At 42.2% G+C, this 144179-nt stretch overlaps 1 pseudogene; it reads right to left on the bottom strand.

Moving 5' to 3' along the window:
- Window positions 1-47556: 47556 nt before the first annotated feature.
- On the bottom strand, window positions 47557-47673 carry LOC124799850 (annotated as a pseudogene).
- Between the last annotated feature and the right edge of the window lie 96506 nt (window positions 47674-144179).

Raw genomic sequence — 144179 nt, 5'->3', positions numbered from 1 at the left:
TACAGTGTTCACTACTACTCGCTTGCATCTGCGAACAAGGCCTTCCGCAGGAGACACCTGAAGTGAACAAGAGGGAATGAGCATAGGCTATGAACGCTGCGTTATTGATTTTCGGTGCTAAAAATCTGCTCATAGGATACAGGAATATATTGTTCGAAAACTGCGTGAAACTTTGAAATTTAGTAAGAATTATTTTCACGACGAGCGGACTGTTTTTGACGACGTAAGGTAAATAGGGTAGGAAAAGATGAATTTAGGTGTCTGAATTTGTATGTAAGCTTGAAATGCGAGAAGGTAGTGCATTTAACACTGAATTGCAGCTACAAATTTTCTTAGCATTATCCCGTGGTTAATGAAATATGAAATACAGTACATACGACCGCTTACATAGGCTACTTGATAAAGTCTGCTGTGTAGTTTGTTAGAGGGGAGGCAGCGTCATCGCAGATAAATTTTCATTTAGCAGCAAAAATCTCTCCTAACAGTGATACATCAACCATTTAATTACAGCTACCATAACTTAAGTAACGAGATTGATCAGGTCGTCCGTATAAATTTTAATCAACGTATTAGATTCTCATCGCTTCACACTTCCTTTCCTTCGGTATTTGTTCTGTGGATCTCTTGAATCCCAGAAGCACCTGTGTACCTATATTCCATCAGCAACATTATATTCTCTTCATACCATTCCATCGCTCACGCAGCTCATGTGAACAACGGAAGTAGACAAGACAGCAAACGAAAGCTTTTTATACTGACAGCGTCGTAGCGGAGAGGACACGAACTACCTTTTATGGTTCGCTAAAAGACCGACAGCCAGTGGAATGTGAGCAAACAGTACCGAATGCGAACCAGACACGACCACATACAGTTCGCTCGCGCTAGCCTACCGTTTACACCAGAGAGAAATGGTGCTCGTTCGCAAGTGATCGCTCCGGTGTAAACCATGCGTAAGAAAAAGTGAAGTTGGTTACACTTATATTTTTGGTTCCGATTCAATATAACACCGAAGTTTCAACATGAAGTACGTTCTAATTGCATCTGTAGTTGTGTTTGTGATTGCGTAAAGAACTTCTCTATAATATATCATTCTGGCTTCATTCCTCGGCAGATAATGGAATAATTTTTGGTGTGCCTCGCAGTGTTAAGTTGATAGTGTATGGAAGTCAGTTGTGCCAAAGACAAACAGTTCTAATGAATACTGTAGAGAATAGAACAAAACTCTTATGGTTGGTTCGTTTGGGGGAGCGGACGAAACAGCGAGGTCATCGGTCCCATCGGATTAGGGAAAGATGGGGAAGGAAGTCGGTTGCGCCATTTCAAAGGAACCATCCTGGTACTTGCCTGAAGCGTTTTAGGAAAATCACACGAAATCTAAATCAGGATGGCCGGACGCGCGTTTGAACCGTCGTCCTCCCGAATGCGAGTCCAGTGTGCTAACCACTGCGCCACCTCGCTCGATAAACTTTTATGTATTGCGCTGGAATTATTCTACAGTCACATGATAAAGACACAGGCAATGGTACGAAAATGAACGGATTCGTTATGAACCAGTCACTGTTAAGAAATATATATGTATCTGTAACAGGAAATTGCACAAATAATAAAAAACATTTGATAGTCTTTTACGCCAATGCGAAGTTGGAATTGTGCAAAAAATGCGAAGTTGGAATTGTACAAAAACATCTTCTCCTTTGTTCTCAGTAGTTCCTTTACAAAACTGACTGGTCTGAAATTGAGATTATTTGTTTTCGGTCACTTAGCATAGTATGCAATCCTTAATTCGCTGTGTAAAACTGAGACAAACACAGGGTGTTTCAAAATGAACAAAATGATTTTAATGCGTTGTAACATTTATTACAACAATTGTAAATAATACACCGAATGAAAGAGAAACTCAAACAGTTTTGTTTGTATAACTGTACGCAACGGTAAGAGTATGGAAAGAGTGACTGAAAAATGCGTTGAACGAGTGCGAGTCTCTCACGTTTAGCCCTAAGAAATATCCCCGCAGAAAGTTTATGGGCCTCTCTTTTTCGGTGAATCAACTGTAACTGATGTTTCTTATCTTGATGTGCTACAGCTATGGCTCGTGCCTCAATGGGAAGAAATTGAACAACACGTCTTTATTTGGAAGCAAGATGGTGCCCCACCTCTCTGTTATAACTCAGTGTGCGACTGGCTAAACGACGCTGTATCCGACCGGTGACTTGGGAGCAAGGGGCCGGTTGACAGCAGTTTCTGCGTGACCTCCACGTTCACACACGATCTGAACTCGATCATGTGTATGTGCCTCCGATACCAGCTGATCTATCCGACTTTAGAAACAGTGTTATTGCGACAGTTACTCCTGACACATAGATCAAGGTTTCGAAACAACTCACCTATCGACTCGGTGTGTGATCGGTGTTCACACTGAATAATAGTGTGAAAAACTGTTTTTGTTTGTCTTTCAATTGGTGTATTATTTATAATTGTAAGGTGAATGTAATATGTGCTACAAAGCCTTAAAACCTGTGTATTCATTTTGAAACACCCTGTACATCTGGTATTCTCTGGTTTTATGTACGCCTCCCGTAGCTATGGAATATTTTTTAGGAACTTAGAACCTAAATCTATGCCCCTTGTTATGTACGTTGTACGGGCAATTAAATTTTTCAGGGAATTTTTATTGTAGGCCCCTCATTGGGGGTGGTTCATCCGACCAAAAGTGTATTGTTATTGAACTGAAGTGCTCGGAATTGGAGGAAATTCGAATAACATTTAATTAAATTCAAGCTTAATTTCATTTTTAATAAATGGATCCGCCACAGTGTAGACAAAGAGATTAGCAAAAGATAGAAAAAGATAGAGGACAGTACGTAAGCTGTGGAAAGACGAGATTAAACGAAATACGAAATTAGAGACTCAGAAGTACTGACGAGAAAGCGTATAAAGTAAATGTTATAATTTCAATAATTGCTTCTTTTAATTAGTTTTATCGGGTTCCGCAGCACCATGCGAGATTAAGCTATCTGCTCATGGAACGGGTGAATACGTAGTTTACAGAATGCTGAATGGAAAATTTATACTGAAAAGAATCAAAATGTTAATAATGCACAAGAGAATGTTGTGAAAGAGTATAAGAATAAGTAACACACAGCACTAAGAGTAACGGACCCTGATAACTGCAGAACATCACTCTTACGCTGTGATGACATGCTTACCAAACACTCAACGTATGGTCCAAAAATATTGAGTTTCCTATTCATAGTAATTTTATTACGACTCAGCTTTCCTGTGCGGGTTTGATTCCGGTTTATGTGACCATCTGCCAAGACAAAGAGTTAAATCCTTACTGAAGTTAAGTAAACTTCTTTATAGAATAGCAATGGATTTTTTGTTTATTATTAGAATACTAATCAGTGTTGAGCACGAGGATTTATTGAAAACTAAAAATCGCGCTTCAAAATGGTAACCGATTTCGATTTTATTAACAATCATCTTCAGACCATCTCTCTGAAACTTAAACATTAGTGTTCTTTTGAGGGAAACAGGTTTCAAAATTACACTCCTCATCTACATAATACATATGGATAGACAGACTCAATAAGATAAAAAGTTTTTATACCATCAGGTGGTGAGCAGCGATGACGGTGGAGCTCTGGTAAGTGTCGGAGGACACCTTTAAAAACTGGAAAATAGTGTCAAAACGCTACGCGTTATAAAGAGGGAACTTTCCCCCTCGTCTTCTGCACGACATCATTGAGAGCCAATAGGGCTTAACGTACGATGGTAACACATTTAAAACATAAAAAAACATCGATAAAATACAGCCTTATGGATCATACAACGTAAGTAGGGTGCAGTAGTAATTATTTTGCATTGGCAAAAATAATAACGAACACACAAAAACAACCATCTGAAATGGAGGTACAGAACCAGATCGTATCTGAAGCAGTGTGTTTCGAACACCCGACTGGACATTAAATCAAATGGTTCAAATGGCTCTAAGCACTACGGGACAACATCTGAGGACATCAGTCCTCTAGTCTTAGAACTACTGAAAGATAACTAACCTAAGGACATCACACACATCCATGCCCTAGGCAGGATTCGGACCTGCGACCGCAGCAGCAGCAGCGTGGTTCCGGACTAAAGCACCTAGAACCGCTCGGACACAGCGGCCGGCCCTGGACATTAAGATTAAAATTTATTGCAGTTGTTTTATGTAGGAAAGATTAAGGCGGCTGATTATGTCTCGCATCCTTACCGAAACGAGTTACCAGTCTCAGTTAAAACGTGTTCTCGGAGTACCACTTACTTAATTATTGGGTGATCGGAAATTCCCTTTACAAACTTCTAGGACTTATGGAGGGGAATGAGTCCATAATATTCTGAATAGAAACCCATGCCAGAAAACGTACCGTTTGCGTGCTACATTCGTTTGAAAACATGTTTGCCAGCTAAGTTTGCAACAGGATGATCATAATGGGGGGGGGGGGGGGAGAGGGGGTTCGAGCCTAGCCTCATCTACGTAATAATAATGAGCGTATGGCATTGGTGGCCGAGAGACCCCTAGCGGAGCGGTTCGGCCGCGGCTGCACAAGTTCTTTAACACCACTACGGCGACTTGCGAGTGAATGAGAATGAAATGATGATGAAAGACACACAACACCCAGTCATCTCGAGGCAGAGAAAATCCCTGACCCCGCCGGGAATCGAACCCGGGACACCGTGCGCGGGAAGAGAGAACACTACCGCAAGACCACGAGCCGCGGACCCTCATCTACGTCATTGTGACTGTAAGAGGTGGCATGGAGTGTTGGAGGTTAACACAGATACGTCAATAAGGCTCGGACCATATCAGAGAGGTGGTATAGATCTCAAATGACATCAGGCTGTCAGACGTAAGCGCCTCCCACAATGACTACGCTCTTGCAAAAACCTACTTAGCAAACGTGTTTTCAAACGGCTGTAGCACGGAAACAGTATGTTTTCCGGACATGTGCTCCTCTTCAAAATATTAGGTACTCACTGCCTTCTACAAATCCGAGAGGTTTGTATCGGGAATTTCCGTACACTCTGTATATTTCTGTCTCCGGGTGTCAAGTTGACTAAAAGAAGCCCAGAAATGTACGCGCTACGCAGTTAGTAACAACCGATCAATAGAGCAATACAACTGCAAAGCACTAGTGACGCGCTGTCAAATAAGAAGGAATAGCAAATATAAATGAAAGCGTACAGTTGTTACACTATTGGCCTTACACCAAAGGGATAAAAATTTGCAGATTTACGCTCACAGGGAAAGTATAAAGAAGGAACTGGAATTCGTAGTTAAGGCGGCACGGCAGGAAGCGCGCCGGCAGTGGTGGGGGCGACACGTCGTGCGGCGCGTTTTTATGTGGCGGCGCCTTTGAGCAATGACCCGGCAGCAGAGAGGCGTTAATGCTTTGGGAGAGGGGAGGGGGAGAGCCGGCCCCAGAGCCGGGGAAACGCGGAACGCGTCCAGGCCGTCGACGAGGGCTCACGTCCGGAAAAGGACGCTCAGGAATTTTCCCAACAGTCTTGCCAAATCACTACACGCAGTAGCTTGCGTAACAAAACATAGCCCACACAACGCATCACGGATACCGAACACGCGTGTATGTAGTGTTATTTTAATAGACACTGCTATACAGAAACACAAGGAACGTATTGTATAAATTTTTTATCATACATTTTAACCTGAGGTTACTCAGATGGTATCATATTCTAACATTCTGCGTGGTGTCTGTTGTTCTATGTCGTGTCTCCCTACCACTTTCGCGCAACGACGCTCTGAGCGTGTTTTTTAGGGAATTGACTAGTTTGCACCTGGGACCTGTTGTTGGTAAGGAGACGCCAGACCACACATGACATGTAGAGTTCAGAAGAGTTCAGTGAGACTAGCGATGATATAACCAAATACTTAATGATTTCAGCGTCAGCTCCTCTGCACTCCCTGTGAAAGAATCTTAATACTAACTAAATTTAGTGGAAGGCGTTCAAGGCTTTCCTATTTTTAGTTAGCTGGTAAAATAACGTCGAAAAAAGCAGTTAAGTTTTCCACTGGAAATTTTATTCTACTCACAAAACATTGTTTATAAATTGCACTATTCATAAAAGGAAATGTTTTAATACAGGATGATAAAAACCAACTGTGTTCAACAAAAAATGTGAACGAATATTCCCTGAATGTGTTTCCAAGTTCTACAATGGATCGAAGGATGACCTATGCCATATCACATGTATAATCTAGGATTAAATTAAGTTTCACAAAAGAGAAAACTATCAAAATGGTCTACAGTGACCCTCAATTATCTTTAATTACTTATCTAACTTGTCGTAAATTACAGTGGCTGTTGTGGCTTCTCAATAATTATATAACAGAAAAATCATCGCATTTCAGATTTTAACTTCAAGTGGCAAATGTGAACACTATGAAATTTAATTGACAATCGACACTAGTATTACGTAAAAAGGGGATATAACAGATGAGACTTCTGTAGTTCTGAGTGAAGCCTTACGCGCTCAAAATGCGGCATCGCATGCGTTCATTACCTTGTCGGTGTTCGTCAGGGGGCGGCGGCCGGCGCAGCTCCATACAGCTCGCCGTCTCCGAAGCAACTCTCTCCTAACTTCTCCTTACTACAATTTACCGAAGTTGGTTTAAAAAAAAACTATCTGGCTGTGTTTTCATCTGACCAATGAGTGTCTCAATGTTAACCTTAAGCTCCACCTACAAAAATTCTGTCTACCCAATGAGAAACGTTATACTTTTCGTGGTGAGGCAATGTTTTTAAAGTTTGCAACATAACAGAGACGCGAAAAAGTCTCACGCTAAAACTTGCAGCTGGTGTGGCCCTTTTAGTGTTATCGTAAGATCTATACTGTTCTTCTGGAGGGCTCTATCTTTTAACATGGGCTGGGGGGTAGTCCTAGCGGTTACTTTTCGTGGTGGGGCAATGTTTTTTAGGTTTTCAACGTAACAGAGACGCGAAAAAGTCTCACGCTAAAACTTGCGGCTGGTGGGGCCCTTTTAGTGTTATCGTAAGATCTATACTGTTCTTCTGGAGGGCTCTAGCTTTTAACATTGGCTAGGGGGTGGTCCTGTCGGTTATCTGGGGCCGTGGGTAGTCCGTCCCTTATCGTAGGGCCTTCTAGCTTAACACGGTTCTGCTCTCGGCTTCTGTTCTCGTTTCTCCCCTCGGAACTGCGTCTGTCTCATGGTGGGAAGGTATGGCATGCATTTAGGCATTCTTGTGTTAGTCTGTGGTATTCCTCACGATTTATTCGGAGCTATGTGACATACTACTGGATTTGCTTATCATGTCAGGGTTTTCATGGAAGGTGTTGGATTTGCCTGACACCTTACAATATGAAACCCACCTGCTACTCGCAGATCGCGTCTGCAGTGGGGCTTCGTAGGAGGTGGGCATCATACACTATTCAGTCACCTATTTAATGCAGAATTGATCACCAGATGTCACGATAGGCGGGCCGTCAATATACGAGGAGGCCGTGATTACTGCGTAGTCAATACAGAAGCAATAACAGCAGAATGGACCGTTCAGGACAACTCAATGAGTACGAATGTTGACTAGTTTTTGGATGTCACCTTAGCAAATTCGTCTGGAACATATCAACGCTTCTAAAGCTGCCCAAGTGGACTGTTGGTAATGCGATTGTGGAGATGGGAAGAAACAACCACAGGTAAATCGAGACCAGGGAGACCTCACCACTTACAAGCTGGGACAGTAGAACATTTCGGAGGGCGGTTGTGAGAAACCGTATGAAACCAGCTGGAGGTATGACTGCTAGCACAATGTGTGAAGTGATTGAAAAATAATGGAGTACAGTGGTCGAGCAGCTCCTCATAATCCACAGACTTCAGTGCTAAGTGGCACTTAAGGCGGCAGGAAGAGTGACACCACTACACGGTGGATGACTGGAAACGAGTGATCTGAAGTATTCAATCACGCTACGCTCTGTATTAGTCTGCCAGAAGTCATTGATTTTGGCGATTGCCTGGAGAACGTTACCTGCCATCATGTGCCGGAAGGATGGAGGAGGTGGTGTTGCGTGCCTACATTTGTTACCTACTCTCTTCACCCATTATAACAGCTTCCTCAGTCCGCCCCCGTAGCTGAGTGGTCAGCGCGACAGAATGTCAATCCTAAGGGCTGGGTTCGATTCCGCTCAGGGACTGGTTGTTGTGTTGTCGTAATCATCATCATTTCATCACCATCGACGTGAAAGGCGCCGACGTGGCGTCAAATCGGAAGACTTGCACCCGGCTAAAGGTCTACCCGATGGGAGGCCCTAGTCACACGACATTTATTTACAGGTTCCTCTTAGGTTCTCATACAGTTATGCAAGTATGAGAAGAAAACTCGTACTAGCAGTAAGTGGCTCAAAATCATCTATTCATTCTCTCAGCGACCACACCGGCACCGAAACGGATGATAACAGTCAGGAGGCCGAAATAGTGAATTCGTCTTCTGAAGTTGTTTCACCGCCGAAGATCGTAATACGGTCCCTCCTTTCAACCGTCTTACGAACGCCGAAATGGCGCAGATATTGAGATAACCGATCGCGGAACTGAAAAGCAGCTACAATCGCTTAATAGTGGAAAGTGCGCTGAACCGCTGATCCTGTCGCAGCAGCACAGCAACGATGTCTGCAGCAGGGGAAAGAAAGGCAATCTGCAAACCAACAGGCTTCACAACAGCCAAACCGTGTACCCAATGTCGACGGTCCTCCGCAGATAAAATTATAAGTTCTTTTCCGAGTTACTTGAAAAATCCATAAAGAAAAACATTAAGCTGTAGCAGATTCAACCTATAAGATAAGGATAGACGCAACAAAATTCACCATTCCCTGTTGAAGAAAAGATCGTAAAAATTTTTTTTGACAGTTCCACAAGGTCACAGAGTTTCTATACGTTCGTTGTGCGGTCTGACACTCCTTGATATCTTTGCCAGAATAAATTAAAATTCTCCTAATTTTTCCTTAAATAATTAATTAATGTCACTAAAGAATCAATCTTGTTCTCATTTAACGAAATACTCCACTTTAAAACCGATCTTCTTGACCACAATCTCCGATAAAGTTTTAAAATAGAATTTTAATACACTTCACAGTAGCGATTATTTTCAAAATGTCAATACGTGTCGACTTCTCATTAATAAAACTTTAAACTAGTTAATTATTGAAGATCGTCCACACTCCTGATAAAATTCTGCCAGAATCTCTTCAAGAAGTCTGAATTTTAATAAAATTTGCAAATTTCACACATAAGTAATATTTACGATGTATGTCGTGACAACAGAGTCAACTGACTGTTTTAACTTACAACTCGAAGTTTATTTAACAGTTGATAACCAATTGACATCCACTTACAAACTTTATCATTCCACATTCAACATTGAACTCCATTTCATTTTATAAAAGAAACATAAAACATAAATTAATAATGGTCAGCATAATGTTTCAACGGTTCTTCCAGCCCTCGGCCGTCGACTACGATGCAATAGTGGTTGGCTCTCGTCGTCCGCCGCGTCTGGAGTACGCACTGGATCATCTTGCTGCCACGCTCGACATGAAAAAAAAAGAAACAAAATCTTTTTAAACAACAAGTCTCCACTTAACATACTACATATAAATAAATAAATATATATATATTAACATTTCTTACCTGGCGTCGCTCAAGCGGTAAAGAAACGCGATGTTTCCTGATTAGATTTTTGTAACATCACAAAAGGCATTAGCACCAGATGAGGTACCTATAAGATTCTATAAAGATTATGCGAAAGAACTTGCTCCCCTTCTAGCAGTAATTTATCGTAGATCGCTTAAGGAACTAAAGGTATCTAAAGACTGGAAAAAAGCTCAGGTCATTCCCGTTTTTAAGAAAGGCCGTAAGACAGATCCACACAATTATAGACCTACATCGTTAACGTCAATCTGTTTTAGAATTGTGGACATGTTTTATGACGATTTTGGAAAATTAACATCTGCTCTATAAAAATCAACATGGTTTCCGCAAACAGAGATCCTGCGAAACTCAGCTCGCTCTGTTCCTCCATGAGATCCACAGCGCAGTGGACAACGGTGCTCAGGTTGATGCTGTGTTCCTTGATTTCAGTAAGGCATTTGACACCATCCCGCATTGCAGTTTATTGAAAAAAATATACGAGCTTACGGTGTATCGAAGCAGACTTGCGACTGGATTGAAGACTTTCTTCAGACAGAACTTAACACGTCGCTCTTAACGGAACTAAATGGACAGTTGTAAAAGTAATATCCGGAGTACCACAAGGAAGAGTGATTCGACCGTTGCTGTTTGCAATATACATAAAAGATGTAGTAGAAAGCGTCGGATGCTCTTTAAGGCTATTCAAAAAAATGGTTCAAATGGCTCTGAGCACTATGTGACTTAACTTCTGAGGTCATCAGTCCCCTAGAACTTAGAACTACTTAAACCTAACTAACCTAAGGAAATCACACACATCCATGCCTAAGGCAGGATTCGAACCTGCGACCGTGGCGGTCTCGCGGTTCCAGACTGTAGCGCCTAGAACCGCTCGGCCACTCCAGCCGGCTAAAGGCTACTCGCAGGTGACGCAGTTGTCTATACCAAAGTAGCAACGCCAGAAGATAGTAAGAATCTGAAGAACGACCTGCATAGAACTGATGAATGGTGCAGGCTCTGGCAGTTGACCCTGAACGCAAATAAATGTAACATATTGCGTATACACAGGAAAAAAATCCATTACTATGCAGCTACGCTATTGATGACAAACAGCTCGAGACAGTGTCTGTCGTAATATATCTAGGCGTAACTATCCAGACTGACCTTAAGTGGAATGACCACATAAAACAGATAGTGGGAAAAGCAGACACCAGACTCAGATTCATCTGAAGAATCTTAAGAAAATGTAACTCCTCTACGAAAGAAGTGGCGTAGAAGGCGCTTGTTCGCGTGGTTCTTGAGAATTGTTCATGTATCTGGGATCCCTATCAGGTAGGACTGATAGAGGACATAGAGAAGATACAACGAAGAGCGGCGCGTGTAGTCACGGGATCGTTTAGATGGCGAGAGAGCGTTACGGGGAAACGAACTCCACTGGCAGACGTTACAAGAGAGACATTGTGCATCACGGAGAGATTTACTATCAACATTTAGGGCAAGAACTTTTTAGGAGGAGTCAGGCAACATATTACTTCCCCCCACGCACATCTCGTGTATTGACCACGAGGAGAAAATTCGAGAAATTAGAGCCAATACAGAGGCTTACCGACAATCATTCTTCCCACTCAATATTCGCGAGTGGAACAGGGTTGGGGGAATCAGGTAGTGGTACCTAAAGTACCCTTCGTCACACATAATTAGGTGGCTCGCGGAGTATGATGTAGATGTAAATGAAACTTCTTGCCCTCAAAATTTTTCTTTTCGTCGTATGGAGTTTTTCTCTAGCTTTGCAAACGTACAGCAATTCTCTAACTTTACTGCTCCACTGGTGTTTCATGGATGACGTACCGCAGCCGATGTGTTATTACTGTATTTTGGCTAATACGAATTTTATGCCGATTGCATACATCTTCGTGAAAATGTATAGGTAAGAATATGTAAATTCATGTATTTGGTTAAAATTGCTTTAATCGCTGTAAAATTATTTCACTGGTGGAGTAAGTTTACGTAATATCGATTCCTCAGAGTGTTCATTAACAACCTTCCAGTCTTTTTTTCTCAGAACGTTTTAAGAACTGCGAACACTTCCCTCACTATAGTTCAATTCTTTTATCTTGGCGGCTCGCGCATGCCCGCCCAGACGCTGGAGATTGCTGCGTTGCCAGTTGCACACGACGCACGCGCCAATAGGAGCAGCGCCATAGTATAGCATAGTTCGCAAGCTTACGTGTAGGGGGGAGCGCGCAGTTCATGAAGTAAAGCCACCACGGCCGCATTAACCCTTTCGCTGCTACAAAGACGTGCTCCCTGCATTCCGCGCTGTGGGCGATTTTGTCACTGCACTGCTCGCCTGTGCAGACACATTGTGTTCCGACTGCTTTGACACTCTTTATCATTCGATTCCACAAAAACTATTTGGCTCAAAAATTAGATTTTTACCTATCTTCTTGATTGATACCTTCCCCCCATAAATGACTTAATTTTGTTTCGATGTTCAACGCAGTTATTATGCAGCATTAAATATAGTAAACCTTTGCACGAAATTTTGAAGAGTTTGCAGAGGTAAAAGTCCATAGAGTATACTTTCCGTATGGTCGATTTTAGTTGCCACAATGTTGAGAATGAAATGTGGACAAGATACCTATATATTTCATTTAATTTAAGTACCACATAAGTGTCGTGTGTAATATTGAGAAATATTCCACCTTTCGCGACTGTAACAAAAGTTTTACTTACACTGGGCACGTTTGGCTTTATTTTAAAGCACTTCAATCAATCAAAAGGAAGTAGACAAAATACATTAAACAAAACTGTGGACTTACAAAAACATTAGGACTTGAATATACCGTCTGTCAGTGAAGTGCTCAGAGCTATGTCAAATATAATTTTGTGTGTGGCACACACAAACAGCATTTATTTGCTAAAACACTGATGAGCCAACACAAACGTTGAATATTGTGCTACCGCAGCACAAAACTACGAAAGGTGACTTGGCAATGGAGGACACAAAATACAGTCCTCTTATGATGCTTCAAAAGAGAGAAACGCGTCTGGTCTAAATAAGTCGCTTATTACAGTTGCAGAAGAGGGATATATTTCAATACCATTGGTAAAACTGCGACTGTGGAACAAAAACAAGAAATAGAACATGAATATCATTGTGTATGTGCCATACCTTTCACCGATGGAAGTGCTTTAAAATAAAGCCAAACGCGCCGTGTGTATATAAAACTTTTATAACAGTCGCGAAAGATGGAATATTTCTCAATATTACATACGACACCTATGTGGTTCTTAAATTAAATGAGATATTGTTATACAGTAAATATTATATGAAATTTAGGTATCTTGTCCACATTTCATTCTCAACATTGTGGCAACTAAAATCGACCATACGGAAAGTATACGCTATGGACTTTCACCTCTGCAAACTCTTCAAAATTTCGTGCAATGGTTTACTACATTTAATGCTGCACATCAAAACAAAATTAAGTCATTTATGGGGGGAAGGTATCAGGCAAGAAGACGTGTAAAAATCAAATTTTTTGGCCAAATAGTTTTTGTGAAATCGAATGATAAATGTGTCAAAGCAGTGGGAACACCATGTGTCTGCACAGGCGAGAAGTGCAGTGATGACAAAATCGCGCACAGCGCGGAATGCGGGGAGCACGTGTCTGCAGCAGCGAAAAAGTTAATGAAGAGGCAAAGCACTAGAAATTTCATTCAAACGAATAAAATTCGTGAAGTAAGGCACTCCAATATTGTTTTTAAATTAAGAAAATATTAAGCACCACACAAGGTTAGAACTCATAACCCTTGACTTGGCAGCCCAACACCTTAACCGTTCCGCTACCGCAGCTCATTGAGCAGTTTCACTCTATAAGGACTCTAACACCTGACGCAACTACTTATAAACACTGTTGGTATGCCTATGAATTACTCACGCTTCGTAGGAGTACAATAGGAAATAAACAATTACCGCTGTTCTTTATTGCGAAAAAGCAGTTCGTGAGATTGAAACAAACATCTTTCCTTGCTATCGCCTGATTTAGGAGTCTTATTGCTTGTTTGGTTTAATTAATTAATAGAATATGAAGCAATTGGTATAAAGAATGCTTTTTCCAAACTTTCTGTAAAAGAAAGTCTGCTACTGAAGACACTCGTCTGTGCTCTGCACTGCTGTTGAGATCTGGCAACGTCGTTCTCTGTTCATTGGCTGACTGTGTTTTGTGACGTCAGATGCGCAGAACGAACCTAAACTCGACCGCCAAGATATATGACGCGCACTTTAGTTGTAAGTACCAAAAACGTCTGACTCGATTTTATTATATTCCTCACTAGAAACCACACGTAACATAAGAAAACTTTCCTCCAGAAACAAACGTATCGCTTTCAATGCTATTGATAGCTTCGGAAATAGACCAGACCTTACAGTTCACCAAGGGACTGGGTGTTGTGTTGTCCTAATCATCATCATTTCATCCCCATCGACGCGCAGGTCGCCGAAGTGGCGTCAAATCGAAAGACCTGCACCAGGCGAAAGGTCTACCCGACGGGAGGCCCTAGCCACACGACATTTCCATTTTACCAGGTGGTTATATACAAATTTGCTTTCAATTTCACATCATTTCATTCATTTACAACAGTACATATGTGTCTCGTTTTTTAGCAGTACAACGTAATTAAATACCAGACGCACGACCGACTCCTTTGGCTTTTCTCCTGTGGGTTGGCTGTCGGCTGATGGTTTTTGACGACCAGCGCTACTCAGACCCGTTACGAAGCTGGGCTCCTGTGCTCTCGCTCGGAGATATGCAGTGGACAGTATTGACACAATTCCGTAGTTTTCCTTTACTACTATGACGCTGATACATTAAAGGTTTTGCCTAAAATAAAACCGACTCACCTAACAACACTCCGATCTCCACCAACGCAGTGCGCTGGAAAGTTAGCCACACTACATGACCTATTTAAGTCAGTGTTGTTGTGTGTAAGAGTTATGATTTTTTTCTTTAATTCCAGTCTATGATCAGAAAAACTGTAGTGAGAATATTGATTTCTATTTGTAGTGGCCATCTTCAGACCTGTTTAAAACGTAACCTAGAAAAGTATGCTCCATAAGGAATATAAATTTTAAAATTTCCGTCATTCCTGTTCTAGTAAGTTGACAGTGATGAACGATGTTCACTTACTTTCTTTGGCTTACGAATGAAGCGCTTCAAGGCGGAACAGCGTGTTGTCACGTGTGCTGAATGTTTGCAGAGACCGTTCGCAAACTTTGTCTGGTGAATCTAGAGCAGCGAATAAGTCATTCTAATGAGACTGATTACCAAATGTGAGGAAACCTCTTCAGTTTGAGGCATAAAACGCTAGAAGCATTTTGCTGCTAGTCTTTCTACAGAAAACATCGCTATCGTGAGTCATAATGTTGGCGCAATACGCTGAAATCTATTCGCCGACGTTCCCAACAACTGGATATTCCCAGAGTCAGAGCGCAACGAATTCTGAATGCACATCTGCGCCTTTGGGCACATAAAACTTATCTGAGAGAAGAACTAAATCTAAATGTTCGAGCTTTTGTCCATTGAATGCTTGCGAAACAAACAGCGAACAATAGTTTCATCAAGAAAATTATGTTCACTAGTAGCAAGAAAATTTGCCGGATAAAACCCTCGAGTAATAATGAAGCAGCCAATGGTGACGTGAACTGACCACACAGATCTGACACCAAGTTATTTCTTTCTGTGCGGGGATTTGAAATCTCGTCTGCACGCCAGCAAATCAGAGTTCAGAGTTCAAGGCTGAAATTCAGCGTCAAATGCCAGAACGGTAGTTGCAACTACGCAGAAAAGTACTGGACGTACCATCGAAAGAACGAGAGTGTACCTGCAGAGCCGAGGAAGGCCTTTGAGTAATATTATAGTTCACATATAATCACAGGTAGAACTACAATACTTTGCTAGTTACTTAATTTCATCAATAAACCTTTATTTTACCATGCACTCAAATGTTATGCTGTTTATGGGTTATCCTTTCCACCAGAGTTGCACCGTTGCATAAAACAAAATTAGCGTAGACTCTTGGCGAAGTCTCTCTGGCTTTATTATATTAGGATATGTTTTAGACAGATCTGAAGATGATCACTATAGACCGAAATCGATACCCTGAAGAGAGATTTTATAATGATAGCCTGTAATTAAAGAAACAAGCTCTATATTTCCTAGATCACTGTCTTTTTTCGCGATGATACATTTAATAAGAAAGAAAAAGTATATACTAAAATACTACGAAATTTTACAAAAGTTGTGATTGTAACTTGTAAAGGTTGTGATTTTTAATTTAATTTCGTGGTATTTTACTACTCCCTTTTTCTTTCTTTTTAAGCATATCATCTGATGATTTAGTAATAAGTCGAAATGGGTAATGATACCATTCGTTGACCTGTGATGATGTACGCTAAACTGGGACGTGTCCCAAACGTCGCCATGCTGACAGTTTTTATTTTAGGTTATTGGCTTTCCGTCCACGCGCATACAGTCATCGCAATAGAGGAAAGACGATACGACAGTGTGATTGAATGGCTTTCGTCTTGGTTATGACCATACGAATGTAAGATCTACGCAACGGCCAGGGAAAAGAATCTCCGAAGGGTAAAAAAATCTCCGACACGGCTGGGAATCGAACGCGGGCCCCTTCGGTTAGCAATCTGCCGCGCTGACCCCGCAGCCACCGAGGCGGAACTGCTGATAGTACGCTCCAGTTGTCGCCGTACTGTGTGTATGGACTTTGCAGCAGACGAGAGCATTTCCTGACTCAACGTAACTTGCATGAAATGGCTGTACGATCAGGCACTGGCGAACGAACAAAACGTCTGGTAGACGCGCGGGGCCGCTGAAATCCTGGATGGCTATAGGTACAGCACTCATGAACCTATCGATTCCGTACTAGCGCGACAGTCATGGTTGTTTGGTTGGTTGATTTGGGGGAGGGGACCAAACAGCAGGATCATCGGTCCCATCGGATTAGGGAAGGATGGAGAAGGAAGTCGGCCGCGCTCTTTCAAAGGAACCATCCAGGGTTTGCCTGAAGCGATTTAGGGAAATCGCGGAAATCCTAAATCAGGATAGCGGGATGTTGGTGTGGGCCGTCGCCCTCCCTAATGCGACAGAAGTGCTCATAGCGTCATCTCGTTCGGTGACAGTCATGGGATACCTACCAACGAGAGCACCAACATCTCGGAGTAATAATCAGCTGTCTCGACAGGCGACGATCCGTCCACTGACGAATTTTGCCGTTTCTGCTTCCCACACGACGCATAACCCACTCTTCCCACAAACAACCGACATTCAAATGCGATATCTGATTGGGAAACTCGCTGCGTATTATTTCCTTCTCTACAGAACGTAGATGATGTTGTCCTAACTACATTTTCCGATTGCGCTGAAATGCTAATCATTTGCATGGACGCGTGGATGCCAACTTGATGATCGTTTCTTGCTACCTTCATGTTTTTGGATTTTAGTGTACAACAGTGTAGTTATTTCATATTTATTTTGCACTCCTTAAACCTACCTGTACTTCTGGAGATTATTTCTACCTTATCTGGTCAAATTTGTTACATCGCTATCTTACGAAAGGACGCAATTCGGTGTCTTTCAGTCGATAGTAAGTTCCATGTTAAATTATATCGTTTGCCTGTTATTTTTCTTGTTGAGTGATAGTTTCAGGCCAGCTCTGTTTCCCGCTGTGTGTGAACACAGTACCAGAATATGAGATAAAGTTGGCCGTTTGCTCCTATAGATGAAAAATTAAAGAGTCGCTCACTTCGTTACGTGATAGTGTCGGGGTTGAGGACACTATGGATGCCGAGCTAGTGGACTCAGGATGCCGTGCAGGTATGTTAATAATAATGAAAGGGAAATGGGGGCTGTCATATCGAGCGAAATTGAGCTAATAACCGAAAATGACGAATGCTGTCAGTGACTATTCCAACACGCACCCTTCAAAGTTAATCACTGAATCACTCTTCTCTGTTACCACAGACACCGTGTAACTGTTCCCATTCGTAACGGAAATGCAGGACATGTGCGGGGTCTGACTGTACAGCACCGCCTGAGAACAGAGATTCTGTAACGGTTCACCCACCTGATTTCTTCTAAAGATGTCATTTTCTCTGTGGAGACGTAACACTCAGGTCGCGAGTCCGTTGTCCTTGGGCTGAAGCTGTAATTACTGAGATGGGTAAAGTTCTCAATGCTACTAAACAATCAACCAATTTTCAATGCCAGAGACTGCTTTAATTACCACACGAATCACGTCGCACACTAAGCTACAAAACTACTGAAAATATATTTTATAAACGTACACCTACAAAGTCACATGTATAACGCTGGTAGATTCAGTACACTGGGGGAATTACAGTCAATAAGTTACATTTCTACTACTGTGTTCTCCTCTACTTTGCTCGACATTCGTGATTATACCGGGTTTCTCTGCTACGAATCACCAGGCGAATTTTCTCTGGTATTTTGGCAGATATTTGTTTCCCATTACAAACAAAATGAATTTTAAAGTCGAATTTTACGTGTCCATTCGATAGAGCTGTCCCAAATTAATCCAGTGCGTTTTTCGTATTATCGATATTCCAGGTGTAGAAGTATGAAGTCGGAATTTCCTCACAGGTGGTGCTAGCCGTCAGTGTAGGACCCGTGAGACGGCGTCTGTAGCGCCATGCGCTTCCTGTAATGGTTGACGATGATTGTCAACACATAGTAACCCAAGTTCCATAAATCAGTATCTGTTACAAACATGTAAAGATATCGAGTTTTGTGCCTACGAAGTACGATTTGCGGACAGCATTGGTTTTTTGGTATAATTTGAAGAAAACTGCTGAAAAATCGCATCGAGTGCTTGTCAAAGCTTTTGGCGAACATGCTATTGGAAAAACACAGTGTTTCGAATGGTGCAAAAGATTCAAAAGCGGTGATTTTTACTTGAGAAACGACGAGCGCTTGAAACCACCGAAAAAGTTAAAAGACAATGAATTGCAGACCTTATTGAATGAACATCATACTCAAACTCAACAGGAACTCGCGGAACAATTGAATGTAACGCAGAAAGCCGTTTCTGTTCGGTCGAAAGCTATGGAAAAGTTGTGGAAAGTAGGAAAATGGGTTCCGCATGAACTGAATGAAAGACAGCAAGCAAATCGAAAGACCACATGTGAAATGCTGTTCACCAGATACAAAAGAAAGTCGTTTCTCCATCGGATAGTGACAGGTGATGAAAAATGGATATATTTTGAGAATCCTAAGCGTCGTAAATCGTGGATTAATCGAGGTAAACCATCGACATCCACTGCAAGACCAAATCGCTTTGGAAAGAAGACAATGCGCCTTGTTTGGTGGGATCAGAAGGAAGTCAACCATTATGAGCTGCTGAAACCTGGCGAAACCGTTAACACTAATCGCTACCAACAGCAAATGATCGATTATATGGATCATTGCGTGTAAAACGACCGAAATACTGAAAATGGCAATATTTCTCAACGATAACGCCCCATCATACACAGAAAAACGGGTCAGGGAAACAATCGAGGAGTTCAGTTGGAAATACTAGGGCATACGGCTTATTCTCCAGACTTGGCTCCTTCTGATTATCGTCTATTTGCGTCACTGGGACACGCTCTCGCTGAACAAAGCTTCAATTCGTATGAAAATGTACGAAAATGGCTCGCTGACGGGTTCGCTTCAAAAGAAAAACTGTTTTCTTGGCGTGGCATTCATATCCTACCGGAGAGGTGGGAGAAATGTGTAAACAGCAATGGAGATTATTTTGAATAAAATATTGTTTATCAGTTTCATACAACAGACGTGTAATTATTGCAACAAAATTCCGGTTTCATACTTCTACACCTGGTAACCAGGACAGTGAAAAAAGTAGAATAATCAGTATTCCGGCAGCAACTAAGCAGCAATTCTGCGTAGCGGCAGCAGACAGCGAATACCAGGAAGGTGCTGGAGCACTGGTTATTCTTCGTGTTTTATTGTACTTGTTAGCGCACATCGATAAAAGGAATATTGCTCTAGACTAACTTCGGACCGCTCTGTCAAAAGGACACTTAAAATTCCACTTTAAAAATCGTTTTGTTTGTAACGGGAAACAAACCGACGCTTTCAGTCGACGTTTGGCGTCGCACGAAAAACGTGAGAGCGGTATTTGTTTGAGCTGACTACAGCTGCATTTTCAAAAAAAAATAAACTGCAAATAACAACTGAAACAAAAGAGAAAATGCACCTGACAACTCTTAGTAGAGACTCGCTGTGCATCATTCTATGAGGCGCGCTATTCGGATCTTAATCGTGCGGCCTGTTCCATAAGACAGCTCGTACCGGAATCAACTTTATCATCACGAGTCACTTTACTATTCGCGCACTTATGGCGGGAGATGGAGATGTACGAAGTGGTTCACCTGAATATCGTAATTCTAATGTTAATGAAAATTATTACAAAAATAGCTTCTGACGTAAATGGATAATAGCTTACTATTGAGAGGCTAAGTAGCATGATAGACAGTTTAATGTGAATTATACTTTTAAAAACATTAATAAATGAAAATAAGAGATCTGGCGCGCTGGCTCCCATGTGGTGGCCGATCAGATTATCCTGCAACTGAACTGGCGCAATTTATGACGGAACTGGTAACCACGGTACGTCTGTTGTCTACCTCACACTCCAGTCCTTATGCCATACATCAGCTAAGGCAATCTCACGTACACTATGAAGTGAAGCCTGAGGTAGGATATTATGGCTCGTAAAGCCAGAAATGTCACACAGAACGAAGGGTGTGTGCTAGCCGTTTCTGGGCAATCGTGGAATCAGAATTGCTCCTTTAGCAGCGCCAGTCATTAGTCATTGAGACTCTCGTACAATGGCTGTGACTGCGTTGACCACAATGCAAGCGTTGCTACCAAAGCAAACAACAGGGCGACGCCTCCGGAGTGGCTGGTATCAGGCGGCTGGCTAGCCGGGTGAAGAATAGATCGCCGCTTCCGTAGAGGGTCTGGCACGAAACATGCACTGGCACTGGCACCGGAGACTCCCTGGAGGCCGGCTGGAATCATCCGGGAAGCGCCCTCAGCTGGAGGGCATTAGTTCACGCGCCATTAGCATATTGTCTAGCAGCGGCCCATAGACCAGCACCTAGGAGAGGTAGTGCTTAGATATAAGCGAGGCTGGGTGATCCATATTGAGGATACCGGCTGGCGCAGAACATATTTCGGTGTCAGTAGCTGTCGAAAAAAATATACTCCAATGCCGTGGTGACAAGCATTTATCTTATATTTTCCCAAATTTGTTATGAAAGGACCCGACCTCTGGTATGTAGGAACTGAGGCGGGGGCCGCGCAGGATTAACCGAACAGGCTAGGGCGCTGCAGTCATGGAGTGTGCGGCTGGTCCCGGCGGAGGTTCGAGTCCTCCCTCGGGCATGGGTATGTGTGTTTGTCCTTAGGATGATTTAGGTTAAGTAGTGTGTAAGCTTATGGACTGATGACCTTAGCAGTTAAGTCCCATAAGATTTCACACACATTTGAACATTTTTGAACTGAGGCGTGGCAGCTTCAGCCTATGGCCTTAGTTCAGTTTGCCACAGCCGAAGACTGAGGTCTTGAACCCTTGCCCCCCCAGCAATCTTCCAGCCCCGGCAGCGAAATGAAAGAGGCAACTAGCTGTACCACCCGACCACAGGTTGTGAAGCCTGTCTGGAGGAGTGTTGGCGCTACATTATTTTGTTACGATGGCGTTGTAATTGATGGTGTGATATCATAAGTTATAGGCGTTGATGCTGGTGAAACTCTTTCATTATTTGCCGAAGCTCTTCATCAGGTCCCAAGCACTTGTAGGCACGTAAATGTGCTGACTGGTTATAAATATTTTATCTTGTAGTGATACCTAAGACGTGTTACTGTGATTGCAAGAGATAAGGAACATTTCTTCACAATTCTCTCTGTTACATTGTACTACGTGTCAATTGATGATGTTTGATGAACGACACAGATAATATGAATTTCAGCATTTTATAGACAATAGCTTAGGTAGTGACTTACATATACATACTTTAACATAACGACAACGGAGGCAGCTCGGATAAGCAGAACACATACAACATTATGTTGATAGTAACAAGTAGTGAGCAGAAAAACACTGTGTGCTATACAGAGACTGGCAGGAATGTGGGTACCTCTAATGAAACTCTGTCTCTCAGTGACTCTAAGACAAAGAGGCACCACTTCAGTGAAACTCCTATGAAAATTAAATACAACATGTTTTAACGCAAATGACTAAAATGTGGCTCGACATTGTGAAACTGAAGACGACAATTGCCTTTCTTACTGCAAGACTGCTCCTATTATCTACCATATAAATAAGTAAAATAATGAAAGGGGATCATGCGATCTTGTGAACTTGAATGATAAATAGAATTAAATATCATGACAGATTTATTCATAACACATGAAGTAAACGGAATATGCGTCAACGTAACACAATGATTACAGTCCGTCTCGAATTCCTAAAGTAAAATTATCTTATTGGCAGTTGACCTGAAGCAAGGGTGTTGAATCGACTTAAATAGTGACTTTACATGGATAACACGCTCTGATTATGATTAATACGATTAACGGTTCGAATCCTGCCTCGGGCATGGATGTGTGTGATGTCCTTAGGTTAGTTAGGTTTAAGTAGTTCTAAGTTCTAGGGGACTGATGACCTTAGAAGTTAAGTCCTATAGTGCTCAGAGCCATTTGAACCATTTGATTAACGGTGGCCGTAAACTGAACGCGGAAAGAAACTTGCTACAATGTCCTTGAATTGGAAAACTACTGCTGCTACCGTGGACGCACAGTAAAGTAAGAGGGTTCACTCGAAATATTCCCATTGACGGTGCTGTGAAACGCTCACCATACACGTGCCGAAAACTCCAGCTGCAGTGGCCAGTGCTCCTCCGCGTCACGTCCGGTGGTGGACCTCCATCATCTCCTCTCGTTCGGATGCACCTTTGCGCCTAGAGTCAAAGTCTGAGAAACCAAATCTAGTCCGCGGGACACGACCAAATTCCATCCGCAGTCCTCTGTGGATTGCCATAGAATTCCGTCCGCATTCCTTTGCGGATCGCCACTGAATCTGTTGCTCCTCACTATCTGCAAGACTCCATGTGCAGTTTTTGCCAATAGTTTAAACCATCAATTGGAAACTCGAAAAATTTTCCTGCGCCTATTGTGCATCACTTTTTGTATAATACAAAATCGCTTCATAAGACAGGCAAAATCTGTTCCTCCAATCCCGGGACATCGACACACGTCCACTGTGACGATTTCTAACATCACAGACTGTTTCCAATCGACACACACGAGGAACTGCAAAGTCCTTTGCATCTACATGACTTAAAAAAAGAAGGCACAGCATTCTCCGCCACCCAGTGTCGGCCACCAGCAGTGTTTCCGCAAAATATTCTGGTCAGTCAAGCTGGAACCGCTCTTATCGGAAGAAATAAGAGGGCCCCTGCCACTCTTACATTCCTACACAACTCGGTGCAAGAAGTTTTAAGAACCGCGTTTACTCTGGCTAAGGAACAATGCGCCGTGGCACATGCAGTGCTGGCTCTCCACTCCCTGTGTTCAGTGACGCTCAGGCCCCCTCGTATGCGGCGGCTTCTGCTGTGCAAAAGCGCTGGCCTAGGTGCCCTTCGCTTTACCTATACTTGGGTCCTGTTACATCCTCAAGAACTGGCACCATTTAACCACCACTGTCGCTCGTCCCCTCCACCTCAAGTAACTGCTTTCGTTTACTTTCGACTGAATTCAGCGTTACAACCGCTGTCAACCCTCTCCAATAATCTCACTGACCAGAGAGCATGTTGTTATATTCGACTCAGTAAATGAAGTGGAAGAAAGGACGATCGGAAAGGACCTGCCATCTTTCAAACATTCATTCTTGTTTTGCACTTCGGTGTTTGCATGTTGCGGTGCCTATATCTTTCTTGGCCTTCTCAGCCTGCTTTGGCGTAATGGAATAAAATTTCTGAACTTGTAAAGTAGTTCCACGCAGTTCATTCTGTCGAAATGTTTACTCCAGTTTCTTTTGTTGTAAACAACGCACGGATTATTTCTGCAGAGTAGTATGGAGAGGAACATTACTTATTAAATTTCATTCTTATTATTTTTTGTGTCTGTTTCTAAAGTACCCCTATCTTTGCTCGCCTGGTTAGCCACGCGGTCTAATGCACTGCTTTCCGGGCGGGAAGGCGTGCCGGTTCCCGGCACGAATCCGGCAGCGGATTAGTGTCGAGGTCCGCTGTGCCGGCCAGTCTGTGGAGGGTTTTTAAGGCGGTTTTTCATCTGCCTCGGCAAATGCGGGCTGTTTCCCCTTTTTCCGCCTCAGTTACAGTATGTCGGTGAATGCTGTGCAAACACTGTCTCCACGTACGCGTACACCATAATTGAGGAGCGCCGGAACAGAACCCGATGTATCCACTTTTGCTGTAATCGCGTGTTTGAGCTGTAGGGGGCAGATATGGGAGTTTTAATACATGCTGCCACAAAATAATTTTCAGCAGAACACGGCATCAAGTGTTTTATGTTGTGTTTCTTCTTTTTATAGCTTGTGGAGCCATTTATAGATCACTATTTGTTACTTTCTGTATTAACAGCAAATGCGGATTTATCGGTTTTTGTTCCTGCGCTCTTCAATTACTCTACCACGCAAACATTTGGGGTAACACTCGTCTGGTGTGAGACGTTGCAGGGGGGTCCACTGGTGGCCGAACCGCGCAATAACCCTGGGTTCGGTGTGGGGCAGCGGTAGGGTGAGTGGACTGCTGTGGCCTGTTGTGGGTTTGTGAAATACTGAGAGTTACGGCCTCTCCGTCGTTTCTAGGTCCCCGGTTCCATGCAATACAATACAATACAATACAATACCCCTTTCTTGTTGCTCACATTTTTCCTTTGTCAGCCGCGTATTTGATGCCACATCACAGATAAATAAAACGACTGATCTGTTTCTCTACTGTGCTGTTCACCACTAGTTCTTTTCTTATTCAGCCCTTCCTGTGAAAGCTGCTTCTAGTTTTCTTTGGGGATATAACCATACTGTCTTCGGCTATTTTTCTTTATAAATTACGTTTCGCAGGTCTTCTTCTTTCTTTGTTAAAAGTGACACCAACTGGAAACAAAACGCAATTCAGAGTAGTCTCCTTGTCTATAATAAGACCTACTTGGAACCTTGCTTTCCATTCGCACAGTGAGAATCCCGCACATTGCCATATTAAACGTCAGAGGTGCGATGTGTGCGGCCGTGAGCGACAATGGCGCCGCGCTTCGTTCCTGGCCCAGGGAGCTGTTGGCGTAATGAAGGCAGCGACGGGACACACTTTGATCCCGGTACAGACTCTGCAGTGCTGGGGCCCTCTAAGGAGACCGGGGCCCAGATCAAAGCTTCCGTAAGCGGCGCCGCGGGTTTTGACAGCCGAGCAGCAGGCCGCAACATCCCGCACCGCTTAATCAGACCGCCGGGGTCACTCGCAGCGCCTGATACCGGCCTGTTCAGAACGCTGCGGTGGAACATCTGGGAACGGAGCCAAGGCGGGGGTGCTGCCGGCCATCGAATACCGATAATGCTCTTTCCCCAGCGCCTGAACGGAGCTTTCAAAAACAGACCAAACTCCTTTCCTTCCTCCGCGAACCTCCTCGGGAATGGTGGCAAATGATCGAATAGAATCTGTCTTCTCGAAACGTTCTCGGGTATTCAGTTTAGGATCACTGACGGATATATTTTATTAACGCTTCTCATCTTCAGTCACAATATTTTTATTTGGTTACTAGATGGGCAAATAAATCCTTGGTAGAGACAGGCGACCATTCAAATTTGTGCCACGTATTTTTATTAACTAACTACTGTGCAGCGCATTTCGAAACTAGAGGTTTGTTTTAAAGCACTGAATTGATATACTTGGCTTAACATCTACTGTCGCCGGCCGGAGTGGCCGTGCGGTTCTAGGCGCTACAGTCTGGAACCGAGCGACCGCTACGGTCGCAGGTTCGAATCCTGCCTCGGGCATGGATGTGTGTGATGTCCTTAGGTTAGTTAGGTTTAATTAGCTCTAAGTTGTAGGCGACTGATGAGCTCCGAAGTTAAGTCGCATAGTGCTCAGAGCCATTTGAACCATTTGAACCATCTACTGTCATTCTCGTAAGTCAGTCTCCTTTTTCTTTTGTCAATTAACGTAAACGGAAATATTAACGAAATTTAATGGCCAATCACTTCATAGTAACACAGCATAAGTATGTGTCATTTCAGTTGTATAGTACTGTCACAAACACGATAAATCGTTCAAAATGTAAGGGCAAATGTAGAAGCTTTTCACCAATGCTAAAGACGAGATCAAACACAATACTTTAATTCTCTCATTAATCGTATGTGAGACAGTTTTGTCGTTAAAACTAACGATCGTGTCGTTCTGTTACTGTTAAGAGAAAAACTGAGGAGATGTAATGTCCATTATGCCCATCAATACCTTGGAAATTGAGTTTCAGCTCCGAAACACGTTGTACACTAATTAGAAAATTAAAATATTATGACTGAACACTGAATATTATTAATAAATCACACTCTAAGAAAAAAATATATAATGCTAAACTTTGTCCAATTGACGCGTCAGATCGTCGAAATCCCTAGCTGGTTGTTGGGCTCTGCCCACAATGCTGCAAGCGTTCTCAAATGGGGACAAATACAGTGGTCTTGCTGGCCAATACAGAGTTTCATAACCTCGAAGACAGGCATTAGAAACTCTCGCCTTGTGCGGGCAGGCATTATCTTGCTGAAATGAGAGCCCAGGATGGCTTACCATCAAGGGCAACAAAACGGGGCGTAGAATAGCTACGTAGGACTGCCGCAGATGATGACCATATGGCGAGTGACAGTCAAGTTGATATCCCTCTACTGTACGTGGCGTCTTCGGCCTAGGATCTCACTGACTGGAGTAGAACTGTCTCCAGTGATGAGTCCCGCTTCGAAGTGAGCCCCGATGACCAGCGAAGACGCGGCTGGACGCCCCGGGCAGTGGTGGGATACCAATCATTCGCCCTTTATACGGCCCGACAATCTGGAGTGATGGTCGGGGGTGCCATTTCTTATCATAGCACGACTTCTTTGATTGTCATCTGCGGCACCCTTACAGCACAGTGGCTCGTCAACAATATTCGGCTCCCCATTTTGTTGTCCTTCATGACAGCCATTCTGGGTTTACACTACGGTAAGGTATCATCCGCCTGCATATGTCCAGAGTTTCTACTGTTTGCTTTCGTGCTTGTGAAATCCTACCTTGGCCAGCAAGGTCGCCGAATCTCTCCTCAGTTGAGAACGTTTGGAGCACTAAGTAAAGGACCCTCCAACCATCTCAGGATTTTGACGATCTAACGTGCTAGTCGAAGGCAATTTGGTGCGATATCCCTCAGGAGAGCATCCAACAACAATGTCAATTAGTGTCAAGCCGAATAACTGCTTGTGTAAGGGCCAGCGTTGAATAAACGCCTTATTGGCTTGCTCGATTTGTGAAGCTCTTTCTCGTGAATAAATCAATCAATTTTTTTGAAACTGTAATCATTTATTGTCTACATGCACATCTGATCTACCGATTTCCGTCCCATTCGGGTAATCCCTTCGCGGTGCATCGTTTCATATTTTCATTTTTTTGTGTTAAAGCATATTATATTAATAATGTATCGTCCTCAATCACATTGTTTTTATTAAATAGTTATTGTCCATCGTGTTTCGGATCTATAGCTCCATTTCCAATAACTGAATAGATATAATGGGCGTTACATCTCTTTCAGTTAACTGCAATTCTCCTAAGTATTTTTCTATTTTATTTCGTCAATGAAAATACGTAAATATTATTAAATTTAAGACACCATTACATCATAGTAACATAGGTTAAATATGCGTCATTTCAGTCACACAATACTGTCATAAACACGGTAAATCATTCAAAATATAAGTGCAACGTGGAAGATTTTCACTAATGCGAAAGATGAGAGCGAACGCAGATACCATGTTACAAAACTTTATTTTTCTCATGAATCGCCTGTGAGACAGTTTTTTCTTTAAAACTAAAGACTGTTTCGTTCTGTCACTATTACGTGAAAAACAGAGGAAGATGTAACGCCCGTTATGGTTATACCGCCCTTGGAAATGGAGTTTTATCTTTTATTAATTAGAATATCAAAATTAGTAATTAGAATATTAAAATATTGATATTAGAATATTAATTAGAGTAATTAAAATATTATAATATTATAACATTAAAAACAGAATATTAAAATAATTAGAATATTAAAATATTGAGGCTGAGAACGGAATCTTATGAATAAAATATTTTGCAGACCTGAAAGCTATAGTCACTGACAGCCACCAACTTACTGTCTATTAATAATGCTAGGATTACACAGCTAAGAATTCGGATTAAAGGAAGCCAAAGGAAAGGTTCAAAAAAGAGGTGGACAATGTGCTATGGGATTACTTATCAGCGTCAGAGGGTCGCAGAAGTGCTGGACGGAGTACTACGGAAGGCGTTACAGTAAAATCTTTGTGCACTGCAGTGCGCCTTGCGAAATTCATGCAATCCATGTTCCAAACACAGTCTAGAAACATATGTTAAATCATCGATGATTGGGTAAGAATGATTAAATTGCGAGACGATGGAAATAGTTCGTAAGAAAACTGCACAGTAGAGAACTGCTCGAAAACGCTTTTGACAAGAAACAGGAGTAGATGCACATCACATATGTGGATGTTTGCCAACAGTACAATTAAATGAATACCGCAATTTAGTGAAATATGTAGTTGAGGTGAGGCACCTCTGATAAATGTTAGATACCAAATGAATTATAAACTAATTCGATAACGCTTCTGATTTGACGAACAGTGCAAATGAAACTAATTATGTAATACAGTAAACTGGGAATCTGGATTTGGTTCCGATGTATCTTCAATAAAGCGGAGGAATAAATTTGACTAATATTTATTTGGAACTTTTTGGAGAGCATTTCTTAAATACCTGCTAAATGGATCGCTTGAAATGATTTGGTCACTTATCCAAAATTGTTCAAAATGTCTTATAAACGAAATAAAATTCACGAGCGCAAGCGTAATTTACATAAGAAATTAAGACTATAGATACTGAAGGTATTACAAAAATATGGAAAATAAAGTAGTGATACTAAACAGACCGTCTTCACGCAAGGTGTGGTGTTATAAGCATCCCGTTCTCACCACCAATGCTCAACTGTTGGAGAGTGACCGTTACAAAGCCTGGTTACCAAAACACGCCACCAAGTGGCTTGGCTATGCGAGTACAGTGGCGCTACTAGAGACCACAGAAATAAATGAGCAACTTGATGACAAAATATTACTTGAAATTTGTGAACAAGTAGGAACAAAGACTGTATGTAAAAGTAAACAAAATAATTCTAATTATATAAACAAAAGTGGAATTTGGATCATTATATTTAAGTTTGTTATAGCCATTTTGTTTCAAATAAAAGCATGGATTTTTTTGTGAGGAGTGGGACGCACCATACCGTTTTGAATATGTGATTTTGCATCAGATGTTTACTTAGTGATGCGAATAGCCACGTTACCACACTCACAATTCTTCCCAGAATGTCGACCAAATGTGGCTTTCTTAAACGGCAGATCCGCACACCACATGGTAAGCGCGAGACGCAGTCATTACACCTCAGCTGACTGAAGGTCAGTCTTTGGGAAGGCGTGTCGTACTCGACAGCTAAAGGTCAAGTTATTCGCAAGCACCAGCAGACTAAGCAAAACTCAGATAGAGAGATAAGCTTTACATGAGGTGCCAGAGAGCATTTAGATTTTGATAAGTAGTAACTAACATCGAAGTGCGTCTGTTCGCAACTCGACGAAGGTGAGTTTGAATTAGTTCTAAAGAAATTTTAAAAAAATTGCTGATGGGCTACCACGTTTTAAGGTGGTAAGGACGTCCGTGTGTCTAAGTCATCCAGACGGCTATACTGACAGAAGTCATACTGCTCGTAGGATAACCCATTCTTGACTGGTCAGAGAGTGAGAAACCACACAAAAAGTAGGCCCCATACGGGGCTCCTTTCTTGGAAGCATGTGACTGGCAATCACAACACAAGGGCCCTTAGCTAAATCTGACATTACTTGTGTCAGACTGTGTCTGGTTTCTTTCCTGTCAGCCACTCCTGTCCAAATATTATTTTTTCGACTCAACTAGTATCAGGTTACGCGCTCGAGGGTATCTTTCAATTTCATCCTCTAGTCTAATCTAACTGGCCAACGGTCTCGAAGGTAGAAGACGATTAACCCAACAGCAGAAAGAGCGGAAGAGTCCTAGGGGAGTTCCTGTTGTGCCTCGTTGACAAGTTTCTCCGATAATAATAACTACGTGTGGCTGAAATTGCCTGGGATAAGTCCTTCAATTGGGCTACATGCGTGACCCCAATCTACCCCAAATGTTCAAATGTGTGTGAAATCCTATGGTACTTAACTGCTGAGGTCATCAGTTCCTAAGCTTACACACTACTTAACCTAAATTACACTAAGGACAAACACACACACCCATGCCCGAGGGAGGACTCGAACCTCCGCCAGGACCAGCCGCACGGTGCATGACTGCAGCGCCCTATACCGCTCGGCTAATTCCGCGCGGCTAATCTACCCCAGTTATGCAACAGAGGAAAGGGAGCTTACAGTGTATCGCGGAATCCGAACCACGTGGCGACTCCTCACTTTATTGAGAGATGGAGGTTACATTAAAGGCAGACAGAAAATTTAACTTCTTCGACCAGGATTCGATCCCGCGACTTCTCGGTTTCCAGACACGCACTTTACCACCGAAACACCAGACGCGACAGTTTCGCCGGTGAGATGGGTAGGGTGAACTCTGGTTAGGAAATGCAAGTTCAGGTTGGCATATGTTACACGCGAAACTGGAGCAAACCGACAGCGTGGACGGAAGCACAGGTGCCTGCGGGTCGAGAGTTCCTCGGCAAACAAGTAAACAGCGCCCTCCGGCAAACAGCACGCCACCTGCCGCTCTCTGACCTGCGTAAGCAGCCTTGTTTGCCTTCCTTGTGCGTACAGCCTCACTCACCGCAAACCTGAGACGTCTACACCGGGTGAAGTGGTGCAGGGCTTACCTAATTGGACTCGCGGTCGGGAAGGGCGAGGCTTAAACCTCTTTCCGGCCATACTGATTTACGTTTCTTATAGTTCTTCTCAATCTTTTAAGAATCGTTTCTTCGAAACTGTAACTCCAGTTTTCTTCCCCTACCCTGATAGTGTGTAGTTCTATAAAGTACTGAACTGAGCTTCCAGAAAACATAATTTTTCATGTACCTCAGTGTCAATGACGCCATATCTTCTGCACTACACTGATGGAATAAAAATTGCAAGGAGGAGTTGTGAGGCTGACTAGTTGGGGGAGGGGACAAAATAGGGAGGTCATCGGTCCCATCGGATTAGGGAAGGATGGGAGAAGGAAGTCGGCCGTGCCATGTCAAAGAACCATCCCGACGTCGGCCTGAAGCGATTTAGAGCAATCACAGAAAATCTAAATCAGGATGGTCGGAGGTGGGTTTTGAACCGTCGTCCTCCCGAGTGCGAGTCCAGTGTGCTAACCACTGCGCCACCTCGCTCGGTAGTTATGACGGATAAATGAAAGTTGGTAGGCGTATTTTTACATCTGAAAGATGATTTATATTCAAATTTTGCACTACTCGCATAACAGTGGTGCTAGTAGTGCCACTATGAGCATGCAAATCAGATTTTCTTTAAATACACTCACTAACTGTCGTGAGCTTGAGTTACTTTTAAGACCGGACGTAATGAGTTGACGTTAGTCAAGAACGCCTTTACGGTGACAAAGACGCCATTATCCACACCCCACTCAGTTTCATCGAGTTCGTGTAACAGAGCTACGAGAAGCTGGATGTTACTTCTGCTATATTATGGGAAGATCTGGCAGGAATGTAGCAATTGTACGTATCTACCGGCAGCGGTGGTCTCGTGAATGTATAGTCGCAAGAAGACCAGGTTCCGGACAGCCCCGTGGCACTAGCAAGAGGGAAGACCATAGTGTCAGTCGTACGACTCCGACCCATCTTACTGCATCTTTTTCTTTTTAGAGGTGGAGCCCCTCCACGCCCACACCGGCATGATGGCCAACTCAAAAGGTCTACTGACAATTTTGCATTAGAGTTGGTTTTCACTAAAGTGAGGTGTTGCAGGATGTGGGTACTGCGATGTCTGCGTACGTCTGGTTAACGGTCTATTGACACACAGTCAACTGGGGTTGAGAAAACCTCGTTCTTATGAAACTTAACTAGCTCTTTATTCACATGAAGTGCCGAGTGCTGTTGACAAGGGATTTCAGATCGATTCCGTATTTCTAGATTTCCGGAAGGCTTTTGACACTCTACCACACAAGCGGCTCGTAGTGAAATTGCGTGCTTATGGAATATCGTCTCGGTTCTGTGACTAGATCTGTGATTTCCTGTCAGTGAGGTCACAGTTCGTAGTAATTGACGTAAAGTCAACGAGTAAAACAGAAGTGATTTCTGGCGTTCCCCAGGGTAGTGTTATAGACCCTTTGCTGTTCCTTATCTATATAATCGATTTGGGAGACAATCTAAGCAGCCGTCTTCGGTTGTTTGCAGATGACTCTGTCGTTTATCGGCTAATAAAGTCATCAAAAGATCAAAACAAACTGCAAAACGATTTAGAAGAAATATCGGAATGATGCGAAAAGTGGCAGTTGACCTTAAATAACGCAAAGTGTGAGGTCATCCACATGAGTGCTAAAAGGAACTCGTTAAACTTCGGTTACACGATAAATCACTCTAATATAAAAGCCGTAAATTCAACTAAATACCTGAGTATTACAATTACGAACAACTTAAATTGGAAGGAACACATAGAAAATGTTGTGGGGAAGGCTAACCAAAGACTGCGTTTTATTGGCGGGACACTTAGAAAATGTAACAGACCTACTAAGGAGGGACTGCCTACAGTACGCTTGGCCGTCCTCTTTTAGAATACTGCTGCGCGGTGTGGGATCCTTACCGTATAGGACTGACGGAGTACATCGAAAAAGTTCAAAGAAAGGCAGCACGTTTTGTATTATCGCGAAATATGGGAGAGAGTGTCACAGAAATGATGCAGGATTTGTGCTGGACATCATTAAAAGAAAGGCGTTTATCGTTGCGACGGAATCTTCTCACGAAATTCCAATCACCAACTTTCTCCTCCGAATTCGAAAATATTTTGTTTGAAACCGACTTACATAGGGAGGAACGATCAATAAGGTAAAATAAGGGAAATCAGAGCTCGTACGGAAAGATATAGGTGTTCATTCTTTCCGCGCGCTATACAAGATTGGAATAATAGAGAATTGTGAAGGTGGTTCGATGAACCCTCTGCCAGGCACTTAAATGTGATTTGCAGAATGTCCATATAGATGTAGATGTGGAGGAACCAGTTAAACGCACTCATCTGGAGATAGATTGGGTCGAAAGTCGAAGGAAGGGTAGTGGTTTGAAGGGCAGAGGGGAAAAAAGTGCTAAGGCAAGAGCCAAGGGAGAAAAACGTCTGCGATAGTTAGGTCGGGTCGTAATAGCAGTAGCGGATGTCTTGCTGACTGCGACAGGTCATGCAAGGGTAGGTTATGTTAATAGCGGGTATCGTGCAAGAACATACTGTGTCAGTGCCATTGGTCGTTATAATAAAAGGAGTCCAGTGCGGCAAAGCAGTGCGTTGCCTTGCGCCCTCTGCTGCGCCATGTCGTCAGTGACTTTGCACAGCATCATCAAGCTGGTACTGAACGGCGGCAGGTCGCTGTTGGTCGGCGTCCTCTGTTACTGAGTGGCGCAGTTCTGCCGCAGCTGCTCCTCGAGCATCTCTGCTTGGTCGGAGTTCTGCACCGCAGTTTCGTCGGAGAGCTGCAAGCCGTTCTCTCGCGCATGCGCGATCTATGCTCCCCTTTCGACTTCTCGTTTCCTTGCGGGGGCTGCCCCCACGGCGGTCGGCGTCGCAACCGATACCGTTGGGGCGGCGGATGTCTTCTTGGCACCCTTCCTCTGCGGCGCTGCTGGGACGGCCGGTGGGGCAGGCACCTGAACGCCCTTCTGCGAGGTTACAGGACCGTTCGCAGGGTTTCGAATCCCTTCCGCTGGGCACAGACCTTGGGCAAGGACTGCACGCAGCTGCCTCAAGGCCTCTTCCTTCGCTGCAGCCACGGCGGCTGCGAAGGCAGCCCTCTCTGCGGCCATGACGGCTTTGAGGGCTGCAGTGGCTTCCTCCACGGCGGTGCTGATCTCGACGCCGCTGCTCTTCTCAGGGGCGCGGGCTGCATCCCGACCGTCCGTCTCCGGGCGGTCGTTGCCGCTATTTGCGGGGGGAGCTGCCTCTGCACTGTTCGTGAGCTGAGCCAGACTGGTCTGCGCCCGTCGCCGGCTTCGTCGTCGTGTCTTCCGCTGCGTCGGTGCGACCGCGGCCGCCTTCGGTACGATTGTGGCTTGAAAAAGCCGGCCAGCTGCGTCAGCTGGCGACTTGCGGGCCGCCACACCGGACGCAAGTCGGCAAAGTTCCTCTGCCGCGGCCGCAGGCGCGGCTGTCGTGCTCGCCGGAGTACTTGACACACCGCGCCGCGTTGCGGCAGTAGTTCGCGACATGGACCGCACCCTGGCACTTGAAGCACTGGAGCTGGGCTTCCATGGCGGTCGGGAGAGCCTCTGTCGTAACCGGGAAGTCGAGCAGCTTCCGCGAGCCGAAGATGTCGCCCTCGCCGTCGGCGTAGAGAGGCGCCCTCTTCTGTTCGTCCGGTTTTGCAACCTTGCGGTTGCGTTAACGAACCCGGCTCGCAGCAGCCCTTCCCGGACCGCTGCCTCGTCACAGCACCAAGACAACCCCTTTAGGAGTGCCTTGGTCGTCTTCTTCTTCCCTGCGGAAGACGCCTTCTCACGCGACGACGGCGCGTGGACGATGTGGGCGGCCTCAGCGCTCTTGATCGCCCTGTGATCGGCCAGGTTTGCCGCCAGAACGCAGGTCAGCGAGTCTGTGTCGACAGACTCGTAGACCACCTCGTTCTTGGCCTTGGCGCAGGTCGTTATCAAGTCGAACAGCGTTGTCCACCCGCCTCTGTACTTGACGTACAAAGGGGGAACAGGCTGCGACTCGTGTTCTCAGGTCTCCCTTGCTTGGTCGGCAGACTCAGTCGCACAACCGAAAGCCCCCTCGTGGCAGCACGTTTCTTCTCCGAATTCTTCTTTGTCATGCTGTGGGACGCAGAATACGACAATTTGCTGGCGTTTTGAGAACAACATACGAGAACTTGCTTCTCGCGGCACGGCCGAGAAAGCGCAGCGCGCAGCGGCAGCGATGCGCAGACCTCGCTGGCTCAGGTCGAACTCTCGGTGCGGTCGTACTGCATCTACAGCAGCAACCTGAGCAGCAGTTGGCACCACAGTGACTCAACGAACTGTTTTAAATCGGTTACTTAAGTACAGCCCCGAGCCAGGCGCCCTGTAGCAAGCATTCCACTGACCCCGAACAACCGCCATTTGCGGCTTCAGTGGCGCCAAGCGAGAGCTCATTGGAGGGCAGGGCGGAGGTCTGTTGTGTTTTCTGATGAAACTTTCGTCTCGGTGCCAGTGACGGCCGTGTGTTGGTTGGAGTGGTAGTGAGAGGGGTGGGCGGGGTGGAACTGAAGATCTGCAACCAACATGTCTGCGTACTAGACACACTGGATCTGCACCTGGGATGCGATTTCGTATGACAACAGGAGCACTGTCGTGGTTATCCCACGAACCCTGACAGCAAATATGTACGTCGATCTGGCGATTCTACCTGTTGTGCTGCCACACATCAACAGCATTCCAGGGGAGTTTTCCAACAGGATAACGGTCGCCCACATACCGCTGTTGTAACCCAGCATGCTCTACAGAGTGTCGACATGACGTCTTGGCCTGCTGGAACACCATATTTGTTTCCAATCTAGCACACATGGGACATCAGCGGACGATAACTCCAACGTCTTGGTAAGCAGTAGTGACCGTCCCTGTATTGACCGACTAAGTGCAACAGGCATGGAACTCCATCCCACAAACTGACATTTGGCACCTATGCAACACAGTGCATGCACGTTTGCATTCTCACATTCGACATTCTGTCGGTTACAATGGTTATTATGAATGTACTACCATTTTACATTTCCAGTGGCTTATCTAGCGCATACATTAACCTGCGATCTGGCCATGTCGATCACTTAAATATGTTACCTAGACAAAATTTCATTACTCAGCATTAATTACTTTTTGATATTGCTATTTTATTCCGTCAATTTGTGTATCGTACAATAACATAATTTTGCAGGTAAAGTAAGCCCTGCATATGGATACCGTCTGCAAAGAGTGTTGCAAGTAGAGTTACTAGTAATGACGTAATAAATTAAAACGTCCCGCCTGATGATGCAACGAAAGAGCAGTAAGCAATAAACTTTTTCGTTTCACTGTTCTGTGGGCGAGTCAGTGAGAAAAACTAATTTTGAAAGGGTTTGAAATTTTGTGTAAAGTTTATTGGAAGTCGCTAACTGCTCTCATTCTCGAAGGGCCAGCGTATCTAGTCCCTCAAAGATACTGATCCTCCTAAAGCACATTGCGAGAGGGCTTAGGGCTTCTATAAGAACTGAGGAGAAGCCTCTGTCAGACTGAAACTTTCAGCCGCACCGTGAGGCATTCGCAGGGAACTCAGCTGGCAGCGCAGCAACGACGACAGTCAGAACTCGAGTTCAGAATTTCGGCTGAGCACACAGTTTCACTTAATCCTCATTAGCTACCTTGCTGCACGACCACTCTGGAAGAAGGACATTAGTAATCTATTTTGTTTCCACAATTAAATAATTCACTCTGCAAAGAATATGCTGTAAAACATTTCTTCGCAGGTTATATGTAATGACCAGACTGGGGCTCGATCACGTGCCCTTCCCTTCCGCAAGTAGGCTATTCCAAAACGACTATTGGATGGACTGGAGCTCCATTCTCACACTATGTCTCTCCCGTTAACATCTATGATACCACGATGGCAATTCTTCGATTGTGACGTATTTGGAAAATACAAGGATTTTGCTATTCACTATAAGTAATCAACTTTATGTGCTTTTCTAAGGAAATACGAGGTATGGCTATAAAAGAACGGGACAGAGGTGATCGACCAGCAGCAGTAAGGCGTGAAGCCTTCTCAGTCGAGTGCGGCATCTCTGGTGTCTGTGAAGCCGTGGCCTTCGTTTGTGTAAGAACTGTTATCCCTTTTTGCCATCAAAATGATAAGTGTAATAACAGAGCAACGAATTGTCGTGAAGCTCCACATGAAACTTGGAAAAACAGCAACTGGAACCTATGTTTTACTAAAAAGAATTGCATGGCGAAGACTGTTTACCACGTACACGAGTTTCTGAGTGGTTCAAGCGCTTCTAAGGTGGCCGAGAAGACGTTGAAGATCATTCACGCTCTGAACGCCCTCCAAGATAAAAAAAAAGTTCATGAAAATCTCGAAAAAGTGGGTAATATGATTCGATCTGACCGTCGGTTTAGTGTTAGATCGGTTGCTGAAACTGTAAGAACCAACAAAGAATGCGTAAGGCAAACTTAACATAACCAATTTAACATGGTAGAAGTGTGTGCCAAATTTGTGCCGAAAAATCTCATGATCGATCAAAAAGACGCTAGTGGAAATGTTTGTATGGACAGTTTGAATACCACTGAAAATGATCCTGATTTATCGAGAATAGTGATGACATGTGACGAATCTTAGTGTTTCACTTATGAGCCAGAAAGTAAGTCCCAGTGCACGCACTGGAACGACCCAACTTACCGAGTGCGAAAGAAGCTCGAATTAATAATTCAAGATTCAAAGCGATGACGCTTGTTTTCTTTGATATTCATGAAATTGTGTATGTTCATTGGATTCCTCAAGGTTAAGCTATTAATAAACATTAGTACCCCGAGGTTCTTGCTCAAATACGTGAGAAAATTTAAAAATAGCCAGAACTGTTTAAGAAGAAGTCGTGGATTCTACATCACGGCAACGCACCGGCACTGTCTCTTAAAGAGGTTTCTGACAAACTACTGCATCCCATTGTTGACGCCCCACCTTATTCGCCTGATGTAGTAATATTTGACTTTTATCTATTCTCCAATATCATATCTGCATTAAAGGAGACAATATTTCAGTCCGTTAAAGCAGTGAAAGAAAAATCGGCACTCGTCATCAAGAAGCACACAGATGAAGCTTCTAGCACTGTTTCCATCAACGGAAAATTTGCTTGGAGTGTTGTAGGGATAGAGGATGGGAGTAGACTTAGGGTGGCAATAACTAATTGCGTATATTCTTGAAATAAAATGTTTTACGACAATAGTGCCGTTATTTCATAGCCACACCTCGTAAGTATTACAAAGAGTTTCTTTTTTTGTACATTGTCTGATTATCAGGGCATCACAGCTTATATACAGGAAAATTGCAATAATAAGTAAAATATTCATCTACGTGACATCGTTATCACTCAAGAATCATTCAGTTATTCCCTGGTGCGTAGGCTTACATGGAAAAATTATTCTAATTGTGTAATTATGAATTTTGTCTCAATACCGTTGTTGGACGAAAACTTGGGATTCTCTGTGATCCCCTCCGTCTCTTTCTAGTACATGTACATTTTATCTCAATATCTGTATAAAGTGGCCTTGGTGGTCTAGCAGCTACATTTCTACTCTCCGGCTGGGTAGGTTCTGGGTTCAGTCCTGGATAGGGGGTGAGGATTTTTCATCGTTCCAGTCCCTCCAAGATGGCCTCAGATCCACTCAGCTCGCTATCAAATGAGTACTGTGGGCAAAAGGCGACCGCCAATGGGCCAGCCACCCTCCACCTTCAAACACCGCAGCGAAGACAGGCTGTCCACCACCTGCTTGTATAAAACACTTATTTCACGAAGACATTACCAAAATATAAATCAACTTCCCATATCGAAAACTATCACCTGTGTTTTTAAAGATGTAGTTTCACAAATTGAACTTGTAAGGTTACCTCAGCATGGTTCAAACTGTTGACCTAATGTTATTTCATATGGACGGAAAATTCTGCAGACGCAAACTATTCGACTCCTCCCTTTCAGTTATTACTGATATAAGAGAGAGAAAATGAGAAAGCGACTACAGTCTGTGTTGTACAAGTTATAACGAAATGAAACACGTAATCACTGAGGAGAATTATGATGAACTGAAACATCCTTCAATTAAACCAGCCTACCAAACAAGAGATAAACAACGAAGTATCACACTTGGTGGCTATAATGGTAGGAAGTAAAATAATAAGCTCCCGAAGGAATGCAAAGTAAGCTACTTATGTTAGTGGGCGATTGAGAAACAGAACAAAAAGTCTTTACAACCGAATGACTGATTTCCGGCTTGTAGAATTATTTTTATGCTGTTAAAAATAAAACTTAGGCTTCACAGGAGGTTGTTATAAAATTAAAGAGGATGCTGAAATTTCCTGGCACATTCTGGAAAGTGAATGCTGCCGATATGTTAATAACGATAACAATATGGAACCAGTTATACATTTGATTCTCAGAAAGTAAATGCACAAAATTTTTCATTAATTATAATAACACAAGAAAATTTACAATGACTTAATTCTGCAACATAGTTACACCGATTTTCAACAAACTTTGTACACTGTTGCACCAGATTTCCAGTACCTTCAAAAATAAGGTTTTCGATTGAGCAATTACCTACGTATGCACTGCTCCCTTCACCTCTTCCCGGAAGTGAATTAAAGGCGCATTAAATCATCAAAAATCAAATGGCTCCGAGCACTATGAGACTTAACTTCTTTGGTCATCAGTCCCCTAGAACTTAGAACTACTTAAACCTAACTAACCTAAGGACATCACACACATCCATCCCCGAGGCAGGATTCGAACCTGAGACCGTAGCGGTCGCGCGGTTCCAGACTGTAGCACCAGGAACCGCATCGATAAGTGCACCAAACAAATGAAACCACGACAGGGTGGACTCAGGACCGTATGCAGGATGCACCAGAACCTTGAGATGCATATTCTGACGAGTCTGAACGGCTTGGACAGTTGTCAACCAAATGGCGAATGCTGTTTAATAGTAGATTTCCGCATTTATTTCTAAAGGCAGGCTTTAACTAGTTGCAAATTATGGCGCTGTAACCGTAACTGTTTACTGTTGACCACTTTTTCCGAAACTGATCGTTGTGCGTGTCAAAAAGCTGTGAGCATTACTTCTGTTGCAAGGATTTGACTGTCGAACTTTCTATTGGCGGGAGATCCGCCGTGTTTCCATTCCATGCTCTGGCGTGTGCTCTCTGGTTCAAATTGATGAACTTATGTTACACCTCCATTGATGATTCGTTTAGAAAATGCTTTATGGACGTTAGCTTGACGGTCCAGGAGCAGCTGTGCTCTTAACTGAGTACTTTGGGACTTATCTTTCACAGAAAGAAAGTTCAAATGTGTGTGAAATCTTATGGGACTTAACTGCGACGGTCATGAGTCCCTAAGCTTACACACTACTTAACCTAAATTATCCTAAGGACAAACACACACACCCATGCCCGAGGGAGGACTCCAACTTCCGCTGGGACCAGCCGCACAGTCCATGACTGCAGCACGTGAGACCGCTCGGCTAATCTCGCTCGGCTATCTTTCACAGACTTTACGAAAGTTGAATCTATTACGAATTATGACACATCCAAGACCAAGAGTAATGCGCGTTTGTCTCGCCATTTCATGATCAGTCACTCGTCGGTGATTCAAAATCAGGTCAAAGCGCTGCCGAGTGTTACCAGCAGTAGTGGCTGTAACTGGGCGTTCTGCTGCTTCCTCCTACTTCGCGCTTGTTCGGCTGCTTTTGAATTTCCCAGTCCACTAGTAAAGTTATCACCAAATTAAAGCATTGATCTCCTATTGTGCTGAAATTCGTTTATGGATTTCAGCTACTGGAACACATGCAGTACACAAAAAGCGAACGTCATTGGTGCAAATGGGGAATGGCGCTAGCCATATTTACTTCGCAAGAGCACGAAGCGAACTACACTAAGTTGACGAAAGTCATGGGATAGTGATATGCTCATATACAGATGGCGGTAGTCTCGTGTACACAAGGTATAAAAGGACACTGCACTGTCGGAGCTGTCATTTGTATTTAGGTGATTCATGTGAACAGGTTCCCGACGAGATTATGGCCGCACGACGGGATTTAACAGACATTGGAGGCGGAATGGTAGTTGGAGCTGGATGCATGAGAGATTTCATTTCAAGAATCGTTAGGGAACTCAATATTCATAGATCTACGGTGTCAAGAATGTGACGAGAAGACTGAATATCAGGCATTATCCCTCACCATGGACAACGCAGAGGCCAACGTCCTTCACTTAACGACCGAGAGCAGTGGCGTTTCCATAGAGCTTTCAGTTCTAACAGACAAGCAACACTGCGTGAACTAACCGCAGAAATCAATGAGAGACGTGCGAGGAACTTGTGCGTTAGGACAGTTCGGCGAAATTTGGCTGAAAGCACGGCATAGCTTGTACCGCCTCAGATGAGCTCGTGAGTATATCGGGTGAACCCTTGAACACTGGAAAACCGTCGCCTGGCAAGGTGAGTTCACATTTCAGTTGGTAAGAGCTGAATGTAGGGTTCCTGTCTGGTGCCGACCCCACAAAGCCATGGACCCAAGTCGTCAACCAGCTGGATGGGCTCCATAATGGAGCAGGCGGTGTTGACATGGAATGTACTTTATCCTCTGATCAGAATGAATTGGTAATTGACTGGATATGGTTACTTGGAGACCATTTGCAGTAACTCATGGAGCTCAGGTTCCCAAAAACGACAGAATTATTATGGATGACAATGCTCCATGTCACTGCGCGACAGTGGTCCGCGACTGGTTTGCAGGACGTTCTTGATAATTCGAGCGAATGATTTTTGCCACCCAGATCACGTGACACGAATCCCATCGAACACTTATGAGACATAATAGACAGCTCAGTTAGTGTACAAAATCCTGCACCGGCAACACTTTCGCAATTATGGACGGCGACGGAACCAGCATGGCTCAATATTTCTACAGGGAATTTCTAACGGCTTTTTGAGTCCATGCCAGATCGAGTTGCTACACTACGGCCGGGAGATCCGACACGACATTAGGTTGCATCCCATGACATTTCTCACCTCTGTCTATATCTTCTTGGTAGCAACTCTTAATTTCACTACAGTGATGTGGCATCGGTCTCAGGCAAGCCATAGCAGCCAATAAGGTGTTAAGTGGGCCAGCGACCTGCGTAACTTTGCCATTGAGAGCTACAGCAGTGCTTACGTAGGGTTCTGCAATACAGCGGCAAGGCGGTCATGGACAACGACAAGAAACGTATGGCTGTCAACACTCATGCCTCCCAACAACGTCGCAGAACATTAGAAATCTGTCGATTCCCTGGACGGCATTTGGCAGGGCCGCTTACCACGTGTCTCCACACACAAACACGGCCATCATCTTGTGTCAGAGGATATCAGGATTCGTCTGTGAATAACACGTGTCGCCAGTGACGAAATTGCCTGTTGACATTGGAACGGCAGAACGGGAAACGAGGTGCAAGCTATTGTCGTGTCAAGGATGACAAGATGTCTAGATGTCTAGGTCGTAAGGTCCTTTCTCGCTACCTGTCCTTTAAGGTATGATCGGACACAGCGGCTTCAATGGCTCTTCTGAGATCGTCTTGCGGGGCTTAGAGGTATTCGTACTACACCGCAAAGCACAGATGGCCAGATATTGGTCTTCACGGGCAGTTGTAATGCATCGCCCACTTTGTTCGGTTCGGCTTGTGTAATGACCCCTCTCCCTGTACCGTGTCCACAACCTATGGATGACACATGGAGAGGCACTGGCAACTGCAGCAACACGATGCCAAGTCCATCCTTTCTTGATCAAACAGAAACTTGCACTGCATTAAGATGTTGCATTTCATATGTTTGGTTGAATACAAAGTCCACAAATGACAACCGCCACCTGTATTCCTCACCAAATCACCTGCAAACACAGAGACACGGTACTCACCTTCTTCTTAGGGGTCACCTGACACTGTAACGCATAGCACAGACTATAGATGGCGAATGATTTTAATTATTGCCTACATTGAAAGAGCCATGCAATAAGACCACAGCCGGTCGGTGTGGCCGATCGGTTCTAGGCGCTTCAGTCTGGAACCTCGCGACCGCTACGGTCGCAGGTTCGAATCCTGCCTCGAAGGTGGATGTGTGTGATGTCCTTAGGTTAGTTAGGTTTAAGTAGCTCTAAGTTCTAGGGGACTGATGACCTCAGATGTTAAGTCCCATAGTGCTCAGAGCCATTTTAATAAAAATAAAATAAAAAAAAAACAAGACCACAAGTACCACCATATCAAAACAGACTGAACACATCGGACATTGATGCACGTGTTCGCCTAATTCTTTTGAACTGTGTACTTTTAAAAACTGATAAATGAACCCAGGGGCAATCCCTACATTTCCTGTTGTTGCAGTCTATCATATTATCCGACTGCTAAACTTGGGCAGTTTCACACGGGATCGGTACTCACTGTATTATCTGTTGCGTGCACCTCACCCAAAGTCTTACGTCACGCTTCAGCTAATGCAATAGTAGCAACATGTATTGCTTCCATAGACTGAGTAAACTGGCGGCTTAAACTGAGTAATTCCATTTCGTGTTTTTCTTAATTAGAGTTTCCCCGAAAAATTCAGAAGTGTCTAAAGTCTATTCAACAAAATGCATATCAGGATTTTGTCTGGCACTGCACAAGCGGAGATAAAGTGTGAAGAAACGCCTTAGATTGAATATTACGGCTCCTAAATCCATAAATGTTGTAACACGAGTTGCACCTGTCGATCCACTGTACGAGAACTGTCGAATAATAAAGAATGTTTTAATGAGTCAACATTCTTGACCTCGCGCTTGCCGCTTCCCCACAGCCTCGAGCATACGACGTTTTGGAGACATAAGTGGACATTCAGCAGTACTGGTGTCAGCTTAGTGGGCAACGCAAACGTGACACAGCTGCAATATCACTAAGGCGAGTTCAGTATTTAAAACCAAGTATTCACATTAGAGAGAGCGCAAGTAAGCTTTTATCTGAAAGTTATAGATGCGGGAACGGCCATGCAGTGTGGCTGTATTGCAGGTGAGGGAATAGCATTCAGCTCGGCTCGCAAAGGAGGCACGAGATGAGGTCAAGACTGCAATGTGAGGAAGGCAGAATGGTAGCGCACCGCACGTAACAGCTCATCTCCTCCCCAGCAGGCGGGCTACTGTGGGAACACGAATGAAACGGGTCACGCGGAATGGCACGAACAAGGAAGTGGATGTCGTTCACATATGCGAGACACGAAGAAAATCTTGCAACAACAACAACAAAAAAAGTTCTTGCAACGCTATCACAAAAGCTACAAAAAATTAGTAGCTTTTGCAGAAGTTACATATCTATTTCTAGCACAATGTTGGATACTGGCTCTGAGATTGTTAGTATATATCTTTTGGAAACAAGAAGCGTATTTTATGCTCAACGTTTCACAAGGCGTGCATGTGTGATAACGAAAGCAGTCGTAAATAACGTCCAAGCTAGTCTCCCTGAAGATAGGTTATGAACTGACTTAGTGTATTTACCAGAACATAACCACAACAACAACTATCACAGAAATGTACAAGACGGAATGTACCAACATACATTGCTTCCATGGAATGTGAGCAAGCTGACAGGTTAAACTGAGTAACGCCATTTCGCGTGTTTCTTAATAATGGCTTCCCTGCGAAATTTGGAAGTGTCGAAAGTTTGCTGAACTGAATGCGTGTCAGAATTTTGTCTCGCACTACGCAGGCGGAGACATTAAATAAGGTATCACCCCACCTATCCTTTCTGATATTTACTGCGACTATGCTATCAAATACATATTTTAGAACTAGCTCAGTGGCCGCTTCTTCGCTCGCACAGATTCTTCTTGTGCTTTTCTTAGAAGAAATTTTTATGTTGTTTATACGTTGCAACACCTTCTAAAATACTCACGCTGATTAACACTATAGAAGCTTGATCTTTTCCGAATGTACTTCTGATCAAGGAGCGATTCTCGTAGCTGGAATCGGAAGGTTTGATTAATTCTGTCTTTTCAGTTCTTGTGGTGATATTTCCATAGAAACTTTCATCCCGTGACATATATCTTTATTTCTCATCAAGAAGTGAAACACCAATGTTCACACATTTAACTAAAAAAACGTTTTAATGTAACTAAATATTTAAAAAAAATCGTCCTCTATTTCTCTTTTCTAGGGTTTGCATTTCCAAAAATACTGAAACACATATCTTTTAAAATTTTTAACCAACAAGTCAAATAAATTTTCATACGTTTAGCTTTAAAAATGTTTTAGTAGTTCTTTAATAATGATTTATTGTCAAAAAAGCATTCACCCACTATTTCACCACCATAGGACACTGAAACACGTATTTCTTTATATCTGACCTAGAAACCAAATATCATTTGTAGTAATTCTAGCTTCAAAATTGAGGTAATAGCGACATATTAAAAAAAATTAATCCACTACGTTATTCCCTTGAGTGTTGACTTTCTAAAAAAAATGGTTCAAATGGCTCAGAGCACTATGGAACTTAACATCTGAGGTCATCAGTCCCCTAGACTTAGAACCACTTAAACCTAACTAACCTAAGGATATCACACACATCCATACCCGAGGCAGGATTCGAACCTGCGACCATAGCAGCAGCGCGGTTCCGGTCTTAAGCGCCTAGAACCGCTCGGCCACAACGGCCGGCGCTGACTTTCTAAAAACCCTTTCTTAAACGATACCTACAGAATGATATCAACACTCTCTCCAAATTTCATGTTTCTGTCTTTAGCTGTGTTATCAACACTCTCTCCAAATACCCTGTTTCTGTCCTTAGCTGTTTTGGCAGGGTGATATGAGTCGTCAGTCAACACATTGCCTTTTATATATAGAGATGAAACGATAAGATGCATTTTAAAATGACTTGTTGATCTTAGCAAAATCAGAGTGCTATTGTCACCAGAAGTGGTTCGTCTGCAGCTTGTGGTCTAGTGGCTAGCGTTGCTACCTCTGGACCACGGGGTCCCGCGTTCGATTCCCGGCTGGGTTGGGGATTTTCTCCGCACAGGGACTGGATGTTTGTGTTGTCCTCATCATTCGTGGCAGTGGCTGGATTGGACTGTGACAAAATTGGGACTTTGTACAGGCGCTAATGACAGCGAAGTTGAGCGCCCCACAAACCAAACATCATCATCATCATCAGAAGTTGTTCAGTGCTGAGAGTTCTTCAGTACAATTTGAACATCTTCCCTGCAAACGCTAAAATATGGTATTCGAGATAGCTACGGACTAAAACCTAGAATCCGAAAAGATATCCGATCAACATATTCCAACATCGCAAATATACACAGTGCTACAGTCAACATGCAACTAGTATTTATGCGACACATTTGAGAGAAACCATGCAAGGAGCAGACGTAAGCTAATTCTTTTAATCAGTAAAATACTATTGTGCACTTTTGTAGATGAGAAAACAAGATCTGCGAAGAATACAGAACGTAGGGATGGTATTTAGTAAATGGGTGATGCGTTATAGACTGTAAGAAAGGAAATGAAACGAAGGACGTATCAGACACTAAATGATTTAACACGATTTAAAAAACACTAGAATATGTGGACAAATGGAAGGAACATTTGTCAGGAATAATGCAGTGAAAGCATGTCAGTTGAATCCTTAGAAATGAATGTGTGCTTCGAAAAGTACATTGCCGAAAAAATAAAAATACCTGTGAGTAACACTTTGTAGACATGAAATAAACGATCACATACGCTGAGTCAAAGGTAAAACACCGGCAGACTTCGGTTGATTTGTAGAATATTAGGGAAATGGCATCAGTCTGCAAAGGAGATGACTTACAAATCACTCATGCCATCTATCCTGGAATATTGCACAAGTGTGTGGGACATGTACCAAATAACACTAACGGGGGATATTGACCGTATACAGAGAAAGGCAACACGATCTCACAGTAGTTTGTCTGACCGGTGGGAGGGTGTCATAGAGATGCTGAAAAAAATAAACTGGCAGAGTCTTGAAGATAGCCGCAAACTGCTCCGAGAATGTCTACTTTCCAAGTTTCAAGAACCGGCTTTAAATGATCACTCTAAGTATGTACTATAACCCACCACTTACCGTTCCCGTAGGGACCGTTAGGGTAAGATCAGATTAATTACAGCGCACACACAGGCATTTTACAATTGACATTGTAAGCTGCCATGCACTTCACGATGGTTTCGCTATTTTAACAGCCCATGCTACTTTCAATAGTTGAGTATTTGGCATATCAAGTGTGACATATGCTTGACATGTTGACTTACTGGTGTTATGGGAGAAAGATGTAAGGACAACATTCTTCCAAGCTACATAAATAAAAAAAGCACTCCGTCTTCAGGCCACAAGTGGCCCATCGGGACCATCCGACCGCCGTGTCATCCTCAGTTGAGGATGTGGATAGGAGGGGCGTGTGGTCAGCACACCGCTGTCCCGGTCGTTATGATGGCTTTCTTTGACCAGAGCCGCTACTATTCGGTCGAGTAGCTTCTCAATTGGCATCACGAGGCTGAGTGCACCCCGAAAAACGGCAACAGCGCATGGCGGCTGGATGGTCACCCATCCAAGTGCCGGCCACGCCCGACAGCGCTTAACTTCGGTGATCTCACGGGAACCGGTGTATCCACTGCGGCAAGGCCGTTGCCTCTACATAAATAAATCAGTTATAAAATCCTAGTGTCTTCCAATAGTCGTCCACTTTGCCTCCAAGCATTCAGCCATTATTGAGTAATATGCCTATAGGGAAAAGCTAAGCACACAGCTCACGATGACGTCACAGAGCAGGCTACTCTGTTATTCTATAAGCACTGTGATCTCCTCTACTCTTATAACTTCACTATAACTGGTCACATTAGTTTTACCATGTCTAACCGTTTAAAGCCAGCACATTAGCCATCAGTTAGAGGTTAAACTATCGTGGTAGGTGATCTTACTCAGATCTGAATTTCCAGAGTAACAGCACTGTCTACTATTGCATTTATCACACTGCAAATTCATTCAACACTTGATTTGATTCTAGTGTTGGTAGTACGTGGCTACGTACGGGCCCATTATTTTCTCATTTATTCCAGTTGATATCTGCGTATAATTTGCACAGCCGTAAGTTCTAACGTTGCTTCATTAAAACTGCTACATATCAAGAAACCACTAAAATTTTGCTCCGTAAGTATTCGTCGACCTCACGTAAATTTTACCCTAGCCCTAGCTTGAAAGAACAGGTATCATGGAACGAATCGACAAGTTTAGTTATTCAGGTAGAGAGAATTCAGACTATTGCATTGAAATTTGCAAACCTAATAGATCAAAATTTATGTACTATTATTATTTTAGTTGCACGTCAAATATCGAAGAAGCAACTTCTCAACTTGCAGTCTCTAAGATTAATTGGGTGCTCTGAATGCAAAAATTACGTCAATGGATTTGATGAACAAAGTAAGAGGCCAATAAGAAATGTTGCCTCCGTAGTAGACAATGGAAAACTCATGAATTCCATCCCATAAGCCCTGGAGGACCCGAAGGTATTAACCGGCCGGCGTGTCAGTCCCAGACAATGGCGTCATTGGATGATGTATGAAGGGCTTACCAGTGGGGATAATGTGGAATAGAGTAGTAACAGTAGGTCTAGATGAGATGTATAACTGGTTTGACAGAAAATCTGGTTCAAATGGCTCTGAGCACTATGGGACTTAACATCTCAGGTCATCAGCCCCGTGGAACTTAGAACTACTTAAACCTAACTAACCTAAGGACATCACATACATCCATGCCCGAGGCAGGATTCGAACCTGCGATCGTAGCAGTCCCACGGTTCCGGACTAAAACGCCTAGAACCGCACGGCCACCGCGGCCGGCGCTCTTCCGAGGCAGGTAGCAACGGCTTCAGTAATTTAAGCTATTTAGTCGGAGCTTTAATATATTCCTTTCATTTCATGTAATTTTATTTAGTTGTGTTTTCAATAATACTTTCTTTCTACATTACATCATCATCATCTTCCTTTCAAGGATTAGGCTGTTGCCTGATCCGAACTCACAAACTAAACCATTCCCATTCGGTTTGGTTCAGGATCTTCTGAAGAATACTGTGACCTGGCGTTGTCATGAGGTCTTGTTTCCAATCTTAACGATATTTTAAAATTTTTTCATTCACCTGAAAATATTTAATTCTGTTCTAATATCTATCTGTGCAGCCCTTCGTCTTTCTTCGGATACTCATATCTGCTGCTTGAATTTTATATTATTGTTTCTTTTGTGGTAACATAGCTTTCGCATCCGTAGGCTAACACCGCAACGGACATTACTTATAGAATATCATGATGGTTTGATTGTGTACTTTATGGCCCAGTGTTCTGCTAATGGTACCACAGACAGCTTGGCATTTATGTATTTTATTTCCAGTATCTGGGTCCAAAACAAAACTTATAGCACGGTCTAAACAAGAGATTTTAGATACTTGTTCTAAAACTGAATTCCCCAAAACAACTTTGATCTCACTGGATATTTTCCTGGGAATGCCATTATTTTTGTTTTGTTACTAGAAATTTTAACGTTGTACTTCTTGCAAATTTCGTTCAGCTGGTATACTAAGGTCATCTTCAGTCTTTTGAATAATAACGATGTCATCCGCAAACAAAAGTACATTCTACATTACATATTAACAATAATTGCTGCCAACATACTGTATCATATACAAAACAAGGCATTGTACATTACCATGTCTTTTTTGACTATGTACGACATGTTCAGAGTTTCCAGATACTAAATCCAGAATTTTTTGTAACAAACTGATTTGAATGGAATTGTTCAGACTTGCAGAAAATGTACATTCCTCTAAGAGCCGACACAGATGGTGAAACGCTCTTATGTACCATCAATTAACTGATCACGTTCTAATGATGGACTGTTTCGTGAAAATTTAATAATTCAGACTTAAACAATTGAAAAATAGTCAGTCGCTGCTGCGGTAATCACCGCCCGTTAAGCCAGAGACATTCTCACTCCATTACGCAGTGGGCGGATTTCGTGCGGACGGTGGCGGGAGAATCCGCTTAGACCGTAATGGACCATGATGCTAGATAGCCAGATCGTTATCTCCAAGGGGATGGCCGTCAGAAGTCGCTGAGCAGGGCTTTCAGGCCGTTAACTCATAGTCATTTACCTGATGCTTGGCGGAACTGTTTCGCCTTATATGCTTTCCACTCTGCTTTAAATGATTTGCTATGAAAACAGTCAGATAACACGGCCATGCGGTAAGGGATGATGAGGCTGTTCTATTTGTTATTTCTTCTCCTCTGCCTCCGAAGTCGTGTAGAAGTAATTATCAGACACACAGATGTTAATTTACCTTGACTGACAACAAAGAAGTGTCTGGGAGTCTAATTGCAAGTATTAGCATGAAGTTTCTAGCCTTTCTGTCACCATGTAAAAGTGACAGATTCTGTGACCCACTTATACATCTGTAGGCACAACGCATTACTCACAAGGGTATATCCGTCGCCTCTTAATGAAATTTGGTGGTATGACTAAACACAAACAGTGAGACACCCCCATATTTACCCAGCAGGGGACATTTTGTTTTGAATTTTTGGCGCTCGTATAAGTACCTAAGTCATATACCTCTGTAGCATTGATACTTAAATACATTGAGAGCTAAAGATATAACAAGATTACAAAAGCTAAGGAACTAAGAATTCACGCCCCAATTGTGTTTACTAGGGGCCTCGGAGAATTTTTCGATTCAAATGAAACAAAATACTGCTATAACGTCCATTCTCCGTGTCTGCCAACTGCTGCAGACGTATGTAGCAGCCTCCTTCTGATTACAGACATTATACCGATATTGGAGTCGGAACATTACCCTATATCTTATTCTTCCGCACAACTATGCAGCAGGGCAGAAACGATCTTTTCTGCCCTTTATGTGGCCCTAAAAGGAAAGACGGCAACTAGGTAGCGGAGGTTCCTAGAAAATTCCTTACTCCAGTCATCGTTCCTATCCAAGAATTGCTATGAGTTGGTCTGCTGTAATGTTAATGCAGGTAACCGAGAAAAAAAGCAAAAGTACGAGTATCACTGAGAGGGAGAAAAAAAAGAGCTGGAACGGTTCGATTTTTTTCCCTGAGTTTACCTAGCAAAACTGACATAGCATTTCTCACCAAACACCTGCATCCCATTCAGTCTAACACACCACCTAGCCTGCCACTTTTCTCCAGATAGTTCTTGAGACAGCCTGTCCCCCCTACTTCCGCAAATCCATCAGTAACGTCTTGTATATTTGTCAGTGTCAATGAAATTTTCAACAGCAATTGCTATCAAGACTTCTAATTAAGCACTTGTGAAACGATCTGAGTTCAGGAAATCCGGGGATATATGGCACTGTCTGACGTAATCGTTTATTTTGAGAGATACATATTGGGCCTGAAGATGGCATAGTGGAATGCTGGAACCGGTCAAAATAAAATAAAATAACATCTTAGTTACCCGTCTGTTGAAAATTTCATTGATACTGACACAATTACTTAACCAGCTGATCTCGCCTATCCATGATGGGTCAACGGATGATCTTATATATTACATTGACCAATCACCATCGTGTGCACATATTGAACCCTCGATCCTTCTATTAAGTTCTTTTCTTCCACAATACCATGGCTCATTCTCGAATGCAAGGAATCACAGTTCGGGGAGCCTTTTTGCAGAGTGGAGTCTAAAGAGACAGCACAACGGCTCGAAATTGTCAGTATGTGATGTTCACGCTGTATCCAGTGAACGTTGTAACCTCCAGACCAACCACTTGTCTACGGCAAGGGGGTCGTCACGCTGTAATCTCTAGAGAAGCTACAACAATACTGCCTGAATATGTTAATTTCGCAAAACTATTGAAAAATTGTGTTCTGTACCGTCTGTTCTGTCTTTCTTTTTTTCCTTACCAAGCGGCAAATGTCACAAAACGTTTGGTACTCGTATTTATTTTTCTAATGGTATACCGTCAGATACAATAACACTACCGTCTCATCGTCGTAAACAAAAAGTTATTGACTGTGGAAACGTGAACATTTTTCGCTAGTCATTTAAATTCTTGCCAGGCGCTGCCCGTAGTGAAACTGCAGCCCACAAGAAACTCTCCACTACCGGTGACGGATGGGCGGCAACCTCCCTCAGTTTCACTTTCTAAACTCCCGACTGTGTGCAGGAGAGTCCACAATGGTGACAGCCCTAAGCCTCGCGGTTAACTGCGATTCATAGAAATAGCAAGACATGGGTTGTAAGTCCCACTACTCCACATTAACTCGAGCAGTAAGTGCTACACCTTTCGCAACAAATTTGAAAGGCAAATCTCATCTTCTCAGGTAGAAAAGCGAATCGACAGATTAGTCCCCTAGGTAATACATATTACCTATTTAAATTAGTAATTATTACCTTTTTTAAAAATTTTAAAATAACTACCCGTGTGTCTGCAATAATTTACAAAGTCAATACGTCAGAGATACTTACTTAAGAAAACACAAGTCACTTAACAGAGAAACATTAATTCAGTTCTTTCATTCTCTTTGCTAGTTACAGAGCTGTAGTGGACTGGTTCTGAGCACTATGAGACTTAACATCCGAGGTCATCAGTCCCCTACAACTTAGAACTACTTAAACCTAACTAACCTAAGGACGTCACACACATCCATGCCCGAGGCAGGATTCGAACCTGCGACCGTAGCAGTCTCGCGGTTCCAGACTGAAGCGCCTAGAGCCGCTCGGCCACCCCGGCCGGCTGTAGAGGTCTGATACCCACTTACGTTACATCGCTTAGTACTGTTTCGCGAACAGATTCCAGTAAAGTCCCTACCTGCTACGATGTAATAAAGCCTAATGAATATTAGGGTCCTACGATAACGGTGGGTATCGATCATCTCATTTACAAAAAGTAATATTTCTCTCTAAGTGATATACCTTACAAACATTGATTTCATTTCACATGAATCGAATAATCTTGTAGTTAATTAACAAAACAGATAAATATGTCAATTTTATGAAGTTATTAACAATAATAGTTTTACAAAATTTTGTAATATTACCATTAAAACTTGTGTAAAGTAAATTTAAATTCCTTCGCTGCCAGCAGTGTAAATGCTTAGACTCTTTACTTCGTAGTCCCTCTGTACTAGTGAATCTGGTCGTGTCTGTGGTAATATAGAGACTTGTTTGGACTGTAGTAATAGAGAGACATGTTTGTGCAGCTGCAGGGGGTTGTGTTTCTGTGATATTTAGTCCATCGCTGTGAAGAAGTGTGCTTGTTTACTACGAAAAAAGCGATACGGAAGACAAAAATCTGCAGGAACTCTTAATTATTTACGAGCAGCAACTACCTTTATAATTCATATTGAACGTTGTAGGAAATTTCATCGAACTGAAAAAGCCTGTGCCAACAGTCATACAATGAAGACAACAATAAAGCTAACATAAAAAATAGCTAAATACCTTATGTTATAATTTATCAAAGTACGCATGTCTGCTTTCAATTTTACGCAAAATGACAAATAGCTGTAAAGTTAATAAATTATTGGAAACGTAATCCCTGCTGAAAAAGCATGTCACTACTCTTCAGTTGCTCCCAGCTGGACGTTTATAAAGAAAATTCGGAAAGGAATGGCATCGGTGATTTCAATGTTGACATTAAGGGATATCGCTGTAAATACGAGTCCCGTGTATTTTTTGCGAAGTTAACTATATTCAGCATTAATCGTAAAGTACTGGGCCGTGACACGTTTCCTAGCCTTAAAGAAGGGGACTCAAAAATGTAAATTTGCATTCCAAATTAATAAAGAAGGAGGAAAGTTCCATTAGATGGCGATCGTGCACGTATTGTCGCCCGCAATACGGACGGCGCAGCGCGATGAAACTGCAACGCTCCGTGCCGAGTTCGGCGTGAAGCAGCTAGTATAAATTAAAAAATAAAACATGGACCACCATCAATAATTTGAACGAAGCGGAGCCTGTGTGGGACTGGTGTAGGTCGCACAACGACGTCACTGTTAGTGGACGGCGTTACTCGCGTGAAAACTGCGGCAAGATGCAAATGGAATGATCGGCGCCCGATCTCAGGGACGTGGAGCGAAATACGCGGTTTGAAATTAAAGACTGAACACTATAAGTGTTCGGCTATATACGCCCACTAACAGTGGGTCGTCGTCGCCTCTTTTCCAGCCGTGATCGTCTGAAAAACATAAATCATAAAATATTAATAACAAAGTGACATGGAGGGTTGAAATTTAGAAATGAAAATTATAGGAGTGCTGTCCAGAAAGTAAGTTACGATCGGTTGCGAAATGGAAACGACTATGAAAATCCGATAAACCTTTGCAAAGATGTGTTGGGCAGTGTCTCTAGTATGATTCTAGGTAGAATTATGTCGCTCTTTTCATTCCTGAGCTCTTAGTGAGCGCGTAAAGATGTTATAGAAAATAGTGTCTCCCGCCAAGTACGAGGGCCTGGTGAGAGTTTTCCCCTGAAGCTATGTAACCAACATTACATAACTGTCGTGCGGTTTCTTCTTCAAGACAATTCTCAGCCTCATTCTGCAGGGGCAATGAAGATATTCCTGCATCACTTCGATTGGAAATGTTTGGTTACCCACAATACAGCGCGTAATTGTCTCCCACTGAGTTTCATCTCTGCTCAAACGAACCGCTGGCTATGAAGACAACATTTTGGCACAGAGAACGAGCTTTAGGCCAGCGTAGAGAATTGGCGGAAAGCACTGGCGGCTGCCTTCTATGATGAGGGTATTGGAAAGTCAGAACGGCGACTACGTAGAGAAGTAGCTGAAAGGTGTAGCTAACTGTTACAAATGAAACATTTCTGATTTTCATTGTGATTTTCATTTCGCGATCAATCGTAACTTACTTTCTGGACAGCCCTCGTAGTAAAGTTAACTTCGACTATATTATAAGCACTTAAGGTACATTTTAACAGATTGATACAGAGATTCATGAAAATGCGTCCGCACCTTATCAGAGCGGGAACAGAACAGAACAAAAACCGGCGGACGCTAGACAAAAGAATTAGACATAAAAATGACTAACGAAATTAAACAGACGTTGTACGTCAGCAGATACAACGATAAGTACACGCAGATGAAACTATAAGACAGGAATCTCTGACTCCGTCAATGTCGGTAATAATTTTAAAAGCAAAATAAATACTACTAATTAAAAAGTAATACTACAGCCGGAACTGTGAACTACAGCGACAAGGTTATGAGCAGATAAAAACGACCTCCCAAAATTAAAGTTTTTGTGTCTAACTCTGCAATTTTCTAGATGGCAGCAGTATCCTGTCTCTACACATACATGCAAACAGCAGCCATCATCATTCCCGAAACTACTATTTGTCTGATCATACGATCCTAGGAAAGCCTAGTGTGTGGTCCCACAATTTATGTGACGTGTGCATAGCGCTGCTCCGTACCTTGTTCCACTCTCACTAACAACCTACTGCCTTCCGACAAAGACAACTACTGCAGCATCAGTTCCACCATTCTGCCCACTGAGGAACGTTCTGATTGGTGTTTTTTATGACCTTAAAAATTTAATATGTACTTATTTATAAATTTATTACAGTCTTCTTTGTATTAAATAATGGGTTGAATGTTTAACATGAGACTGGAGTCAACGCATTCTGAATTTGCCTCATCGTGTTTGCACTGATGGCATGTTTCTTCTTGGTTTAAGAGAAGCTTACCACTCTGTTTCTACGTGTTTTATATAAACAAGCGTCACTTAACAGACTCGAACATCATCTTTTTATCCCCTATCATTGTTAAACAATATTAAGCAAAGAAACGTTTGAAACATTTGTGCCTAAGACAAGCAAATAGGTTATGTATCCTAAAAAAGGAAATGGATAGCAAGCTACACATTTCCCTGACTGTGGTTTATTACTAGTATCCTGCTTGAAAGGTTTCTGTCGTATGAATTAGTGGAAACGGCATAATATTTCAGAGAAGCATCTGCTCGTCACATTCAGATCCGACTGTGAGCAGCTATAGTAGTTGGTCAATTTATGCACTATATGATCAAAATTATCCGGACACCTGATAGTAGACATTACCATGGGATGTGATTCGTGCACCCTTATGACAGCTTGAACTTTGTTAGATACAATTTCAGTGATATGTCTGAATGTCTGTAGGGTAATGATTTTCCATTCATCCTGAAGGGTTGATACCAGAGAAGGTCGCGGTGCTTGACGATGGAGTCTGGAGGGCAATTGACGTGATAACTCATCCAAATGGTGTTCCATTGGATTCAGGTTGGACACTGTGCACGCTAGTCCATTTGAAGAATGTTATTGCTCTCAAATCATTGCCTTACATATACTCCTTTATGGCACAATACAGTGTGTACTTACTGTTCCTTTCACGTATGCAGTGCCCAGTGTCCTTCCGTATTTGGTAACTTCCTTAAACGCAATAAGGGGATCACACTCTAACCATGAAAATCAGTCCCACACCACAAAATCACCTCCTCGTACTTCTCTGTCGGCACTATTCACGATGGCAGGTAAAATTCTCCTGTCATTCGCGAAACACAAACCCTTTCATCGGATTTTCACAGGGTGCATCGTGACTCATCAGTCCAAATCATTCGTTTCCTGTCATCCACTCTCCAGTGGCGTCGCTCTTTAGACTGCTTCAAGCGTCGCTTAGCACTGAAAACAGAGGAATTATTATGTCGTTGTACTCCACTATTTATAATTCACCAGAGCAGTCATTATGCTAACTGGACTACTGGTAGCACTTTGGAACTCAAGAGTGATGTCTCCGCTGATTTCATGCGATTTTTTGCGTCCACCCTCCGTAATGCCCGACTGTCAGCCTGGTGTTGGTTTAGCTGTCACTGTTCCTTCGCACTTCCACATCATAATTACATTACCAACTGTCTTCTTGAGCAGCTTTCGAAAGGTTGAACTGTCCTGATGGAATTATTATGCAGTTTACATCTAATTACGAGTTCACTTTCGAAGTCACTGAGCTCTGCTGACCCACCCGTTGTGTTGGTACTTCATTTGTACTGACAACACAATTTTACATGGCTCCTTTAATAATAGCGGGTCAGCCTTTCGTGACATCAAGCGGGCACTTCCGCGCTACGTAGGGCGCCTTTCATTAGGTAGTGTGCAATCGTTTCTTATAAAGGCGCATAGGAATATCATGGCAGAGGACAATGACAGTTGGGGACACGAATCCTGAACAGTTAGTCTGGAAACCGGAAACCGATACCCTGAGCAAACTGGAGTGTGCTTTTTGCGATCGGTTTTTCCGGCCCCACGCATAGAAAGTCCACGGCTTGCTTCACCGCAGGTATCTAGAATTGGCGAAGTGCCACAGCTCGACACAGTCGTATCTGAAGATGACGAGCAACTGCCCCGTTGAAATGTTTCGCAGCTTCCACAGCTGGGAACCTATCGAGCAGATATTATTTGGGGTAAGAGTGGGCAACCGACGGCTCGCGTGCGACTAATTTCTACGTGACCCGCGGAAGAAATTCCTGATGAACCTAAAATGAATTTTTAAAAAAAGGAAAAAAGACGAGTTTTGAGGCATAATTTGTTGTCGTGGCGTGTCGGGAAAGGGCTGCATCCATATTGACGCATTACGGCACTAACGTCACGGCCACTATAGTTCTGACTTTCTGCACTAGGAGCGTTGATGTCGCGTCGTGGCGATGCTGCCCACGAACAATGAAAGCTTGTGAATCAAGCCCGCATTTCACCAAAGGTTGCCCATGCCTGACTTGGGGTATCCTCAAATAGTGCATTAGTGTCCTGTTTTGGGGAATGGAAGCGACGTAACTGAAGGAGCCTTGTGTTTGGCAGCGGAGCGGTCGCGGCTGAACGTGGAGGCGGAGCCGGCGCTCGGCCGCCACCTGTCCAAGTCGGCGTCGGAGCTGCGGCCGCGGCCGGGCCGCCACGACGCCGATGACGGGGCCCCCGGCGGCGGCGCCGCGCCCGCCCCCGCACAGTCCGCCGGCTCCGTCGCCGCCGCCGCCGCTGCCTCCTCCCACCACCCGCTCAAGCCCGCCAGCGGGTTCTTCAGCGCGCTCAAGGTCAGTAGTCGCTTCGTAGCGCTCTCTTGCTACACACAGGAGGCGGAAGATCTACAGTAGTGAAGGGGCAAAATTCATGGGATAGCTATATTCACAAATACCGATGGCGATGATATCGAGTGTAGTGCAATGGCGGTGCTATGATTTGTACGCAGGTGGTTCATGTGAAAAAGTTTCAGACGTGAATATGGTGGCACGAATGGAATTAACAGACTTTGCATGCGGAATCGTAATTAGATATCGATGCATGGGACATTACATTTCGGAAATTGTTTGGCAATTCAATATTCCCAGATCTTTAGTGTCAAGAGTGTGCCGGGAATACCAGAGTTGAGGCATTGCATCTCACCAAAGCCAACGAATTGGCCGACGGCTCTCACTTAACGACCGAGAGCAGCAGCGCATGCGTTGAGTTGTCAGTGCTAACAGACGAGCAACACTGTGTGAAAGAACCGTAAAAATCAATATGCGACGTACGACGAAAGTATCCACTAGGACAGTGCGGCGAAATTTGGAGTTAATGGTCTATGGTAGCAGACCACCGACGTGAATTCCTTTGCTAATAGTACGAAATCCCTGCAGCGCCTCTCCTGGGCACATGACCGTATAGGTTGGACCCTAGAAGACTGGAAATCCGTGACCTGGTTAAACGAGTCCCTATTTCAGTTGACGGTATGATTCGAGTGTGGCGCAGACACCACCAAGCCATGGACTCAAGTTGTCAAAAGGCAATGTCCAACGTGGTGGTTGGTCCACAACGTTGTGCACTGTGATTACATGGAATGGACGGTTTCTTCCCGTCCAAATGAACCGATCATTAACTGGCAATGGTTATGTTCAACTACTTGGAGACCATTTTCAGTAATTCTAGGACTTCATGTTCCCAAAAAACGATGTCCTGTTACTGGGCCACATCTGTTCGTGACTGGTTTGAAGAACATTCCAGACAGTTCGAGCGAATGATTTCGTCAACCAGATCAGCCGACATGAACTCCACTGAACATTTATAGTACGTAATCGAGAAGTCAGTTGGTGCGCAACGTCCTGCACCGGCAATACTTTCGCCTTTATGGACGGTTATAGTGGCAGCATGGCTCAGTATTTCTGCAGGAGACTTCCAACGACTTGTTGAGTGTATGCCACGCCGAGTTGCTGCATTATGCCTGGCAAAAGGAGGTCCGACACCTCAGTGCAACGTTTCCTGCAGATGTCTTGTATCGTCTTCATTTAAATACGGCCGTTACCAATTCTCAGATGACTCGTGCTTGTTGCTACCTAGTGCGCCCGACAATCACCGCCATGGAAAACAGTGACGATGGAGTACTCATCAGTACTTCCAGAAGTAAAAAAATAAATGCTCAAAATTTTGAATTTGCTTGCATCACTGTTTCAAAACAAAGATTACTGCGTCTTTTCGCCTTCATTAATAATTAGGGAAACGGAACAATACCTTATTGTCTCTTAAGTAAAAAAAAAACTTTCGTCCTTGAGTTCTGTCGTTCACATTCAACATTAATCATTTTGAAACATATCATTCTTTAATACCCGAACAGCACCTGTTCATTTGGACGGTTAGTTGTAAATAGCTCAGCTTGCGTCTTTATAAAATTTTAATTGCACCTTCGGAACCTGTGAAGATGTTTCCAGCATGTAGAGATGAAACGTCAGGCACACTAGACTACGCCATAAAACAAAAGTCACTAAGAATGTCACTCTTGTGTTCCTCCTTTCCTAGAAACAAAATGACACAGTTTCCCCCTTCGCTAATAGCATAGTAGACGAAGGAAATTAAGACAGAAGATTGTAGACTATAATGCATAATGATGCATCTGCTCTATTAAATCCACGGAAAAGAAAGGAAAGGCCTCAATAGTGATTAAATCAGTCCAATGCTATGAAACGAAATATTGTCAGTGAAACCCGTCAGGAAAAAATGAACCTGCAGTGTAATGTACTTGTCGAAGATCAAACTACCAACGCTTTTCTGCCACCAACTTTCGTTTGTCAGGAAATGTTCACATTATGATTTCGCTAAACGTTACATTCTTCCTCTCTAAATTAATCAGTTTTCTGTCTCGTTTTTATTTTTTGGCCTTCGACGTTAAGACTTTAGCCAAAGAACTGAGTAACTACAGATTTCTTATACAATATCCTATTTACAACATAGGCGTTGGAAATTACACTAACACCGGTTAAATTTCAGGATACACTTTGGACATTCACGCAATCAACAAAGACCATGTTTTACAACTGCATGTCCGCATCTTGCAGGAACAGGACAAACCGACAGAGTCTGTTATGGGCAGTTGCCGAAACAGGTCCGTCACAGATGTAGGTTGTTGAATTCCTGCTCTGATCATGGCCCTAAGGAACTTGCGGCAATGTCTGTCGGAACGTGAACACCCTAGTACCAGCATGGTCGAGGCCTGTAATCTCATTTGCGTGGACTTCACAGTATGGAGATCGCTGAACTTTCAGCCCATAAAGATGTGAAGGACATCAGCCGTATAAAAGAATGATCTTCCGCAACGACATTCTTTGTGTTCTTTCTTGCAGTTATACTGTGTTTACCAGGAAGAGTGGACAATATTCAAGATTTTAACAGGAACGATCATACGAAACAAATAATTCTGCGAAGATGGGCTCTAAAATGCATACCTCAAGAGCTATGAACACTTGTTGAGTAACAGAAATATGTTTCGTAGTAGCAAAGATGAACAAGTGTTCATAGCACTTAAGGTATGCATTTTAGAGCCTCTATTTAATGGACATTTTTTCCTCATTTCACTGCATACTATCACCTCTCAAAATACGGAAAGCACAAACCTCGCAGCAGAAGAGTTTTTTTTTATTTATTATTTTTTTTTTATTTTTTTTTTTTTTTTTTTTACTGAATGCAAATGGAAAAAGTGCTCATAGCTCTTGCGGTATGCATTTTAGAATTCATGCTTACTAAAATTTTTTGCTGCGGATGCTTCCTGTGACATTCCTGAATGTTGACTTTTCTCCCTGGCACACCCTGTGTATATCTTGTGAATCTATAACTCATATTTGCATTGTTAATACAGCTGCTATGTAATTCGTCTTTAGGCATTGTCAGCTACTATCTCTCGTAGACGACGAGCACCCTTAATGTATATAAAGTATAAATATGATTCTGAGTTGTCAGTTGGTTGCATTGAGCTTCCAGAATCATAACACTAGAGAAAAATGCCGAGTACTTTTCTATGGTATTACAATCTGCCACTGCGCCATTTGTGAGTATGCAGTTCACTGCTTCTGCCTTCTGCAGAATGCCTGGATGCAACTGCCAAGTATTCTTCACCAAGCCAGACACAAATAAGTCTGCTCTGCGACCTTCAAGACTTTTACACCATCGCAGAAAACTGTCACTGAAATTACCGGCTACTTTTTAGGAAACAGTGCTGCCATATGGCGTATACTGCACATCCAGTGATGTGTTTAACATAGTTGTATGCAAGGCTTACGTACTAGATTTTGTCCTCCTACGGAACCAAGTGGGGACGTTTTTCTTCCCAGTAGTTATTTTTCATATTTTTAAGATGAAGGTGTGATTTACAGTCATAGACCTACGTACAAATTTCGGAGAATGAGTCTGAATTACAGCTGTTTTCTTTTCGAAACCTGGTAACGCAAAGTAACGCATGTGCTTCTTAGCCCAAGAGTACAGCAGTTTTCAGATTTTTTCTAGTTCATAAGGCTAACTGCTAACTAGGTCTTTTCGAGGAAGGGATGGAATGATGAGGCTTATGAAAGTGAAAATGAACTGTATAGCTTCCCAAGAAAATAGTGTTTATTCCCACGGGACTGTTGACTCTGCAGCATCTCAGGTATAAGTTGAAAGGAAACGGTTAGTAAGTTCATTGGAGATGATTAGCGGTGTGTAATGAACCGATGCTGAGACGCAGAACAAACTTCCATACTTAACACATTTTCGTTTGTAAACTTCTACTCCGAAGATTTCTGTTGATGTCTCCATTATTCTACACCGTCATCTCTCTGCTTAGAAGAATATGTATCCTACTATCTCCATAAAAGAGTCGTAACGGTTCTCCAGCTAAGGGAAGATATGTTACGGTGTGTTCAAGAAGGATCCCAACTATTATGTAAAAGACGCTGCTGCGACTTCTGCATTTTGCGGGAAAACATAGTTGCTTCGCATCGTTGCCATTACATTACGACTGGCAAAATCTACTGTCTGCTTACTACAGATGACTATGCACAATCTAACACTGATTCATCGAAAGGTTAGCATCAACGTATAAAGTCAAAGATTTATCTACCGATAACTTTGTTGGACGAGCGGCGGACGAGTTTCGCGCTTTCTTGAAGTTCGGACCCATGTGGGGGAAGATTTAGAAAGTTCTTTGGCGGTCAGAGGAGAGTTACCCCACTCTGGCTTCCTTAGTTTGATTTTGCTGGCGCTGTCTGCTATTGCTGGTTCCCTGATGCGACGAGGTGTATGTTACAATGTACTGGGTCCGATCTGTATTTTTCTCTGAGTGCAATAAGATAACTAAAAATTTTCAAATTGTCTTAGCCACACTGTTTATTGAGCGGAATTTCCTTACGCGTTTCGATTATATAACATTTTCAAAGGTACATATGAAAGCCTTCACGTTAAAAAAGCTACATGTACTGAACGTATGGGTACATAGTACCTCGTTACCTGTACCCAGACATTTAGTATGTGCAGTGTTTCTGACATGAAGGCCTTTATATGGGTCTTTGAAAATAATTTACAATCGAAACTCATAAGGCAGTTCTCATCAATAAACAGCGGGGCTAAGACCCACAGTTTTTAAGAAGCAAGCAACAGCTTTTTATGAGAAATAATGTACACTTCTATTGATCATTGTATACAATTCATTTTTGTCGTTCCCTAGACAGAACGCTTTCTAAATGTGTAACATTTATTCCAAAATTAAATGTATTTTAGAAACAGTGATTCAACTTTTAGGAATTCAGTAGCAGGATTAACCTCAGGATCTTTAGAAAACCGACATGTGACGATCCTATAACCCACGCGAAACCCTGCCGTCCATTAAGGTGCAAAGATATCTACTTTCGGTTAGTGCTACAGAGTATTTTGTCTGTTACTACCACAAGACGAGATTAGAAAAGAAACTGATTCCCTCAGAGGCACATTACCAGAACAAAGGATAGTACGAGATCCACCGTATACTATCCCTGCACTATTATCAAATAGGTAATTCCGTTAAAATGATTTTTTGTATGTTATATATATGCGCGTACGTTCTATACGACCTGTTTCTTCCGTTCTTTGATTATCAGTGGTTGAAATTATCTCTACCGTGCTAATGGCACCCGCCTCCAGCACTACATTTGCTGCAGCATGGGTTGCATTGTCATTTTCGTCATTGATAATATCAGTGATATTTCTTCGCATTCCATTTTTCTACCTAGCTTGACCTAATCGGATTATACATTGAAAGATTTCTCACTCTACAGATGCACAAATATTATAATCACACAAGTAAAGACATAGTCACTATATGCAAGGTGGAATGGAGATTTAACTGTAGAAGCTCAACAAGAACATTCCCGCTTGTTTACCTGTACAAGATAGTAAAAGCTCTTGCTTTCGCGTATTTAAGAGGTCTGGAAGTTGTTATTTTAAATTCAAATGCAAAATACCTCTACAATGTAATATGCAGCAAGAGTAATCCGAAGTACTATCACTTCGAAAATCACACGCGCTGACAAGAGTGCATTCACTGTGGCCTTACCTTCTTTATATAACGTTTTTTTTTGTTTCCTCTGTTACTGTTTTTTTTGTTTCAAAATTACGTGAGATTCTTCTAAGGTTTTTTTTATCTTCTACACTCGTTCTCTTCATGGATAAATTTCCGTTTGTCCGTCAATTCTCATGGATTATATGTAAAAGAAAATGCATCATAATTAGTACATAAATTACAGAAATACGTACATATGTATTCATATGTATACATATGTATTCGTATTTTAAGTATTACATGTGTCTGGGCTCCAATTTATTGGGCGCCAGTTATACCATCCGTCACTATTATCAAATAGTTAAGGCCTTTAAAATAACTTTTTATATGCTTGGTAGGACAGAGACGTATAAGCAATAACAAAAATGAAAAAAAAACAATGTTCCTCGTGTTAATTGTGTTCAGAGTCTCTCAATGTAAATTAATGCTTTAGGGCCTCGAATCACGTTGATGAATAAAATTTTTAATGAAATTATTTATATCTTTACGTGAGAACAGGCCAAGACCTACTGCTTAAATACGCATTAAGGAACTGAAAACTGAGTTTAGCATATCTTACTCTCATTCATTAATTTGGTGAAAATCATAATGTATAATTTACTTTCTGTAGAACTGTGTGTCTGTCTCACAATTTAAAGAAAATAAAATCTGCCGTGTAATGGCGGCGTATTGTTGCACGCCAGCGATGTTATTTCTCGAAGCTACAGTCTTAGGCAGAATCTGAGAATACTTAAATATTTGACATGGAGACCGCTGTTATTACACAAACAACCACAAAAGTAATGCTTAAAGCATATAAAGGCCGGAAAAAATTAGTATACTCTTTAAGAGGTTTTCAATTCACTCAAGATTCTTTGCAACAGCACATACGTACTACATGAGATGATTACATTTATAGATCAACAGTACAAGCAGTTCTGAGGTACCAGGTATCAACCGAGGCTGTAACATCCACAGCATGTGGTGTAGCCTCCATATGCACAAATGAAGACCCTGGCTTTGGCGTCCAGCTGATCGTAAAGATGGCGTATACTGTCCTGGGATACGTTATAGCACGTCTGCTCGACTTGTTTGCGTAGATCTGTAGTTGTTGGTTGTCAAGTCGCACGAGTCATTTCTCTTCCCATCACGTCTCACACGTGCTCTAGTGGAGACAAGTCCGGAGATCATGCTGGGACGTTGCCGCACATGTTGCAGAGCACGTTGAGTTTCACGGTTAGTGTGGACGTGCATTATCCTGTTGGAACAGCGCGTCGCCTTCCTGTTACATTTCAAAAGAAGGTATCCAACAACATTGTGCATGTACCGAGCACTGGTTAGCGTCCCCTCCAGAAACACCAAAGCCGAACGAGAGTTGTAGCTTATTGTACCCCAGACCAAGAGACCGGAGGTGGGGCCACAGTTCCTTGGACGAATGCACTCTATGAGGACAGAGATCACCAGGTCTACGTCTTACGCTCGGACGACAGTCACTTGTGTGCAGGGAGAATGTGCTTCCATCGCTGAAGTCGAGGGCGCGCTATTCTATCTTCGAAGTGATCCCCTGACGTCACCAGTCGAGCCGTGCAGGTCGATGCTGTGGACTGATGAACGGCGGGCTACAGGCATGCATGCCCGTTGTCCCGCTGTTAACAACCAGCAACGGTTCGTGCTGACATTTCCGGCCTCACAACTTTTCTTATCTGTGCTGTGATACCTATACGATCTGCCACTGCTACCCTTACAATACGACGATCCTGGCGAGCGTCTTTGCTGCGTGGACGTTCAGAACCTCGTCTACTGGGGGTGAGAATGTTTACGTGACCACTGATACCAGCATCGTTGCACAACTGACGCAGCGAGTCCAACTTGTGTGCTCCGAAGGGACCACCTCTCCACTCGGAAGATCACAGTATGACCTCTTTCGCACTCGCTCAGTTGGGTGTAGTAAGTATGAGTGTGTGTCTGTGGCCTGATTCCCTGCTTGCATCATACGTTTGCACCTCACTGAGCCTTCTGGCTTTGAGCACTCCCTGCTAAGGGGCAGACACAATTGGCGCTCTGGTAGCTATCTCACTGCGCTACCTGTTAGCGGGCGTCGTTTAAAGCATTATGAGTACATCTGCTATTACCCAGGTGGCATATGGGGTCATCGGATCAAAATCGGCGTAGTCTTTCCAAGTGTACTATTTCTTTTTCTACAATGCATTACTTATCTTTCTTACCATACAGCCCTCCACAACAGTGTTAATATTAAGCGTCGACTCTCAGCTACATAGAGAGAAGAAGTAATACTTTAATGTCCGCTCCCGTTCGACATTTTACTAAGAAGATGTCAGGGTTTGGTTCTGAGCACTATGGGACTCAACTGCTGAGGTCATTAGTCCCCTAGAACTTAGAACTAGTTAAACCTAACTAACCTAAGGACATCACAAACATCCATGCCCGAGGCAGGATTCGAACCTGCGACCGTAGCGGTCTTGCGGTTCCAGACTGCAGCGCCTTTAACCGCACGGCCACTTCGGCCGGCCAATGTCAGGGTTTATTACACAATTTACCATTTACAGACATTATGGCACATTGTTTATTCTTTGCCTAGTTAATTACAATTTATTCATAGTTATTCTCACATAATCAACGATTAGCGTTTATAGCATTCTTGCCCTAACGAGTGTTGAAAGTTACATTCATACGTCACACGTGATATTTTTCACTGTTCTGCGTTTGACATATTATGTTATAGCATGTTTGTTGTTGTTGTTGTTGTTGTGGTTGCTGTGGTCTTCAGTTCAAAGACTGGTTTGATGCAGCTCTCCACGCTACTCTATTCTGTGCAAGCTTCTTCATCTCCCTGTACCTACTGCAACCTACATCCTTCTGAATCTGCTTAGTGTATTCATCTCTTGGTCTCCCTCTACGATTTTTACCCTCCACGCTGCCTTCCACTAATAAATTGGTGATCCCTTGATGCCTCAGAACATGTCCTACCAACCGATCCCTTCTTCAAGTTGTGCCACAAATTTCTCTTCTCCCCAATTCTGTCCAGTACCTACTCATTAATCTTCAGCGTTTATCTGTAGCACCACATTTCGAAAACTTCTATTCGCTTCTTGTCTAAGCTATTTTCACTTCCATACATGGCTACACTCCATACAAATACTGTCAGAAACAACTTCTTGACACTTAAATCTATACTCGATGTTAACAAATTTCTCTTCTTCAGAAACGCTTTCCGTGCCATTGCCATTCTACATTTTATATCCTCTCTGCTTCGACCATCATCAGTTATTTTGCTCCCCAAACAGCAAAACTCCTTTGCTACCTTAAGTGTCTCATTTCCTAATGTAATCCCGTCAGCATCACCCGATTTAATTCGACTACATTCCATAATCCTCGTTTTGCTTTTGTTGGTGTTCATCTTATATCCTCCTTTCAAGACACGGTCCATTCCGTTCAACTGCTCTTCCAAGTCCTTTGCTGTCTCTGAGAGAATTACAATGTCATCGGCGGACCTCAAAGTTTTTATTTCTTCCCCATTGATTTATATACCTACTTCCAATTTTTCTTTTGTTTCCTTTACTGCTTGCTCAATATACAGATTGAATAACAGCGGGGATAGGCTACAACCCTGTCTCACTCCCATCCCAACTACTGCTTCCCTTTTATGCCGCTCAACTTTTATAATTGCCATCTGGTTTCTGTACAAATTGTAAATAGCCTTTCGCCCCCTGTATTTGACCCCTGCAACCTTCAGAATTTGAAAGAGTGTGTTCCAATCAACATTGTGAAAAGCTTTCTTTAAGTCCACAGATGCTAGAAACGTAGGTTTGCCTTTCCTTAATCTATCTTCTAAGATAAGTCGTAGGGTCAGTATTGCCTCACGTGCTCCAATATTTCTACGGAATACAAACTGATCTTCCCCGACCTCGAATTCTACCAGTTTTTCCATTCGTCTGTAAAGAATTTGTGTTAGTATTTTGCAGCCGTGGCTTATTAAACTGATAGTTTGGATATTTTCACATCTGTGAACACCTGCTTTCTATGGGATTGGAATTATTATGTTCTTCTTGAAGTCTGAGGGTATTTGGCCTGTCTCATACATTTTGTTCACTAGATGGTAGAGTTTTGTCAGGACTGGCTCTCCCAAGGCTATCAATAGTTCTAATGGAACGTTGTCTACTCCCGGGGCCTTGCTTCGACTTAGATCTTTCAATGCTCAGTCAAACTCTTCACGCAGTATCATACCTCCCATTTCATCTTCATCTACATGCTCTTCCATTTCCATAATATTGTCCTCAAGTACATGGCCCTTTTATAGACCCTCTATATACTCCTTCCATCTTTCTGCTTTCCCTTCTTTGTTTACGTCTGAGCTCTTGACATTCATACAAGTGGTTCTTTTTGTCCAAAGGTCTCTTTAATTTTCCTGTAGGCAGTATCTGTCTTACCCCTTGTGATGTTATTGAATATGTTGATAAATATTGGGACGCAATAACAGTCACACGTTTATGTAAAATCCGAAGGGAGAAATAACTTAAATAAGAAACAGAAGCACATTAGTATGCATTCTATAGCCAAACGTCTGACAAATTTGAAACGTTTTTCGTAAAGCTAAAAAAAAGAAAAAGAAAAAGAAAAAGAAATTGCTTTGAGAACAGAAACGCCTTAGCCACAGAGAGAGACATAAGTTTAATGTGTAAACAGGTACGTACACTCAGGAAACATGGAGATCCTCTACAAAGCCAACATGGGGTGATATCTATACGTGCTGGAGGAAGCAAGGAAGGAAGATTGGGTTAAACTTCCCGCCGACGTCGAGGTCATTAGAGACGGTTCATGAGCTCGGATTGTGTCAGGGATGGGGAAGGAAATCGGCCGTGTCGTTTGAAAGGAATCATCGTGGCATTTGTCTGGAGCGATTTAGAGAAATCATGGAAAACCTCAATCTCGATGGCCGGACGTGGGTTTGAACCGTCGTTCTCCAAATGCCATTCCAGTATGCTATCACCGCGCCACCTCGCTTGGTTGTGCTGGAGGAACTTGAAATATATTGCGCGAAAAGTATAGATCCAGAGGAGACTTTTAATTCGCAGGAAGAGTCTTCCCGAAATGTCTGTTTCAATAAACATGATGACTTTTATGCCAAACCTAAAATATCTGATGTCTCGCTCGTTTGTTGTCGCCAATATTCCTCCTTGTTGTGTGATCTGCACTTTTTGAGCTTCCATTCGGGTGCCAAAATGCTGCAGTATTCCGATGACTATCATTCTCATCATCTTCGCGAGAAGAGTGTGAGAGTAGGAAAGACACTTATGGAAAGGTCGAGGAATTTCAACGCAATCGCTGACTGGAAGTCCGAGAAGATTTCCACACCAGTATGTAGCTCAGGATTTTGTGTGGAGTGCGGTTCGGGCTGGAGGCTGTGCCGGCGTGAACTCAATTTGCCAATTTATTAGACTCTTTAATCCTTCTTGATATAGAACAACAACACAAAAACAATGAAAGAGAAATTAATCTGCAGCCATGTACAGTTTTTAAATGCAGAGTTCAAAGAAGAGGATACAGGTAAAATGCCTTCAAAACAGTTAACAAAATTAAAATCAACCTTTTGCCCCAGCACACAGAATCAGGCAACAATAGTAACAAATGCAATTTATGGTCATTGCGCACAGACAATAAATGCAATAGATATAATTCCGGCACTTTTACAACTACCTACTATAACAAGCTACCACCAGCGCTCTACGAAACCATCTACAGACGTATCTCAGTAAACTTCTATAGAATAAAAGGTACAAAATGATCATTTACACAGAACAAATAACTAGTTGACTTTGTACAAGTGGCGTTAACACATCAGTCACCCTCACAACGTAATACAACAATATCACTTCCTGTATAATACAAACCAGTCACGCCCATGGCGTGTAATTTAGCAAAATCATAAAGGCTTCAGTTTCGGAGAACACATCGACATGCCCAGCGCGCAGTCGTACAACAAGTACACATCTGTCACATGGTAACTATGTGCTTCCATGTGCATATTGGTTCTTGCTAACCAATGCAGTCATTGCACCCCTTGTACTCAGCACTGCACACTATGTTGACTCACCCAACCACCACCGATCGAGTTGGCGCAGTGTTTAGCACACAGGACTCACATTCGGGGGGACGACTGTTCAAACCCGCGTCTGGCCATCCTGATTTAGGTTTCCCGCGATTTACCTAAATCGCTTCAGGCAAATGCCGGGATGGTTCCTTTGAAAGATCACGGCCGATTTCTTCCCCGTCGTTCCGTAATCCAATGGGACCGATGACCTCGCTGTTTGGTTCCCTACTCCCAAATCAACCAACGAACCAACCGAACACCCAAGCACTTGAATGCAATCGTCAGCTAATAAAGCACGCAGGTACTGCTTCTCTTGATGTGGAGAAATCTCTTTCTCTGCCTCCACTGGAATCACCGTCATTTCGCCCGGGAAAGGATAACAACCGCGGCCCCCAGACAGGGGTCACACCCCACGCTGATCGTTACAGACGTCCCATCGCCAGTTCTGCAGAGTACCGGCTTGTAGAAGCTTCCTGTACTAGGCTCTGCAGCCACTACTTCGTTCCCGGCCGTCTATCAACTGATCATTACTCTGTCCACAACTGCTCCTCCCGGCTTGTGAGCTGGCCAACTCAAGACTCCAAGAGAGCCGAAGCCGCCACACCCGGACGCCACCTTCAGCTCTCCGTATCCTAGGTTGTAGCAGCACTAACGCAGGCAACTGAGTGGAGTACTACAAATTAAAAATTCTAAAACTAAACTCCTCCCGAACAGGCCATGAAGACCCAACGGTACTGACCGGCCTCTGTCTCATCCTCTGCTCACAGGCGTCACTGGATGCAGATATGGAGGGGCATGTGGTCAGCACACCGCTCTCCCGGCCGTATGTGTTTCCGAGACCGGAACCGCTACTTCTCAATCAAGTAGCTCCTCAGTTTGCCGCACAAGGGCTGAGTGCACCCTGCTTGCCATCAGCGATCGGCAGACCGAATGGTCACACATCCAGCCCGACAGCGCTTTACCTAGTTGATCTGACGGGAACCGGTGTTACCACTGCGGCAAGGCCGTAGACTAAATTTAAACTTCACTTGGCTGTTATACGCCAGGAGAGTCTTCATTCACATATGGCCTAGACCAGTGATTCCCAAAATTTTTAAGCCATTACCCCTGAGTGCAGTCAGACTTTAGCTAGTACCCCGCCCCCAGCCATATGTCCCCCCCCCCCTTTTCCCTACATTTTCACCAACTTTAGCACGTGGCTAAACTATAGAATGAAAGGCTTTTCTTGGAACACTTTTATTTTTAAAATGATGAATGATATTTCGTTTATGTGTATGTGTTACAATGAATGAGCTCCTTCTCAGAAAAGAAAGCGAAATATCCACAGTGAGAGTACACACTTGTTACAGAACATGCTTCTCCTGCATTACTTCGTCTCCATCGCAGCACTTGCTTGAACTCCACACTGCAACCCCAATTAAAATAAACAAGTTAAAATGCGTGAACTGTACTTACTGTTCGTAAATAAGTCGATTGCTGCACTCCGTGCTTCTCAACCGGCAGAAATTGGAAGACTTCTGGCTGTTAATGCTTTGTGTCTGATCACAGCCACTAAAAGTAATAGCAATAATAATAATAATAATAATAATACTGTCTACAGTGCTTTAGTAGATTTATGTAATCATGCTGTCAATTAATTCATTTATATGTTCCGAAACGAGTAATGAACCAATTTCCGGATTACTACAGGTACTATCTACAGCTTGGAGAAGATACTTTCGTAACATATGTAACATTTGTTACGTATATGCCTCACTTGTATCATCAGTGATGTACGGCACAAAGCGTTACATACGTGTGTAGTTGGTGGTCTATGTGAGGAACCTGTAACCTCCACCGCATTAATGGTACTAATTGAGAAAAAATAACTATTGATGACTTATGTAATCAATATTAGAGTGTTACAAAATTGTGATAATGGTAACGATTTTTTGAAAATAATTTAGTTTCGAGACTGAAACAGAATCTAATAATTTAGTTTTTATCCTCAGAAAATTTCACTTTACCCCTCAGGGGATAATTAGCCCCAATCTAGGAACCGCTGATCTAGACGGTTTATGCCCTTCGTTTCGTTAATACTAGTCACGGTGTCCTGAGGACATTATGTGTTTAATTACGAATTTGTTTCCAAAACAATGGCTGTACGCCATATCAGACGGATTTCCACAGTAAGTTGTGCAACCGCTTCAGATGACCATAGCGGAGTACCTATCGCATACAGAATGGCAGACGCAGCTTATGAGTCATGCAGAGTAACGTAATTACGTCGCAGTACAATGGATTATGGTCACTCAGAAACTGCCTCGTAAATCTCACACTGCTGTAAATATCAGTGGAATATGATCTCGGATTAATTTTGCTTATAAGCAATACCTTAGGAATACGCCAATCGTATCTTTCAGCGTGTAGTGACACTTAGAGAAATCCATAAGACAGCTGACTCGAGTCCTCACCTACTGTTCTTAACCATTAGGCAGTCTGAGCCCGCCTCCAAGTCTGACCCATTGTCACACGTGATTGCACCTGTGACTACCAAACGCTGTAACCAGTGTGATGGGAATAAACGTAGGTAATTAAATGCGTGACGCTAAACGATATCAGTGATGCTGTTCAGCCATGGCTTTCAAAGCGTTCAATCTGTTTCATAGACAGGCTTCTACAGAAGTTAAAACGGCATCCTGTGGTGAATTTTAACTAACATACAGGGCTACAGTTTTTATTTTCAATCGAAATTTTTGATTTTGCAATGGTACATCTTTTACATGAATGCAAGTAATATACTGAGCTACAATCGTGTTAGAATCAAAGTTCTCATTTACCTGTCACAATGTGCCCTGCACAGGACGCCCGACAAACATTTAGACGATACTCAAACTCGTCCGATGCATTCACAAACAGGCCTGGAGCCACTGCATTCGCTACTGCGTTTACGTATCGACGTATTTCACCCAAACTTGCAGTAAGAGGACACGCATGGATGAATTCTTCCACAAATACATCTGCCCCCTTCCTCCCTCCCAAAAAACGTGTATCGTTACATCAGGTGACTTTAAAACTTTTATTTAACTCTTGATTTCAATAACGCATTAGTTTATATTTTGTAGATTATTACTTAAAGTTCTAAACAACCAACTTCAGATCTCTAAAAACCAATAAACTGAAAACTGTCTTTAAGTTAAATTGAATTTAACAGACTTTCAGAAAATACATTCTTCCCAAATAATGAAACGAAAAGTACTGAAAACTTACCAACCGTAGTAGTGACTCAATGTATATGTACATGTAGGCTACAATACCACCGTCAGTAATTATGTAAACAAACAGAACAAGGCCATCTGTTAACGTGAACAGTTAACAATCCTTACGACATATTCCTACGTAATTGTAAAGGTGTTACAGAGTAGAAATAGTGAAAACGTACCATGTTCTTCAAAGAGCCAAGCTTTAAATATGCTGTTGGTCGTATTAACAACGTTAATAAGTTCCATTCCGAACCTAAGGAAACAGGGGGAAAATTACCATCTACTGAAAGTGTAAAACATAACCATGTTTAAAACATAAATTATTTATGAAAACATTACAACATGAAAAAAGCGAAATTGGATAAAACCTCACGATGCTTACTAAGAACCGTCGATGGCAGGGAACATAAAAGTACAAAGCTGGTCAAAAGCGTGGTTGTCCCCGTTGAAAACCGTCAGAAAACTAACGTCTGTGTGTGATTGTCCGTGCCAACTGCAGTTTGCCACTAATAATTGACAGGTGGTGCGAAAGACGGACAGTTACAATTTTAAAAAAATAATTAGAATGTTTATCAAAATTCTGAGATGAGTACGGAAACCTACGTGAAGGATACAAAAAGGTCAAACAATAATTATCAGAAGGTAACTATTAAACCGAGGATTAAAACCAAGAACTGTAGACTCCGTATTTTAAATCAGGTGAGTAACCATAAGAAAGTTTTGTAATCTACTATTAAAATAGCTGTAGAAAGCCAACGCTCCGCCACTGTGGAGATCAGGTGATCTTGGAGGCCAGTGGTGCAAAGAAATTTCCGTTCCCCCTTACCACCTCTATGTTGTTCAGACAGCCTATTGTTAAGAAATGAGTTGGTACGCTGGTCCGTAGGCAGTTAAGCATTTTTATTAATCGATTTTCATTCCCATTCTTCAGTGTATAATTACAATAGTTTCTGCAATTGGCAAGTTGTATTAATGCATTATAAACATCTTCGTCTATGGAGGCAGTCATTGTTTCTCCCACTAAACTGTCATGGTGACACGTAATGAGGGCGCTTGATAACAATGCTGTTGAACGCCCCACATCCAGAGTCATTATCGGTTGTGTTGAAAAATGCTATTTTCGGCATATTCTCACAGTTGTGGAAAAAGTCGTATCGCCGAGGGAGGCATCCAGAATCATCAGCAACATCGGTTCTGTTGAAAATGTTATTTTCGGTATGTTCTGACAGTTGTGGAAAAAGGCGTATCACCAAGAGATCTAGGAACATGACTGCTGTAGCCGAGCGAGTGGACTAGTTACATCAGGGACCAAGTGGATTGTCAGCTTGCGACTGGCGCAGAGGTAAACTTCTAATTTCGAAGCCTAAGTTAAAATTTACCTGTTCTTTCTACCTTCGGGCATATAGTTATAGTCAAGTGAAATCGTACGAATATTTTTAAACAACCTCTACATCGTTCACGGTAGAATGAGTTACAGACCTTACCTGAATCTGTTCCTACAATGATACTGTTCGCGCGTTCCCCGAGAAAGGCTCTCTGCTAGCAGTGTTTGGATGGCACAGGAGGAAACATCAATGATAATGAAAACTTGAACTGCAACCTGGAGTAATAAGTATAAAGTCTTAAAATTACGGTATTTGCTGACCATTAAATACTAATACAACTTAAATTGCCAGATTCTGGTGTCAGGGAACAATGAAAGCCCTCAAGAAATTTAACTTAGTAGATCTCCCAGAAGTTCAGTGTCATTTGACAGTAACGTTATCAAGTTCAGAGAGTTCCACACTGTATGGGTCACGTCAGCAGAGACATCCTAAAGAACTACACTACTGGCCATTAAAATTGCTACGCCACGAAGATGACGTGCTATAGACGCGAAATTTAACCGACAGGAAGAAGATGCTGTGATATGCAAATGATTAGCTTTTCAGAGCATTCATACAAGATCGGCGCCGGTGGCGACACATACAACGTGCTGACATGAGGAAAGTTTCCAACCGATTTCTCATACACAAACAGCAGTTGACCGGCGTTGCCTGGTGAAACGTTGTTGTGATGCCTCGTGTAAGGAGGAGAGACGCGTACCATCACGTTCCCTGACTTTCATAAGATCGGATTGTAGCCTATCGCGGTTGCGGTTTATCGTATCGCGACATTGCTGCTCGCGTTGGTCGAGATCCAATGACTGTTAGCAGAATATGGAATCGGTGGGTTCAGGAGGGTAATACGGAACGCCGTGCTGGATTCCAACGGCCTCGTATCACTAGCAGTCGAGATGACAGGCATCTTATGCGCATGGCTGTAGCGGGTCGTGCAGCCACGTCTCGATCTCTGAGTCAACATATGGGGACGTTTGCAAGACACCAACCATCTGCACGAACAGTTCGACGACGTTTGCAGCAGCATGGACTATCAGCTCGGAGACCATGGCTGCGGTTACCCTTGACGCTGCATCACAGACAGGAGCGCCTGCGATGGTGTACTCAACGACGAACCTGGGTGCACGAATGGCAAAACGTCATTTTTTTCGGATGAATCCATGGTTCTGTTTACAGCACAATGATGGTCGCATCCGTGTTTGGCGACATCACGGTGAACGCACATTGGAAACGTGTATTCGTCATCGCCATATTGGCGTATCACCCGGCATGATGGTATGGGGTGCCATTGGTTACCTCTTTTTCACATTGACGGCACTTTGAACTGTGGACGTTACATTTCAGATGTGTTACGACCCGTGGCTCTACCCTTCATTCGATCCCTACGAAACCCTACATTTCAGCAGGATAATGCACGACGCATGTTGCAGGTCCTGTACGGACCTTTCTATACAGAAAATGTTCGACTGCTGCCCTGGCCAGCACGTTCTCCAGATCTCTCACCAATTGAAAACGCCTGGTCAATGGTGGCCGAACAACTGGCTCGTCACAATACGCCAGTCACTACTCTTGATCAACTGTGGTATCGTGTTGAAGCTGCATGGGCAGCTGTACCTGTACACGTCATGCAAGCTCTGTTTGACTCAATGCCCAGGCGTATCAAGGCCGTCATTACGGCCAGAGGTGGTTGTTCTGGGTACTGATGTCTCAGGATCTATGCACCCAAATTGCGTGAAAATGTAATCACATATCAGTTCTAGTATAATATATTTGTCCAATGAATATCCGTTTATCATCTGCATTTCTTCTTGGTGTAGCAATTTTAATGGCCAGTAGTGTACTTCCGAATCTATCACCCGTAGGCGAGCACTGCTGTGACAGTCCCGTGGCGCTACAGGAGGGCAAGACGCTGAATTCGGCGAAGTCTAGCCGAGTGGAATCACTGGCGTGCCGATTGGCAAAAGGTAAGTTTTTCGGACAAGTCGCTTCAACTTGTCCTACAGTGATGGCGTATTAGACGCTACCATGGTAAGCACAATCAGGCAGACAGCACTGTTGAGTGGCATAGCAGACAAACGTCAAGTGTGATAGTTTGGCTGTAACATGTTACCTCGCCTCTTGCGTAATGGGGGAAATCTGAACCACAAACGATACGCCAGGGAAATTTAGAGCCCAAGGTATTGCCCCTCTTGCAGGCAGCTCCACATGTCATATTTCAGTAGTACAAGGCCTGATCGCATGTGGCGAGGAATGTGCAAGGCTTCTTCGAAGAACGACGGCTACATTCCCTGGCCTGCGTGTTCGCCTGACACGTCACTCGTAGAACGTGTCTGGAATGTGATCGGTCGTCAATTTGTTCGTCCTGTTACTCCACGCCACGATGTTCAGAGGCTCGTAGTGCAGCAAGTGGTGGCTTCATACAGTACTGAATTCTCACGATCAAAACGTATGCTCAGCTCTGTTGTGGCAGAACACCTGAAGGAAAATTTGTAAAATATTTCGAGTAGATTTCCCGACCATGTTATAGTTTTGGGTGGAGATTTTAATTTACCAGATATAGACAGGGAGTCTCAAAATTTTATAACAGGTGGCAGGGACAAAGAATGCAGTGAAACTTTTTTAAGTGCGTTATCTGAAAACTACACTGAGCAGCTAAACAGAGAACCGACTCGTCGCGATAACATACTAGATCTTCTGGTGACAAACAGACCCGAACTATTTGAAACAGTTAACGCAAAACACGGAATCAGCTATCATAAAGCGGTTACAGCATGGGTGATTTCAGCCGTAAACAAGATCTTTCTGTTTAGCAAGAGAGACAAAAAGCAGATTTCAGAGTTTTTGACGGCTCAACACAAAAGTTTTATCTCAAGTACAGATAGTGTTGAGGATTAGTGGACAAAGTTCAAAACCATCGTACAACATGCATTAGATGAGAATGTTTCAAACAAGATAGTAAGAGATGGAAAAGAGCCACCGTGGTACAACAACTGGGTTAGAAAACTGCTACGAAAGCAAAGGAAACTTCACAGCAAAGATAAACATAGCCAAAGCCTTGCAGACAAACAAAAATTAAATGAAGGGAAATGTAGTGTGAGGAGGGCTATGCGAGAGGCGTTCAACGAATTCGAAAGTAAAGTTCTATGTACTGACTTGGCAGAAAATCCTAAGATTTTATATTTTGGTTTTTGTGAAAGCGGTAGGTAGGTGGATCAAAACAAAATGTCCAGACACTCTGTGACCAAAATGGTACTGAAACAGAGGATGACAGACTAAAGGCCGAAATACTAAATGTCTTTTTCCAAAGATGTTTCACAGAGGAAGACTGAACTGTAGTTCTTTCTCTGGATTGTCGCACAGATGACAAAATGGTAGATATTGAAATAGATGACAGAGGGATAGAAAAACAATTAAAATCGCTCAAAAGAAGAAAGGCCGCTGGACCTGAGGGATACCTGTTCGATTTTACACAGAGTACGCGAAGGAACTTGCCCACTTTCTTGTAGCGGTGTACCGTAGGTCTCTAGAAGAGCGTAGCGTTCCAAAAGATTGGAAAAGGGCACAGGTCATCCCCGTTTTCAAGAAGGGACGTCGAACAGATGTGCGGAACTATAGACCTATATCTCCAACGTCGATCAGTTGTAGAATTTTGGAACACGTATTATGTTCGAGACTGGAGACTGGAGACTAGAAATCTACTATGTAGGAATCAGCATGGGTTTCTAAAACGACGATCGTGTGAAACCCAGCTCGCGCTATCCGTCCACGAGACTCAGAGGGCCATAGACACGGGTTCCCAGGTAGATGCTGTGTTTCTTGACTTCCTATCAGACCAATTGTGTGATTGGATTGAAGAGTTCCTAGATAACAGAAAGTAGCATGTCATTCTCAATGGAGAGAAGTCTTCCGAAGTAACAGCGATTTCAGGTGTGCCGTAGGGGAGTGTCGTAAGACTGTTGCTATTCACAATGTATATAAATGAACTTGTGGATAACATCAGAAGTTCACTGAGGCTTTTTGTGGATGATGCTGTAGTATATCGAGAGGTTGTAACAATGGAAAATTGTACTGAAATGGAGGAGGATCTGCAACGAATTGACGCATGGTGCAGGGAATAGCGATTGAATCTCAATGTAGACAATCTTTCTTTCTACGAGCTATACGAGACTGGATTAGAAGGGAGAACCGATAGAGGTACTCAAAGTACCCTCCGCCACACACCGGCAGGTGTCTTGCGGAGTATGGATGTAGATGTAGATAATCATCCGTGTACTGTCATGCACGTAATCTGTGGAATAAATTTCATTGAAATCACATGTCTCCTTCTTGGTGCTGCTATTGTCACAGACGTGTAATAAAGTTTATCATCGGTTTCGCTTCGTTTCCTAAAATTTCTTCATTCAGTTTAATTTTGTTACTGCGCTCTCGGTCACTGTGCAGCACCGGTGACCGGGGACCTTACCCAGCGCGTGTGCGCTCGCGGCCTGGTGGCTGCCACTTGGCTGTCACCGCGCTATCGACCTTTAGCACGGCGTCACAGACTTCGTTAGTGGGCCTCTTCCGCTACTAGCAGCGGCACAAAGCATCCCTAGCGGCCACCTTGGAGCCTCTGTGGCCTGAAGAAGCGACGACGACGACAATCAGATTGTGCCCCTACTAAGTTAGGTACAAACTTACGTGTCGTGCATAGATGTCAGCCGTGCCGATGCTAAGGAAGGAATATCGTGACGTGATATACTCGAGTGACAGTGAGAACGACGAGTAAATGTGTGCATACAAGCTCACTACTAGGGCAAAAACACTTTGGGTCAGTGAAGTATTCGATGTTTAGTACCATACGCAATTGTAATTCAATTTAATATAAACACAGGGTCAAAAAAAGATAGAATAGATTACAATTGTTTATAACAGACAAACTATGAAAGATAGAAACATATTCTGCATGTCACAGGATAGAGGAAGGTTCAAAGTTTTGACCTAACTGCGCTGTTGTCTGTTTGTAACAACATGTCGACTACATCACAAGAGAAATCATTTTGTATGTTGGAATTTGCATGAAGTGCATCTATTGTTCAAGTGGAACGTGCATTCCGACGACGATTCAGCAAGAAGCCGCCTCTGGACGAGCATATTTATGACTGCCATACAAAATTCTTCGACGTGGTTGCGTATGCTAAGGGAAGAGCAGAGGTCGGCCACCCAGAGCTGATGAAAATATCGAGCGTATCCAAGAACAGTTCACACGGAGCCCTCGAAAGTCCACAAAACGGGCAGCTCAGGAACTTCTGAAGTAAGAGTGTGGCGTGTTCTGAAACGACGCCTGCATATGAACGCCTTTCAAGTTTCAGTTACTGTAGCAACTGTGTCCTGTCGACAATAACAGAAAGTACGAATTCTGCATTGCAATTCTCCTGGATATCGCACAGGACACTATCTCCGAACGACTCATCTTTTCGGACGAATAGCCTGCCGCGGTGGTCTCGTGGTTCTAGGTGCGCAGTCCGGAACCGTGCGACTGCTACGGTCGCAGGTTCGAATCCTGCCTCGGGCATGGATGTGTGTGATGTCCTTAGGTTAGTCAGGTTTAAGTAGTTCTAAGTTCTAGGGGACTAATGACCACAGCAGTTGAGTCCCATAGTGCTCAGAGCCATTTGAACCATTTTTCGGACGAATCGACGTTTCATCTATGGAGTAAAGTAAGCCACCATTATGTAAGAATTTGGGGTCACAGAATCCTCGCGTCGCCGTCGGAGGTGAATAAGACTTACCGAAAATGAATGAGTTTTGTTCCGTTTCTGATCATAAAGTTTCCGGAATTTCTTTTTTGCGGAACAATTTGTGGTAGGAATGTCATACCTTGACACGCTGCAAAATTAGTTGTTTCCTCAGCTTCAAGAAGATTTCAACGGTTTCATTTTCATGAATGGCAGCACCCCGTCTCACTTTCACCTTGACGTGCAGCGTTATCTTAACAACACCATCCCAATACGTTTTATTCGAAGATATGGACAACAAGATCTTGTTCATTGCTTTTGCTTCCCAGGTCACCAGACCTCAAAACCCTTACAATTTTTTTTTCTTTGTTGGTACATAAAAGACAGAGTCTTTGTTCTATTTGAGGCAGCTACTCTTCAAGAGCTGAGAAATTGCATTGTTGAAATTGTCGATTCAACAAACAGAGACCTGTGGATTCGTGCGAGGAATGAAATGGACAGTCGTTTCCACGGCCCCTCGAGCAACGCATGGCGTTCATGTCGAGTGTGTGTTATAATGTCTGTGCGAACATAAAACTTTGAACCTTTCTCTATGCAGCGACATGCGCAATGTGTCTCTGTCTTTCATAGTTCGTAATAAATTATTGTAATTTGTTCTTCCTTTTTGACTCACCCTGTACATTAGTAACTAGTATTAAATTGAATAAAGAAGGGAAAACCTGCGTTTATAGCATTTGTAGATTTGGGGAAAGATTTATTTATTGTTGACTAGAATACCTTTTTTGAAATTTTGAAAGTAGCAGTTGGGGAGCGAAAGGTTATCTACGAATCGTCGAGAAATCAGACAGCAATTGTAATGGTCAAAAGGGGCATGAGAGGAAGCAGTATCTGAGGTGGGTAAGACAGAGTTGTTAACTAGTGCTGTTGTTACCCAATTTGTTCATTCAGTAAGCAGTTAAGATAACGCAAGATATTTTTTTAATGGAAATTAAATTTCAGGAAGAAGGGAAAAAAAGCTTTGACGTCTGTTCGATGGCACTGTCGGAATGTTCCGTGAAAAGACACACGAAATGGGATGTTAACTGCAGGACTAATGGCGCAAGAGGAGTCCTAAACAAACCTTGTATATCAAGGTGCTAGATTCACAAATTAGTTTCAAAAAATAGACACTTTTTAAATCGAATAGCGAGCATAATAGTGTGAGCTACAAGCTACATGGCATAGTAACATAATCTAACTGAAAGAGGAAGAATACTGTTGCTAAGGCTTTGGGACGTTTCACTGAAGGGTGTTGCTAAAACTATACGACGCTTGCTGACGAAACACACATGCAGCAAGTGATGACTTAGCGGATGAGCTTAGACGGCTAACATCTTTATTTACTTACACACTCAGCAAGCCAATGTACTGTGATTGCCTATAGGTTCGACTACTATGTACCACGATTATCGATTTTCTGTTCTACTCCACTCACATGTTGTTGTTGTTGTTGTTGTGGTCTTCAGTCCTGAGACTGGTTTGATGCAGCTCTCCATGTTACCCTATCCTGTGCAAGTTTCTTCATCTCCCAGTACCGACTGCAACCTACATACTTCTGAATCTGCTTAGTGTATTCAGCTCTTGGTCTCCTTCTACGATTTTTGCAAGGCCAGATCAGTCAATCATCCAGACTGTTGCCCCTGTAACTATTGAAAAGGCTGCTGCCCCTCTTCAGGAACCACACGTTTGTCTGGCCCCTCAACATATACCCCTCCGTTTTGGTTGCACCTACGGTACGGCCATCTGTATCACTGAGACACGCAAGCCTCCCCACCAACGGCAAGGTCATGGGGGTGGGGGGGGGGGGCATTCACATATGACCAAGGAAAAGTTACTCCACTCACATATGACCAAGGAAAAGTTACTCTCTTTATCCCACTATATGCGCCCGCATCACGGATTATTTTATGAACTAACTTAGTCCTACCAAAGACGACGACGTTGCCGTACGCACCCTGCTGGGCAAGCAGACCGTCTCAGCTCGTGGTCAGATTCCGAGGAGCTAAGAGAACAAGTGTCGAAGCAGGCAGTAGCAACGGCGCTGGAAAGATGTTCAGAGGGGAAGCCACGAGGGTCTGGTGGCCTGCTAACGCAATTTTGTCTGGTTTCCTGCTATATCGTTGGTGATAAGATCACGGTCATTGTCATTAAAGTCCTTCGTGGTACTGCGGTCCAGCAAAAAATTATTGCAGCCACATCGCCCTCGTACCGAAGACGCAGGAAATGTGTCGCGTTCAGGACTTAAGGCCCATCACACCTCTCTACTCAGACTTCCTACAAAATCCACCGCCGAGAAGATGAAACTGGTCATGGATAAAAGCATCAGACCATACGAGTCATGTGGAGCCTACCGCCACAACATCTACCACGCTGCATCTGCATATGGATGTGTCGTCTTCTATACTGCAATGAATAGACTTTCAGACGGGATTTTGTCGCCTGATTTTACAAACACTTCTGTTCGAAATGGCCACAACTATTTTCTGTGTGTCATGACTAAACAAGGATTTGGCCGTCAGTTCAACACGTTCATTTTGAAACGGGGTTAGTAGTGTCGATTAACGGCTGATGAATGACGCCCATACCACTCCATCTGTCTGTTCGGAAGGATTCCCCTTTATCACTGTTTTTGATTGTCATCACCATCGATCTGCTACTGCGAACTGTGGGACGTACGGTTAGTGTCATGTGGATCAACATCGCTACCCTCAAATTCGTAGCGTATGCGGGAAGTCACTAGTGTTTTTATGGAACCCGATGGAGACACTGATGTGTTACCCCTCCCCCCCCTCTTAGGTGTGTATGAACGTGCCCCTGTGGCAACGATAAATACTCGGAAGACTGTAGTGGTCGCCCATAGTGGACAAACATCAACAATCCCGTACTGCCGAGAGAAGTCCGAGCATTGTGGTATGAATTGGTTAACAGCGCTACCGACGAACCAGCGTTTTGTGGATATCCATCTTTTCGTTTCAGCAAATTATGGGAAGTGTGTTGCCTCTGACACTGTATGGGACCTCTGCCTAATAATGGTGGCTTTCATCAACAGGACCGAGCCCCAGCATGTGGCTGTTGACTGTGTTATAGTGCCTGTTTAAAAAGAATTTCCTCAAGACAAGCCAAATATTATTGTGTCTCTGCTAAACCATACTGTTTATGCTATTATAGGTTACTAAATTATTGATGAAGTCATTTACTTAACGTACTCATGCGAACATTTTTGAAAGTCGAACAATTTAGTAAATATAGAGAATTATTTGCAAAATTTTTATTGTCTGCTTTAAATCAGGGTTATAACAAAATGCTCCACATTCAGTTTCCATCAAGGTTTCAAGGAATAAATCCTTGGTTCTTTCTATTTTGTGTGTGAATAAACTTCGATAATTTTTTCTTTTATAACGGCCTTAGCAGGAATTTCCTTTTGTGTTTTGTGAAGTGGAGCGTCTTTGGCTTTCGAGGGACATTTTGTTTGGTCTCGAAGAGGAACTTTTAGGCTTCCAAGAAGTTTTCAATTGGTTTGCGTTGGAGATTTGCTTTGTTGAAAAAGTACATTTCATTTCACTTTCACCCAAAGAATCCTGCAGCATTTTTTTTATTTCCTTTCGCAAGTTTTAATGTTTTGCATTTGTGGGACAAGTAATTATCTTAGAGTGTTCAGTTTTCAACAGAAATGTTGCTAATCATCGTTTTGGGGCATAGATGTTTCACTTTTTATTGATGGTAGTAGATTGAGAGTAGTAAAGAAAAATTAGATAATCACACATCAAACTGTTTAGTTAACACACCATTAATGGCAGAAATGCCAGAAAAAGGTTCATACATACATAAAGTATCAACATACACAAAAAGTTTCATTTGTTATGTATGCTGATTTTGAGGGTTTTCTATTGGAGATAGATAAATTCAGAAAATCCATACACAGTGCGGTATTAAAAACAAGAACCAAATGGATTCTATTATTATATCAAGTACACTAATGGGTATTATAAAGACCCTGTTGCACACAGAGGACCAAGTTATAAAAAATTGTTGAATGTGTAAAACAGGAAGTATAAGGTATTGGAAAAAATGCATTCTAAAATTGAAGGAATGATACTGTTAACACCTGAAGAACAACCAGACTATGCAAAATTAAATATTTGTGCACTGTGCAGACATCATTACACACAGAAAAATAAAAAGGTTCATCGTCATGAACATTTTACTGGAAAGTTTATAAACCTGTTATGTAATAATTGTAATCTATACCTTATACATGCAGGTTTTGTACCAATTTATTCACATAATCTGTCAGGAAATTATTGATATCTGTTTGTAAAAGAACTTGGCTCTGATAAAAAGAGAGAGAGGTTAAATTCCTAATAGTGAAGATAGTTTCATAAGTTTTGGTAAGAAGACAGAAAATATCAAGATGAGATTTATCGATACATCTAAATTTGTGGCTTTTTCACTTGATGAACTTTCACAAAATTTGAAAAGAGATGAAATGAAGAACATTAGAAAATTTTTCCTAGAAGAATTATTCAATCTAGTAATGAGAAAAGGTGTTCATTCATGTGATTACATGGATTGTTGGAAGATATTTGAAGAGACACAATTACTCACAAAGCAACAATTTTACAGTAAACTGAATTGCTGTGAAATTAGTGATGAAGATTATAAACATGCAAAAATAGTTAGGAAAAATTTGATATAAAAAATCTTGTTAAAAATCCTGATCTGTATCTTAAAATTGATGTTTTGATATTGGCTGACATGTTTGAAATTTTACAAAAATATGTATCAATGCGTATGATTTAGATGCATCTTGGTATTTCACTGCACCTGGTTTATCTTAGGATGCAGTGTTGAAAATAACTAAACAACCACTGAATGATTACATGGTTATGATATGACTTTATTGGCTGAAAATGCAACAATAGAAGAAGTATCATAATCTTGTAAAAATAAGTTAACAAATAATAAAAATATGAAAGACTACAATGTTGAAAAGATATCGAATTTTGTAGCATATTTATATACAAATAATGAATCACTCTTTCCTATAAGCTGAATGTAAATGGGATGAACAACATTCTTTTGAGTATAGAAAAATAAGTGATATTTCAGATAAATCTGCATATGCATCTATATCTGAAGTAGATTTAGAATATCCAAAACATTACATGATTTGCATAATATTTACCACTTATTCCTGAAAATAAATTGTATCAAGAAATTAGTTGATGACTATTCTAAATGTCAAACCTAAATATGTATTTCGCTATAGAAACGTTAAACACTATCTATCATTAGGAATGAATATAACAAAAATAAATATGATCTTAAAATTCAAGCATTCTGGCTGGTTAAAAAAGTATATTGACTTAAATAGAATAATTAGGATGAAATCGAAGAATGATCATGAATAAGATTCCAGTTTGAGATAAGTGTGTAAATTAATATCTAAACCAAACTTTAAACAAACAATTGTATTTAGTGACAATCTTCATGCTATTCATATTAATAAACCTAAAATCACATTTAATAAACCCACCTATGTTGGACTGAGTATACTTGATTTATCAAAAGAACAGATGTATAAATTTCACTGTAGAATATTGAAACCAAAATATGGAGAAAATATTGAGTTGTGTTATCAAAATATGGACTGCTATAGATACAATATACAAACAAGATTTCTATTAGACATGAAATCGACAATTGGTTATTTTGATATGAGGGTTATCCAAATGATAATATTTACAGTATTCCACAAGTAAACAAGAAAATTTTACGCAAAATGAAAGATTAATGTAATGGAAAATTGAAAGAATTCTGTAGTTTGAAAGGAAAAATGTATGCTTATAAAGTTGGTTACAAGGAAGAGTAAAATGTAAAGGAGTTAATAAAAGTTTTGTTAAAAAGAGAATAAGCTTAGAACATCATACAGACTGTTTAACAATAGAGAACAGTATAGAAAGATGAATTTGGTTCAAAAAGAAAAACATGAAATCTAGGCAGTTGATGTACACAAGAAAGCATTGAGTCCCCAAGATAATAAAAGATATGTTCTGGAAAATAAAAGAGATACATTACCATATGGACATTACACATTGTAAAAAAGTATACTAAAAATTTTTCTATGTATAGAAAGTGAAACAGTTCTGAAAAAGCTCAACGACATTGGTGGATAGTAATATATTTAAAAATATTAGTGAATTGTAAGTAAATGCTTTATGTGATACTACCAGTTGTGAATATTCACCTACCAGATATAGAGAAAGAATATGTTTGGAACTCAATAGTGAATTTAAAATTATTTTACCTAATATATATCTGGTTAGTAATTGGGCCTTCAGTTTTTTGAAGAGGGGAATGTTAAATTGAAATATAAAGGAATGAAGAAAGTTGAAAATAATGATAAGGAATTTCATGATTTGGAATTTACTCTGTGAAATAATTTTAAAAATTTATCTTTTCCTATTAATTTTATAATTTTTAAATTGACAAGACCAAAAAGCTAAAGCAGTATGGTTATTGTTTGAATGAAAAGAATATTAATGAATTTTATAAGTGAATATACAAGTGATGGCTAGTGTAGTGTATGTAAAGAATGTAAAAAGGAAAAAGAATTCTAAAAAGGTAACATATGAATGCAGTAAAACTATAATCACAAGATAATTAAAAAGTATGAAAAATCAACTGTATATATCAATTTTATGGCTGCTCAAGAAGAAAAAAATAGAAAATAATTGGGTAAGAAGTAGGCAGATAAAAAAACAACCTCTATCTATTTCCTTATATTCACCTTTTATTAAAAAAAATACACTGCCTCATGTGCCAGTAAAATAATTGAACAATTTTATTTTTTTGTCTGTTAACCATAATTCATTTATTATTTTCTTACATTCACTTTTTGTATGAAAAAATATTTTTTTATTATAAGTGAATGTGATAAGAACAAATATTCATTTCTGTTAATTTTCTATGTCATTTATAATGAAAGAGCGTTTTTCATGAAAATAAGTGAGTTAGTCATTAGTTGTGGACCATAGTAAAGAAAATCAGCAGAGTCTAGATAATTTTTTTAAAGCTAACAAGTGAGCGAGCAAAACGTGTGAACAAGTGAGCTTGAAAAAAGTGAGCTAGTCTCTGCTGATTTTATCTCCTGAAATAACCACAAAAATCAATGTGAGACGTGCAAAGAACTTATTCGTTACCACAGTTTGACGAAATTTGATGTTATTGGGCTATGGCAGCAGTTGACCACGTGGGTACTTTTGCTAATAGCACAGTGCGATTGCAGCACCTCTACTTGTCTCGTGAGCATATCAGTTGAACGACTGGAAAACCGTGGTGTGGTCAGACGAGTGCTGATTTCAGTTAATAAGAACTGATGGAAGGGTTCGAGAGTAGTGCAGACCCCATGAAGCCATGGACGCAACCTGTCAAAAAGACACCGTGCCAGGTGGTGGTGGCTCCATAAAGGCATGGGCTGTGTTCACATTCAATCGACAGCGTCCTCTGGATGATCGATTACTTGGAGACCATTTGCAGCCATACATGGACATCATGTTCTAAAACATGGATGGAATTTTTATGGTTTTATGGTTTACAATGGGTTTTGTCTCGGCGCCACAACTGCTCGCTATTTGTTTACTGAACATACTGGACAGTTAGAACGAATATCTGGAAGAAGGCGACCTTGTTTTCTCTAAAGCCCATATGAGTAAACTCAGAAAAGAGGTACTTTTAGGTCGTGCAAAAATCCTGCTGCTTTCATTGTAACGTAGGAATTACGAGAATAAGGGTTAGTTGATTGAGAAGGGTACGTAGTGTGATTTACCTCTATCCTCCTCGCCGCGTTTTTCAAAATTCCAAGATTGATTGCGACCAATCGATGTGTTTCAAGTTGATTCTTTCAGATTACAACTGCTTTGTTCGTCACAAACTAAATTTTGTGGAATAAAGGATATTTCTTATGTAATATAAGAAGACACTTTCAGCCACTACAGGAAATTGCTTCAGATTATCCATTCCATTTCATATTTATCTGTTTATTTAAATTTAATTTATCAATTATGTTTGTGTGGTTAAAGTTTCCTCATTTGTTTTGTCTTTTAGAAACCATCCGCAGTTTGCTAACATGCATTGGAAATCAGAACCACCCCTTACTGGCAGTTGCGTAATAGTTTTCGTTATTGTGTGTGCGTGGGGGTAGGGGGTTCATGTGGTGGTGAAGACCTCCATCACACAGTCCTGCGCTGCTCTGATATAGGAACACGGTTCATCTTAATTTTGATACATTAAAAAAAAGTTTTTTTGAAGTGAAAGACGTGTTTAAAACGAGGCAGGTAAAAAAACCCACACTTCTGACAGCTAGTCATACATAAAAGACGATGTTTTAAGTGCTGTTTACTAGTTACAACGTATCAGTGGCTTTCGTAATATTTTACTCGGACGAAATCCGAGTGTAGTTCTCGGATCAAACGGAATAGTTGTATAGAAATAATGATAACACGCTGTTATATTCTGATTTTGGAATTTTCCCATTGATATTTTTTTTTAATTTTCTACTCTATCCAGCTCTTTGAATCCGGCTCAATCGAAACATTATAGACACAGTCTGCATGCATTGTAATTGGCAATTTGTGAAGCATTTCCAGCGTCTCTTTGATACACTCTACTATCTGCACTATTAGCCATCAACATAATTTAAATTTACGTAGTACTTAGTCTGAACGTTAAGGCAAAGAGTAATTCTGACGTAGCTCTAGTCTGGCATTATTTCTGGACAACTAATGTCTACAAGCTAAGTAAGACCACAGAAGATCTTTATCTAGGATCTTACATTCCTTTTTGGAACTTGAGGTAATGCCAATTAAAATAAACACTAAGTAGATCTTAGTAGGTACATGGCTGATTATTCTTTCTGTCTCCGGAGGCGAATAGACTAGGAAAGAAAATCATTAATATGGAAAAGAAAAATACTATTTTTACTGACACTTTTTAGTCTGTCGGCAATCGGAGATGAAAATTTCTGGTCGAGGACCATATACAGGGTCTCCATAATTAAAGTTCCAGTTTCAAGACCCTGTAGAAAGAGAACCACTGCTCAGAAAGACGCCAAATTTGAACAGCATGTTATTGACGCAGGGGGAAACATCATGGAACAAAAAAATTTAAAGAAAATTTTTACCAACAGTTGGCAATGTAAGCATCTTAACATAAATGGGGTCAGCTACAAATGACGGATGAATCACAACATGACGGCTATGGTTTGAGTTGCACATAATGCTATCCGTAATTTTCAGTGCGCATAACTGCTCAAATTCGGCAGTCAACAGTAGTGGTACTGTTAGTTAGGTAAGCCCATCCATCACGGCAAGATCGTAACACATCGGATGGAAAAAATGGGTTTTTAATTGTCCTGAGGCCACAATCCGCATAAGAAGCAAAATGACATCGGTTTATAATTGTTGTGAGACTGGCACCAAACGTGTAAATTATACTGTCCAGCGGTTTCTGCCATAAGTTGAAATCGAGAAACAGCACGCTCCACGAGAGATTGGAGTGTCGCGGAGGTCATGTTCAGAAAGCGCTGCGCAATGCGTGCCTTAAATTCAGATACGTTCATAATTGGAGCACTGAACGCAATATTTATCAGATAATCTCGATGCTAGAAGTCACACGGATTAAGATGAGGTGGTCTGGACCACGAAGTTGCAAGGTAACGACGGCTGATAATTCTAGTATTTCCGAAATATCTCTGCTGCAGCCTATTCACTGGCTATGCAATGTACGGAGGAACGCCATCTTTCATAAAAATGGTCCTACCCACACATCCACGCTGTTTAAGGGTTAGAATCACGTTGGTGTCAAAAAGACTCTCACAGCGTTTACCGCCGACCGTGGTGGCCGTGCGGTTCTAGGCGCTCCAGTCCGGAGTCGCGCTGCTGCTACGGTCGCAGGTTCGTATCCTGCCTCGGGCATGGGTGTGTATGATGTCCCTAGGTTAGTTAGGTTTAAGTAGTTCTAAGTTCTAGGGGACTGATGACCACAGCAGTTGAGTCCCATAGTGCTCAGAGCCATTTGAACCATTTGAACAGACATCGGACTAATGTCTTTTCTCATTGCCTTGAGTGTCCATAACATTTGCAGGGCTACTGGCGTACCGTCACCGTTCTTGTAAAAGAGCCTTACCAGCAGCGCACAATCCTTCATGGAGACAGTTATGCTGGACGTCTCGGACGCAAACTGAGGAACAGCCGTCAGCCGCGCGTGTGTTGGTTCTGACGCTTACAGCCATTTATTGAACATATTTTCTTTAATTTTCTTTCTTGTTCCACGACGTCACTTCCTTCATCAATAATACACTGTTCAAATTTGACGTCATTCTGAGCAGTAGTTCTCTTCCTACAGCGTTTTGAAAGTGAAACTTTAATTACGGACACCCTGTATTAAGAAAGTTTCTGCCGCAACTCATTGTTACTTTCTGTTTTGTCTACCGACACGTTTTGGCTTAAAAAATACATTTCCAAGAACTATATTCCGCTGTTCAAAATATTATTTTTTAATGTTACATCTACATCAGTTCCTGGTTATCGATACAAGAGTTGCTAGCATCCTAGACTTCGTCTGATATTGAGCATTTGCTAACCAAACAGTAAACCTTTTTTTCTCTCAATAGACCCTCACTCGTCGATTTCTAAATTTCTACCTCAATTGCCCTGGAAGCAATTACGCTTGAAGCAATGTATGAATAAATAAAAGAAATAAAGTGAAAGAAGCAATACTCATTACAGTTTCAATTTAGTACAAGATTTCAGATAGAGTGGATGAAGGAAGCTAAGCGGCAATTGTGCGAACGGCGCGGATACCGGCCGGAATGGAGCCCTTCTTTGCCGGCCCGCGATATTGCCGTAACTAATTACGCTGTGCCGGGCGAAATAAGGCTCTGCCTTTTACGCAAAGGCGCGCCTGGTGCGATATTGCCACCAGCTGCATGCCTGGGGCCGTTTGATGAGCGTAAAGCGTGCACACTGGCCACTGAGGAAAGGCAACATTCAGTGCCTTGTCGCTCCCTGTTCAAATATTTTATAGTTTTTTGTGACTGGGGAAGTTTTCACAGTTACATTCTACGAGGAACGCCGTTAAGACATTTGTAATACCTGTTCGGTGTCGGAAAATTCCGTCAAATTATCTCTTGTAGTTGGTACGACAGCTCTTCCCATTATTCAGGAATTCACAGATACACAACAACGAACCATGCAGGCTTCGTGGAAGATAAAATTTTCCACTATTTAGGAATTTACAGACACACAATACGGAACAATGTAGGCTTTGTCGAACACAAAATTTCGAGGCAGTAAGCTAGACCGTGTCTCAAGTGGTTCAAATGGCTCAGAGCACAGCACTATGGGACTTAACTGCTGAGGTCATCAGTCCCCTAGAACTTAGTACTACTTAAACCTAACTAACCCAAGAACAACACACACATCCATGCACGAGGCAGGATTCGAACCTGCGACCGTAGCGGCCGCGCGGTTCCAGACTGTAGCGTCTAGAACCGCTTGGTCACTCCGGCCGGCGACCGTCTTTCCAATGATTCATTAAGTTCATCGATAGCATCTGTGGACGCGATGAGCATATGCGAGGAGTGTTAACACATGCAACACTTAAGCATTTGTTCAATCAAGTCGCTATTAAGTAAATCGTAATGATTTTGTGCATAAAAATGTCGCTATTGTGCCTCTTTCTCTAAATTCAACAATGTCAATAAATTCTACGTCATCTAGCAGTACTTATCCATAACTACACAGTATGAAAAGAGAACTGAAGCACCCAACAAGACATGATCGCATGTCAATGCATCAAGATGTTGCATAGGCTCGTAGCGTTTTCGTTTTGCATCTTGGTATTCCAGTTGCTGTAGATTTATTTATAGATTCTCATTTTTTATTTGTAGTTCACTGTTGCTATTTGAGTTTACATATTGTCATTTTCTCATTTGGAGATAGTGGTTGGAACTGCAGACATTAGAAAATGAACTACCAAATGCACAAATCGTTCCGATGTGAATAGCAATGTTTGCGATCAGCAGAGGTGTGACACCAGTGGAGACACCCAGAAATATTTGCGCTGTGTATGGGTGCAAGTAGGCTGTTTATGTTTTCTCTATGTAAGTAGGCTGTTTATGTTTTCTCTATGTAAGTAGGCTGTTTATGTTTTCTTATTGGCAACGTTACGTAGCGCTCAATATGAAAATCACTGGCTGTGCTGTGTGCAGTCTGTGGCTGCTTTGCATTGTTGTAATACTCGCCATTGTAGTGTTAGGCAGCTGGGCTGTTAACAGCGCGTAGCGTTGTGCAGTTGGAGGTGAGCCGCCAGCAGTGGTGGATGTGGGGAGAGAGATGGCGGAGGTTTGTAATTTGTCATGAACTGATATATATATTATGACTTGTGATGATATTAAGGTAAATACATTGTTTGTTCTCTATTAATATCTTTCATTTGCTAACTATCCCTATCAGTAGTTAGTGCCTTCCATAGTTTGAATCTTTTATTTAGCTGGCAGTAGTGGCGCTCGCTGTATTGCAGTAGCTTGAGCAGCGAAGATTTTTGTGAGGTAAGTGATTTGTGAAAGGTATAGTTTAATGTTAGTCAGGGCCATTCTTTTGTAGAGAATTTTGAAAGTCAGATTGCGTTGCGCTAACAAAATATTGTGTGTCAGGTTAAGCACAGTCATGTATAATTGTTCAAAGGGGACGTTTCATATGTCGACCCTTAGCCTAGGATACCTCACTGGAATCTTCTGATTTTTTCTTGTAGTTTGTGTATTTAGTGTAGCTCTTGTTTATTGCTAGCGCGTAATTGTAGAGAGAATTTCCTTTGTAGTTGCAGTCTTTCATTGTTGTATAGTAAAACAGTTGTGGCATGCATGTAGATTTGCACCAAGTATTTCGCAGCTGCGCTTGCAATTAACTAGATATTATTTTCAGTGCTATGTTAATGTGTTCTCTTATTTTTGATCTTCAAATTGTGTTTTTCTGTATTGTCGTGTGAAATACTGTGACAATAATGGCGTGTGAAAAACGTAACACTAGGCTCCAAACTAAACTGAGAAATAATAGTGATGACGAGCGTAGCTTATCAGCGCCGCCGAGTAATGAATTTACTAATGTTCAAAGTAGTAATTTGGTAACTGTGCACAGGGAAATGGAGCGGGCGTCAAACAATGGCGTGGACAGTGAAACAATTAGTGAAGAGGGAAGCATTATCGATCGACCGGTCGGCAATAGCTCGCCTCAGGAAGCCGAAATGACACGACACGATCTCGCAAATACTGTAGATTCAGGTTTTGGATCCTCACCGTTTTCTCGAATAAGTCAAGACACATTTTCTGCTTGTCAAAATGTGAATGTTTCCGGTGTAAATTCACTGCCGAAAAGCACTGAGGAACATGTTTCAGACACCAATGCATTGTTATTACAATTAATACAACAAATGGGACAGACACAGCAAAAGCTTCAAAAGTTAGACACAATGGAACAACACCAGAGACAAACACAGCAACAGTTAGACACAGTGGAACAAAATCTCAAAAAGTTAGACTCATTGGAACAAACTCTCGAACAAACACGTGAGGATTTAACTGCTGAGTTACATAACATTGAATCGAAATGTCAAAAAGTCTGTAATGACGTAAAAACTCAAATTTGTGAGCATTTTCAACCTATTTTTTCGCGTCATGAAAATGCATTACAGAATCACGAAGCAGCCATAAAAGAACTGCAAACTATTGTTCATGAAAATCACAACACCTTGCAAGCTAAAATTGACGCAGTTGCATCTACCGATTCGGTTACGCAACTTGCAAAAAGTCAAGAAAACTTAAAGGACACAGTAGATTCGATTTCAACACAAATGGACACTCTGAAACTTGGTTCAGAAAAACACACTGAGGAAATGTGTTCATTATCAGAGAAAGTAGTTGAACTTTCGGATCAGCTAAATAATTTATCTACGAAGGTAGATGATAATCTGAATGACGCAAAACCGGTAGTCTTTAATGACACAGAACAGAGCGAACAAATTAGGAAACTGAAACAAAATCTGAATCAAATTGATACGCAACACCAAAGAGAAATCCGGGAAGTACAAGATCAGCTGACACAGGTAATACAAGAATTACGTATTTCAGAAGACACTCGCGCTCCAACACGGGAAGAGGAACTTAGAAATACGCAAAAGCCACAAAATAATAACACAGGGCATTTCGGTAATTATGAAAGAAATTGGCAAGGTACACCGAATTTTGAGATGGAACCGCCGACACGACGTAACTATGACCGAGATGCTACTCGCCGACACGATGATTTTGACTATAAGCTGTTCATTACTACACGTAAATTCAAAACGTTTAAGAATTCTGCCAACGACATTCATCCACAAGCATGGCTCCATCAATTCTCTCATTGTTTTCCTCCCAACTGGTCGTTGGAACACAGATTAGAATTTATGTGTGGCTACTTAGAGAATGAACCAGCTGTAAGAATGCGATCGGTAATTCACGATTGCCACAGTGAAGGAGAGTTTTACCATGCCTTCCTCTCAGCATATTGGTCTCAAGCTACACAAGACCGTGTAAAACATAGCATCATGATGATGAAACACTTTGAACAATCTGAATTTTCCAGTCTTGTCAAATATTTTGAAGACATGTTGCATAAGAATCAGTATCTTTCAAACCCATACAGCCCCTCAGAACTCATCCGCATTTGCTTACTCAAATTGCCTGAACATTTACGACATATTATTTTAGCAGGACGTTGCAATGATGACATTGAAGCATTTCAGGGTCTGTTACAAGAATTGGAAATTGACACTGACAATCGGGGAACGCGGAAACAGGAGCACAACAATTACAGGTCACATCTGTCACAATTCCACGATGAAAGAAATAATAACTGGACACGACAAGGCTATTCTCACAACACCTATCGTGACCAAAACAGACACCACCCGTATGACAACCGTTGGCAGAGTAGTAATAATTACAGGGAAAGATCACCTCTCCGTGGTAATGACTATCACAGAGACAATCAGAGAAACAGACAATATGGGAACCAAAACAATTATTATCAAGGGAGACAGAATAACTTTAGACGCAACGGTCCAGCGCGCAGTTACGATTCAGGGAGAAATTCTCCACCACTTAACCGACAAGAAAGAAACTACAGAAGCTATCGACATGACGACAGACGATGTGATCGTAACGACAGACCTGAATTGCATCAGAACTGGCGGGATTTAAACAGGGCAGGGCCCTCTCGAGGAGGTGAATTTGTAGAAGTTAGGTCTCCAAATCCCAATAACGACGCGCGCCAACAAAGAGACAATAGGCAATGACTCACACCGCTGGCAGCCACAAAACATACTTATGAAACTGACGACGCAGCTGCCGTAGCTAGTAATTACGTAAAAATGGAAGACATTAGGGACATCTTACTCCAGGAACACGACATAAAACATAACAACATTGCATATCCTGTGATTCACATTACAGTAAATGACATAAAATTTATGGCAGTACTTGACTCTGGCAGTCCCATTTCAGTAATCAGTGAAACAGCCTTTAGCAAATGCAACAAATCGAACGATTGCCCCACACTTCCGTTACGTAAGATTAAATTACAAGGTGCAATCTTTGGAAAAAGTGTAGATGTACGCCAACAAACCAACTTAGAATTCTTTTGTCAAAGCCACAGCTTCTCTATGAACTTTCTTATTGTTCCATTATTGTCGACGGAAATTATACTGGGAGTAGACTTTTTGAATGAATACAAAGCAATCTTAAACTTTCACGATGCTGAAATAAGTTTAGAAAAAGAAGGTAAGTCAGTAGCTTTGAAATTTGAAGATTGGCTCTCAAACCATGACGAGGAAATTAATCGGCTTTACCTTCTGTTAGACAACAGTTCGGAATTTTCGACGGAACTTGACACTAACAATCACTCTGCAAGTACTGACAGGGATGACATCGACGGCATATTTGAAATTAATGAGTTAATTCAGAATAAAATTCAAGCAATTGAGAATTGTAATGACACTAATAGGCAGGACCTTTTTGAGATTTTACAAGAACATCCCACAGTTTTTACTCATAAAACAGGAACAATCAAGGGATTTCAATACCAATTTCGTGTTCGTGAGCATACTAAATTTTGTGTTAGACCATACGTAATTCCGGCGCATTATAGGGACCGTGTTAGAACAGAAATACAATCTATGCTTGACGAGGGCATTATTGAGCCTGCAGTAAGCTCATACAACAATCCGTTACATGTTGTTGAGAAGAAAAATGGATCGATCAGACTTGTCTTAGATTCGAGACAAATCAATACTATCATTATTCCTGAAACAGACAGGCCGCAGACGATGGAAGAACTTCTTCAAAATTTTAATGGTGTAAAAGTGTTGTCTTCCATTGATCTCAGATCCAGCTTTTATCAGATCGAACTTCATCCAGAATGCCGAAAATACACAGCTTTCCTTTGTTTCGGCGTTTGTTATCAGTTTCGGAAACTTCCCTTTGGTTTGAACATTTCTTCGGCAGCATTCATTCGTGGGTTAAATTACATATTACCTGAGTTCTTAAAACGTCACATCACCTTATATGTGGACGATATTCTGATAGCAGAAGCTTCATGGGAACAACATAATCGCATTCTCAACAGTTTGTTACATATTTTTGCAGAATCTGGAATTACAGTTAACTTGGAAAAGTCTGAATTCGGTAGGACAGAAGTGAAGTTTTTGGGACATATTATTTCTTCTGAAGGCATTCAGCCGGATCCTGAAAAGTTAGAAGCAATCAGAGCCATTCCAGTTCCATCTACAAAAAGACAAGTCCGCAGTTTTCTAGGTCTCGTAAATTTTTACCGTCGTTTTCTGAATATGCAAATTCTTGTTACACCAAAACTTTGTTCTCTCACTGGAAAAAATACTATTTGGAACTGGGACGAACAAGCACAGTTGGAATTCAATTCTTTGAAAGAAGCGTTACTTCACGCGCCAATCTTAGCTCATCCAGATCTGTCACAAGATTTCTGCCTTAGCACGGATTCTTCTAAAGTCGGTCTTGGTGCCCATTTATTTCAAGAAGCCACAGAAAATGACACTACTGTTCAGAAAACCATTGCTTTTGCTAGCCGAGTGCTAACAAAATCTGAAAAAAATTATTCCGTTACTGAATTAGAAGCTTTAGCTATCGTTTGGGCATTTAACAAATTCCGTTTCTTTCTTTCTGGTAAGCACGTAAAAGTATACAGTGATCATCGTGCATTACAATTTCTTATGTCTTCAAAATTAAATCATGACAGGTTAAAACGTTGGGCATTGTTTCTGCAAGAATTCCGCTTCACAATAGTCTACATTCCCGGCAAGGAGAACATTGTTGCGGACGCACTGTCACGCGCACCGGCTGGGCTTGAGAAAAGTACCACAGAAGGCAACCTCGAGAAAAATTTCAGTATTCTTTACATTCAGAAAGTCGCCTTTGAAAACTTCATCACCACATCTTTAAAGGACATTGCTCATGAACAAGATAAAGATCCGATTTGGAAAGACATCAAGAGCAAATGGCATGAAAAGACACACACACAGATTCGGCATTATTACCTGGTTAGAAACAACATACTCTTCAAACGCTGCACTGTTGATGACAAGCTATGGGTACTTTGCATTCCAGACGATTTTGTTAATAAGCTCATTTGGTACATTCATTTCAGCTACGCACATTTTGGTCCACGAAAATGTTATCATATTCTTCGAACGACTTGTTATTTTAACAATATGGAAAAAAGAATTCGAAGAGTCTTATCTATTTGTAAACTTTGTCAAAAGGCGAAACCATCTACTGTCTCACATCGTGCTCCGTTGTTTCCTATTATTCCTTCTAAATTAAAAGAATTTGCTGCTGTTGATCTCTTGGGACCGCTTGTCAGAACATCTAATGGATTTTCGTACGTTCTAGTCGCTGTTGAACTTACTTCAAAATTTGTTTCTTTCACTCCGTTACGTAAAGCCACTGGACGGTCTGTATCCAACGCCTTTGTTAAAAATTTCTTACGTGAAGTTGGCCACGTTGCTAAAGTCATTTCAGATAACGGACCGCAATTTAGATCTGCTGTTTGGTCACGCATGCTTCGCAACCATAAAATCAAACCTGTTTTTATTTCATTGTACTCACCACATTGTAACCCCTCCGAACGGATTATGAAAGAAATCAATAAGCTTTGCAGGCTTTATTGTCACACAAAGCATCAGCATTGGGACAGATATTTACACTTATTTCAAAACGTGCTGAATGAAATGCCTCATGATTCCACTGCTTTACCACCTACTCTTGTACTGAAGAATGAAGAACCACCGAACAGAATCAGAGAGCTTGTACCTTTCCCGAATACACGTAAACTTCGACACAAAGACATAATTGATTTGGCTCTTAAAAATATAAAATCTGCAGCAGACAAAAGGAGAAAACTACACGGTAAAGCAAATGCAAAGAAATTGTATATTGGTCAGAAAGTTCTCATTAAAGCTCATTCATTGTCACATAAGAAGAAACACTTGAGTCACAAATTCTTTCTAGTTTACAATGGACCATACAGAATCCGACGTATACCACATGATAATTGCGTTGAAGTTGAAACTCTGCGTATTAGGAAGAGTAAAGGTTTACACCACATTTCACATGTAAAACCATTTATTGAAAGATAATCTGCTTTTTAACTTTGTCTTTGTCATATAACTTTTCACTTCACATTTTTAGTATGCTTTGTCAGACTTAAGAAACTGTTAACATGCAACAATGTTTGAAGTTAAATATCCAGTCTAGAACCTAGGGAACATTTTTAAAACAGAAATTACGAATGCATTGTTATAGTGAACAGACAACACAGTGTTGTATTTGTACATTCTTGCTTGTTAGTTGCACGATTACGTAACGACTATCAGGGTTACATACTTAGGACACATACTGGTACTGCTAATGAGATTTTAATGCAACATTTTGGTTTACTTGAAAATACATTCTGGGTTTAAAGTACTTTCTGTGAGATACCAGACGACACAGTGGTTAGTTTATGTGATAGCTACACGATTTTTATCACGACGCTACTAATGAGTGACAATGTACAATGTTGATTTTGCGGTGTTTCTGTTTTATATCTGCACAGTTTTTCTGTATTATTCTGGAAAGTAAAACATGTTTTAGTAGTAACTTTTATGGTATAGCTACAAGGAGACAGCCTTTTCTATAGCACAACAATACGTTACAGCACAGTACTTTCTTCATCACGGCAATAAGCGTAATAAGTATGATATCTATACGCAAAGCATTTCACTTTTGTTTATCATGAGGTAAGTACATTGGCTTCTGCAGAACTTAGCTTTCGGAGGACGATAACTACGACACTTCCACACAGATTATGTTGCAACAAGACGCACATTTAGCGCTACAGTACACGTATTTGAGTGATTAATTTTGTACTTGAAACATTTATTTTTAAAGATTTTTTAATTACAAAGAAAGTTTTCCGTGTTACATTTCATTCCATTGCTGTAATTTGTAACACCTGAGGGCATAATTACATTTATCCTTAGGGGGGTACACGCTTACTTTGTGTACCATGTGTGTGGCAACCACAAGGAACCCTAGCTAATATGGTATTTGCTTATACAACTTTACACATCGGTACCATATTTCTCCAACACATAATTACACAGCTATCTGATCATTTAACTGAGACAGACAAACGTTTTTACTATATCAGTGACAGATGTTTACGTAATTACACAGCTGGATAACTTCACACTTATGAAACTGTATTTTGTCTGTACTTTGTGAAACTGTTCATATTTTTTTGGAACCATTGTGATACTATGAGAGCTTTGAATGATGTATTTGGTATGGATTCATGATTTTTAAAGTACGTTTGAGGTAGATGACATTATTTAAATGAGCAGAGAATTCTTTTTAGGCTTAGAAATTATTGGAGGAAGTTACGACGATTTTGAGATTTGACTGAAGTTTTATGATATTATTACGACGATGATGTGTATTATGTTGTTGAGGAATGTTTATTATGCTACGTATTTCTCACGATGAAATATTGAAGAAGTGTCGACGAATATGTATATGTATAATGAGGTAAGGAGTAATGAATAGTGGGTAGGGACTCTTGACTTGTGAAAAAGGATGTTGGAAACCAAGAATCGTACTTTAAGAGTTATGACATGTGTGAATCATGTGTGAATGTATCACAATGCCACTGAACATTTTTTGGACACTGTTATATTCATAGGATTTTGTTTCTACACATTTGCAACACTAATTCTTGACCTGTGAAGTATTTTTATGTGAGACTGTCACTTTAGCGAAAATTGCTGTCGTAAATATTTCCGTACGAAAGTTAAGTGACCACCTGCACGTAATGCGTCGCGGGCACCCAGCTGTGTCAGACGCCTGGAGAAAAAGTCATTAGCGCGTGCCTTTCAGAGCACAGGAAGAAAGAAAAAAAAAGAAAGGGAAGGCCATTATCCTGGCCATTGTCATCCCTTTAGAGAAAGCATCGCAAAAACGACACGGTCGAACTTGAAAACATATGATTACACTAGCTCTTAATTTACGATATTTACTGAAATGCCTAATAAAATGACAAGAAATATTTTTACATCTGCACACCTGATTACGACAAGCGTCTTTCTACGAGAGTTGAGAGCTACTAACTTATGAAATGTCACATGACTACTGAATGATATTTTTATGCTTTGCTTTTCATAGTTGCTTATTTCATTTGACATCTGTTTTCCAGCTGTGTTGCAGCATTGCTTTTATAAAATAAAATGCATTTGCTAATGTGAACACTTTCTGTCAACAGATCTATTAAATAATTATTTTATGATCCACATTCTTTAAAAAAAAAGGAGCACTTGGAAAGGAAAGAACAATAAGAAGGAACTAGTAACTGCATTCATAATTTTCTTTTCAAGTAATTGGTAACTTTTTGGTAGAATAACTTCTTGTGGTGCACCACTTTAATTACTTAGACATTAAGATGTGATTATACATTTCCCTTATCTGCATTGTTGTTTTTACTGTAATATTTTTTCTGCTTGAGCTATGTCATGTTTAGATATAAGTTATTGCATTTGCTGTTGCTGTTTGCCAGGCATAGTGCTACTAAATTTCACGTTACATTACTCTGTTAAGCCAGTTTCACAACTGATTTTTTTTTTGTTGCTGCTCATTGGCTCATATTAGTTGTAATTTTGCATTTTATCTGTTAATTTAGATTTACTGTAGCTTGCTTTGCAATTTTCCAATTTTTTTGGTCATTGCTGTTTGTGTTACTTATTTTGTGCTGCTGCATTGCCTTGTCCCTTAGTTTAGCATCTGAGCTCAGTAGATTTAAGTTAGCTTAAGAGGGGGTAGCCTCTAAGAGAATGAGTTGCGATGAATTGGAAGAAATGCATTGAGAAAACAGGTTTAGGTAGGATTTTCTTGGAAATAAATGTTGAGGTAAGAAATGTATGAACATATAAATACAGAAAGCATGCTTAGATAGAATTTTTTTGGTGGAAACAAAGGATGAAATAAGAGGAAAGATATATGAAGTTTTGGGTTGGACTGCAGTACCAAATGTTACACTGAAAACGAACCCTGTCCTTTCCTATTGGTGTTATCCCACTATGTGTGTGTGTACCCTTGTGTATTTGTTTTCTTCCTGTCTCTGTGTAATTTCATAGAATTTTTTCTTTTAATATTAAGCTACATTCACTATGATGAGGAATACTGTTATCCTCAAATACAATTGGCATTAATAATGTGTTATTTACTTTGTAAAGATGTTTAGACATTGTTTATTGTTTTGTTTTAATGCTCATGTGTAAAGTTGATGTTTCAATAATTATTCTGATCTATGTATGTACTTATGTCATAATTCCTGTAACATTGATGTATATGTTTATTTCTATTCTTTTGTAAAGCCTGTTTTACTACAAATGTTATCTGTATTGTTATGTTTTTAATAATGTATTTTGTACCTTTGTTATTGTATTCTTATGTTATAAAATTGTAATTGTCACCAGTTCATGATATTATTAACATGTAAGTTACATTTCACTGCACACGTTTCTGTTGGTCATAGTATGTGGACAATATGTGAGAAGTAGGGACTGTTAGTGTTTGCACATGTGTTAATAACTCAGCAAGGGACTGGATAACAGCATTGCTGGTTCTAAGGACAATTTCAAAAACTTTGTGAGTGGACAAGTGGTGGTTGATGGACTTGCTATATTCTCCGCAAGACTCTTCGATGGTGAATGTGCACCTGCACAATCGCAACAGATGGCTGCTGGCCATCTCTACAAGGACTACAGTGGGTCTGCACCTCTGGTGGCCCACCAATACCACAATCTCTACCAGGACTACAGTGGGTCTGCTCTGTGATGACCTACCTACCAATATTCATCAAAACTTCGACTGACTCTGCTGTGGGTTTGCTCTGTTGTGGACCAATACTTGTCTGCATGTCGAGAGTCAGCACTGTCTTTCCGTTGGAAGGACAACACTATTTCTTCAAGACTGCATGGAAATACACTACTTCTGAGTGCAATTTCTTTTACTAATGAGACTTTGTGAAAAAAAAAACCTGTAATTACTGTTATGTACGATTAGGACTGTCTTTATGGACTGTGAGAGAATTTAAGCTTTTGACCAACATTGTATCAATAAGTGTGTGCATTTTATATCTTTGTTACTGTAATTGTGAAAAATTTTTGTCAAATCTGTATTGGCCAGTGCCCAACACCATTTGTAAAAATTTTTGTGGGGAGCATGGGGGCTATGCAAGTAGGCTGTTTATGTTTTCTCTATGTAAGTAGGCTGTTTATGTTTTCTCTATGTAAGTAGGCTGTTTATGTTTTCTTATTGGCAACGTTACGTAGCGCTCAATATGAAAATCACTGGCTGTGCTGTGTGCAGTCTGTGGCTGCTTTGCATTGTTGTAATACTCGCCATTGTAGTGTTAGGCAGCTGGGCTGTTAACAGCACATAGCGTTGTGCAGTTGGAGGTGAGCCGCCAGCAGTGGTGGATGTGGGGAGAGAGATGGCGGAGGTTTGTAATTTGTCATGAACTGATATATATATTATGACTTGTGATGATATTAAGGTAAATACATTGTTTGTTCTCTATTAATATCTTTCATTTGCTAACTATCCCTATCAGTAGTTAGTGCCTTCCATAGTTTGAATCTTTTATTTAGCTGGCAGTAGTGGCGCTCGCTGTATTGCAGTAGCTTGAGCAGCGAAGATTTTTGTGAGGTAAGTGATTTGTGAAAGGTATAGTTTAATGTTAGTCAGGGCCATTCTTTTGTAGAGAATTTTGAAAGTCAGATTGCGTTGCGCTAACAAAATATTGTGTGTCAGGTTAAGCACAGTCATGTATAATTGTTCAAAGGGGACGTTTCATGGGGATAATGCCATTCGACAGAGCACAGCAAGAAAATGGTTTTCTTATTTTAAGGAGGATCGTATTAGTGACTCTCTACATTCAGAAAGACCTTCGGGGTTTGATGAAGATCGTTTAAACGCATAATTCCACAATAATTCACGTCAGTTTACTAAACAACTGCAAAGATGAACCGTGTTCATACCAACATTGTGCGACATTTGCATGCAATGGGGAAGATTCAAAAACCGGGTGTATGGGTAATGCATACTCTAAGCCAAAATCACAAAAACCAGCAGGTGGCCATATGTGCATCTCTGCTTGCTCGTAATGAATTCGTTCGTGAACAACACTGGCCAAACCTATTCTATATCGTTACTGGTGACAAGAAATGGTGTCTTTATGCTAACACAAGGAAAAGAAAGGAATGGTTGAGCCCAAACAAAGCAGCAACTCCCTGTAGAAACACCTTATGTGTCCACAAAAGATAATGTTATGCATCTGGTTGAACAGCAACGATATGGTGTACTACGAATTGCTTCCCTGAAAATCACCGCTGACATTTAATGTCAAAAGCTGAGACGCCTTGCTGACGCGATCCAAAAACGACGACCAGGAAGACTGCATGATATGATGCTGCTGCACGATAATGCCCACCCGCATACTGCTGTACTGATAGAGAACACTATGCAAGACTTGGTTTGAGAGGTGGCACGCCTGTCTCTCACTTTAACAACACTGTCAGTCAGATTAATATTCATATTTTAGGTCATGGTCTCGATGCTCCCCAGTACTACATTTCGTATGTTTGGCTTATAACCTTTTACATGAGGAAATTTGGACAAAATGTTCTTATAACGGCATGTCTAGCCTGTATGATATGTTTGGTTTGTGGGGCGCTCAACTGCGCCATAATCAGTGCCCAACAAAGTCCCAATTTTTACACAGACCAGTCGAGTCACTGTCACAAATGATGATGATGATGATGATGATGAAATGATGAGGACAACACAAACACCCAGTCCCTGGGCAGAGAAAATGCCCAACATGGCCGGGAATCGAACCTGGGACCCCGTTATCCAGAGGTAGCAACGCTAGCCACTAGAGCACGAGCTGCCGACATGTACCCCGTAGAGAACTTGTAGCCAAGGGACTGTAGTGGAGGTGACAGAAAAGAGAGAGAAAGATGGATTGAGGGCCATAAATACTATGTCCAATGACCAGGCTGTTCCAGTGAGTTGGGGAAGCAGCGCTCCATGGATTGTACCTGCAGAGGGACTCTGGGCCATGGCACTCCCCTATTCCCACTTAGTGTCAGAGCAGAAGGACGCTGGTTTGCAAAACATTTTACCTGGGCCAGGCGACAAATCACTGTGAAGGTGGCCAGTTAGTTGAAAGTGGGTGGAGAAAGCGATTTAAGAGAGAATGCTGCAATCTGAGCTTTTGCGCAATCTGTGGGACGGTCGTAAAACTCCGAGCATTCTCATGTTAGAAGTTGGGATGATACGGACAGAGTGGCTGGTGCATGTGTTTGGTGGTGACAAGAGTGTAACTCCCCTGACGGCAGGAAGTCGCCCAGTTTTTTTAGCGAGCGTCAAAACATATACTTCAGGAGCACGACTGTCTTGGAAGCTTAACAGCCTTCTTTCATAAATTGGAAATGGTCAGCGTGGAAAGATTAGATCTCTCCATAAATGAGTGACTGTGGTCCTGTCTAGGTGGAAGTCTTTTGCCAAAACAAATCTCCCATGAAAACGATGCCTCCCTAGTCTAAAATCTTCTTTTTTCAGACAAGAGAGACTTTGAGTCGCTGATTGGCTCCTCCCAGGATATGCAACGCAGAGGCTTGCTATCCCAGCGTGGGAACCAAGGTGCTGCGTCTGGATTGGCTACCAGGCCAACAGAACAGTCAAGAGGGGAGGTTCGGCTCCCATACTGCAGCTTGATGGAAAGTGATTGTGGTTGTCTGCCTTCTTCATTCATCTCCTGGTCCGCACCTGCTGGAGAACTTCAAGTCTTTCCCTAGTGGGTGAGACTTGTGGTCCTGCAGCTTGTGGCAGACTAAGAGCCGTGGCAGTTTCCAACTGTACCGGCAGTGGAACTGCATATCAGACATATCATGTATCATGAGGGTGAACTCATTCATTCTGAGTGGGCCATCTGATGTTTGACAATTCCAGCACACACAGTCGTGCCTGTGAGTCAAATTGGTTCGGCCAGACCGGCAAATGGGTGCTCCTCGCACTGAAATCTGTCGGGATTTCAGGACTCTGATGAGGAAGATCGCTCCTTTCTAATTATCAGAACGCCAATCCACGTAGTTTGCAAATTTTCATAGACGTGTCAGAGCATTGCAGCTGCCGCAGCGCGCTGCTCCTCGCTCACAGCGTGCTGTTTTCCGCTGCTGCCTGAATCAAAATGAAAGGACAAAGTATTGCTGCACCAGCGTGACATACGTTCCGATTCTACACCATAAAATAGCACCTATCTATTTCATTTCTACAGCGTGATTTCACATATTTTAAAACAGTTTTTTAGCTTACGGAGAGATACCAACAATTACCGCTGTATTATTCAGTATATTTTAAAGCGTGATACGAGATTAATTAAACAGTAATCTGATTATCCTTTTATGACGAGGGTTTTATAAATTTAATTGGGGCACTTTACATCGATGTTTACTCAGCAGTTTTAATAGCCAACAGTGTAATTAAGTAAACTGCAATGCTCAGCTAATTTTCAATCATAAAGTTTCTCAGCAGTACTGAACAGCGAAACACCAGACTTCTTGCATAACACTCTTTGTTGTGGTACGTTATCGCATGCCTCCTATACCAAGAGAGAAGTGAATTACATGGTTTTCGATGAGAAAACGATGTAAAATACTTAATTTGAAATGAAATGACTAATTGTTTTTCGTGGAGATACTCACAGATGAACGTAGGGGAAAGACAAGGATACGGATTCGATTGTCAATATAGTGCACGTTTTGAAATTGTGACAAACGTTAATCTGAACTGTTAATTCATCGATAATGAAGGCAGGTCAAAGGCCCTGAAGCTCGGACTGCCAGTCAAGATTGCTTTAAATCTTTTTGTGGAGGCAATGCATGAGAGGCTCAGTTCAGATGACAGGTGCTAAATTCGTATTGTAATTCATATACTAGGATGTGTACTGCTGAGGATCGCAGGATCCTATGGAGGTCCTATTAGCCATACTAGTCCTGTGACCAGTAAACACCGGTGTCAAATACAGAGCGTGCCTCTGCTGGCTTCGTAAATGGAGTCTTCCCAACGGGTCAGGAAGTAACAACCAAAAAAAAAGTTAAAATTATGGAAAGTTCGTGAGTGGCAAAGAGACTGGGACGATTTTATAAAACGTCGCAAGGTGTACGACGTATTTACAAACATCAGCTACATAAATGAATATATACTATAAAGGATAAAGAAATGTCCAACAAATAAGTGTGCATGAGGCGACAATGGTACACCAGACCATACTGCGCTACAATGTACAGCCTAAGTAGACTGACGGACTCAGATAACAGGAACTGGTACACTTGACATCGCTAGAGACAAAGACAAATGGTATCTGGTGAACGAGGTAGGAACTTATGGAACTTAGAAAATATGTCGATTCAAAGAGGAACTCAGTTGCGATTTATAATGCTGAAGTGTATACTGTGTGTAAGTGAATGAATACGACCGAGGATTCACCGAAGCAGGAGTTAATTTCTACATTGAGCACACCCAGAAACAGTGATATGTGCCTAACAACGTGGCGGCTGTGGTAGAACAGGCACAGTGAAAGGGAACTTACAGGGCCAGAATGATGGAAGGTAGGAGATGAGGTAGTGGCGGCAGTAAAGCTGTGAGGACGGATCGTGAGTCGTCCTTGGGTAGCTCAGTCGGTAGAGCACTTTGACTCGAAAGGCAAATGTCCCGAGTCCGAGACTCGGTCCGGAATACAGTTTTAATCGGCCAGGGAGTAAATTATAGGTTATGTTGGTGTTGTGAGTCCGTTAGGTTCTGTTGGTTTCCCCATTGAGACTGCCGACGATGGCGCTAGCTCACCTGTGGCCCAATCTCAGGGGAGACGCACGGTGGTTTCGGGATTGTTTAGGGATGGTATGGGTGTTCTGGAGACCTGGCATCCTGTCCGCAGAAATCCAGGACTCACTCGCCCAGAAGTAAGTACTGATATTGTAAGTCATTGATGTAGAATTCCGCAAAAGAGGCATCCTGAAGAAAATATCTTCCTTAACCCTGACGTTCCCCATTGGTTGAGATTAGCAGCTGCCAGGTGGCACTGACATCAAATGTGGAAAGACCAGTGACGCAGATAGGCCTAGTATCGACATTAAACGTGCAGCAGAGGTCAATAACCCCTGTAGCTGTTTTGGACAAACTAATTCCACTTAAAGATATTGTGGGCGTAATGTTCCCAAACTGCCCCATCCTAAACGTCAAGAAAATGTCATAAAACGAAATTCATATATAATAGCCAGTTCTCGTATGAAAGATTTTTCTTAAAAAAAAAAAACAATGAGGAGTAGATTAAATAAAATGAAAAGACAACAGGTTTCACTAAAAGTAGGATAGGTTTGAAGAGCCGCGAAGAGATGATATCATCACTATGAACGTTCAGAAAAAAAGACTTACCACGTAAGAAGGAAATGTCAGTGAAGGAGCTGCGACGGAGAGTGAGTATTATTGCCTAATTTGTGAAGAAAACCATGAAGCTCCCCCCAATAAAGATTGGATAAAATGCTACAAATGTAATTTATGGACCCACGAAAACTTCACCAGTGGTGAAAGTACATGAAGAGGGTTTTACAGTGAGTTATGTAATGATTAGACTGTGTCTGTGATTGCTCCACACCTTCTCCGTGATTACTCCACACCACCATCCGTAAGTACCCCACACTCTGTGGGATAATCCCGGACACCAAAGTTTTGTTTTTTTGTTAATATTTGATTCTGTATTGAAGATACTACAGATGATTAATGAACATAGTGTCACGGGTTAAGGGTTATAGAATGTTTTTGCTTATCATTTAATATTTTGTAAATTTTCGATTTCCTTTATAGTTAATTTTAATAACTATCGAAAATGCATAAATTAGAAATCTTAAAGAGAATGTAAGTAACAGTTGTATACAACTCTCTGAAGATATGAGAAAAAATGGTCCGCATTGGATTCCAGGTGGCAGTTGTCGAAATTTTAAGTGGTAATAAATAAATAAACGCTATAATTTGAAGACCACATATTCTTATTTCCTATATCTATGCTCCTCAAATCACTCGACTGAATGTTGCGTGGGTATTTCAGTTGCCAATATCACTTTCCACCTCTTCTGTTGCCAATGTGGGATTTTGGGGTAGAAAGGCTGTCGGTAAGCCTCCAGCGTGATAATATCGTATGAGACACATGAACAGAATCTGTACATGAACTATCCAGTCAGAAATATCAGAACATCTATTAGTTAGTTCTACCCTTTGCCTTTATGACACCTCGAACTCTGTTGGGGAGGCTTTCAATGAGGTGTGTGAACGTCTGTGCGGGAATGGTAGCCCATTCTTCCTCAGGAGCCGAGACGGCGGGCGCTTGGGTCTGGAGCGAAGTCGACGCTCTAACCCAACCCAAAGATACTTCGCTGGATGTAGTTTGGGATTTACGGCAGGTCAGTATTATTTCAGTGATGTTATTGTTCATAAACAAATGTTCAGATGTTCAAACGTGTGTGAAATCTTATGGGACTTAACTGCTACGGTCATCAGTCCCTAAGCTTACACACTACATAACCTACATTATCCTAAGGACAAACACACACACCATGCTCGAGGGAGGATTCGAACCTCCGCCGGGATCAGCCGCACGGTCCATAACTGCAGCGCCTGAGACCGCTCGGCTAATCTGGCGCGGCTGTTCATAAACCTTTGCGTCACAGTTACTGCTTTATGACAGGGTGCCCTGTCATGCTGATAGATACAGTCATCGTCTCCGCACTGTTTCTCTCCTGCATGCAGAACATAATGCTGTGAAACATGTTCGTGTTCTTCCACATTTAGCATTTGCTGACACGCAATAAGAGGAGCACACCACAACCACGAAAAACACACACATACCGTAGTACCACTCCTCCTTACTTCGCTGTTGGCACGACACATGTTGCCAGGCAACGGTATCCATGCATTCGGTAAACCTTAGCCCTTACACCGGACTGCCACAGCGTATAACATAATCTATCACCCTACATCACTCGTTTACAATATTATGTACAGTACGGTCGCAGTTACGAATACGGACATCAATCAGCCATACAACGGAATGACGACAACGAAAATTTACGCCGGACCGTGACCCGAACCGGACTTCCCGCTAATCCGGAGCGGTTACCTTATCATTTGGTTATGCGAACGTATCTCACGGCCAGATCCAAACTTCCATATGTCGTCAACCATGTGTGTGCAACCTGTGTTCGTACATCCATTATGTATATTACTGTACAGGGTAGACATTTTACTAGAAGGTCGCTTACTCGCTATCGGTGGATAAACACGATCACGTGTTATTCCGAAGGAACAGGCACTGCGGAGACTACAACCGCTACGAAACACATGAAATCCGAAATAACACAGGCATTGTAATATCGTGTTTATCCGCCGACACCGGGTAAGCGACTTTAAAGTAAAATGTCTCCCCTGGACGGGAATGTACATAATGGATGCTCGAGTACAGGTTGAAGACACATGATTGACGACATTTGGAAGTCTTTGTGTGGTTGGGAGTCGTGCTCGAATAGCCAAATGGTAGTACGACCGCTCGATATAAGTGGAAAATCCCGGTTCGTCATTCCATTACACAGCTGATTGTTGTCCATATTCGCAACTGCAAATACATTTCATGTATTTAATAACGGCTGTAGTCTCCGCAGCGCCTGTTTCTTCGGACATCAAACATGCATGTCTGAAGGACATTGCATCGTAGTGCGGGATAACACAGGCGTTGCAACATCGTATTGCACCCCATTCATCGTAACTACCTATGAACAGTAACTGTGCTAGCTGGACAGCAGACAGCACTTTGAAAGTCACGAGTGACTTCTTTATGGGACTTTTTACTTCCATTCTACGCAATGCTCCACACTCCCTGTATGCCAGTACATGAGGTCTGTCTGGTCTTGGTTTAGCTATGGTTGTTTCTTATCGTTTCTACTACAGTCACATTACCAAAAGTTCACTCATACAATTTTAGAAGGACTGAAATGTCCCTGATTTGTCTGTTACTCAGGTGCCTTCAAATAACTGAGCTCTGCTGGCTGTGGCTCCTGCTTCTGTACAGGCAACACATCACTCCGCGTCTCCTTTTATACTGCCGGGTCTCTCGTCTCTTCTAGAGGTCTGTTGGCAGCATTGGTTATGGTACTGGAGCCAATGTAAATGAAATAAATTACTATATTTCACCAGTCTAAAGCCCATACTATGGTAAGTAAGTATGGATTAATTTGGTTGAAGTTGATAATTATCGATAATAACCTGAAATAAAAGTGAACAAGATAAAAAACAAAATAAAGATAATGTGAACTGTAATAAGAAAAGTACTTCTTACAGTGTTCATCTCAATTCGTGGCCCAAATTCCGAGCCCCTTTCCGGAATCATGAAGAGAGGAATCAGTATCAAATTATTCATTTGCTATAGTTAACAGCCGTACCTACTCGTCTTAAGGAGACCAATGAAGCAGAATACAACGCAGTAAAACGCGAACATCAACTGACCCTCCAGTGGAAATATTGACACGAAACGGCTCACTTGCCTTGTGCCACGCAGTGTGCTCGGGTGATAATAAATGTACATTTGAAACGTCCCCTTTGAACAATTTTACGAGACTGTGCTTAACCTGACACACAATATTTTTAGCACAACGCAATCTGACTTTCAAGAATCCCTACAAAAGAATGGCCCTGACTAACATTAAACTATACCTTCCAGAAATCACTTACCTCACAAAAATCTTCATTACTCGAACTACTGCAATACAGCGAGCGCCACTACTGCCAGCTAAATAAAAGATTCAAACTACTGAAGGCACTAACTACTGATAGGGATAGTTAGCAAATGAAAGATATTAATCGAGAACAAACAATGTATTTACCTTGATATCATCATAAGTCATAATATATATATCGGTTCATGACAAATTACAATCCTCCGCCATCTCTCTCCCCACATCCACCACTGCTGGCGGCTCACCTCCAACTGCCCAACGCTACGCGCTGTTCACATCCAGCTGCCGCTGCCCAACACTACAATGGCGAGTATTACAACAATGCAAAGCAGCCACAGACTGCACACAGCACAGCCAGTGATTTTCATACAGAGTTGGCGTTACCAATAAAAAAACCTAAACAGCCTACTTACACATTGTCCTATGAAAACCAACTAGAAATGACTTGTATTTTTGAACATGTGTTATGGATACTCACGGTTAAGGACTTCATCGAACTGTCTCAAGCACATACTGTAGTGCGGTGATAAATACGAGAACGTTGTAAAGTATTGTGACCGTACCTCTAAGGTACCTTTATTGTTTGTGAATTGTAACGTATTCCGAGGAATCCGCGGTAACAAAGTTCGAACATGAACAACTCTAAAAGCCCTTCTTCGTGAAAAGAACGATTATTGAACGTTGTTAGAACGACGAGCAATATTTCTGAAATGAATGAGCTTGTGAATGATGTTCGCCATGGTGAAAACATATTACGCTAAGACGAATGGCACTATTGCGAACAACCACTGAGCAAACTGCGTAGCACAACATATCACCGATGTGAGAGGTGAACGTCCAGAGGACAAGTCGTGAGGACTGAACCGATACCATTTGCAAAATAGAGCATCTCGTCTGTCGAATCTACGGTGTTTCGGTGAAGTCTAGCTATCATTTCTAAAAATCACAATTTGGAAACCCTTAGATATAGAAAATCGTGATTTGTTGTAAAATCTTTGGCAACTGTAAAAAGATTTTTTTTTTTTAATGTCAGTATCTCATAGTGTACCCACCTGTCGCTCGTGAAACATAAAGATAATATTTGAGTTCGGCCCATGTATGAGTCAGCTTTGCACCATGAACAATTCTCATTCCTTCCTGCATTCATGCATGGAGGGTAACAATGTCACTCAATGGTGTTGCATATACGCGGCCTTTGGCGTAACCCACAAATAGAAGTCTAATGGCGTGACATCGGCAGAGCGCACGGACCATGCGATGGGAGTATCACAATCCATGCACATCTCAGGAAATGTATAATTCAGCACATCCTGCACGCTCAAACTCCGATATGGAGCAGTACCAGCACGGTGTTAGATGATGGACGGCTGCAACTCCTCTGTCTGTGGTACCAGAAAATGTTCGAAAATTTCCAGATATGGGAGAGTGTAGCAACTGCGAAAAAAAGTTATAAATACTATTTATTACTGAAACCTTACGTAAAAGAAGCAGTCTTAAGTTCGCATAATCAACGTAGATATATCTTCAATACAGAATCAAATATCAACAAAAAACAAAACATTGGTGTCCGGGATTATCCCAGAGAGCGTGGGGTATTTACGGATGGTGTTGTGGAGCAATAACTGACACAGTCTAATCGTTACATAAGTCACTGTAAACTCCTCTTCATTTACTTTCACCACTGGTGAAGTTTTCGTGGGCCCATAAATTACATTTGTAGCATTTTATTCAATCTTTATTGGGGGGAGCTTCATGGTTTTCTTCACAAATTAGGCAATGATACTCATTCTCCATCGCAGCTCCTTCACTGACATTTTGTTCTTACGTGGTATGTCTTTCTTCGGAAAGTTCATAGTAACAATATCATCTCCTCACGATTCTTCAAATCTACCCTACCTTTAGTGTAACGTGTGGTCTTTTCATTTTCTTCCATCTACTCCTTATCGTTTTTTGTTTCTTTTTTTTTTAAATCATTCATAGGAGAATTGGCTATTATATATGAATTTCATTTTCTGACATTTTCTTGGCGTTTAGGATGGGGCAGTTTGGGAACATTACGCCTGCAATATCTTTAAGTGTAATTGGATAGTCCAAATCAGCTACATTGGTTATTGACCTCTGCTGCACGTTTAATGTCGATACTAGGCCTATCTGCGTATGAAGTGTCACTGGTTTTTCCACCTGTGCATCAGGTGTCACTGATGTCACATCTGCCGGCAGCGGTGGCCGACCGGTTCTAGGCGCTTCAGTCCGGAACCGCGCGACTGCTACGTTCGTAGGTTCGAATCCTGCCTCGGGCATGGATGTGTGTGATGTCCTTAGGTTAGTTAGGTTTAAGTAGTTCTACGTTCTAGGGGACTGATGACCTCCGATGTTAAGTAAGTCCTATAGTGCTCAGAGCCATTTGAACCATTTGATATCACATCTACGAAATGTTGATCAAATTTAACGGTATCTATTGGCCAAATGCCAGCTGCCTAGAAACCGTTTGCTATTTTCTCTGTGTTGCTGATGCGACTGAAAGCATTCGTGAAAAGTTCAGTTACTTTATACTGTGTAATTCGTCGGCCTATTTTTGAAGCCATGTACAAGTCGCATTCTCTCTTGTATGAAGCCTCGAGAGGTCCGAAGTATGTCAGGTCCAGTGGTTGTACGATGTGATGAATGCAATAGAAGCGACAAGAATATTATTCCATTCTGGTAACAACACCGATAGCAGGCAACGCTAACGTGACTTTCATGATTGTCTAACATAAGTAGAAATGGTTCTGCAACAGTCCGTCTAGCATAGGAGATGAAGTGGTGTAGTGAGTCTACGAATAGGTTCTCGTTGATCCAAGCCGAAGTGATGTAGCTAGTCTACGAATAGGTTGTCATTGATCCGAGCCGAATTGCTAACTGCTGCTACTGTATCAGCATTGTCTCCTCGCAATAACTGAGCCATCATTCGCCCTCTTAAAAATAAAAAAAAATAGCAACAACACAGAAACCACTTTCCTGAAGTAGTAAATGCGCAAACAACTATTGTTGTAGTACTCTTTCACCACTTGTTGCCATCCCATTTGTTTCTGACCCTCTAGTACTAAAATCCTTGCACTTCTTTGGATATTAGAAATGCATGTCTCGTCAACAACGTAAATAGATTAGCATTAAAGTAGTATTTTGTTTGCAAAACTTGCAAGTTGCTGAAGAAAATTTGCACTTCCGTTTCATTAAACGCTGTAATTCTATTGATGGAAATGGACTCAGGTTTCTGTAGCGATATATTAGGACGTCTTTTTTTAAATCCGTAGAATAGTCTTTTCCTGCCATTTGGGATGTTTTGTCAAAAAGTTTGGTTCAAATTATGTACTTCAGCAAATTTGAAAGCTAGTTTCCGCACCGTCTATACGGTTAACACAATAAAATAGTTTATTGAATTTTAAGATATGTTCTTCTAATTTGCTTTCTTCTTCTTCTTCTGACAATATAGTCTCATGTTCACGTTTTTGTTGCTATATAACTTCTTTCTTGAGATGATCGTGTATATCACTTTATGGAACAGAGTAAGTTGTAGCTCCTTCTCCTAGTGAACATCTCCAATGACTCTCTAAGTCTTCTAATTGCTATTTGGTCTCCGTCTTTCTTTGGTGATTTCGTGGTATCTGAAACAAATGTGATTAACTGTGTAGGGGTAATTACGGACGTCGGAATTACCCCACTCAAAACGTCAGGCATTACCCAACAATCTTCGGTAACGCAAAACCATCTTTTTATTTGAGGTGATAATCGCAGGCTGCGCGCAGAGAGTGCTTAAAAACGCTGTTTAATTAGATGTTAATTCTCATACGCGTACCGCGTCTCTAAGTTATAGCTACTCAAGTTTACTCATGCGTTATATGAAATTGTTAAAAATATATGAAGTAAAGATACCTCATACAGCGAGCGCCGCGTCAGTTCGCAACTGTTTGTTCGGCACTGTCTTCAGGCTCGACTCACGACTGCGCCATTGAAAATATCTTCCATCCTTCTCTGACATAGCCAGATATACGCGTCCGCCGTTACCCACGTCCGTGATTCCCCCACTTTCTCCTAAACATTTCCCTTTATGGTTTTCTCTGCGAAGATAAATGGACCTATCTCCCTAACGTGCATTAGGCCACGCTGAACGTTAAGATTCGGGCTATCACGGGTGTGTTGACGTTTGTTGTACAGGATTTCGGAGACCCAGATCCTATTGTTATGGCGATTCACATGTCCAGAAATGTGGAACGTTGCTTCATCTGAAAACAGACACTTTTTTAAGGTAGCCACTATCAGCACCTATGGAGGGCAACTTGGGATATGTGAAGGCATACCACAGAGGACGATCGTTTGGCTGCAGAGCTCGGACAATTTGCACTTTGTACGCAGGAAGGTGTACCGTTACAGACAGATCATCTTGCTTCCGGTAATTCGTGTAGTTGACGAATTGGCTTCTGGAGACTGTCATGAAATGTAGCTTCCGCTCTGTCAACACATGATTCCCAGGAAAATCTTCGACACTGCTTGTGTGTTTAAATTCCTTAAAACATTTGAACCACCTCATTCTGCTCCTTTTGGCCGGTGGTGCCCTCTCACAAAATGGTTCAAATGGCTCTGAGCACTATGGGACTTAACATCTGAAGTCATCAGTCCCCTAGACTTAGAACTATTTAAACCTAATTAACCTAAGGACGTCACATACATCAATGCTCGAGGTGACCGTAGCAGCAGCGCGGTTCCGAACTGAAGCGCCTAGAACCGCTCGGCCATCACGGCCGGCGCCCTCTCACAGTGGTGTTGATAACTCCGCGGTACCGTTATGACAGAGTGATTCTGCGTATCAGATCACACATTTCGACCTGTCTTCTGTTGCCATTTTGATACTCTCCAAGTTAAGGCTGCAACAAAGGACAAAGGGAAAAACTTTTATCGCTGCTAAACGTTTTACAACATACCTGCGATCCGTTATCTGTAATAGTGTCCATGTTCAGAATTTCTGAAATTATAACGGGACATTCTGGACACCCTGTATTAGTGAGCTACCAGGCTCGTGTCTAGTATAACAGTTCAACGGACCTTTATACGTATGATGTACCAAAGTAAAATATTTGTGATTGTACCCTTGCTAATGACGATACTTCGAAGTAAAGGCTCGCGGGTTCGAATCCTGCCTCGGGCATGGATGTGTGTGATGTCCTTAGGTTAGTTAGGTTTAAGTAGTTCTAAGTTCTAGGGGACTGATGACCTCAGATGTTAAGTCCCATAGTGGTCAGAGCTATTTGAACCCATTTTTTTACTCGGCAGTTTACTGAAATTTGTGCTACGTTCCTATGGGACCGAACTGCTGAGGTCATCGGTCCCTAGGCTTACTTACACACTACTTAATCTAACTTAAACTAACTTACGCTAAGGACAATACACACAATACACACACATTTGCCCGGGAGAAGGACTCGAACCGCCGACGGGGGGGGGGGGGGGGGGGGGGGGGGAGAGCCACGAGCCACGCGAACAAAGGCAAATCGCCCCAGACCGCACGGCTAACACGCGCGGCGGCAGTTTACTGAGAGGAGCACTGCGTTCGATAGCCTCCACAAATGATTTGCAGTAGGCATCAAACGATCATCGCTGACGGAGGATCATACACGAGAAACTGCCGTAGCTCCATGTAACATAAATGTCAATACGATCGACATATGGCATCCATTGCCGTGCATATATAGTCGTAGCATTGTGCACTTAATGAACTAGGACTGCGCCGAGCTCAACCGAGATACTGAGAAATAATAACGGAAGTGCTGGTCATTTCGGTTGTCCATTGTGGCACGAGAGCCATATTAAGTTTTACGTACTCATTTCAGAACACTGCAAAACCGCTGACAGTATTCAAACCTGATGTGTTACTATCAGTCTAAGTCATTTACGTTTGGACAGTCTTGTATAAACTGTCGCTCTTCAGCAGTTTCATTCGAATCGTGTTACCGGCTAGTTATAAAAATGGCTCTTAGCACTATGGGACTTAACATCTGAGGTCATCAGTCCCCTAGAACTTAGAACTACTTAAACCTAACTAACCTAAGAACATCACACACATCCATGCCCGAGGCAGGATTCGAACCTGCGACCGTAGTGGTAGCGCGGTGCCAGATTGAAGCGCCTAGAATCGCTCGGCCACTCTGGCCGGCTGACAAATTATAATTTCCAGTTTATCTACCGGAGGAAAATGTTTCCATCCTACGCGTGTTCCTACGTGTGATCTTCTTCGTATCTAGTGGGGAGAATAGCGACATACGTCCTTCGTTCAAGGGCCTGGACGCTGCCCATGAGAACATCTTACGTCTGTATCACTGTAACCACACCTCTCATGGCAACAACGCGCCTTGTTTGGATGCTCCAAACTCTTCGTTCATAACAACATGGGTATTCCGACTTGAGTCGCTTATGACCTTTCGTCATCATAGGATTTACGAGAGCAATTCTTTTGGTTCTTCTTCTTGTTCTTGTTCTCCTTCTTCTCTTCTTCTCTTCTAGGAGTTGGTCTCTCGCTAGTGCCGATCTCGGTCTTGCAGTCTCTGTTTTGATGTTGACAGAAGAATTATGTGACAGTAAAAGAGAATATAAGCTGTTTACTGTTACCAATGAAAAACATACAATAACTCTGAAACTAAATGACATAGCTGCTGAATATACAGTGCCACAGACACTGTTGATCATTATGGACCTTCTAATTCAACACCACTGAATTAAAGGTGGTAAAGAAATGTGAGCCTTTTAAATTCGTCATGTCATGCAGCATTCCCTTTTCCCATTTTCAGGTGAAAATGAATATTTCCGTTTCTTATAAAATGCCTATTTTATAGCTCTTCTTAAATTTTTGGTATTTTAAGGACATTTGGAGTAACTCCGAACTTGTGATTTCAGAGTAATTATACGTTAACCTTCAACAATATTAAATCATTGATATTCAGCTGATCATCACACAATTCCTATTCCACCGTCACAGACGTTTCAACCAAGAGTACAGAAGACATTAAAAACTTACACATGTCACTAGGCATGGCATGATGACAATGAAGCCGATTGTAATAAACAGCGTGTTGTAAGAGTACTTCGCCGGCCGTGGTGGCCGAGCGGTTCTAGGCGCTTCAGTCCGCAACCGCGCGACTGGTACGGTCGCAGGTTCGAATCCTGCCTCGGGCATGGATGTGTGTGATGTCCTTAGGTTAGACAGGTTTAAGTAGTTTTAAGTTCTAGGGGACTGATGACCATAGATGTTAAGTCCCATAGTGCTCAGAGCCATTTGAACCTTTTTTTTTTTTTTTTTTTTTGTTGCAGAAGTGGTTACTTCCCTGTTACTGCGTCTGTCTCGGTCGGCTACTCCTGCCTGACCTCTTTCAAATGGAACAGTAAAGAGCGGAAATGATAGTCCTAAACTGTTACATTAAGATGTTTGTGCATTCATGTTAAATGTTTTTGTACTGCTATGTTTGTCTTTTGATGCCATACCTCACATGTTAAAACCCATTCTTATACAAAATATATGTATTACTATATTAAATTAATTTTGTCCGTATGTGAAGGCCAATCTGAGGAACTACCTTAAGGATTTTGATACAGTTTTCACAAATAGGTGGACTGACTCACGAGGAAGGTTTGTGTATATACACTTGTGTGTAAAACGTAAGAACGTAAGTAATTTTCACATGTTGTGTCAGTGTCAAGAACATAGCTCGATGAAATGTGGAGCATATGTAAAAATAACTGGTACAGTATAGTACAGAATGTAAAGAAACACCCAATAAGACAAACAGAAATGACACTTTATAATTTCCACTAGCACCATACACCAAAGAATATTGTTTTGAACCGGGAGGCATAGTGTAACAAGTGCACACTGATCTCAGAATCCTTGAACACGATACACTCACCGACCAACGGTGATGTGTCACTGCACTCCTTCACCACGTGCGCAGTTTCAGAGGTGCTTCGACCATGGCGTCATTTTTATGTATAAGACTGAAAGACTGCATCAAAGACAGCAGGTGGAGGAGTTGTAGGAACTAGAGGATATTCAGCGAATGGAGCGGCCTGCCCCTTCCCTCGATTTAAGTACCATCGAGAGCGCGTGGAATGTGGTGTAGCACTTCCACATGCGCTAACGACCATCTAACAGCTGTCAACCACGCAGTTGGAGGAATGGAACGCTCCATCATAAGAACCATTTATCAACCTTGTGGGAGCACGGTCTGAAGCATGGACTTCTGTCCAAGGTGACCGACCACACGCCCTATTAACAACCAGGTTCCCCCTTTTTTCATGTCCAGGGGACCATCACAAATCACGGTGACTGCAGTGTGGTTATTGTCTCATAACGGAAAAAAAGCTGACAGATGTAAAGGTAATTTCCGGAGCAAGAAAGTACGATAGGACTGGAACTGTTTACAATCATATAAATGATCTAGTTGAAAGCGTCGGATGCTCTTTAAGGCTGTTCGCAAATGATGCGGATGTGTATAACAAAGCAACAACGCTAGAAGATAGTAACAATTCGCAGAATGACCTCCAGAGAATTGATTAATGGTGCTGACTCTAGCAGTTGACCTTGAACGCAACTTATTGCGCGCACATAGGAAAAGAAATCCACTACTGCACAGCTACACTATAGACGACAAACCGCTGGAAACAGTCCCTACCGTAAAACATCTAGGAGAAACTGTCCGGAACGACCTTAAATAGAATGACTACGTAAAAGAAATAGTGGGAAAAGTAGATGTCAGACTCAGATTCCTAGGAAGAATCTTAAGGAAATGTAATTCATCCACGAAGGAAGTTACTTATAAGGGGCTCGTTCGACCGATTCTTGAGTATTGTTCATCTATCTGGGATCCATCGCATGTAAGACTGATGGAAGAGGTAGAGAAGATCTAACCAAGAACGAAGCGTTTCGTCACGTGATCGTTTAGACGGCGCGAGAGCGTTACTGAGTTGCTCAACAAATGACAGTCGTAGACGTTAGAAGAGAGTCGTTGTGCATCACGGAGAGATTTACTATTGAAGTTTCGATAGAGAATTTTCCTGGAAGAGTCGACAGCATATTACTTCCCACTACATATGTGGTGGTGGTGGTGGTTAGTGTTCAACGTCCCGTCGACAACGAGGTCATTAAAGACGGAACGCAAGCTCGGGTTAGGGAAGGATTGGGAAGGAAATCGGCCGTGCCCTTTCAAAGGAACCATCCCGGCATTTGCCTGAAACGATTTAGGGAAATCACGGAAAACCTAAATCAGGATGGCCGGAGACGGGATTGAACCGTCGTCCTCCCGAATGCGAGTCCAGTGTGCTAACCCACTACAGATGTATCGCGTAATGACCACGAGGAGAAAATTAGAGAAATTAGAGCCAGGACAGAGGCTTACCGACAATAATTCTTCCCACGCGCTATTCGCGGATGAAACAGGGTTTGAGGGCTCATTTAGTGGTACAAAAACTACCTCCGCCACACATCATTAGGTGACTTTGTGTAGTGTGATGTAGATGTACATGCCAAAGTGTCGTTTCTGTTTGTGTTGCCGGCCGTTGTGGCCGAGCGATTCTAGGCGCTTCAGTCTGGAGCCGCGCGACCGCTACGGTCGCAGGTTCGAATCCTGCCTCGGACTTAACTTCTGAGGTCATCAGTCCCCTAGAACTTAGAACTACTTAAACCTAACTAACCTAAGAACATCACACACATCCATGCTCGAGAAAGGATTCGAACCTGTATAATATAATAAAATAATGGAATAGATGATAATAAAATGTTGAAATGCGTGGCTTTTTAAAATGTATTGAATTAATGAGATTAATTTATCGGCATGAATGACAAGCGCAAAAAGCTGAGCTATGCCTGGAAATAAGTTCGTATTAGTTCATATTATTTTGCAGGGCGAAGTAGTTTCTTTCTCCGCTGTAGATTTGTGCTTACCATTCTTTATAATGTCACGTTTGGTCGCCGTGTTCACCTTTGAAGTCTTGACTGTGTTCCCATTAAGCTTATCGGATCTCCGTAATTTTCCAAAATACAAAGGTGGGCTTCAGTTCTTGTAATTATTGTACTATTTGAAATAACAACTCACACGACCTTTCTGTTAATAAAACAATACTGTATTTTTCTAAACGGTGCTCATATGAAATACATACTCCTCACTTCTTCATAGAGACCCCAAAATGGCGGTCTACAATTACTCGCGAAAAATGGCGTGCTTCTCACTCTTTCACTAGCTGAGCGCGAATCCTTCCTTCCTCCTACCGGTACCAGAAAAAAATCCTCTGTTTTTTAACAACTGAAAGTCAAAAAATACATGATGCTAGGCATAGGCTTTATGTTGGGCTACCGCTTCATCTTCTCTCTTTGCCTTTAAAGAAGACGAAAACATAAAGGAAATGCAAAAGGTTTATCACACCTGCGACCGTAGCGGTCGCACGGTTTCAGACTGTAGCGCCTAGAACCGCTCTGCTACTCCGGCCGGCTGTGTGATGTCCTTAGGTTAGTTAGGTTTAATTATTTTTAAGTTCTAGGCGACTGATGACCTCAGATGTTAATTCCCATAGTGCTCAGAGCCATTTGAACCATTTTTTTGTTCGTATTATTGTGTATTTGTTTCAGTTATCTTTTGTACTGTACTCTAGCAGTTCGTCCTATGTGTAGGCCAAATTTTATCGAGCTGTGTTGTTTGGAAGTGACACGTCATGCGAAAGTTACTTTCGTCCTGAAGTTTTGCACACCACTGTAACCTATTGTCGTTAAGCCAGACAAGTCGGCTGGCAGTAGATAGTTTGTGCTACCCATGCGAAGTTGGGGAAGGTCGCTAGTATTAAAATAATTAAAAACTGTCTCACAAAGAATTATGACCAATATCTGTGTCCAAAAAACTTGTACATAAATCAACATGTTACCTGTTACTTTGCAGCTGGTGAGTATTACAGTTTTGTAAACTTCGCGGCACCCCAAGCTTTTTACCCGGCTAGGAATCTAGACTTGTCAGAACTCCTAGCTCTGGTGAAGTCTGCGAAGTCGGCTTGCGAGAAGACAGTGAGTGTGTGTGTGTCTGTTTGTGTGGGTGTGTGCCAAAAGGACGTATTGATTGCAACGCCTCGGCACCTGTGGTGATTGCGGCGGCCGGAAGTGCCTCTAATGAAACTGGTCCGCTTCCGGCAGGCGCTTTTGTTCTCGCAGAATAATTTGGGCCAGTGGCAGCCGCTAGCCGTTCGTAAAGCAATGGAAACTCTCTGACAAAGGCTGCGCGTGGCGCGGGCCGGTAGTCATTAGGTAGCGGCGGCGTCGCCAAAGAGCTAGTCAGAAAATTCACTTATTCAGGGCTGCAATGATTTCAATCTCAAGACACTGCGGATTCAATCTTGGCGAAAGCGTTTGGAGCTGACTCTAAAGGGTTCACTCCTGTTCTACACACAGCTGCCAAATGACGGTAAAATTTGTTAAAAATTAGCTGCCGTGTCTGAGAAAAGTAACGGAAATGACATGTCAAGGCGTGCACGCTACACAGAACAGTACGTTTGTAAATCATTTACCAGGCTGAATTCGCCTTAAGGGTTACTGCGAAATGCAAGCATAGAGACATAGCAAACTTTGTATCCTAATCTGCCTTTTACTGGCACTTTACGGTCTGCTTTTCAATATAACGCCAGAAAATGCAATAATCTGAAAGCTCACTATTGCTAACATATCGTCGCCAGAGAATTCAGCAACTGTGTTGCTGTTTAAAAAGAAAAAAAAAAACATTTATTTTGGCCTCTCATTCGCATATTTATTTTTTATTTTATTTTTTTTTCACAATATTACTAGTTTCGATCAGTGTTTGTCATTTTCAGTTCCATCCAGCTGATAAGCAATCCATCATATCCATACAGGAACTATGTGTCAGAATACTGATGTGTAGTTCGCATACGGTTCGTTTAACGGTATATCTCGTCACCAGTGTGAGTTAAGAAACTGGTTGGTTCCGACTTGAGGCAGAATAGCTTCATCAGTCAACGGTATGAATGAAATCAGTTGGTCATTAGGAATGACCCAACGACAAGTTTCCAGTCGTTAACCTCCACTGCGTGTATAAAGGTCTTGCACCTGCTCTCTTAGTTTTCACCGTGGTTTTGTACCCTGAATTGCTATAAATACTGCAGTTTTTTAGATCTTGTCGAATTATGGTCTACTGATTAAAGAAATTGGTCTACTTCTTTCACACTTCCTCTGATTACACGTTCAGATAAAGCGTGTTCCGAGAACAGTACTAGTCCTCTAAAGATTGTTGAAAATAAGAGTTGTTCTTTCCTTTGTAGTCTTCAGTCGAAAGACTGGTTTGATGCAGCTCTCCACGCTACTCTATCTTGTGCAAACCTCATCATCACCGAACAACTACTGCATCCTACATCCATTTGAACCTGTTTATTTTGTTCATTCCTTGAACTCTTTGCAATTTTTACCCCCCACACTTCCTTCCATTAGCAAATTGACGATACCATCATACCTCAGGATGTTTTCTACGCACCAATCACTTCCTTTAGTCAAGTTGTGCTAGAAATTTCTTTTTTTCTCAATTCGTCTCATTCCTTCTCATTAGTTATTCGTTCTACTCATCTAATGTTCAACGATCTGTAATACTACATTTCAAAAAATTCTATTCTCTTCTGGTATGAACTGCTTATCATTCACGTTTACTGTTAAATCTGTTAGTCTGCCATTTTTAAAACTGTTAATAACCAGCTGGGGCATTTCAGTGCAAAATCCATAAACAGACATCACGCACATATGACCAGTTTTTATTATTATTATTATTATTATCGTTTTCGCATCTGAGCAGAACTGGGTTGGGTTGTTTTGGGGGAAGAGACCAAACAGCGAGGACATCGGTCTCATCGGATTATGGAAGGATGAGGAAGGACATCGGCCGTCCCCTTTCAGAGGAACCATCCCGGCATTTGTCTGGAGCGATTTAGGGAAATCACGGAAAACCTAAATCAGGATGGCCGGACGCGAGATTGAACCGTCGTCCTCCCGAACGCGAGTCCAGTGTGCTAACCACTGCGCCACCTCGCTCGGTCTGAGCAGAACTCTTAGAGCCATTATCATAAATGTAAACTTTAACGCATCATCATAAACCATGAACGTAAAATTCCAGTAGAATGATATTAGAAGCTGACCTGCTTTTCCAACAAAAAGGCTTATAAAAGGCGTTATATTCTCAAGTCTTTCAAGCAGGGCAGTAACATGATGGTATCAACTCCCCACGTAATAAACTATAAGAATATGCAAATCATTTTTAATCAGTAGCAGCGAATTTAAGCTCTATGTGACTGGTTTTTGTACTTATCAGACGAGTTAGACAGATTTTGCAAAGAGAAAATAATTATTATGAGAGCGACTCTTTTACTAGTCGTGGGAGATTATTGCATCTCAAAATCATTTGTAAGAGTGCTGGCAACCGATTTTCATTAACTATTATAAAAGTATTTTGCCTAGCAACAATGAGGAAGCAGCGGACAGGTAATAACCTGAGGCTGATGCCACGGTCTGTTCCTGTCTTTGTGATCAGGATGACAGTAAGAAACGTCGAATTCATTGACTGGTTTCTTCCTCTTTATTAATATTTTTTCGAGTTATCCGTCTGTTAGACTAGCCACCTCTTTTCATTGACTGCTAGACGGCGATACAAATCGGCAAACAGCAGTCAAAGGTAACAAGACGTTCTAGGAGATGGTATGCAGCGTTGTTCTGCTCGTGCAGCAAACAAAGATGCAACTCACATCTTCTTCTTTGCCAGATTCGCACAATGAAGATACAGCCAGACCAATATGATGTAGATGCTTCCTGTAACTCGCGGATGCATGTGATGCCCCTTATAGTGTTCGTGAGTGTTCTGGAGCACCGATGTTTCTCGTACCAGAACTTAGAAAGCATCAATGGGTTCACTTTGGCTCAATCTTTGCCACTTTATTTGGAGGTCTCTTGTCACTTCTCTATTATTCTTGATTTAATAACGTTTAAAAGATCTGTAGTTGAGCAGTATTGTTTTAAGGCATTTAATGTATCGGAACTGTGACCGTAATCTCACCGGAAATAGGGCACACGTCTGTAGCTGTTTTTCAATTGAAGCTGTCAGAAGCAATGGGGTGCAGGTGACAAACCGAATATTTGGAGATACGTATAATGGAAGAATCAGTCTACTTGGTGCAAAGGGATATGTGTGTATCGGGTAATTTGAACTGATTCCTGGCAATTATTTGAAGAACTACTAAATAAGAAGCGTTTCCTCTTTGGATGCAAAGAGATGCAAGTACACTTAGATGTTTTTGGATCCAAATGTTGTTGTAGTGAGGTGATTTGATGCATTATAATTTAATAGATCAGAAGCTGTTTTTGCATTCAAAACATTAAAACAGAAGAATAGAAGAAGTGATGGCTTGATAAGGTATGTACAACAACTTCTTTAGCCTGTAATGACCCTCATTGCCTTTAGTGAAAAAGCACGAGGTCAGAACAAGATCAAAAACATTATTAAGTTTTGTTTGTATATCAGACCTTACTGAAGACCAATGACCAGAAGCTCCTGATTTCAGGCCATAGACATATGGAACATTTTGATTCCATTGACTTAAGACAATGAAACCTAGGAGGCTGAAGTTCAGCAATAACACAGCTAAATGTACTGTCACCACCTGTCATAATAGATGAACACCAGAATCTTCAGCAGTTACATCTATTGGTACTTCCAATTTACCATCGATTCTACGTAAATTTTAAGTTCAAGTGGAAAACATCTATTTCCACACCATACAAGAGATTATCAGAAGTGGAGGGTCACGTGCAAACTCTGCTAATGATGTAATTGCTTCTGACGAGGCTGTATGGAACTCGGAATCGACATTTCTCGTAATAAGAGCAAATGGGAATGTGTGCTTGCTTCGAGATTTATGTTTCCTACAAAAAAATATCCAGTGGCCTAGATCGCATCAAATACACTCCTGGAAATGGAAAAAAGAACACATTGACACCGGTGTGTCAGACCCACCATACTTGCTCCGGACACTGCGAGAGGGCTGTACAAGCAATGATCACACGCACGGCACAGCGGACACACCAGGAACCGCGGTGTTGGCCGGCGAATGGCGCTAGCTGCGCAGCATTTGTGCACCGCCGCCGTCAGTGTCAGCCAGTTTGCCGTGGCATACGGAGCTCCATCGCAGTCTTTAACACTGGTAGCATGCCGCGACAGCGTGGACGTGAACCGTATGTGCAGTTGACGGACTTTGAGCGAGGGCGTATAGTGGGCATGCGGGAGGCCGGGTGGACGTACCGCCGAATTGCTCAACATGTGGGGCGTGAGGTCTCCACAGTACATCGATGTTGTCGCCAGTGGTCGGCGGAAGGTGCACGTGCCCGTCGACCTGGGATCGGACCGCAGCGACGCACGGATGCACGCCAAGACCGTAGGATCCTACGCAGTGCCGTAGGGGACCGCACCGCCACTTCCCAGCAAATTAGGGACACTGTTGCCCCTGGGATATCGGCGAGGACCATTCGCAACCGTCTCCATGAAGCTGGGCTACGGTCCCGCACACCGTTAGGCCGTCTTCCGCTCACGCCCCAACATCGTGCAGCCCGCCTCCAGTGGTGTCGCGACAGGCGTGAATGGAGGGACGAATGGAGACGTGTCGTCTTCAGCGATAAGAGTCGCTTCTGCCTTGGTACCAATGATGGTCGTATGCGTGTTTGGCGCCGTGCAGGTGAGCACCACAATCAGGACTGCATACGACCGAGGCACACAGGGCCAACACCCGGCATCATGGTGTGGGGAGCGATCTCCTACACTGGCCGTACACCACTGGTGATCGTCGAGGGGACACTGAATAGTGCACGGTACATCCAAACCGTCATCGAACCCATCGTTCTACCATTCCTAGACCGGCAAGGGAACTTGCTGTTCCAACAGGACAATGCACGTCCGCATGTATCCCGTGCCACCCAACGTGCTCTAGAAGGTGTAAGTCAACTACCCTGGCCAGCAAGATCTCCGGATCTGTCCCCCATTGAGCATGTTTGGGACTGGATGAAGCGTCGTCTCACGCGGTCTGCACGTCCAGCAAGAACGCTGGTCGAACTGAGGCGCCAGGTGGAAATGGCATGGCAAGCCGTTCCACAGGACTACATCCAGCATCTCTACGATCGTCTCCATGGGAGAATAGTAGCCTGCATTGCTGCGAAAGGTGGATATACACTGTACTAGTGCCGACATTGTGCATACTCTGTTGCCTGTGTCTATGTGCCTGTGGTTCTGTCAGTGTGATCATGTGATATATCTGACCCCAGGAATGTGTCAATAAAGTTTCCCCTTCCTGGGACAATGAATTCACGGTGTTCTTATTTCAATTTCCAGGAGTGTATTTCTTTATGTACGGCAACCACTTTCGACAGGCTTTGCTGTCGTCTTCAGGTCTCAAAAATCATTTTGTTGTAGAACGTGTTCGTTTTACATAGAATAATCGCGACAAGTTGTCAATTGGATAAAAATCAGCACATTATAAAATGTTTGTCATAACTAAAATATTTAAAAACATAAAGCATCTTGTGCAAAGGGTCATTTCCATGTGTATATGCTTGTTATATGACTAGAACACTGTACACAGTAGCACATCTGCTTACATAATCTGGACGTATTTTAAACAGTGATAATCCACTTTAAATGGCGTGTAATGTACAAACTTTTTATACTGTTCTGATTTTTATCCTTTTGGTAACATAGCGTGAGGTTTCAACGTAAAATGAACACGTTTTACAAAAAAAAGACGTTTTATTTACGACCTGAAGATGATAGCAAAGCCTGTCGAAACCGCTTGTATTAAACAAAGAAATATGTAATGCGATCGAGGCCATTGAATATTTTCTAGCAAGCAAAACAGATTGCGCCTTTAGTACTCTCAATATGAGAAAATTCAATTAATATGTCTGTATGTAACACTGTTATTCATTCGCCTTATCCACTCCATTATAGAGTGTGTGTTGTGAATATAGTTCCGCGTCGTCAGCGCGTACACTACTTTCCCACTAGAGCGCGCCCCGCTGAGCACAACAGCGCAGATGCAGCGCTCGTCCGTCTCCGCACTACGAGATGGCACTATCTTAGAGACGGGCCAAATTCTGCTTCCGCCGATCAGCGTATTAATATGTAACGCAGACAATGAGATTGCTGCTAACGTAGAACCTTTTCTCCTCGCGGATCACACTCGCGCAGTGATACCTGAACGCTCAAGGTATTATAACGAGGGTACAGACCTCCGATTAGTCAACCTGCGTTTGTCTGCATCAGTCTGCATTAGTCTGTACCAGTCTATAGTCAAGTTTCAGTCTGCGCCTAATAAGATTATCATATTCCTGTACATAGTCGTGAAGATAAATGTATAGACACTTTGTCCAGTATCAGAGATATGTGAGAATAAGACTAAAGTACCAAGACCAAAGGAACTTCAGATTGTCAATTGTAAACAGCATCCAGAATCAAGTTACGTAATGTCTATGTTATTTATTATTTTAATAAATGTGTATGAAAATTAATCAAGTTTTGTTTAAAATTGGTCATCGTCAATCTGCTGCTCTAAGCGTGCAAGTGGCATTTCTATCGTCTGACCTAAAGGCAGAAGATAAACACGCCACAATAAGACCACGAGACATATTGCTGACACTCGCCTACTTCGTTAGAGCGACAAGTCAAATTATCTGATGGTGTGTGTACCGAAGGTCTTACAGTACGCACACCACAGTGTGTATAACCGAAAGAAGTTACGTCTTTGGATTAATGTAATAAGTAAAAATGGGACAAAATTTTATATTACGTTGCTGTGGCCATTCCAAACCTGATATTAATTAGAGTCAAAGGGATGTAAGTGACGTTCTTGGAGGCAGAGGGGTGTAAGTGCCAGCTAGATTATTGGTACAAACATTACTAGGTGCGTCATTCTACATTTATGTCACTGATACCGTACGTAGAGCTTCATTAATAGCCACTGCATATGTAGTTACCGTAGACAGTATAACAAATGAGTAGAGAAATTTAAATTTGATGCAAACTTTGGAGCTCATTTTCTCACACGTCAGTTACATCCTTTTGCCTTTAAGCACCTCAATTCAAAATTGTTTTACAATGACCTTTTGAAACATCTTATTTAATTTTCCTCATGTTCATGCCATTGTCCTCGCTGGACTTCTCCTCCCATCGATATTTATCCTAAGTAAGGTACTCCCCTCACATATCGCCTTTCCAGGTAGCGTGCGTTTTGTCGATCGTGCTTGTTGCGATTCGTAATCCTAGCGTTAGTGTCTGTGGGTACGCGTCCGCTGCGCAACTTTGCCAGGCAGTTCCACCGATGGTCTGCCCAGGGCACTGCCAGCACGACTGCAAAGTGAGTTAGCCGCAGTAACGACCAGCCAGCAGACAGCAGCCAACTTCAGGGTGGTGGGCCCGCTCTGCCTCTGTGGCCGCAACCCTGTTTGGATGCCCGCTTTGTCTCACAGCCGCCTCTCCTGCCATTGGCCTTTGTTCTGCATACGCTGCACCTGGGAGACTGCGAGCGAGCCATGCGTGCTAGTTCACCGGGACGCAGACGTACTCTTAATTCACACTCATAGCAGTGGAAGTTCAAAAATTGAAAAAATAATATTTTTTAAAAGTGAAATCTCATGATTTTTTCACTTACTGTTGGCTCCATTTGTTGCTATAGGTACACTTTTCTTCATAAGTAAGAGACATTCTTCGATGAATTTTGCACAGCTTACAAACCATACTTACAGGTGTATGAAACTCTAGAATTTACTTAATCTATGAAAAAGTGAATAGACTGTTACATTTTAAACTTCGTGTTTAGAGAAAACTCAAATTTTATAGTTAATTATCCAAATTTTTACCACTTTTTTTCACAGATTTGGGAAATTCTAGAGTTTCATACACCTGTAAGTATGGTTTGTATGCTGTGCAAAATTCATCGAAGAATCTCTCTTACTTATGAAGAAAAGTGTGCCTCCACCAACAAATGCAGCCAATACTACGTAAAAAAATGATGAAATTTCACATGTAAAAAAATTGGTTGTGTTATGTTTTTGAACTTCCACTGCTATGAGTGTGAATCCTGAATCCTTCCTCGTCATTCTAACAAAGTTTTATGAGTTTATTTGTAAAAATAGAGACAGTGCAAATTAAAATGTCTTGTGCTCCCTCTCCTGCTCCAAGGCGGCCCGTCTCACCTCCTACCCCCCTTAAATAGACAGAGCATAGACCTAGCACTATAGAAAAAGTTAGCATAAAACCAGTAAAGACAGATGACACCTCTTCCCTATGCAAGAAAAATTCCATATGCACAAAGCACGAACGCACCATAAACAGTTACTCAATGACCAAATAAATATTGGAAACCAGATAGTATATAAAAAAAGTGGAAAAATCATATAACAAAATAAACTTTACTTTTTCCATCCTCACTCTTTTTCACTCAGCAACCCTACCCCCGCTCCCACACACCCCTATTTTATTTCACCTGTTGCTCCTCACGTTTTCCTCCAACTCACTCCCCATCCCACTAATTTGCTCTTGCTGTTCACTCATCTCTGTCTCCTCGTCTTCCTAATCCTGCTCTCATCACCTAATCTCCATTTAGATTTTCATCTCAATTACTACTCCTTAATTTCTGTTACACATTAAGTAGATACACAGTAACCCACTGAAATGGAATCACCAACAAATGACGAACTGTAGGGGAAAAAAGGATTAGGTCAGAACCAACAGTGCCAAATGGAGAAATAATAAAAAAAATGTTCAAGCAGATGGCGATTACTTATTTGAGCAAAACATCAGGCATGAAAGTAAAAATGAACATCTTTTGAGACGCACTGTTTTTTTAGCCATAAAGCAACTCAAATTGCTTTCGCTACAGCTCACTGATGATGCTTTTATTGCAACAAAATGAAATGAGTTCGGTAGTTGCAAAGACGTATTTAAAATACTTTCAACAACGCTTAAAAAGATTCAGCAGGCTATTTTCTGGCTCTCATTCGCTAGCATTTTCAATTCTGTCGACTTTCATATTATCTTCACCTTTATACAAACAAATGAACAAATGATTCAAAGCTAACGGTGCTTTCTCAACTTCATATGCGATCGCACCAAAAATGAAATGGGACATATAGAGCAACCTAACCTAAAATAAACGTACCGGGTTGATAATACACCCTTGGCAAAACTGCCAAAGCTGTAGTAGTCATGTACACAGTCATGTAGATAAATGTAGATTTTGACGAAAAATATTGCATACAAGAAGTTAAATGTTCCATTTACGTAAATAAATTACACTGTGTAATCAAAGTGTCCAGACACCCCCGAAAACATACGTTTTTCATATTAGGCGCATTGTTCTGCCACCTACTGCCAGGTACTCCATATCATCGACCTCAGTAGTTATCAGACGCCATGAGAGAGCAGAATGGGGCGCTCCGCGTAACTCATGGACTTCGAACGTGGTCAGGTGATTGGGTGTCACTTGTGTCATACGTCTGTACGCCATATTTACATCCCTAGGTCCACTGTTTCCGATGTGACAGTGAAGTGGAAACGTGAAGGGACACGTACAGCACAAAAGCGTACAGGCCGACCTCGTCTGTTGACTGACAGAGACTGCAAACAGTTGAAAAGGGTCGTATGTATCATAGAAAGACATTATATCCAGACTATCGCACAGGAATTCCAAACTGCATCAGGATCCACTGCAAATACTATGACAGTTATTCGGGAGGTGAGAAAACTTGGATTTCGTGGTCGAGCGGCTGCTCATAAGCGATACATCACGCCGGTAACGCCAAACGACGCCTCGCTTGGCGTAAGGAGTGTAAACATTGAACGACCGAACAGTGGAAAAATGTTGTGAGGACTGACGAATCACGGTACGTGATGTGGCGATCCGATGGCATGGTTTGGGTATTGCGAATGCCCGTAAAAGTCATCTGCCAGCGTGTGTCGTGCCAACAGTAAAATTCGGAGGCGGTGTTGTTTTGGTGTAGTCGTGTTTCTCATGGAGGGGGCTTGCACTCCTTGTTGTTTTGCCTAGCACTATCACAGCACATTGAGTTTTTAAGAACCTTCTTGCTTGCCACTGTTGAAGAGCAAATCGGGGATGACGATTTCATCTTTCAGCACGATCGAGCACCTGTTCATAATGCACGGCCTGTGGCGGAGTGGTTACACGACAATAACAGCCCTTTAATGGATTGGCCTGCACAGAGTACTGACCTGATTCCTACAGTGCACCTTTGAGATAGTTTGGAACGCCGACTTCGTGCCAGGCCTCACTGACCGACATCGATGCCTCTCCTCAGTGCAGCACTCCGTGAAGAATGGACTGCCATTCCCCAAGAAACCATCCAGCTCCTGATTGAAGGTATGCCTGCGAGAGTGAAAAGCTGCGTTCAAGGCTAAGGATGGGCCAACACCATGCTGAGTTCCAGCATTACCGATGGAGGGCGCCACGAACGTGTAAGTCATTTTCAGCCACGTGCCCGGATACCTTTGATCAGATAGTGTGTAAACTATACACATTTCATAGAAACGCTGAATGTAGATCCCAATCCATAATTTAATGTCTATGGCAGCTTCTGAACTCTGGTTCTAAGATGATATAAAATAATGAACAGATTTTGTTTGCTCCTCATTAATTATTAAAAGTGCATAAGTTATTAATGAGAAATAATAGAAGAAGGGCTGTAGGTGGGAATTGAAAGTACACTACTTTCCAGGAATTGTGTTGTCATTATAATTTACTTCGCGTTTCCTTGCTTTGAACGCAGGAAACGAGTTGATTGTACGTAGTCCAGTCTAGCACTTTTGTCACGTTCTGTAGACACGAAAACTAAAATTGGCAGACTGTTTCATCCATACTGAACCTTAAGTAGATTTTTTCGTCATCTTCAACTTTCTGAAACTACTTTCACAAGATGCTGGTACTGTATTAAATATCCTCAAAGCTATTTCGATGTTTGGATAAGCACCTCTTAACCCACCTTTTGAAAAAATCTTCATATCCAAATGACGAGCCATGTCAACGCTATTCATCAGCTCTCTCAGCTGGAACTCGAAAACAGTTATCGGTGACTAGCTCCGCTGCATCAACATTTCTGGTATACTTGGCACCAAAATCAGCATCACAATTTTTCCAGTTAAGATACGAAGTTTTCATTTCAGGATTTTCTGACAGAAATTTGTAGCAAGAGGAAATGGTGTGCTGTAAGTGAGATGTGTTTTCCATTTATCTTGGAATTCTGTCGGATATTTTAAAACACTCTAGCTCAAACAGACTCATTCTAGTCCTCAGTCAGTAGAAATCCGCAGAAATCGAAAATCTTCGGTCAATGTTTGCTTCAGTACCATCTCGACGGCCTTCGGGATCCTACAATATCATAGCGAAGTAACATCAAGAGCTTCACGGCTCAACTTGAACGAGCTCTGTAGGTGGCATCTCTGTAAACCCAGAACGTTGTCACGATATGAACCATGTTAGCAGAAGACGATTATTCGGTAGTAATCGTTTATTTTATTATGCTACTTAGACAAAATGATACCGTAAAAATGACTATGTGACAACAGCGTGCGTTCACAGTCGCCGGCCGAGGGAAAACTGCTATGTATTATTGACAATGGCGCGACATGCATTCGACGACGTAGTCAAAGACCGCCATTACCAGTAAACTCCATTAGTAAGAACTGTGCGGCGGCCTGGAAGACCACAGAGTGGGCTGCCATTCGTTTCCTAAATGTATCCCAGATATGTTCTTTACCTTTCAGATCCGGAGAATTTGCTGTCCAGTTTATACGCTGATTATATTTGTCTGCTATGGATGCATATACGCGGGCAGATATCAGCAGCCTCTTATTATTGTCCACTAAAACGATGTATGGATAACAGCATAACTTATCTACGTATCCATGAGTTGTAACAGGATTCTTCCGACCGCCGATGAATATGTGAAATGGATTGTGGGTAAGTGGAGGAATTTGCACCTCATACATGAATCGCACTTCAGTGTGGAAAACAATATTCGTGGCATATACATTTGGAGAGGACATACTAACTGGTCGTAGTATAGAAAGATCACTTTGCTGGAGGTTAAGTCCTTATGTGGATGGAAAGCCGTCATGTTGGAAGAGCGTGCGGAGCGCCACAGCCTCGCATTGTCCAGAAAAGCGTTTTTCGCGTGAATAGGCACCTAGGAATATGCAGAAGATTCCCCCCCCCCCCCCCCAAAAAAAAATCATGAATTTATGTAATTTTACATCTACTTCGATACCCCGCGATTCACCGTACGGCACATGGCGGACAGTACCCCGTACCACTACGTCATTTCCTCTCCTGTTCCATTTACAAACAGGAGGAGGATACAATGATGTCTACATGCCTCCGTATGAACCCTAATTTCGCGTATCTTATCTTCTCGGTCCTTACACATGATATATGTTAGGGGCACTAGAATCGTTCTGCAGTCATCTTCAAATGCCGATTCTCTAAATTTTCTCCACTGCGATCCTCGAAAAGAGTGTCGCCTTCCCTCCAAGGATTCCCATCTGAGTTACGGAAGCATCTCCGTAACATTTACGTGCCATTCGAACCTACTGGTGACAAATCTAGCAACCTGCCTCTGAACTGCTTCGATGTATTCCTTCAGCCCAATCTGATACGGATCCCAAACACTCGAGCAGTACTCAAGAATAGGTCGCACCAGCGTCCTATATGCGGTCTCCCTTAAAGGTGAACCGCCCTTTCCTAAAAATTTCCCATTGAACTGAAGTCGACCATTCGCCTTTTCTACCACAGTCCTTACATGCCCCTTCCATTTCGTATTGCTTTTCAACGTCACGTCCAGATATTTGAACGATGCGACTGTGTCAAAGAAAACACTATTAATGCTGTATCCAAAAATTACGCGCTTGTTTTTCTATTCATTCGCATTAGCTTACACTTTCCTACATTTATAGCTAGCAACCGTTCATTATACCAACTAAAAATTCTGTCTGAGCCCTCTTGTATCCTCCCACAGTCACTTAACTTCGACATCTTACCGTATGCTACAACGTCGTCAGTAAACAACTGCAGATTGTTGCACACTCTGTGCACCAGATCATTCATGTGCGTAGAGAATAATAGTGACCTTATCACACTTCCCTGGGGAACTCCTGATGACACCCTTCCCGCTGGTGAGAACTCGCCATTGAGGGCAACAGAAGAATTTAAAATGATATTGAATAATTGTTAGATGACGATGAGTTTGACTTTAGGAAAGGTAAAGGCAACAGAGAGGTAGTTTTTACGTTATGTTTGATAATTGAAGCAGTACTTCAGAAAAATCAGTACCGTTCGCAGGACTATGTCCATCTGGAAAAATCTTTCGACAGTGTAGAATGGTCCAAGATGTTCGAAATTCAGAGAAAAATAACTGTGGACTACAGGAAAAGATGGATAATATACAATATGCACAAGAACAAAAGGAAAATAAGGTCGAGGTGATCGGATTTAGTAGGATGAAAGACAGGCACGTATTCTTCCGCCCTTTCTGTCCAATCAATACATCGAAGAAGCATTGATAGAAATAAAATATGGTTTCTGCAGTGGGGTTAAAGTTTAGGGAGAAAGGGTATCAATGATAAGATTCGCTGACAAAATTGCAGTTCCAAGTGAAAGTAAAGAAGAACTGCAGGACCAGTTGAATTACATAAATAGCCTAATGAATAGAAAAAATTAAGCGGTCGGCGGAATAAAATGCTAACCCTCAAAAGGGCATTTGGCGTTACTGCTTATTGTAAGTTTGTCTAAATTCAAAGACAAGAACATAAATACAATAAGACCTAGCAGTTTACATGGGAGGGAGTTTTTTCTAACAGTAGATGCGAAACTAGTTGTTACCGGCATTTGGCACATAACGTTTAACCTGACCAGACTAATCTTCGCTAAATTAAGTGTAGACACTTCCTTCCGATCTGGATAAGCATATTCTCGACATACTGTCGGTTGGAAGAATGATCAACACAATAAGAATAAAATTATTTGCTTTAGCCTACAGTAAATAATTTTTTTCTGATGAAGAGTAAACCTCAGAAAGGCGAAATGAGATTAACGGTAAAAATAACATAGAAATTGGTGATGGCGAAGTAGATGAAGTGAGGGAATGACGGACAAAGCAAAGTGGACAGAAAAAGCTGATTACCACAGTTCGAAGACGGTATTTCTGGCCAAAAAAGATCTATTAGTATCCAACGGTGCCTTTAACTTGAGGAAGAAATTTCCAAAAAATATACGTTTGGAGCATAGTATTGTATGGATGTGAATGACAAGTATCGGAAAATCAGAAAAGAAAAGAAATGAATCGTTTGATTAGTGGTGCTATAGAAGGCTACTGGAAATTACGTGGACTCATGAGATCATAATTGAAGAGGTTCTCCGCAGAATCGACGATGAGAGGAACATGTGAGAATATTGACATCTCGACGGACAGCATTTAGGATACACATTAAAGCATCAGGGAAAAAATTTCGATCGTTCTTGAGGGATCTATAGAGGGTAAAACATGTAGAGCGAAACAGAGATTGGATTATATCCAACAAATAATCGAGGACGTCGGATGGAAGTATTACTCCGAGATGAAGAGGTAGGCGGCGGAGAGAGGACAGGAAGTCGTCCCTGTAGCACTCTGGAAAGCAGTCAACAGATAAACTGGAGCTCGTCACCCAACACCAGGAACTCTACCAAACTACTGCACAGCTCTTTCTCGGGCATAGGGCGTTTAGCGGTTTGGTGACCTCTCTTTTTTAAACAACTGCTCGATTCCGGTTGTAAGATTTGTCCATTTTTACACGTAAAACGTAGTTAAGTTATACCTTGTGATGAAGCTCTTCTGACAAGCTTTCCGTCGACGTAGAAATACTTAGGTTACCATACTTCGCGTCCTAATCATGAAAATCCTAGCATCGGTAGACACCTGCTCACTACCTCTACCACCACCCTCAGCGAAGTAACTGAGTCCTTCACATATTCTCCAAAACCGCTGCATAACACCCACAGAGAAAGATAGTGTTTCAGAACGTCAGCAACTCACTAGATTTGGTATATATCGGTGAGACTGATACGCCGTTCAACATATGGTTAGTGGAGCATAAGCATCACGTGCGGGTCTGATAACACGAGCAACTGGAGGATTGAAATAAGACCGTCTAACCTATATAGTTCTGGAAGACAGTGTATTTCCTAACTCGCATATACTGTCAATGGAGTGATAAAGAGAGTACCTTAAAATCTGAAAGCACCTCGTTAAGACGAGTCGCGATGACGATTTTAATACTTTCGTCGACCTGGATACGAATTGCAGTCAATGAGGCTACTGCCGTATAATGTACTTTAGTGAACATCGCAAATGAAGGATCATAGCCTCCTAGCATATCTCAAATTGCCTTTGGAAACTGCGGGAGCAATAACAAGAACAGAAAGACAAGTAAAGTTTAGCATATTTTAAAGATCTACGTCATTGTTGGGATTGGATGAGGAGGAGGAAGAAAATGAGTCGTCGTCTTATTTTAAGTTAAGAGCCGGACATTAGACGTGGTTTAGGGAATACACGAAAATTTAAAATGTGGGTGGCCGGATAGTAATTCGGACCGCAAAACCGGCAGTATTAACCTGTTATCTTATTGTTTAACAGTGTGACAACTCAGGCGTTGGGAACAGCTATACGTCACATCAGTCTCCATCTAGATTTGGTAATGCAAGCCAGTAAAACAGATAAATATTACCGTCAACGTAGCATCTCGTCTCGTCATCCTGTTACGTAAGTTTTGATGTCTGGAGCAGAAAGACTCAGCATCATGCAGAGAGAACCCATACTCCTCAGACAAAATTTCGTAGTTTTAGTTAAAAACAGTCTTGGTTGCAATTTTAGCTTTTTTATTTTTTTATTTTATTTATTTTACTTTTTATTTTTTTTAACCAATACTGTCAAGCACTGGTTTGCTGTATGCCGCATATGTATCGGAAGAAAATTTCGTAGGTTTTTCATCGATATTTTTTTTAATATTTTGGTATACGGATCCTTGGTCTCCGGTGAATTGTTATAGAGTAATAGTGTAGCTAGGATCTATTCGATTCGTCACCGCAGTTAGCGTTATTTACGTGGAAATCCCTTCACAGAAGTGAAAAAGCTTTAATATGCGATCACCAAAATATACAATACAAAACACATGCAAAACTACCGTGATGCGGTTGCCGTCGCTGCGGGAGCAACTTAGCGTAGCCTCACACTGCCGCCCCCCTTTGAATTTTTGTGAACCTGTACACTAAGCGCACGTAGACCACTCTTTATCAGTAAACCTATACTTGCTGGTGTGCTGTAGCCGAGCGGTTCTAGGCGCTTCAGTCCGGAACCGCGCTGCTGCTACGGTCGCAAGTTCGAATCCTGTCTCGGGCATGGATGTGTGTGATGTCCTCAGGTTAGGTTTACGTAGTTCTAAATCTTGAGGACTGATGACTACAGATGTTAAGTCCCATAGTGCTCAGAGCTATTTGAACCATGCTGCTGTGTGCCACTGTTAACGCACAACCGACGCTCCCAGAAAAATAAACCCAGAACAGACTTGAGCAGTGCTGAATGCAAACTTGAAGGTGAAGGGTAGAAGTGGAAATTACTTTTGTCAACTGCAAGTAACGTGAGGGACTGGAACATAACTGTTCCCAAACAAGATACGCACTACATACCGTCTAAATTTGCCGTGTTGTACAAATATTTTCAGTGTAATATAAAGACAATGATAAATTGGAGTACGAAAACAAATGAAATCCAGCTTCTCTGTAACCAGCCACCGGAGGTCAAGGATCCATTACACCAAAAACGTGGGAAATCTCCCTGGAATACATACAAGACTTTTGTCGGCAGATTTAGGTTTCAGCCAGTCTGTTAAGGTGAACTATTGGTCAGTACATTATACCGTCACACTGATGGACATCTCCTATTGTAGCAGAAGAGTTGGAACACGACGCCGATGCCTTTGATGATATACAATTCCACTTTGATAAAGGGCATATGCTAATGGATTCAGGGGCTGACAGTGAGTGCCAAACTAATGGTGAAATTAGTCGCCTCTCAGATGCGGCGTTTATGGTATCTATCGAATGTCGGCTAATACGCCTTGATAATCGGTTGACGTCAACGAGAGAGAGAGAGAGAGAGAGAGAGAGAGAGAGAGAGAGAGAGAGAGAGAGCAAACTTCCAAATAAAGATATTCATTGATGATTATATCAGGTAGAGCTAAGAAATTGTGGAGATATTGACTGATACCTTCCAAACAGTCCGCAGACATTTATTAGGAAATTAAGGTCAGGTGATTTAGCGGGCCAATCGAGGTGCCTGAATCTTAATTCAAATCAACCCTGTGAGAAAGGCTGTTATTATCTTGAAAGATGTAAGTGGCCACAGGATAATCTTCATGAAAATGTAGAAAAAAAAGGACAATACTTCGTCATCGTGATGTAGAAACTAAAAGCAAATCCAATTCGTGGCAGACCTCAGAACACCACAGAACCACCATCTGCTTCAACTTCATCCCCCATACACTTCAGGATAAACGCCTCTTTGCACTGTCGGAGCACTTGATGCCATGAACCATTTGTAGAAGAATGAAAATCGTGACTTGGTGGACATTACTACACCTCCAGTCAGCTATTGCCTAGTTCCTGTGTTTTTTGGCTCAATGAAGACATGTAGCTTTGTGTGCCGTTGTGAGAAATGAGCTATCGCGGCGTACCCCACTCCCACTCCATTGCATGCAGTTTCCTTTACAATGACCACACATAAATTGGTCGAGGTGGATCTGTAATCACTGCCAGTAATAATTCCTCTCTGGTTTGAAACCGTTTGTCATTGACAAGGCATGATACTCTTGTCTGGGCTCTGTCGTTTATAGTGTTTCTACTGTCACTGTTGTTAGGGCGTGTTACGTGGTTACCAGTGGTGCATCATTCCTTGTACGTAAGTGTTACAGTCCGCGATGATACACCAACATACTGTTCAGTCGCATTAATGTGACCATCGGTCAAAAGCTTAAAAAACCGCTGCGAGGCGTGTAGGAAGAGTGTCAGTGAAGTTCAGGAACGTACCAACAGGAATGTGCCGTAGCCACCTACGCTAGGTTCCTCAGTTGAGGATCCGTGGCTCGAACAAGGTGGTCCCACATATTCTCGACTGTGTTTAAATTCGGGGACTTTAGTAGCTACGGGAGTGAGGTAAACTCATCCTGGTACTCCACGAACCACGCACGTATACTGCGAGCCGTGTGACACGTTGCATTGGCCTGCCGGTCGATGTCGTCGTGCTGAGGGAAAACAAAATGCATCTAAGGGTGCATATGACCCCAAGAATAGATGCATACTTTTGATTGATCCAGGGATCACCCAGGGAACGTCACGAAATCATTCCCCAAACAATTACTCTCCCTCCCCCGGCCCCGAAGCTTATTGCAGGGTGTTTGCTTTCAGACTTTCACACTGTACACGCGAACGGTCATCTGTCTGATGGAGCGTAAAACGCGATTCACTTGAAAAGGCCACCTTTCGCCACTCAGTGGGCCTAAAGTTGCGGTACTGGCATGCAAATTCCAACCCTCGCCGCTGACTAACAGCATTCAGTATGGATGCATGAAGTACGTGCCTGCTATGGTGACCTATACGCACCAACATTCGCTGAATGGTCATTGAGGAAATACTGTTGGTGGGACCGTGGTTAATCTGGCGGTCAGCTGATCATCCGTTGCAGGTCCATCCCCCCGTACACATCTCCGCAGCCGTCATTCACCCCTGTCATCTATGGCCCATTGGTTCGGCACCAATTTTGGATGCCGCCATTTTGCCATGCATGGTGTACTTTAACCACGCAGACTTAGCTGTTTCGGGAATTTTTCCACCCTTGTTGCGAAAGCCAATGATCATGCCCTTTTAGACGTCAGATAAATCGCTCCTTTCCCGCATTGTAACAACGACTGCACTGTTTTTCGCATCGCTCCTACACGCTCTATATATTCGGTACTGCTAGTGGACTCTCTGAGTGGTTATTGTACGTTGACGTCGCACGTAGGCGGTGGTCACGTTAATTTGTCTGGACTGTGTATCTGGCAACATGATTCATGGTCCGGTCATAGGCATGTTAAGTACAATACCTCCTTTCTGCAATTCTGTAACGTTTCTACATCGACAGATCTTACCTTTTTCCACAAAACTGGATGGTATAGATACACCTCTGCTCTGTCCGGGAGCATGGCTGTTCATATTACCTTCCGGTATCCCTCTATAGCAACTACAGAACTTCGACAGGTGTCTTTTATCGAGGTGACTAATATTTTGTCCCATGAACTTATGTGCTGTCGCCGTTTTCTGAGTAACAGGAGTGAAAAAACATGTTACACAAAAGACAGGTGAGAGATTTTATTACGTATTTGTGTGCACCACCACCTCCCTTTTTCGTGTCTGATCGACTTCGGCGCCAACGACTGTGCGGCTGGGTGGCGCTGGCCCTGATGGCGCCAGTGATAGACGCCGGCGCCGCCACCGCCACCGCCACCGCCCGGCGCCACGGCGCCGCCACACCCCCACCACTCAGCTGCGGCTCCCACCCCCACCCCCACCCCCATGCCCGCTCCAACCGCGGCACCCGGCCATTCACTTAGCCCCGCCGCGCTGACATCACCTCCCTTGAGCGCACCAACCGCTCGGGCGGAGCGTATGTTGTCCTCAGATTGCTCTTCGTAAATACCTTACAAACAAAAGATTTGTTCCTCTCTCGTACACCGTTTCCCCTTACCATTTGGACATTATAGAAGCTTGTGAACAGGATTGGTGCGTGTAACAAACACCACTTCTGACGTTATAACACTGTACTCCCACACACATGTGATACTGTCTATCGTTGTTTAACAATATTCTATGCTACATTTTTATTTAGATATGCTGCCGGGAAAAAGACCAAAATACCAAGAAGGAGTTGTGCAACATAAACGAAAATTGATAGGCGTCTTTCTGCATCTGAAAGATGATTTACATTCAGATAAGACACCAGGCGCATAAGAGTAGCTATAGTTGCGCCGCTAAGAGGACGCATATCAGGTTTGCTTTAAATACATTCTGTAATGGTAGTGAGCGTTAGTTACTTTTGAGAATGGTCGTGGTGAGTTGATGTTAGTCAAGAATGCCTTTAAGCCGACGAACACGCCAGTTTCAATATCTCACTGAGTTTGAACGACGTCGTGTAATAGACTTACGACAAGCTAGATGTTCTTTGTGCGATATTGCAGAAGGACGTGGCAGGAATGTAGCCATACTACATGATTGCTGGCAGCAGTGGTCACGAGAAAGTCCCGTCGCAAGAAGACCGGTATCCGAACAAAAAAATGGCTCTGAGCACTATGGGACTTAACTTCTGAGGTCATCAGTCCCCTAGAACTTAGAACTACTTAAACCTAGCTAACCTAAGGACATCACACACATCCATGCCCGAGGCAGGATTCTAACCTGCGACCGTAACGGTCGCGCTGTTCCAGACTGTAGCTCCTAGAACCGCTCGGCCACTCCGGCCGGCGGTATCCGAACATCCAAGTGGCACTACCGAGAGGGAAGACCATCGTCTTCGCCCTATGACTTTGGCGCATCGTACGGCGTCTGCAGCAGCAATTTGAGCAGCAATTGGAACTACAATGACACAACGAAGTGTTACAAATTGGTTGCTTCAAGGACAGCTCCGAACCCCATACCCTGTAGCGTGCCGCTACGGTCGCAGTTTCGAATCCTGCCTTGGGCATGGATGTGTGTGATGTCCTTAGGTTAGTTAGGTTTAAGTAGTTCTAAGTTCTAGGGGACTGATGACCTCAGCAGTTAAGTCCCATAGTACTGAGGGCCATTTGAACCATTTGTAGCGTGCATTTCCTTGACCCAAACCACCGCCGTTTGCACTTCAATGGTGTCAAGGGAGAGCTCATTGACGAGCAGGGTGGAGTTCAGTTGTGTTTTCTAATGAACGCTGGTTGTACCTCGGTGTCAGTGATGGCCGTATGTTGGTTAGAAGGCCACATGAGTGACTGCCACCAGCCTGTCTCCGTGCTAAACTCACTGGACCTACACCTGGAGCTATGGTGTGGGCCGCAATTTCATACGAGAACAGGAACACATTCGTGGTTATCCCATGACAGTAAATCTGTACGTCAGTC

The sequence above is a fragment of the Schistocerca piceifrons genome, chromosome 5 (genome assembly GCF_021461385.2).
Source record: "Schistocerca piceifrons isolate TAMUIC-IGC-003096 chromosome 5, iqSchPice1.1, whole genome shotgun sequence".
NCBI lineage: Eukaryota > Metazoa > Arthropoda > Insecta > Orthoptera > Acrididae > Schistocerca > Schistocerca piceifrons.
This window is presented reverse-complemented; position numbering and strand designations above follow the sequence as displayed.